The following is a 144,179-nucleotide window of genomic DNA, read 5'->3' as shown; positions in this document are numbered from 1 at the left end:
ATGGAATTGAAGTTTAATACTGTCAGATGGATGATATTATGCATGTATGTCGATGTTAGTTCTTCTGCCCTTTTAAATGTCTATAACACAAGAATATTGGGAGGCGGTGAATCTGTTTTATGCCTATGTAACATGTGATATGTAATGTCTTCCTAAGAACAGATGTTCAAAAAAGTATATATTTGCTGTTTTGGCAGTCACTGTGAAGATATTTTTTCAGTGTTGAAAATAACTTGATGTTTGTTTTTAAATGGGTGTATAATTTAAAAAGCAATCTTCCATGTGTCATAGTCAACAGTTAGAATTAAATATAAGAATTTTATTTATATCATATGTACATAACATTTTACAAAACACGTAGCCTGTTCTAACAAGTTAAAAAAATAGTTGGAAGCCTTGTGTTGAAAGCAGCATGTGAATCAAATAACTCCTAAAATTTAACAATCAAACCAAAGGGCGCCTATTGAGTGAATCAGTTTCAAAATTTAGAATACACATAGCACATCAATGAATTGTGCATGACTGTTAATGTATCAAGACAAACTTTCAACCTTACCTCACTTATCCTTCTCTGTTTTATATTTTTTTTCAAATTTGAATTTCTTCTCATCGTGTCTGCTTAGAAGGACTTTCTCAGATTAGAAATAAGCTTTAGCTGCCTAACAAATTCCCATCTTCCATTTTGTTCTTAATGGGGCAGCTATACTTTTATACCAAGCCCTCTCTCGTGTAGCTGAGTACAACTTTTCAGCCCCTGCAGTTCAGCTTTTTGCCTTTCCAACTTTGTTTCTTTGGTATCAGCACTGCAATTGAATATAGAGTTGAACACATTTCATCTCTTCTTGCCTTGTCTTTGCTGAAATCAAACGTTTTTCAAAGATGGCATTACATAAACAAGACAGTATGAGATTTTCCTTTAGATTGTTTTGAATGCCAATCTATGAATAGGTCCAACATTAAAACATTCTAGCTCCAGGTTTGAATCTATTTTATGATACCATATTCATATAAAAACTATGGATTTCTCCAACATTCAGAATGCCACCATAGTCTTTTAATATATTGATGGCATTATCAGATGACACCGCTGATGGCAGCCTCTCTTTTTGAACTGCCCCCTCTTATTGGTATCATTATTATGATTATTATTACTATGTTGTATGTATCACCAAGAGCTTCTGTAGCACAAATTCCTTGTGTATCTAATCACACTAGGCCATATATTCTATTCTATTGTATTCTATTCCATTCCATAGCATAACAAGTAAAACACAATTGTGGATAAATTTAGCCTAAATTCTCAGGCTGTCAAATAGACAAAGTCAGATCCAATAGATAGAGTCATCATCTCTCTCCCTGATGTTTCCAATTGGCAAATATTAAATATCTGGAAATGTCTGCAAGACCGACTCAGAAGGAGTAATAAAAATACAGATTTTGGTTTTATTGTTGGAAAAATGATCCTGGCCCACTGCTCTTAGATACAAGTGGTGAATCCATCTGGTATCTATTTTGGCAAGTTGTGACTCCTGCCATCATTTTAATTTTATTAGTTTCTTGGAAGAGCTTCACTCCTGAAGCATATGATTCACAAAGCAGGAATGATAAGGGTACATAGAAATTAAAATGGCAGAGCAGGACTCACTTATTCACTCTAACAAATATGGAATGTTAACTGCTGCTAATATTTTTTAGCAAGACCTCCTGTGTTGTTACCTTCTGCGTAATAGCAGAAATACAGAATGTTCAGTTCTTCATGACTCTAAAACCCCATCAGTCCTATTTCTTGAATTTCAGCTTGTCATAAAGCTTGTAAACACAGGATCACTTATGTAAAATTCACTGACAATAGAGGAATAGATCCAGTGAAAAGTGTTGCAAGACAGCTTGATTTTTAGTTCTCAAAAAGGGCCAAGCCAATTGGTTTTGTATTCTTGGAGACCAGAAATTGCTTCCAATCCCTATTTTGCTGGATTTCTGAATATTATGGGAAGTCTACAAAAATAGTAACTACCAGGATAAGCAGAAAAAGGTAAGGACATCTTAAATTAATACTATAAGTAGTTATTGAAAAAATATGCTTAAGGTTTAATATTTGTTTTTTGTAGATACTGCTGAACAGTAGTTTTAAGATGTTTTTGAGACCTCTCGTTTGTATTTGCTATATTTTATGTTGTAGTTAAAACATTACCCATTTTCTACCATATTATTTTCATAACACCAAAGAATTGAACCTGTGCTACAGGTAGGCCCCCAATAGCAACTATTTGTGGATATGACAGTGATGAAAAAGTAAATTTTATTACCAATCCTCATTTTTACAGCCTTTGCAGGGCTATTAAATGACAACCCAGATTGTTGGGAGCAATATGCTGACTCTGTAAACCACTTAGAGAAGACTGTAAAGCACTGTGAAGCGGTATATAAGTCTAAATGCTATTGCTCTAAAGCAAAGGAAATAAGCTCATAAATACAGTCATGATTTACTTATTGATTGTTTCACTTATTGTAAAATTGCTAGTCAATCATGGTCACTAAATGGGAAGTACTGTGCAGGGGATTAAGGATATTTGGTAGCCATCCTTTCAGTGGCTCAGGCCTCTATGTCAAGCCAAATCATGATCTTGGCTCTGGTAGCATCATTAGAAGAAATGACAGACAGCTTCTTCAGAAAAGCACTTGTCTTCAACAATCATGCCTATACAAACTGGTATTGTTATTATATAGGCAGAACAAACTAAAGTATATCCATTACAATAGTTCAAAAGATATCCTCTGTTAAAAAAATAGGACATTTAAGTTGGCAGTTACAAAGGGAATTTTAGTTGTCAAATGCAATACAAATTGGTCCCAGTGAATCTTTGAAGGATCTTCAATCTGGACTTCAAGTTTTATGTCATTTCTCTTGAAATAGGAATATTGTACAGAAACCATATCAATTGCAAAGTAGATGCTGGAATGGCAGGGGACCACAATAGCCAATTTGGGGCAGTATTTCAAGCTGTGAAATGAAGAAATGGAAATCAAAGCTCTGATGCACATGTCCTAGTTATATCCAGATAGTATATCAGAAAGGTAAGCAACATTTGCTGTATCACCTGATCCATGCTACCTATGCCCATCTCAACTCAAAGTAGGTTCTTCGTTGATTACATTAATATTAACCAGCCATGCTTTATTGGCATTCAGACCCACATTTATGCTTGATGGCTATGCTTGAAGAAGTGGGCAGGAGAAGTGTGAAATCATTCTTGGAATTGCTTCTCCTTGATTAATTCGAAGGTTCTTACGAGGTAGCTGAACAGGGTCACTTGCAAACAAAGGAAGACTGGATACTTTCTTTAGCTTGGATTAAAATCGATACTAGAAAAGAAATATCCATGCTATAATGCTTGTCCTTGTACTGTATTACAAGTCAAAAACTATGTAGTTTGGGTAAAGTGCAGTCTAAGCATAGACATAGCTATATTTTTAAAATGCCACAGACATAGACATAGGAAAGCATATTTTTGTCATGCTTCACCTCAGTTTAGATTTCATTTATGCCTCAGGAATCACACTTAAATGACCTTTGGCATCTTTTCAGATTCTGTTGTTTTGAAAGACAAAAAAAGTAATTCCAGTACAGGCAAGTTACTTTTCAAGAATTGTCTGTCATGCATTTTGTTGCTTTAGCTTCTTCCACACTACTCTATAAGTACACTGCTCTTTTAAACAAGTAGGTTTTTTTTAAAAAAATTACACTTAAGACTTAATTGTTAAGAATGCCATCCTTTAATGCATAGACACTGCTCTAGATATTATGCTTTTATTTAGGGTTATTTCAACACCAGAGAGAGAATGCATCTCTGATCTCAGACATAGTAATTCTTCAGTATGTATCTGATGTTGCTTCATCGTCATTCACGGCCAGTAATTTCCAATATAAAGAAGTCCAACATAGAAAAATGGGAACTTAGCTGCATGTTGGATGACAGCATGAGGTCACTTGCTCCTAATTTCCATTCCCTCAACGCATTCTCAAATTAGCATATATGCCATTCTGGGTAATAATATTCTATCATAGACCAATTCTAGTCCCAGAGATTTAAGGGGAAGTATGTATGCATGCATGTATGCATGTACAGTATGTATGTATGTATGTATGTATGTATGTATGTATGTATGTATATAATTAAAAGAAATATTAGCATGAGAATAATAGGGGTAAATAATTTTAATGTCCTAGGTTTTCTCTCTCTTGATTTTTAGAAAATGTTTAGATAACATAAAACTGCCAGAACAAACAGGATTCCTACACTTAATTTCAATCTTATCCACATGTATCTTGAACCTGGAGAGTATCACTTCAGAGGAGACATGTACAATATTGTGTGGTAAACAGTGGTTGGATTCAATTTTTTTTTACTACCGGTTCTGTGGGCATGGCTTGGGGCGTGGCTTTGTGGGTGTGGCAGGGGGAAGGATACTGTAAAATTCCCATTTCCTCCCAATCAGCTGGAGGCAGAGAATAGATGGGGGTAGGGGCAGTCAGAGATGGTATTTACTGGTTCTCTGAACTACTCAAAATTTCCACTACCGGTTCCCCAGAACTTGTCAGAACCTGCTGAATACCACCTCTGGTGGTAATGTCAAAATTCTTTTAGAAATTCAGGCATAGCCCAAAGATGACAGAGGACATCTGCAGTCTCTCTCTCTCTCTCTCTCTCTCTCTCTCCCTCTCTCTCTCTCTCTCCCTCCCTCCCTCCCTCCCCCCTCTCTCTCTCTCATACCCCTCTCTCCCCGACACACATATTATATTTTGTGTTGGATTTTTGTGACTCTGTAAGTACAATAGATGGTTGTTGATCAAACAATAAAAGATTAGGTTATACAATACAATAACTTTTGACAAGAAGGACTCTGAGCAAATACATGTTGCTCTCTTTAGTTACTACATTAGAAGTAGGTACATGTGGGAGGATTAAGAGCAACTGATTTGCAACAAAACTCAAAGTTCACCTTGGAGGTAGAAAGGCACTCTGGAGCTTCTTATTTTCGAAATCAGCCAGCATTCAGAAGTGCCAAAAAGGATGCCTACCTTCATTTCAGCAGGAATCATTTAAAATAAATTTCTGCCAAACTTGCATTATTTCATATCCTCCAGCTATCTCGTATAGTTCCATGCAGATAGCTGGTAGTCAGTTGGAAAGCCAATTCCAAAAAGCATTTATAATTCAGAAAAGCATTCATTACCTCAGACTTTTCAGTTTTGCATTGCGCTGACAGGCTGCCAAGGGGAAAAAAAACTGAAATGCTTGCCTTCTGTGTCACAGTTCTATTATTTGAAACTGGTTGTGCCCTGACACAAGGCTATATGTTGTCTTGCCGATCATCAGCACAGTGTGAGCAGAATAACTCAGGTTATAAGATATGCATTCAGCCCTGTAACAAAAATAAGCACCCGTGTTTCAGTTCTTCTGTCCTCATTTTGGAAGCATAAATGTAAGGCGGGGGTCTGTATGTGTGTGCTTCCCTGCTGAAACTTATGCAGCATATACATATAATGCATGTATTGAATAATCTTCCTTCAAGATATTTGTAATGCTAGTGGAAGATATTTTTAGCTTTTTCTCCTGCTCTCTTTCCTCCTTTTGTAATAAATTGTGAATACTGAAGTTCTTAGCTGTAGACTGTATTTATCATCTTCAGCCTAAATGCTATTAAAATACAAGACTTCTCAAGATGTCTCTCTCATCTATCACACTCGAGATTCAGAGTGCAGTCAGCATGATATGACATGATTTGTATTCATAGTATAACCTATACAGTTAAACTTTGCATGTTAGTGTCAAGCTATAAGAAAAAAAATCCTTGCTATAATGGCCAACTATAGTAGTAGCCTTAGTAGCCTTAGACTACTAAGCCTCCCATGAAGCTTGCTACTTCCAACCAATACCTTAAGAGTTTTAAATGTCAACAATGAAATATTTTTCTTTGAGGTGATTTTGGACTCGTATCCCTGAAATTGGGTGTCCAGAACCTCAATCTCACTCATGTGTTCCATTTTGTAAAGTTTGGAGTTTCTAAAAGATTTTTCTAAAAGCTGCCACAGTGTATTCATTTTATTATCGTCAAAGAGGATTAAAGTAATATGATTAACGTTTGTGTAAATAGGACCTGAGCTGCAATGATCCACAGGATCACTAGAAGGTAGCAAAGAAAAACAAAATTAACTATTTCTGCTCTCTACTATCTAGATAATTTTAATCCAGATATGATAGTGTCATATAGCAAGCATTTTCTATCTACACACAGTACTCACTTAACTTCCTCATTTAGTGACTGTTCAAAGTTACAACCATGTTAAAAAAAAGCAGCCTTGCAATCAGTTGTTGCATTTATGACTGTCACAGTGTCCTTTAGCCATATGATTTCATTTGGAGGCTTTGTAATGCATTTATGACTATTGCAACCAGTTCCATGCTTCACCAATTGGCTCCCAACAAGCAGAATTAATAGAGAACACAGTCGAAAATTTGCAAGTTGTGGCCATGTAACATCTCACTTCATGACTGCAGTGATTTATTTAATGATTGAAAAAGAAGTGAGATTTTAAGTTCATCTTGGATTTACATAGTGCCATAGTGCTTCACAATCAAGTTGCCAGTCCATGTACAAGAACTAACTAAATAACTTTGGTTTCATGGAATTATCATAGAGCTACATGATATGGCTACTTTATGAATTAAGACATCTTTTACTGTGAGCACCATGTTATACTGTTTTTTTCTTATTCAGTTAACAAAACTAGAACAGGGTTGTCAAACTCAAGACTAGCAGGCCGGATTTGGCTTACAAGGTGTTTAGATCTGGAGCATGGAGCCACCCTGGAAACAGCAAAGGACTGGTCCACTGTGCCTCTGTCAGTGAAAATGGAGTTCAGGAAGGCTGTTTTCCTGGCTAGCAAAACAAACTAAAATCAAAGCAAAAGGAGAAATGTTTCCCCTTTTGCATCTGAACATGTAAGACAGGACAGGAAAGGAGAAAGGGAAAGAGGAATGACAAAAGAAGGGAAAATGGGAAGAGAGCAAAGAAGGAAAAATAAGGAAAGAGGGGAAGGAAGAAGGAGAATGAAGAGGGAATGAAAAAGAAGAAAAGAGAAGAGAAGAGAAGAGAAGAGAAGAGAAGAGAAGAGAAGAGAAGAGAAGGAAGGAAGGAAGGAAGGAAGGAAGGAAGGAAGGAAGGAAGGAAGGAAGGAAGGAAGGAAGGAAGGAAGGAGATTATAATGAGAGTGAGGAAGGGTCTGAGGAAATTCCTGTCTTAGCACTTGGCCACCACAGGTGCCCCCGACATGAGTGATATCAAGCTGGTCACGGCCACCCTGGCCCCCTGAGGTCAAACACAACCCTGATGTGACCCTCAATGAAATTGAGTTTAACAACCCTGAACTAGAAAAATGAGCTGGTTGCATTTTCATGTGCTTAATCATATATTTCACCAGAAGCAGGACATACATTAAAAATCCCTCATTAAATCAGAGGTGGACAAGCCACTAACAATTTTCAGCCCCCTCAGTATTCCCCCATTTCCAGATTATGCCACTGAAATTCAGAAGCAAATGCACCAGATTTGTCAGGCAGGAATCCTCCCCCCCCCATTTTGGCACAAAAAAATAAGCTTTCTGAGACCTCAACCACAAAGAAAAGAGTCCCACAATCTTAGATCTTCTGGTGATGTAACCATATTGCTGGTTATGTCCTCTGGAGGCTTCAGATCCCAAACTGTGTTTTAAAGAATTGAAATATAGTTTTCAGCCACAAAATTGTTATCCATCCCCATGGTTTAAGCTGTTACTTTAGAAGATTCAGATTGTTTCTCCACTGAGTTAGCAGTAGGAGTCATTCCCAAGTCAAAACAAAATGCAATAACTAAAGAAGCTAAGCATCTTCTTTTGAATAGACCTATGGAGAAATAATGTTGCCAGCGAATATAATTTTCAAGTATTCAAACCTTCATGAAATTATGATGCCTTCTCTAATCATCTACTGTATAGACAACAAAGCGGAGGAAAGAAATTTTAGCCTCCTGGCACTACTTAAATGTTCCTGTTTCTGTTCAAGTACTCACCAATCGTAACACTCAAGAGGGTGACTCACACACAACAGACTCTAAAATGATAAAAACTATTTTCCTACCTGATAAGAAGCAATGATTTTTCCATAAAGCTGAGTCACAAGCTCTACAAATGAACAACTTGAACTGATCACAGAAAAACCCCAAAGCCAGTGCAGCTGCTTTAAGACTGAAGTCATTTGGGCTGTGCCACAGATGAGGGCATCACTTGGTCAAACCTAGCCAATTTCCCCTCAAAGCTAAGTAGGGTCAGGCCTAGTTTGATTGGAGACCTTTGGGGAAACTCTGCAGCAGAGGCATTAATCTGAAGAGCCAAAAGTATCACTCCAAAATATACAAGCCTACTTGTATATTGTTGCTATGAAAACTACATGCATGTTTCCATAGAATCATCAAGAGTCAAATTTGATTGAGTCTTTATCAGACAACTTGATGATTGTGTCTTTGCATCTAACTACCATTTTCAGAAAATCTTTTTAAGGAGTCTCTTCATTAAAGTTGATGGAATTTAGGCTCACACAGGCCTGAAATAATCATGCTACAGTAAGAAATAGGCATATGTTGTATCTGGATAAGACCTGAAGTACTTTGCATGGATAAATTTCCAAAGCAGGTACGGACAAAAGCCACTTTAATCTATAGTGTTCTGTGAATCCGGCCCATATAGTTAATATGTTCTATCACTTATAGAAACATTGATTTTAATTGGGTTTAATAAACCATGGCTTGGTTAAGAAAGGTAAATATTTTAGGCAAACCCAACCAGTCAGCCATGAACTTCAATAGGGTTATTTTAGTCTGGTTGCTATCTCCATAGCCTAGCCAACTAATATGTTTGTTGAGAGGAAAACATTGGTGGAAAAATGTATAGTCTCACCCAGCCTGGGTGAAATCCAAATATGTGGACAAACTTATAATTGCCCAAAAGAAGATTGGTAAGTACTGGGGTGACCTTCTTAAGAAGAGATGAGATATAAATCTTTCATTTTCTGTACTCCTTATTTTTTAAAAAACTGGATGAGTGCCTTTGGCACATGATTTCTTCATGTTTAGATTTTCTTTTCCTATATGCCAATCTAAATAGGAAATCTTAGTAAAAAGAGACTGTGAGAATGGATAGACATTGGAGGGAGGGCAGTGGTGGGATTCAAACATTTTTACTAATGGTTCTGTGGGCCTGGCATGGCTTGGTGGGCATGGCAGGTGAAGGATACTGTAAAATCTCCATTCCCTCCCCACTCCAGGGGAAGGTTACTGCAAAATCCCCATTACCTCCCTACTCCTGGGGGAAGGATACTGCAAAATCCCCATTTCCTCCCAATCAGCTGGGACTCGGGAGGCAGAGAATAGGGGGTGCCAGTCAGAGGTGGTATTTACCTGTTCTCCAAACTACTTAAAATTTCTGCTACCAGTTCTTCAGAACTGATCAGAACCTGCTAAGTACCACCTCTGAGGGAGGGGCATAAGAAATATCTGGCTTGTAACACCCAATGTATCTTTTAAAAGCACATATTTGATGGCTGTCAGAATCAAGAAACCAGACAGAAGAAAAACCATGATGAATTCCATGTAAATGCAGTTTCTAATGGCATTAAGCAAATAATTCTACAATCTTATTTGGCATTGTGAAAATGGGAAAACAGCAAAGCCAAAGCAAAGATACCTTGATTGCAGGCTGGAGACCCAGAGGTTTTCCTCATGTTTTGCAGCAGCACCCTTCCTTTCCCACAGGGTGAATTCTAATGGCTGACCTTGCTTGCTTATAGGCTTTTTCTATTGTTAGCATTCAGTGACAAATGCTAGTCGGCAAACATTTCCTCAGTGACAAGATCCATGGGTCCTGCTTAACAGTACGTTCGCGACTTTGTGCTGGTCAAAAGTCTGAGAGTGTTTGTCTTCCCTAGAAATTTCTTGGAGGCCTTTTAAACAGCTATTATCATTTGTCTTGAGCACAAGAAGCAAATACAAATAGAAGCAATTTGGCAACATCTTATTTGTGCTCTTCAAAAGTGTTGGATGTTCTTTGTGTATGTGCATGTGTGTTTGTGTGTGTGTGTGTGTCTGTGTGTCTGTGTGTCTCTGTGTGTGTGTGTGTGTGTGTGTGTGTGTGAGAGAGAGAGAGAGAGAGAGAGGGAGAGAGTGAGAGAGTGAGAGAGAGAGAGATCATGACTCCATCCATTCTTCCGATCTATATATAGGCCCAACTCCATTCATTTTTCTTCCTTGAAGTAGTGAAAATGCATCACATATTTTTAAGAATATTTGACCTTTGCAGTTGTCTTCTGCCCTTTAGAGCTGCTTATCTTTATGAAAAAGCACCGTTCCTGACTTTCAGAGTTTGTTTTCTGTTTGATCAAAAAAGAGATATTCTGCATTTTGCTTTCCTCCAGACTCCCATTTCAGATGTGTGTGTGTGTGTGTGTGTGTGTGTGTGTGTGCACGCCCGCGCGCAAGGAATGCCATAATGCTTTAGCTTCTCTTTTGTTCTCACATACTATACCTCTGCAGGAAAAACATGCAAGGAAGAAAAAAAATAACAATCTGTCATTCCAATCAAAGGTGAATTCCAGACTGCATTAGTCATTGAAATAATTTTTTAAATAATATCATGTTTATAAGTAGGTGCTACATAGGAAGAGTTAGGTATTAAGCTGATCCAGTTAAAACAGTGTATTATGTGACTTTACACATTGTCAGGATCAACCAAATGAACTCTGGAATGCCACATCAGTTTCTGACCTTTTTGTTTTCTTTTTATTTGTAAAATTGCAAGCATTGGTTTCTTTTTTGTTGTTCAAGGCCACTCATCTAAGTGGCATTTAGTTCAAATTATGTTGCAAGTAGCAATACTAGAATATACTTAGAGTTAACCAAGGACATTAAGTACACTGAGCTAGCAATCTCCCATGGGTAATGGAATGCTTATTATCTTTCTTCTGATTCTTTTTCCCTCTGGTCATGTAGGTATGATTCATTCTCACCCATCTGTGATAGAATGGGTTTATGAAAGGGGAGATGATGGGGTGAACTACATTATTGCAGCAGTTTCTCAGGAAGGAGGGAGAACATTCCAAGGGGACACCAAAACCAGAGAGAACACAGTTCAGACCTGGATTGAATGTAGAGGAAGAGATTTAGGATGGAAACTCTCAATGAAGTCCCAGATCAGAGTGTTATACATTTAATTTAGCAAGATTCTGTCTAAATGCTATAAGCAATGTTGTTCTTGAGTTAGACTCGACACTGGTCATCTTCCCATCATCTTACAACTCTTCAGCAGTTTTCCCTTGACTCTATAATCAGCAAATCTTCAACAACAAGTGATGTCTAAATACATTTTAGTTTACTTGTTTCTTCCTCCTCCTCCACCTCCTCCTCCTCTTCCCTCCTTCTCCTCTCCCACTTCTCACTTCTTACTTCTTTCTATAATTTGTTTGAGTTACTACCTGATTAGCTGGTTTTCACTGTCTTTCTCTTCTTCCTTTTAACAAATTTTTCTGTATATGAAGTTCTTACGTATTTCACTCCTACTTAGTTTTCAGACTTCAGTGTAACACCTCCAGGACAACTGCTGTGGAATTTATATGGCAGGAGGGTTAAAAATGCTTACTTATACTATTATCTCACAGTTATAAATAAATGTAGCTAACTTTTTGTTCATTAAAAAAAAAACCAATAGACATTCAAAGCACTGTCCAATTTCTGCATGAATAAGCTAGCCAAATTATTGTACTATAAGTTTTATGGCTATTAACAGCCCTTGTAGATTAACAGAATGAAAATGTTTTATTTCTGATGTGGTCTACCTAGAAAAATTGATATAGTTTGTATTCTCTTCAATTTAAGACACAAAAGTCATGCATTAATGCCCTTCAGACTGATTGGTTAGAATTCAGCAGTTTTTTTTTAAATTCTTTAATCCTATTTTCTTTGGAAGGTTCTTCAGCAATGTGAAAAATATCTGGTACGTATCTTAATTCTTTCAGTCCTGGACAATACATGGGTGGGTTCATTAAAAGTTGGTTATCTGCCAACTATGTCATGAATCATTTATATGGTGTGGCCTGTTATGCCACAAAGGATAAAAAAGATTGAATGTTTTACCCAAAGTAGAAATATGTTTTATTTTATTTTGCTTTAAATTCTGAATAATAAGTCAACTTCTCTGTAAGAGTAGGATTCAAACTTTTTGGGGCTTCTAAAATACTAAATACATTGTCATGTTAAATCCTACTGTAAATGTAGTTAAACCCCCAAATGATTATCAGACTATGGAAATAAAAATAAGAACCATTATATTTGCAAAATATATAGTAAATGTGTATTGAGAAAGGATGAAATCTGTGGTATAAGTCACCTTCAGAGTGACAACTGTTGCTTGAAATGAGGCCATCATATTCAGGGCATCGTCTCTCCTTCTGTCTATTTCTGAATGTGAAGTATAAAAGTGGGCTGCATACAATTATGAAAAAGAATATAACTTGGAGAACATCAAGGTTTAATATCAATTTATATTATCTATTCAATAATTCCCAGAAGGTTTGACATCTTTTCACACCTGTCCTTTCAATCAACATAAAGAGAGATTTTGAATATTTCAGTCCCATAATATTATGCTTTTTAAAGTATATGCCAATTTTAAATTGCACTGGTTCAGCTAACATTATTTAAATTTAACCATATTTTAAACTTGGCACATACTCTTCGTATGAGGGTCTCCCAAATCAGAAAACAGAAGTTCTTTACTTTTCTTTGTGGCCATACTGGAGTGGGAAATTGTGCCTATGAGTTTGGGAAGAGGCTGAACTCTTTCCTATTATAATATGTCCTAGTTTATTCCAGTATCTCAATTTAATGATTAATCAGTGTATGCTTAATTAGTAGATTGACTTAGTAGCCATAGGCTACTATAATATTATTTTTTTTGATTATATTTTTTTTCTCTCTTTTTTTTTTTTTAATATATATTTTATTATGTTTTCATTCTGTACAATCACATATTCACTGTGCTTAATCAGGGCATATAACATTGAATAATAAACACGGCCCTCACTTATATAGAAAATGCCCTCTACAATACAAACCCAGTATACCACCTTAGCCTGCCATACACCCTCTTTCAACCCCCTCCAACTTTCATTCTTCCTTCTCACACACCCCTCTACGCCTACTTCCCCTCCCCTTCTTTCTAACCTTAACCCTATCACTCCCTCTCCATTCCCTCCCTCCCTTCTCCTCCTCCTCTCTCTCACCCTCTCCACCCTCCTTCTTCTTTCACTCGACTCTTTCCTTCGGTATCTATTACCTTCCAGTATATTCGGTTTGTTCTATTTTCGCACTAACATTGAAAAGCCACAGTATACAAATACAATCATGGAATTTAACACATATTGTATTTCCCCCCTCCCCCCTCCCCCTAAATCCCCACCTCCCTTCCCTCCCCCCGACTTCCCAAAGACCATACGTGGTATAATTTTTGAACAATCACAGTCTAAAATATCTCTACATTGAACTCAGCTTCTTACTGTTACCCAAATTTTAAACAATTTAAATTATTACTGATACTAAGCATAAGCTATCTGGAGTTTCTTAGTCCCATATTTACTTTTTATGTAATCAATCCACTTTTTCCAGTCTCGTTTATATCTCTCGTTTGAATGTTCTTTGAGATATGCTGAGATTTTGGCCATTTCGGCTAAGTTCATAACTTTCAAAGTCCATTCTTGAATTGTAGGTAAATCTTTCTTCTTCCAATACTGCGCCACCAAGAGTCTTGCTGCCGTTATTAAATACAGAATCAAATTAGTCTCTGCTACTGTAAAATCAATACATATACCCAGTAAAAACAACTGGGGGGTAAATTTTATCCTTCTTTTAAAGATGTTTTGCAGGATCCACCATATTTTTATCCAGAATGCCTTAACATTACGACATGTCCACCATATATGAAAATATGTAGCATCACAAGAACCACATCTCCAACATTTAGGTTGAACATTTGGATACATAGAGGCAAGCTTTTTAGGATCTAGGTGCCATCTATAAAACATCTTATAAAAATTTTCTCTCAAGTTTTGTGCTTGTGTAAATTTCACATTTCTTACCCAGATTCTTTCCCATGTTTCAAGCATTATTGGTTCCTCGATATTCTGAGCCCATTTTATCATACAATCCTTAATCAGTTCCGTTTCAGAATCCATCTGTACTAATACATTATATATCCTCTTTATATGCATTGAGCTTTGATCTCTTATTTGTTTAAACAAATTATCCTCAACTTTTACAAAGCCAATTTTTTGATCTGTTTTCCACCTAGCCTGTAGTTGACCATACTGAAACCACGTTTGAACTACCTTCTCTTCTTTAAGTACCTCTAAAGATTTTAGTTCCATCACCCCTCTTTCTGAGATAAGAAGTTGTCTATAGGTGGTTCTATCGTGTTTTTGTTCTACATTCATATTTTCAATTGCATGTCTAGGAATTGCCCACATGGGCACTTTATCATTTAGTTTATGTTGATATTTTTTCCAAACCCGCAATAAAGCATTTCTTAAGATGTGATTTTTAAATTTCTTATCCGTTTTTTTGTTAAATAACAGGTAAGCATGCCAACCATATAACAAGTCATATCCCTCGATATTCAAAATTCTGTCATTAGTTAGATGAATCCAATCACTAATTGCAGATAATGCCACTGCATCATAGTATAATTTTAAGTTAGGTAATTTCAATCCTCCTCTTTCACGTGCATCTTGCATTATTTTCATCTTTACCCTCGGCTTCTTTCCTGCCCACACAAATTTATTGATACCCTTCTGCCATTCTAAAAGATTCGCATCTCTTTTAAGTATTGGTAACATTTGAAAAAGAAATAAAAATTTTGGTAAAATGTTCATTTTGACTGCCGCTATTCTACCCAGCAAGGACAAATGCAGTTTTTCCCACCTTTTCAACTCCAACTGTGTACTATGCCAAAGTGATTCATAATTATACTTGTATAATTTCCCATTTGAGATTAAAATATTAACTCCAAGATATTTAACTTTTTTAACTACCTCACATCTTAGCATCGCCCCCAGTTCTTCCTTCTGTTTGGTAGTCATATTTATAGCTATTATTTTGGTTTTTCCTAGATTTATTTTAAATCCTGAGACTTGACCATATTGATTGATCGTATTCAGTAATACCCTACTAGTTTCCTGCGGTTGTTCCAATATTATAACCAGATCATCCGCAAATGCGCGGACTCTATATTCTTGCTGTCTAATTTTAATCCCTTTTAGACCGCCCAGGCCCCGTATCTTATTCAACAATATTTCCAAAGTTATAATAAACAATAATGGGGACAGAGGACAGCCCTGTCTTGTACCTTTTTCAATTTGAAAGGAGTCTGTCAGATTTCCATTGACAATGATCTGGGCTGTTTGCTGCTGATATATTGCACCAATTGACCGTAAAAAGCCATCTCCTATCTGCATTTTTTGCAATGTCTTCAGCAGGAATTGCCAATTAACTCGATCAAAGGCTTTCTCCGCATCCAAAAATATGAATGCGGCCGGGTTTTGATTGTTCTTTCCCAGGTATTCTAAAGCGTTGATAATTAATCTAACGTTGTCCTTCATCTGTCTGCCCTGTATAAAACCAGTTTGATCGGTATGTATCAGTTGCTGAATTACCCCCATTAGCCTATTTGCTAATATTTTAGTAAAAATTTTATAATCTACATTGAGTAATGAAATAGGTCTATAATTTTTTGGTTGGGTAAGGTCTTGATCTTCTTTGGGTATCAACGATATAAACGCAGTCTTCCACGAAGGAGGCACTTTCCCTCCCGATTGAATTTTATTGAATAATTCTCTGAGGGGTTCTACCATTTCTAACTGTAGATTTTTATAATAAACAGCTGTTAAACCATCTGTGCCTGGTGCTTTCCCTAACTTTAATTGTTTAATTGCCTGCAAAATTTCCCCAGAGGTTATAGGTTGATTCAGCTTATGCCTATGTTCTTCTCTAACTAGGGGGATTTTCTCTTTATCTAAGAATTTGTCTATATCTCCGTCCTTAATTTTATCCCCTTTATACAACTCTGTAAAAAATTCCCGAAATACCTTTTGAATCTCTTCCTGTTGAAACACTTCCCTCCCTCTGTAACACAATTTGGATACATTTCGAGCTTTCCTTTTTTTTCTAATCTGATAAGCCAACCACCTACCGGGTTTATTTGCATTGCAGAAAGTATTATGTTTAGCATATAATAAACTAGTAGCTACCTGGTCAGAGATCAGCATATCAAACTGAGATTTTAATATAGCAATTGTTTCCCTAATCTTTGTATCTCCTGGATTCAATGTTAACTCTGACTCTTTCCCTTTAATTTCCTCTTCCAATTCTTTTCGTTTTTGCCCTTGTTTGTGTCTATGTATTTTGTTTATATTCATTAATACTCCTCTCATATACGCTTTGCTTGCATCCCATACATATTCCAAAGATGTACCCTTGTTCATATTGAGAACGAAATATTCCGATAGCAATTTTTTACAATCATTAACATACTTTTCATATCTAAATAAGTTTTCATTCAACCTCCAGGACCTTCTTGGCTGGGCTACCCTTCCCAATTCCATCCAGACTGGATTATGGTCTGAAAGAACTCTCGCCATAATCTTTGTCTTCTTCACCCTACAAAGTAAATCATTTGTAATTAGTATAAAATCAATCCTTGAAAGAGATTGATGTCTATTGGAAAAAAAGGTAAAGTCATGTTCTTCTGCATGCCTCTCGCGCCAGGCGTCTCGCAATTCAAAGTCGTCCAGCATGTCAAAAAAGGCTTGGGGTAACTTAGCTCGAAATTTTGTATTCGGGCGAGCTGTCTTCTTATCTCTTTTGGTGTCGATCACGCCATTCCAGTCACCCAATAATATACAAGACTCAAAGTCCCACTGTACTAATTTAGCGTGGAGATTTCTATAAAATCCATCTTGTTGTTGATTAGGAGCATAAATTCCCAAAAGTAACGTCTTTTTCCCTTCTATGATTAAATCTAATGCAATATATCTTCCAAAGGGATCTGCTTCAATTAGCTCAGCTTTAATATCTTTTCTTAAATATACTACTATGCCATTTTTCTTTTCCATAGCTGAGGTCGCAAAATGTTGGCCCAGTTTGGGGTTAAACAAATATTTTTGATCGGTTGATTTGATATGAGTTTCTTGCAAGCAAATTATGTCATTCTTAAACTGTTTGAGATAATGAAATATTTTCTTTCTTTTCTGTGGAGAGTTCAGTCCGTTAACATTCCATGTCAAAATCTTAGTTGTCATTTTTGGTTGCCTGAAGCTTTTTTAGAGCCTCCCGCAAGGCCTGTCTCACCTTTGGTTTAGCTCCTCCCACAGCTTCTGAGCTTGTTGCAGTAGCTCCTTGATCAGTGGCCAACGATTGTTGAGATTGTTGCATAGTAGCTTGTTTATCCGTTTGTCTGGTGGTCTTACGGTTGGATCTTTTTTCCTTGACTCCTTGCCCTTCCGGAAGAGGGAGATGATACATTTTATCTGATGGTTGTGTGGTTTGCTGTTTATCTTGTTCGTCTCGTGGTTTTTCACCATATCCCGAAGGTTCAGGGTATCCCATCTTCAGAATCTTATGATAGAAATCACGAGCTTTCCATACAGAGCTGAGATGATATCTTTGTTTGTCCATTGTAACTATAATACCGAATGGGGCATCCCATCTGTACTGTATCTGACGCTTTCTGAGCTCTTCCACCAGAAAAGCATAATCTCTTCTGGCTCTTAGCATCTGAGGTGGTATTTCTTTCAAAACAATCAGGTCCTGTCCACCAATTTGAAGCTTAGTATTGTAAGACTCTTGTAGTATCATATTTCTAGATTCTCTTGTAACAAAGTATATTACTACGTCTCGGGGAAGTTGCCTTTGTTTTGCCGCCCATGAGTTAACACGAAAAATCCTGTCAATCTGCCAATCAAAATTGGATCCCGGTTTTCCCACCAGACGGTCAAAAGCTTCAGAAAACATTTGCTTTAAGTTCTCCTGCTTTTCTTCACGCAGCCCCCTCACTCTTAATGCAAGCTCCATCTGCTTATACTGTATCATAATAATTTGTTTTTCAGCATTGTCAATTTTTTGTTCCACCACTTCAGTTTTGGATATCAGGTTAGTTTTAGCTTCATTGAGAGTTTCTAAATTATCTTCCATTCCAGAAATATATTCTGTTATCACATTTACAATTCCCATCATATTATCATTCGTTTTAGTGACCCTGGTATCAAATTTGTCATATAGAACTTCCATCTCATTCCTTATTTCATCTTTGAATTCTTTGAGCATTTCTAGATTCTGTTCTCTGAATTCTTTAAACATTTCTAAGTTCTGTTCTCTGGATTCTTTGAACATTTCCAGAAAAAATTCTTTTGTTAATACATCTCCACTAGGGGGCATAGATGTTGGGGGCTGCAGCTTTGTACCAGGTATGGGAGACGTTTTCGGAGGTAATTTGACAGAGGTTGATTTAGATGCCATTATATTTTAGTTTTAATTATTTATTCTAAATTACTAATCCACTGTGCTATGTGGAGAAAAAGAAATTCCTCCCCCCCTTTTTTTCCTTCTTTTTTTTTTTTTTTTTTTCAAGGGGTTTTACGGAGGATTTCAAAAGAGAAAGTCCGTTTGGAATGTTTGGAATGTCCCTGTTTCAACAACAAAGAGTCTTGAAAGCTTTAAGGGAGTAGCTCTAATTAAATTGTAAGAGATTGTTTCTTTAATTCTGTAGCAGGAAGCTGGAGATAACAAATGCAGAAGCTGTAAACGCCATTTTGAAGACAATTAAACAAAAGAGGTTTTTATAACATTGAAGCTGGTATTTCAGATAGAGAAAGGTTTTCAAAGTTCACAAGTTTGGTCTTTGCTCGTATTGATTTTTAATAGTCTCTTTTCTAAAGATTGTCCTGAGGGGGAGGGGTTCTGTCTAGTGCTGTGAATAACAGCTGCGAAGTTCAGGTCGGAGTTGAATGACTCAGCTATGGGTTGATCCTCCCCCTCCGTCCACAGCTCACAAAAAAACAAACTGTGAACTTCAAAGAAGATTCTTACCAGCTGAGATTCCTCACTGCTTTTTTCTTGTCTGAAAAAAGAGTTATCTTGTTGATATTAAGTAGATAACGAACATGAATTCTGGGGGCAGCTCTGTTAAGCTGCCGACGGCGACAGGCCACTCCCCGGAAGTCGCTACTATAATATTATTGTGATAGCAATTAAAACACTTTTGCAGTTATTTCACATTTTATAGGAATTACATCAACTCTCATTATTTGAAGATTCTGCAATCAAGTTTCAAGGAATCAAGGTAACATGTAATATTCTGATAGTTTGAGAGATTTTACTAATAACATCATTGCTAATAAATATTTATTTTTCCATTCTGGACAGTCTTCAAAAACTAGCATCCATCTAGGAAACAAGGAAATGGAGATTGTTGCATTGTCAAAACTAGGAGACTCTATAATTACCAGGCTTTTAAACTTGCCCATAATTTCTCACTTACTGACAGTGGCTTAAATTTAGTGCTCAAATGTATTGAGATTCCCCAATGAGTGGACCCAATGTGCACCCAATGTGCTATATTCATTTCTTTTCTTAAACCTTAACTGCAAAATAATACTTTTTTAAAGCTGTTCTGATTTTTTTAAAGCTGTTCTGATTCCATAGTATGAAGTACATCTACTAAAGAGAGCAAGTAAAAAAAGTAAATACAGCATGTTTGCAAAGTTATACATGTTATGACTATTGGTTGGACATTGGAGAAACACAAGGGCCCTCCCATTGCAAACAATAAGCAAACAATAAGGTAACCATCACTGCACCATTCCATACATTTTCAATCAGGTATTGATAAAGATGATATCATACTGATGTGCTGAGTTGCAAATGAGATTGGTGGTTTGGGTGGAAAAACTCTCAGTAGAAGCTGGTAATATGAATTCACTCCATGCCAAGTGTAGAAAAAGAATTTAAGCCCATCAGGAACTAATCACATTTCATTTTCAGGGTTTTTTTTCTTTCATGGTCACCATATCAGTGTACAGCTGAGGTGAGCAATAATAAAAGTCTTCTTCATGGTTGAATAAATCTAATACCCTTGTTTCATCAATGCAGCGTATTAAAAAGTCCCTTGACATATTTAGCTTGATTGTCTAAGGCATTACACTTGAGTCATGATATTAGAGATTTCACATACAATACGGGTGTGGGGGGGTGTCTTTGGTTTCATTTATCTGTAACATGACATTCAAAATTGGACGGAAATAGCATTCTCTATTTAAAAAAGAGCAATTGATAAAGTCATAATGTGGTGGAGACTATAGAAGTGGAGAAATAAACGAACATTAATTTAGTATTTGTAAAAGCAGGTGAGAGCAAATAATGCAGGTATTTTGAAGTGTACAAAATAATTCATCTACTCACAATAATATGAAACAGATTTGTTTTCAGAAGCAAAGTAGTTATAAAACAGTTCGAGCATGTTTCTAATATTCAGTATTCTCCCTCCCCAGGAATAATTTAATATGTATATTAGAAATGAACTCTCTGCTCCACTAGAGAGTTCCATTTTAATCACACTTCTTTCCTTTCCTTTCCATTAATTTATGAAAATGAACATTATGTTCACTTCACACAAGAGATTCGTAAAATTCAGGGTGATGGGCATCTTTTATTTTCCCAGGACTTCTGAAGATTTTTGAATAGCATAGTCCTATATGCTAATATTGTAAGGCACTGTTTCTCAACCTTAGCAACTTTAAAATATGTGGACTTCAACTCCCAGTATTCTCCAACCAGCATGGGCAATCTGGGAGTTGAAGTTCACATATCTTAAAGGTTGAGAAACACTGTTCTAAGTTCTTCCAAATTCACTAGAATGGAAGGAAGGAAGGAAGGAAGGAAGGAAGGAAGGAAGGAAGGAAGGAAGGAAGGAAGGAAGGAAGGAAGGACCAATTGTACTTCTGTTACATATTTCATCTTCCAAAAAATATCAGATGGGGAGTTCACTCTATCCCAATCTGACAGATTAATAGAAAGCACTGAAGAGAAATACCAAAGGTGCTTTTTCAAGAGGCAACAGAACTTTCTCATGCTTCTCATTCAGGCAGCTTCTTCAGCTCTAAAGAAGGATGGTGGGAAAGGATGGATTTATACTCCTTGCAGACAACTGGTCTAACTGAACTATTGAAAGGACTGTGTTGTAGACTGGAGATAGATGGAGTCATATCCTTCCCCCTCTGTTGAGAGAGGGCTGTTCAATTTTGACATAGATGGCCTCTTTGAACCCTCTTTCAAACCAATAGTCCTTTTTGCCCATAATGTGGACTTTGCTGTCTTCAAAAGAGTGGCCTTTATCTTTTAAATGCAGATGGACTGCTGAATCTTGTTCTGATGGGCTTGTTCTTTTATGGTGAAGAGAGGCTAACCTTAGGCATTTCTTTGCAAACTTTTTTTCAAGAGGTAACCATCTGGCTGTAAGCAAGCAAGAGGAAAATGTCAAACAAATGGAAATGGCAGAGAGTATCTATACTGGCAATGCAGAATGTGAAAAGAAATCCCCGTTCTTCCTTTTTTATCTCACTTGGGAGCATGAGAATCTACATTTAATACATTGTGAAGCATCCATACAATGGCAAGATAGCTCTGGTCAAATGGGAATTAAGAACCTGAAAGAATTTTTGGACAGATTGGAGAATATAATATTTATGGTGAAAGGTTCTCTTATTTATCATTCTTCTCTAATCACCGGAAAACTCTTTGATCGGGTAAAACAACAGCATAAAATATTCAATATCCAAAATAAAATCCCAAGCATCAAAGATCTGGCCATCTTACCAGTGTTTTCCTTGATATTAAGTCACAAATTCAACACTTTTACTGTAATGGGAAAAGAGGAAGGAGTACTTTCTACAAATTGTTTCTACTGTCTATCTTACTTCCCCTACTTGGCTGGAAAACTTCTAGAACTCAAAACCAGACTGGTAATGCATAAGGAAATAGTTGTGAAAATTGTCTTCCTGCCTTAAACCAAAGGATGTAATAGGAGACCCATTTCTCTGAGCAGCCCCTCCCAAATTCAATTTCTACCTTCACTAAGGAATCAACTGAGACAAAATTACTTCTATATTAGAAAAGGAGCAAGGTTCATAATTAAGCAAACTTGACTTTCATTTGGGGAAAGTCAAATAGAGACTTATTTGTTCCACTGAAATAAATGCAATTTAAATGTGCCTAGTTTTAAGAATCGCCTTTAACATTAACATTTTGAATTAACACATTATTTTAAAAAAGCAGCAGTTGAGAATAATATTGTAATATTAAATTGTAAGACTTTGATGAATTTGGGGATAGTGAGGTTAAAGAGAAAACCATTTTTAAAGAAAAGTGATCTTAAATGTAATTATAAAAGAAACAATGTCTAAACTAATATATTTTAAAAAATCACATCTAAATAAAGATGAATTATTTGAGAAAGTGGAATTAAAGAAAAAAGAGGAATTACAAATATCAATGAAAAAAACCCTAGAATGTGAACAGAGAGAAAAGATTATTAGATGCTTTGGGGAGATTGCTTGGAGATGGAAGATACTTCCAATGTAATTTATCAAATCCCCTGAAAAAAACACAATATGTGACTATGTAGGGCAGACATGGAGGAAGCTAACCTCCAGATTGGAAGAATACAAATGAGCAGCCAGACAAGGAGACCCGAAATCTTTGTACCCTCACACTGCAATTAACAAAGACACCCATTCAATTTTGCAATTACGAAGATTGTTGGACGAGTTGGCACAAAAAGAGCCAGGGAAGTGATTGAAACCTAGGAAACAGGCCCCTTGTCAATCAACAGGAGTGCTGATTTACCACAAGCCTATCAAATACTTAGAAGGCAAGGGTTGGGCAGCACAAGCAGAAGTCCCAGTTTGTCCCTAGGGTCATTTTTCGTCCTCCGGAGCCTTCAGGGAAGCTCCCTGGAGGCCCCTGAAGGCTCCAGAAGGCTTAAACTGGCCCTACGACCAAACCAGAAGTCTTCCGGAAGGGTTTGCCTGTAGGGCTGGTTTTTTGTGCTCCTGGGGCTTCAGGGAAACTCCTAAAGCCTCTGGAGGAGCCTGGGGAGGGCTGTTTTTGCCCTCCCCAGGCTCCTATAAAGCTCTGGAGCTGGGGGGGGGAATGGCCTCAAAAAAGGATAAAGTCAGCTGGCCAGTGCACACATGCATGCTGGCCAGCTTACAGAGCAACGCCTCGCATGCCCTGACAAATGGCTCTGCATGCCACCTGTGGCACGTGTGCCATTCTAATACACATTTAATTCTGCCTAAAGGTAAAGGTTCCCCATACACATATGTGCTAGTCTTTCCCGACTCTAGGGGGCAGTGCTCATCTCTGTTTTAAAGCCAAAAAGCCAGCGCTGTCTGAAGATGACTCCATGGTCATGTGACCTGCATGACTAAATGCCAAAGGTGCGCGGAACGCTCTTACCTTCCCACTAAAGGTGGTCCCTATGTTTCTACTTGCAATTTTACATGCTTTCAAACTGCTAGGTTGGCAGAAGCTGAGACAAGTAACAGAAACTCACCCCTTTACGTGGTGCTAAGAATTCGAACCATCAAACTGCCAACTTTTCTGATCAACAAACTCAGCGTCTTAGTCACTGAGCCACTGCATCCCCATAGTTATGCATAGTATGCTGTAAATAAATATGTATATTACTGATTTTGGATATAAATATTTGAGGGTGGTAGAAAGAAGACGGAGGTAAGAACATCAATGTGAGTTACAACTAGATTTAAACATGGAAGTGAGATTTTCATGCACTGAAACTCTGTGGCTTCTAGGTCAACATCAATCCCCAGGCTCTGTTGACTGTGTCCGACATTGTTTAAATAAAAGAAAAATTGAAATCTTCTGCACTTTAATGTAAAGATAAATATAGAGTGACCCAGAGACACTCACTTCTACTCCTTGAAAAATATCAGATCTATTACACACTGTGGCTGCAAGTTCATGAATCTCAGACACTTTTCAAAATAATTATCTCTTCTCATTCCAGCAGGAATCCTCCTTAAAAAAAAATCAATGGCTGGGTCCTGCATGTGAAAGCATCTGATTTGTTAAGTTGAGCATTTTCTTTGCAAAAAAACAGAGAGGTCTCAGCAAAGAAAAAAGTTGCACAAGTCATTGTTGCTATGGCATGCAAGTCATTTAAGTACTTTGTTTTATTTTATTTTTTATTTTTACACCTTTACATGCAAAATCATTCTTTTTTGTAAATGAAGGCAATAAAAAAGAAAGGAAGGTTAACATTTAAAAATTGCAAAAATAAAAGAGATACTCTTCTAGCAAGAATACTGCAAGGCCTAAAACCCAAAGTTGGATTCAGAAGTGTTGACTGGATGAGATTGAATTATGCAAAGAGGGATGATTTCCCATGCTTGAGAGCCATAATTGAAATAGTTCAGGAGGTGAACAGTGGATTGTCACATTCAAGTATTAGATAATTGATAGAATGCTAGACATAAGAATGCTGTTCTTGGAGGCTCCATTTGGTAAAAGCATCATGCATCTAATTATTATTGTAGTTTCCAAATAACAACAGGGAATGGATGTAAATAGAATGACTGATAGGCAAGAGAAATTGTCAATTTGTCAAATTGTCATTAATGGAATCATCTCTGATAGTTGTTTTATTTCCTTCTAGTTTTCTCAGGCCAATGTGGTCTATGCACATCAGTGGTGGGATTCAAATTTTTTTTCACTACCAGTTCTATGGGCATGGCATGATGGGCATGGCATGGCTTGGTGGGCATTGCAGGTCAAGGATACGGTAAAATCTCCATTCCCTCCCCACTCCAGGGGAAGGTTATTGCAAAATCCCCATTCCCTCCTGATCAGCTGGGGCTCAGGAGGCAGAGAATAGATGGGGGTGGGGCCAGTCAGAGTGGTATTTACCAGTTCTCTGAACTACTCAAAATTTCCGCTACCAATTCTCCAGAACTGGTCAGAACATGCTGAATAGCACCTCTCATGTACATCCCTGATGAATTTTGCACATAACACAGACTCAGTTCATCCAGACTGATCCACAGTTATCATGTGTGCTATACCCCCAGCAATTTTGTCTTTCAAAGTGAGACAGTGAGTTTGTCCCGTGTTACAATATTTCTTGTCACAGTTATTAAGTGAGTCCCTGCAGTTGTTAAGTTAGTAACATGGTTGTTAAGTGAATCTGATTTCCACATTGACTTTGCTGGTCAGAAGGCCGCAAAAGGTGATCACTTAACCCCGAGACACTTCAACCATCATAAATGTGAACCAGTTTTGGAGGAGGAGTCAACGTCGCAACGTTACATCATGAGGACTTGACAGTCCAAGTCCGCAGATGACACTTTTGCCCCTGGACGGTCCGGCAGGACCTAAACCGTCCCAAAGAGATGGTGACTGGGAAGACAAGACCTTGCTGGTCGCAGGACACCGCAAAGTCCCTGATCTACCCAAGGGAAGCGCTTCCAACTGGCAGCAAACAGGCAGAGACGCCTCCGGAAAGAAAGAAGAAGTGAAAGTGTTCCATCTGGAGAGGTTCTTTTTTTTCTTTACTTTTAGAAGATTGCCCTAAGAAACTTTTTTTAAAAGTCAAATTAGTCCTTTAAGTAAGAACAAAGCAGCGAATTTAATCCCTATTGGACTGCCTTAGAAAGTTTTTTGCTCTTGCTTGTAACAATGTTTTGTGGATTGAAGTGACTGCAACGTTTCCTGTTTCTCTGCTTGAGGTGAATGGACTGATCTTTTTTTCCTCTATTTCTTTTTACTACTTTAATTTTTTTGGCTTAAACTAAAACTTTTTTTTTATTCTAATAAACTTCTCCTTCTACTTGTTACAAAATTACATTAAAGATATTTAAGGAAAAAGAATTAAAAAATAGTTGAATCTGCCACTTGGAAGCCTAAGGCTGAAGCTTCCTTTTTTGTTGAAACAATGTATCATTTGTTCATTCCTATTTGTCTACACTGACTTTGCAACAGAAGGGTTTGGAACTTGTTTTTAAAACCTGATAAAGACTCAAGGTCACGATCAGTGTACTGCTGGTGCTTGTGGAAAATATTTTGGCAAGACTAGGAAAAGGAAAGAAAAAGATAAAAACCCTTCTACTTTGAAAACCATAAAAGAACTTGTGTTTAAGATTTAAAATAAAAATAGATATATTTTCTAAAAGTTTTGACAGGCTAGGGTGGCAGTACTTATTAAATTCTTCCTTTTCTTTTTCTTTATATTTCTTTTATACTCTGAAAAATGGATCAATACTCAGATGAAGAAAACATGATAATCCAAAATATTTTGACTGGACTGACATCTCAGAAGGACTTGAGAGATTTGATAAGAAAATGGACAGACTGTGGGGTATCACAGAAAAAGATGAAGGGGTTGGAGCCCCAAAAATTAAAGAAGTGAATGAAAATACAGAAAACCAAGATAAGACATTAGATGAACTTATTAATGGAGTAAATGTGAGTGAAGGCGGAAAGAAGGGAAGCTGGAAAAGTGACTTTGATAACTTGATGCTTTATTCCAAATTCCAAGATGCAGGAGAAAAAGAAAGAGCGAAAAAGATGGAGTTAATAAGACAAATCTATCCAGAAATAAGCCTGACAACCAAAGTTAAGCTTACATCAATAACAATTCAAGGGCAACGAATCTACATGAGAGATCTTTTAAGCTACAAAGTGAGGAGAAAAGCCTTAAAACCTGGAAAGGTCCTGAAAAGAGAATTGACACAACAGCTGGCGAGAGAAAAAAGACCATTTTGTTACTGGAAAAACACTGGTTAATAATGCTATTGATGAAAAAAAAGCTAGCTAATTATTGATGATTAACAAGTAGAGATCTTAGTACTCTGTAGACTGTTCTAGATTATCATTGAATGTTTATTCGTTAACATATAATTTACTATGATACTAATAGTGAAATGATAACCTTAATCAGGATAAATAACTGGGCCATAAATTGTAATTTGGGATCTGGCGAAAAAAATGTAAAAATCTTAAAAATTTTTGTTTAGATCTTGTTATGAAGATATAAATAATTTGAGTCAGAAGAGAGGAGATATGATATAAATAAGGAAATGCTAATGTATACTCTGGTGATTATTAAGTAGAAATGTTAACATCTCTTAGATTGCCTTAGATTTTTAATGTCTATCTTGTTACCATGTAACTAACCAATTTGGGACTGAGGAAAAAGACCTATAAATCTTATTAATAATTTTTTGTTTAAAGATGGTTATAAAGGTGTAATATCATGTGGGCCTGTGGAGAGGAGAGGTGAGATAAACAGTAAATAGTTCTTAGTCAACTACAATAATAACAAAGAAATGTTAATGGATAATATTTAATGATACATACAGGTGTGTTATGGGGGTGGGTGGAAATGCTTAGATATCTTACTTAATTGAATTTGTTTCAGATTATGTCATAAAGACGTAATGTTATTGGAGGTTTGGTGGTTGTGTCTTTAAATATAAATGATTCTAGATAAAAATATTTTAAATAACTGTAATTAAATGAGAATTGTGATACAGGGACAGTAAAATACATAAATTTTCTTTTTTGATTTAAAATCTACAACTCAATTTGAATGAAGTATATGTAAGGATTATGGAAGAAACCCACGGAATGTATTTGTAACCAATTGATACACTTTCTACAAGTTGTAACGAAGGATGATTCTTTTTTTGTGTGTGCGTTTTTGTTTAATTAAAACAATAAAATTTTTTCCAAAAATAAATAAATAAATGTGAACCAGTTTCAAGCATCTGAATTTTGTTTATGTGATCATAGGTATGTTGCAGTGGTCATAAGTGTGAAAAATGATCATGTCACTTTTCAGTGCCATTGTAACTACAAAAGGGTCATTAAAGAATGGTTGTAAATTGAAAAGTTGTATTACAATGGTTGTAAAGGCTACCTGTATTTGCGAATTAGCCTGCATATCCAGTTAAGGAAACTCTTGATCCTTTCTGGTATTTTCTCAAAACTTTTGTTGAACCCATGGTCTTTTCCTTAGAGAGAAGTCCTGCATACTTTTTCAAATGATATCTCAATCTCTCCTAGTACTCCTTTGGTATTGTGACTTAGTTGTTTCTTTTTTTTCCCCATTCATTTTGACTCATCCTATTTTTTTTATAACACATTGCAACTTGTACATACATAATGCAAGTAGTCATCAACATACAGTCACAATTGGAACTAAAATTTCTGCTGCTAAGCAAGAAGGTTAATTAAGTTGCATCTGATTTTTTTTTACTTTTTTGCCGCCATTGTTAAATCAATCACTGTAATTGAATCATATGGTCATTAAACAAATCTGGCTTCTCCCATTGACTTTGCTGTTGGAAGCTGACTGGGAAGATCACAGATAGTAATCCTATGACTCCAGGATGCTTTGACCATTGTAAATACATGCCAATTGCCAAGCTCCCAAATTGTGATCATGTGAGCATGGGGATGCTGTCGCAGTTATAAGCGTGAAGACCAGTCGCAAATCACTTTCTTCAGTGCCATCGTAATTTCAAATGGTCACTAAATATATGGTTGTAACATGTGCAGTAAAAGAAAAGAAATAATTATAATGGTGTTATAATAATACTAGGGGTTTCTGTGCTAAGATTTTTACTGTTTTGCTTAAACTACACCTAGGTATGAGTGCCTATAAAAAAATAATGCTACTACAAGAACTATTTTAATGGCTCTCTTGCAAATCTTAATTTCTGAACAGGTTCATAACAAGGAAGCCACAGTTGGCTATTAAACCATTTATGACTTTAAAGGTTACTTCCAGGGTGAATTTTCATGCATAGTTATGAAGTGATGTCTCTACCTTAGCATCAGGTAGCAAACCTAGTCCTGCATTTTGTATTTGTACTTTTGTACTTGTATTTGTACGTTTCTACTTTTCTACTTCTAGGGTTTTTAAAAAAAATAACTTCAGCTTTAATAAGGCTACTACTAGAAGTTAGTGATGCAGTGGCTCAGTGACTAAGACGCTGAGCTTGTAGATTAGAAAGGTCGGCAGTTCAGTGGTTCAAATCCCTAGCGCCATGCAATGGGTGTGCTCCCATTACTTGTCCCAGCTTCTGCCAACCTAGCAGTTTGAAAGCATGTAAAAATACAAGTAGAGAAATAGGGGGCACCTTTGGTGGGAAGGTAACAGTGTTCTGTGTGCCTTCGGCATTTAGTCATGCGGACCACATGACCATGGAGACATCTTTGGACAGCATTGGCTCTTTGGTTTTGAAACAGAGATGAGCACCGTTCCTTAGAATGAGAAATGACTAGCACATATGTGCGAAGGGAACTTTACTTTTCCTTACTAGAAGTTACCATTCTAAACTACACTATATTCCCAAAAGTATTTGCTCACCCATCCAAATAATCAGAATCAGATGTTCCAATCACTTCCATGGCCACAGGTGTATAAAATCAGTACCTAGGCATGCAGACTGTTTTTACAAACATTTGTGAAAGAATGGGTCGCTCTCAGGAATTCAGTGAATTCCAGTGTGGAACTGTGATAGGATGCCACCTGCGCAACAAATCCAGTCGTGAAATTTCCTCGCTCCTAAATATTCCACAGTCAACTGTCAGCTGTATTATAAGAACGTGGAAGTGTTTGGGAACAACAGCAACTCAGCCATGAAGTGGTAGGCCACGTAAACCCGTCCAACATCAGCGTGTGACCTTACAAATGTGCTTCTGAAAGAATGGTCAAAAATTCCCATAAACATGCTCCTAAACCTTGTGGACAGCCTTCCCAGAAGAGTTGAAGCTGTTATAGCTGCAAAGGGTGGACTGACATCATATTGAACCCTGTGGATTAGGAATGGGATGTCACTTACAGTAAGTTCATATGGGAGTAAAGGCAGGTGAGCGAATACTTTTGGCAATATAGTGTAATTTCAATGCACATATGCAAAATGAATCATCACTCTTCCTGCAAGCATTCATATAGCCCAGGTACATAGACTACATTTGGGTCAAAGGGTAGCTTTAACCTCGAACTATTCTAGCGTAATTCTGAGTTCAGTTACTCGACCAAAGTACACAAACTCATAAAGCCAGTGAATGGAAGGATTGTATCCAAGCTTCATTCAGTCATCCCTCCAAGAAAATGAGAGGTAATTGCAGAGTGGCTGGACAAAAAATAGGCATCCTGTTATAACACTTGTTGCCAAAGTCTAGAAGTCACAGGATACATTGTGAAACCCAGAACCAAGATGCACCATTGTCCTTTATTGAGTCTGGGAAAGGATTTGTGAAATGCCAAGATGAACCTAATGGTGGGATGTAGCATGATGCTGTCAAATCCACTGTGGCTGAGATAATGGCTGAATTAAAGGTGTAGTATGCTCACAGCCACCTTTTCTTACTGTTGTTCAGTCTAACTACAGCATTTCTGCACTAAAAGTAACTTTGTGCGATAACATTGAGTCAGTGATGGTGAACATCAAATTTATAAGCAATCTGAAATATTTTTATTTCTTATTATTATTACAGATGCTTTTATGCTGATTCAGTCATCAAGAGGCTATGAAAGAATGGCTTTTCCCCTTTTATAAGGGACAGATGACCTTTATGGGAAATTCAATTAAAAATAACAATATCCATTTTCCTGGCTCATCTAAAACAGTGGATAGTAATGACCCATTCTTAATAACTTTAGACTCTCTTTAGGATACACTTCAGGGAACAAATTTTCTTATCATTAATAAAGGATTTTATCTTTTAGTAATTCAATATATCTGTGTTGGAAATAAATACAGAACAAATAATAACTGCTATAGCTACTCTTTAAAGAGGTTAAGTTAATATTCAGATTCTTTGGTTGACGTAAGAGGTACGTTACTATGGAAAATCCATCTTCCTTTTGGAATTGAAATCAGGCATTCAACACTGCTTCTAGTATCATGGGTTATGCATTCTTTCATTGATAAGAGCCGTGGTGGCACAGTGGTTAGAATGCAGTATTGCAGGCTAACTCTGCCACTGCTAGCAGTTCAATTCTGACTGGCTCAAGGTGGACATAGCCTTCCAGCATTCCATCAGTCAGTAACATGAGGACCCATATTGTTGGGGGCAATATGATGACTCTGTAAATCACTTAGAGAGGGCTGTATAGCACTATGAATGGTATATAAATCTAAGTAGCTAAGTAGCTATTTCTATTTAAATAGATAGTTTTAGTGGACATTTATAGATTATTTGTAAAAAAATGTTTGGCAGGCTGATTACGGCTTACTATATGATAAATATGCAGAAAGCATGTTAAGAGAGAGAGAAAGAGACAGAGGGACACAGAGATAAATTGTAGATGACTCTTGGCAAGAAAGAAACTTTGATCTATCATGCCCTACATGGTATCGGACCTGGCTACCTGAGAGACCACCTTCTGCCAGTTACCTCCCAGAGACCTATTAGATCGCACAGACTAGGCCTCCTCCGGATTCCATCTTCTGGCCAATGTCGGCTGGCGACCCCCTGGGGGAGGGCCTTCTCTGTTGCTGCTCCGGCCCTACGGAACGATCTCCTCATTGAGATCCGGACCCTCACTACCCTTCCGGCCTTCCACAAAGTGACCAAGACCTGGCTGTTCCGGCAGGCCTGGGGCTGTTGAATTATCCAGCCCCATCTTATGTTATGATTGTTGTTGAATTTTTAACTGTTTTTTTTTATTTTATTTTTTATATATCCCCCTTTCCCTTCTTATTTGTAAGCCGTCCTGAGTCTTCCAAGAGTGGGCGGCATACAAGTTAATTAATTAATTAATTAAATAAATAAATAAATAAATAAATAAATAAATAAATAAATAAATAAATAAATAAATGTGAATGCATGCCACATGCCACATGTTTAATCATGCATTATTTGTTTTGAGTCCATTTATAGAAAGAAGAAAACTTCTGCTTGGATTTTAGAAATAGGGACAGATTGACATCTATGATTTCTAAAAGGATATTTTATGTATAAATATTTCAGATAAGGAAACAGGTTTTCAAACTTTTACTGCTGAAAAAATTAACTGAAGTTTCCTGATGTTTTTGTAGCAAATGCTTATAAGTGTGCGGACCTGTATGTGGAGAGCAAGTCAATTATTCTGGAATCACATCTCCAACAATAGATACATAGTTCAATAAAATGGACTCTGAATACTATACTTGTAGTTGGTTTTTTTAAATAATTCCAAGCTTGCTGAAATGAAGGCTAGCTGATAATTTATTCCTTGTAAATTTAAACAGAGCTAATCCAAACATCCAAGATGATATTACAGGTTAAAAAGAAATGAGTATCTTTGAAATGTCCCAGAGGCTTTACAATGAAAATTGTGTGCAAAATTACATTTTCAGATGCACCTTTTGAGCTTAAATTTGATTAGAATTGTGTTACATCTTACTTAGAAATAAAGTAATATTTAAATGGACAAAAGCCAAATTGTTTGTAATTTTCTGGTCATAATCGAAAATGAGGTATAAGTAGTTCTTGACTTACTACTATAACTGAGACTTGAATTTTGGTCATTAAGTATTGCAGTTATAAAGTGAGACCATCATGTGATTGTATCACTTAGCAATAGGAATCTTGGCAGTCCCAGCTGGCATTGTTAACTGAGAATACTGGTTGTTAAGCGAGTGCCCAGTCCAATCAATGTCATCCTAGGCTTAGTCCTTCCCAGTCCTCAGCCTTACTAATAGCAATAGCAATTAAACTTATATACTGCTTCACAGTGCTTTACAGACCGCTCTAAGAGGTTTACAGAGTCAGCATATTTTCCCCAGAAATCTGGGTTCTCATTTTACCGACCTCAGAAGAATGGAAGGCTGAGTCAACCTTGAGACCAGGAGAATTGAACTGCCATCTGCTCGCAGAGAGTGATCAGCAAAAGTAGACTGCAGTGCTGCATTCTAACCACTGCACCACCATGGCTCTTAAGCAGGGGTCTTCAAACCTTTTGAACAGGGGGCCAATTTACAGTCCCTCACACTGTTGGGGGAGGGGAGGACTGGCTGGGTGGTCATGGCTAGGTGGTCATGTGACTGGGTAGGTGTGGCTAGGTGGTCATGTGATTGGGTGGGCGTGGCTAATTTAGCAGTCCATTTTCCCTTTGTCCTTGCTGTACTTGCTCAATCCAAGGAATCTATTTACTTAAGACCCCCCCCCCCTACACAAGGGAAAAAGAGCAAAAACTTGCTTGCCACTTGCCTAACTTCATTAAAACAGCAGCTTCAGGCTCCTTAAAATAGGCCATTAAAAAAAAGAATAAAACAAATAGAATTTCCTTCAAAAATAACTCTTGATCATATGTTTCAGATGACCACACATTAAACCAGACTGAGAACTGCACCAATTAAGACTGCACCTAAAACCCCCAAGATGGGCATTAAGAGACATTGGAAGCAGGAGAGAATCAACACACACACACACACACACACACACCCTCCAATGGTGAATTAAGGAGGGATAATGGTCCCTCAGACAGTTGGGGGGGGCGAACTATAGTTTGAAAAAAACATGAACAAATTTCTATGAACACTGCAGATATCTTTATTTGTAGTACACAAAAACATGACATAATATAATATTTAAGATGAAGAAAAATTTTAACCAACATAAATATACTACTAATTCAATGGGAAGTGTGGGCCTGCGTATTACAGGGCTAAAGATCTTTTAAGCCTGGAGAAGAATTCACAAACTGATTTGCTTTGTGCCACACCTGTGCATGTGTATATATACACATATGGATATCTACCAAAATTGTTCAGCAACCAATTTGGTGGATGTACTTTACATATGGGAAGAATCAAAGCAGTGGGTGAATTCTTCAGGCATTATACTGCGATTGCATTTGAATTAGTGTTAGCCAACTTCAGCTGATTTTGGAAAAAGCTAAGCGATGTGGAGACATGTCCCCCCCATCCATCCACCCACTTTTAAAGCTACTTTAAAAGCAGCCCTTTCCCTACTTACTCACCAGCCCACTATCACATGGCTGTGGAAAAACATCTAAAAAGCTGTTTTTAAATCACTTTTAAAGACCTTCAAAACACTACTTTACAAGCTGGCAGCTGCTTTTCATCCCACCACTCTATGGGCCAGATACTTTGCATTGGTGGGCCATATCTGGCCTGCGGGCTGTAATTTGAGGATGCCTGCTCTTAAGGTAAGGGATTGCTTCCAACTTCCCAGCCATCTATCTCTCCCTTATCTTTGGCTGCCCCAAACCTGCAATATGTGGTTCTAGGACTGCTTACTATGATCCAGGAAGCTGCAGCCACATCAGGCCAGTCCCAGGCAGTGTTTCTGAACCTATCCTGTGCTCTGAGACCCCACCCCAACTGATATTCACCATCTTCATGCTCCAATGCTAATAAGGCATGTCTAGCCTCATTGCTGGGCCAGGCTGGGCCTCAGCTATAAAATGTTGATGATGATGTTATTCAATCAGTTTTGTCTGAGTCTTGGTGATTGTATGGGCTATGCCCAGGGCTGGGATTGAAAAAATTTAACAACCAGTTCTCTGCCTGGTTACTGGGTGGGCATGGCAATGGTGGGCATGGCCTACATGTCCTCCTGCACCACAGTGCGGGGTGGTTCACCCTCCCCGGGCTCCGGAGGATCTCTGGAGGCTGGAAACATGCCCGTTTCCAGACTTCCAGAACTTCTGGGAAGCCTGTTTTTCACTCTTCCAGAGAATCCGTGTAGGCCCTGCATTTACCTGGCATCCACATCAAGCCACATGGAGACTCCTGGGAGGGGCGAAGCAGGCTGGGAGGCGAGCAGGCACAAACCAGCTGAATCCCACCCCTGGCTAGGTCTCTCCCCATCTTCCGATCTTGCACTACTTCTTTGAGGTTCTCTAGGATCTGGCTGGTGTCAGATTTGATAGTGTCCAGCCACCATCTTCTCTGGCAACAGGGTTTCTTTTTACCACTAATTTTTCCAAACATAATTGCTTACTTTACATGATATGACCAAAATAAGTGAGATGCAGTTTTGTGATTTTTGCTTCCAAGTGACTGGTATTGACCACCTTTGCGAGAAAATAAATAAATAAATAAATAAATAAATAAATAAATAAATAATACATAAATAAATACATAAATACATAAATGCATTTCATTTCAATAAACAAATTTGCATTTTCAAAAAACAAAACAAAACAAGAGAAAAAATAAAACCAGGAAATAGGTCCAGAGAGATTAAAATTCTTTCCCAAGCAACTTAACATTTAACATTTTTTCTGAATGCAATCAGAGATACGGCCAGCCTCATCTCCACAAGGAGAATATTTTTTAAAAAAAAACATGAACTCCCACTGAAAAGAAAGTTTTTCCTTTATTTCCTGAAAGTAGGGCACCGGAAGTATATATTTTTTCTTGGTACCCTAGGTTCTGGCTGAAGAAGGTGGCCAAATTATAAAAAGGGTTCTGCAGGTCAATGCCAGCATTTTAAATTACATTGGAAGCTAATCAATAGCTATCCTAGGCCTTATATCAAAGAGGTGATATTGTAATGATATGTGGAAAGGACCTTGGGAGGCAGAAGACTCACAGTCAAAACAATGGTCAGATAAGAGGCAACTGAGCCCACAGAAGAAATGGAGCGATGGCCCTAGCAAATGTCTTGGAAGGGATCCTTTTTTGCTTACTGGACTATAAAGGCAAGGGGAGGCAAAGGCAAGGGGAGGCTTCCGTAAAGCTACTAAGTCCTGGCTGTTCCGGCAGGCCTGGGACTGTTGAAGTATCCAGCCCCACTTTGATTGTGAATGTTGTTGTATTTTAAATTTTGTATTGTCTTATTTATTCCCCTTCCCTTTTTATTGTAAGCCGCCCGGAGTCCTTCGGGAGTGGGAGGCATTACAAGACCAATAAAACCAAACCAAAACCAAATGTTCTTTCAGCAGAAGTAGCCAGTTCTGACAGGTTCTGGAGAACCAGTAGCGGAAATTTTGAGCAGTTTGGAGAACCAGCAAATACCACCTTTGGTTGGCCTCACCCCCAATCTATTCCCTGCATCCCGAATCCCAGATGATCGGCTGGGTCTTCTTTTGTTGCACAGGAGAACGGAGCTGAAAGCATGTTGGTGGGGTGGGGAGGGAATGGAGATTTTGCAGTATCCTTCCCCTGCCACGCCTACCAGGCCATGCCCACAGAGCTGGTAGTAAAAAAAATTGAATCCCACCATTAAGTCTTTCAGACATGCAAGTCACTGTTAATATAGCCTTACACTAAAGATAAAGCTAGCACTTGGGGTTGTGTTTCTTGTCTAGACAGCTTCACAAGGCTGACAAATATGTTCCAAAGAATGGAACCAATTAATTCATAGATCATTGCATCCTAATTTTTTTAATATTATGTTGCTCATTAGGAGTAAACTGATTACAGTAAGGTACAGATGCAGTGAACAAACTAATGAATAAGCAAATTAAGATTCAAGTGATATTTAAAAGAAACCCCATGTAAAGTGTACTGCAATAGGCTAATTAATAATACAATAATACAATAACAGAGTTGGAAGGGACCTTGAAGGTCTTCTAGGCCAACCCTCTGCCTAGGCAGTAAACCCTACACCATTTCAGACAAATGGCTATCCAACATCCTCTTAAAGACTTCCAGTGTTGGGGCATGAGTTATTATAATTAATGGCATGAGTTATTATAGCATGGACTCTTGTGCTAGAAAAGGTCACAACTGGTGAAATAGCTGGAGCTGAGCTAAAGCACTTTAGGCACAGTTCCTGGTTTGAAACTTTAAATGTTCAAAACTTGATTTTAAGCTCCAAATGATTGTAATGTTATATTTGGAATTTAATATACACTAATATGATTTTAGAACAGCTGTTTCAAGCTTAACACATTTTTGATATGTTTGGAACAATACTGTAACTTTGAGTAAAGTTGAAACAATTTTGTTCCAACCTGAAAACAAATGCTTTGGCTTCAAGCCTTTCAAAATTTAAAATAGTTTGCAAAACTTTCTCATCAGAAGCAAACTAACTTTCCATATTTAGCTGAATTTCTTTTTGTTTCTACCACAGAGAACAATGTTATCAGCTATGCACACTTGATTTCAAAGCTGTTACAAAGATTTCAAACATTTACACACATATATTCAAAAGATACAATCAAAACAGTAAGAAGGAAAGAAAAAAATCTGCACACATCCTCATCAGCAGTCAACACCATGATAAGCATGGATCAGCACTAGACAACCAATCAAGGGAAGCAAAATGTAGACAAGGAACTACTAAGGAGAAAATCATACCCCCATTAAAACTGGCAGAGCAACTTACTGTACATAAAAAGGAAGTAAATCCCATACTTACCAGCTCTAATAAAGTAACCTGGTGGCCTTCCAGCTTCAACGGTCCTTGGAGGAAGCAAGTTACCTTGACCCCTTCCAGTCGGGCTTCAGACCTGGTTACAGCACAGAAACCGCTTTGGTCGCATTGACCGATGATCTCTGGAGAGCCAGGGATGGAGGCCATGCCTCCATCCTGGTTCTCCTTGACCTCTCGGCGGCTTTCGATACCATCGACCATGGTATCCTTCTGCGACGACTGCAAGAGGTGGGGGTGGGAGGCACTGTTTTGCAGTGGTTCTCCTCCTACCTCTCGGACAGGTCGCAGTCGGTGTTAGTTGGGGGGCAGAGATCGACCCCTAGGCCCCTAACATACGGGGTGCCGCAGGGTTCGGTCTTATCCCCCCTACTATTTAACATCTACATGAAACCGCTGGGCGACATCATTCGGAGGCACGGGATAAGATACCATCAATATGCGGACGATACCCAGTTGTATCTGTCCGCCCCGTGCCAACTCAATGAAGCGGTGGACGTGATGAACCGGGGTCTTGAAGCCGTTAGGGACTGGATGAGGGCTAACAAGCTTGTACTCAACCCGGAGAAGACCGAGTGGCTGTTGTGTTTCCCTCCCAATAATTCGGCTAGCATTCCAACACTCAGGCTGGGGGGTCAAATTCTACACCCCTCAGACAGGGTTCGCAACCTGGGAGTCCTCCTGGACCCACAGCTGACCTTCGACCATCATCTGACGGCTGTGACCAGGGGGGCATTTGCCCAGGTTCGCCTGGTGCGCCAGTTGCGACCCTACCTGAACCGGGAGGCCCTCACAACAGTCACTCGGGCCCTTGTGACCTCTAGGCTGAAATACTGCAATGTGCTCTACATGGGGCTGCCCTTGAAGAGCATCTGGCGACTTCAGCTAGTCCAGAATGCGGCCGCGCGAGTGATTGTGGGTGCACCTCGGTTCGCCCACATAACACCTATCCTCCGCGAGCTGCACTGGCTACCTGTTGATCTCTGGGTGCGCTTCAAGGTGCTACTTACCACCCATAAAGCCCTTCATGGTAGTGGATCTGCGTACTTGAGAGACCGCCTCCTGCCAATTACCTCCCTGCGACCTATTAGATCGCATAGATTAGGCCTCCTCCGAGTTCCATCTGCCAGTCAGTGTCAACTGGCAACCACACGGAGGTGAGCCTTTTCAGTAGTAGCTCCGACCCTTTGGAACGATCTCCCTGTGGAGATTCGTACCCTCACCACCGTCCAGACCCTCCGCACAGCCCTCAAGTCCTGGCTATCCCGTCAGGCCTGGGGATAAAGATCGTAATCTGTCCCCACCCGAATGATGAATGAATGTTGTGTACTATTTTTACTCATGTATTGTTTCATGTTTACTGTTTTGTACCCCCTTCCCTATATTTTGTAAGCCGCCCTGAGTCCCCTCAGGGAAAAGGGCGGCCTATAAATAATAATAAAACAAAACAAACAAACCTAGCTAGGTGATGAAATGTCTGCAAGAAAACAACCAAGGTTAGAGAGAACCAAGAATTCCACAGTTTCAAACCTAATTTACATACATTTTCTTCTGTTGTGGAGTTCTTGATGCCCTCTGAGCTTGGTTGTTTGCTTGCAGATGTTTCATTACTCAACTACGTAGTGTTACCAGTACGAGTGTGGTTTTGTTTTCAGTTTATATAGTGTACCTTGTCCTGCCAGTTTTGGGCTGGAGTGTTTCTTTTTTCTTAGTTCTTCTTTCTTCTATTGGTTACAAAGAGTTTGCTTTTTAGCCAATCCATTGTTTTAGCAGCACCTAAGAACATTATAATATGTACTAAAAGATTAGGAAGAGAAGGCACAATCTTATCTTCTATCCCAACAGGTCCTAAGCTTAGACAATACTTTATATTCTAAAATAAAACTAGAATAATTTTTTCCTGGATCATATAAGCTACAAATATAAGTCTGGTCTAAAGAGCTACTGACAAGTCTGATGGGCATATCTATACACATGCTAAAGAATTGTTTTTCTTTCAAATTACAAATATTACACAAACAGGTTACCATCTACAATCAGCTCAGTTTCCCTGCTGAGAACCAAAGAGAATACTCTTGTGGACGAACCAAAATTAAACTAAGAATTAGTGATCTATGGAGACAAATTTAAATCTTCTTATGAAACTGGGCTAGATGTCCCAGTAGCCTGAACATACTTAGCATATTAATGATCATGGGAGAACAACTTTCCAGATTTAAACTAATCCATTTCATCAATAGAAAAAGATCTTGGTCAATAGGGTGAAATCTCCCAGCAATACATTTTCTTGCAGTGACCCTTAATGCACTATCTGAAGCAAATGTAAAGTGAGAATTTAATGACATCCACATATCGCTAAATTGCTTCTGAATTTCTCCTAAAGCTAACTTTGGGGGGGAATTTTAATTGAAGAAGAGAAAAAGATAGAGGAATTTAGATAAGAGTAAAATGACTTTTACTAGCAGAATGTCTGAAGGCAAGCATCATTTCTGTGTGAGTTGATTATGCCACCTTTCCTAATAGCTGAAAATGCAAAGGATCTCAAGCTCTAATAATAAATGTCAAGGAGCACAGTGGGAAAAAATGGAACTAAAATTGAATATAAAGAAGACAAACTAATGACAACAGGTGTAACAACCAGCCTTAGAATTGATAATGAAGATATCAAAATTGTAAATAAGGTCTGCCTTTTAGGGCCAACCATCAACAGCAAAGAAACAAGCAGTTAAGAAGTATACCTCTAACTTGTAGATATCTATGGAACATATTTGGAAAAGATATTCAGATGCTGTGATGCCTCTATAACTATAAAGATATAAATAGTACAAGCAATAGCATAGCCTGTGGAACTCTATGGAAGTGAAGTTTGGACTTTGAAGCAAATAAGTATTAATACTTTGAACTTTGGAGTTGGAGAAAATTCCTGAAAATACCATGGACAGCTAAGTAAATCAACAATTGAATCATCAAAGACACCTACCCAGAATTCTTACATGAGACACAAAGGACCAGGCTCAAATTAATTAATTTTGGACACATTTTTGCAAAAAAAAAAACCATAGCTTAGCTGAGAAGTCCTTAATGCTGGAGGAGGAAAAAATGGAAGGGAATAAGAAGACAAGAGCAACCAGCCACAAAGTAGGTGGACTCAATTATAAAGACAATGGGTACCCTGTCAGAATCCCTAAAGGATTCTGTTAAGGACAAATCATTGCAGAGAAAATCTATTTATGTGGTCATAAGAGTCAACACCGACTTGATGGCACATAAGTAATCAAACAATCAATGTAAGTTACAGTGTAAATTGAACAAAGTATGATTGCTATGTTATAACTATCTATCGAGATTCTCAGTCATCCAGGTCATGATTATCCTAAAGGTGCTTTTTAAAGAGGCAACTGGACTTTCTGGTTTTTCTTTCTGCTGCCAATTATCTCCCAAAGACCCATTAGATCACACAGATAGGGCCTCCTCTGGGTTCCGTCTACTAGCCAATGTCATCTGGCTACTACCTGGGGGACGGCCTTCTCTGTGGCGGCTCCGGCCCTTTGGAACGAGCTCCCCGCAGAGATTAGGACATCCAGGCCTTCCGAAAAGCCATTAAAACCTGGCTGTGTCGGCAGGCCTGGGGTCGATGAGTTCCCTTCCCCTCTCGAATCATGTGGCTGTTGGTTGTTTTAAATTCCCTGTACTTTTTGTTGTAGTTCTTGTGTTTCCCTTCCCCTCCTTTGGGTTTGTGCACCGCCCTGAGTCCCACCGGGAATAGGGCGGCATATAAATAAAATGAACCTTGAACCTTTTGAGATGTTTCGCTTCTCATCCAAGAATCTTCTTCAGTTCTGATTGGATGGTGGGAAATGGAAGGATTTATACTCCTTGCAAAGAACTGGTCATTTGCATTCTTTTAGTGAGTCATTGAGGCCACTTAGAGGTATATCTCTGTTGTCAGGGCCACATCAGTAGTGCAAATGGAACTGTTGAAAGAACTGTGTTTTAGGCTGAAGATAGATGATGTTTTGTCCCTCCCCCTCTGTTGAGAGAGGACTAAGGGTGACATAGATGGTCTCTTTGACCGATCTTTCAAACCAGTGGTCCTAGCTCTCCAAATTATAAATACTTAACTATTGGGAATTTATTAATTTCTCGGTCATCAATGGTGTGTGGGTATTTTAGAGTTATCATGATTTCCACGCTTCAAAGTGCTGGTTATCACCTTTAAAGCCCTACATGGCCTAGACCTGGATATCTCCGTGACCGCCTCCTGCAACATACCTCCCAGCACCCAATAAGATCTCACAGGGTGGGCCTTCTCCGGGTGCCATTGACTACACAATGTCATCTGGCAGCTCCTCGGGGGAGAGCCTTCTCTGTAGCTGCTCCGGCCCTCTGGAACGATCTATCCCCTGAGATCTGGACCCTCCCCACCCTCTCGGCCTTCCGAAAGTCTGTTAAGACCTGGCTATTCCGGCAGGCCTGGGGCTGCTGATCTTGATTGAGCTTCAGCCCCATTAAGATCGAATCCATGTTGTGTCTTTTTTAATTTGCTCTGTCTTGTATTTTAAATTTTTTTTAATATTTTTTAAATTGTTTTTATGTAAGTCGCCCGGAGTCCTTTGGAATTGGAGCCATTCCTTGATTTCTTTTCTAGAAAAGTGTTAATTGTCAAAAATCAGTAATATCACCAAATTTTGGTAGTATGATCCTCAGGACCACAAACTGGAGCTGAGAGAACTTCATGTGGCTCCTGAGCACATGACTGGGTTGCTCATGACTGAAGCAAAGTAAAATTTTCTGAAAGAAATAAAAGGCTGAATATTTGGAATATCAATTAGAAAAAGTTTGAATAAATCAGACATTTCTCTTTTTTAAAAAAAGTTTCTACTACCAATATAGAAGAACGATTAAACATTTTTTTTACTACCAATGTCCAGGTAAATAATTATAACATAGGAGAATGAATCTGGCTCACATTTATAACTACAAAGAAATCATCTATTACTGATACACTTTACTGATTATCTTTTTCTCTTCCGTGTTCTTTCATGTCTGTTTATCTTTCATCTCATCTTTCTCTATATTCTCTTCTTTGTTGTTTCTTTTTTTCCCCCGAGTTTCTTCCATATAAATTACATATTTCTATCTCTGTTTTGCTTTCTGTGCGCTTCATTTATTTATTATTTGTGGAAATTTTTATGGCCAATATTAATTTCATTCAGTTTCTTCATATTTCTATGGTTCAAAATATTGGTGGGTAAGATACCTTTATTTCTCCCAGTCTTTGTGTAATTGAATTGGCATTCTCTAACTTTTAAGACATTTTGATTGCCCTTACTGCATTTTTTTTACCTAAGTATGTTTGTGTTTCCATTGAATATGGCCAATCCTTTATATATTAGACTCAAGAGAAGTAATAGTGTATACTTTATATATACACACACATTTTAAAGATTTAAAATTTCATTTTTTTACTAGATTCCCCAGCTGTAAGACAAAAATGCATATTGTGTTTGGTTGAAGTCTCCCCCAAAAGAGCCTGTTTAATATTCTTTCACTCTTAATTGTTGGGTTTCTTTTTAATAGTATGATGGAGCATTATGCATTAGGCTAATAACATATGAAGGTTTACTTATTTTATGAGGAAACCAAGCTATTCCTCACCCAAAAATAATAGAGTTGTGCCATGCTTGGTATTTGATTCCAAAAATGAGTACTACTTTCCTTCCTTTCTTCTGTAAAAAACTCTATATATTGAGAATAGTAATTGTATATTCTACTTTTAACAGTGGCATATTTGTTTGCTTAATCAGTGACATCATGAAAGTAAATAAACCCATGTGATCATGACCCTAAATGGATTTGACATGCATATCTTCTCCCCACATGAGGTTGAAGTCACAAAGTCACAACACCACACATGATAGATTGAAGCATAATTCTATCAAGAAAAGGGAGACATAATGCATCAGGTGGGGTTTGTTTACTTCGATGACATCACTGATTAAACAGATAAGCCACCATTGAAGTTAGTATACATGATTGCTACTCTCAACAAATTGATTTTTCTTAGAGAAGAAAAGTAGGAAAGGAACATTGGAGCCTGCAGGGATCTGACCAATTGGCAACTTTTTCACCCAGATGTTTTTATGTGAACTCCTTCTGCAGCTATTGCTAATTTTAGTGAAAGGAGCAGCAGTTTAAAGGGCTATATCAGTGTCCTTGCATGCTCTGAAGCTCTCTCTCTCCCTCTCCCTCTCCCTCTCCCTCTCCCTCCCTCCCTCCCTCTCTCTCTCTCTCTGGAAGCAAATGCTAAGCATGGCACAGCTCTGTTGTTTGGAGAGTAACAGCTTGCTTCCCTCTTAAAATAGATAAGCCTTCATATATCATCAGGCTGATACATAATGCTCTATCATACTATTTAAAAAAATCAAGACTGAAAGAGTCCTTTCAAGGGATAGCCAGGTGTAGTTCAGAAAAATTCAATATACATTTCTATATTACAGCTGGGTAAACCAAATGCAATTTTAAATCTCTATCTCTCTCTCCCTCCTTCCCTCCCTCCCTCCCTCCCTCCCTCCCTCCCTCTCTCTCTCTCCAGATATTAGGTATTTTATTTAAGGTCCATTAATAATAGGATACTTAGATTATAAATGTTGGAATTGGCAAAATGCTTTGAATTATTCCATTACTGTCTTCATGAGACAAATGCAGTTTTTTTAAAAAAAATACCTCACACCTCAAGCAATTAGTTTTCTTACAGATATCAAATTCCTTAGCCCAAATACATTACTGGGAATAAAACAGAACTTTGTAATCAAAGTCTCATATTTCTTGGGTATATTATAAGTCTAAAGGGAAAATAAAGTAGCTCCTATCCTTTGATTTGTGATTTGGTTTTAAGCGTCTGACTCGTGCAGCTCTGGATCTTTGAAAATTGGTATAATTATTTTCTGAGGCAGGGGTAGGGAAGATTAGTTATATATATCACCTTTCTCTCCCCCCCCCTCTCTCTCTGTCTCTGTCTCTCTCTCTCTCTGTTAGCCAAGGCCAGAGTAACAGTAATGCTGCTCAAGGGAACTGGTCCAAAATTTGTGAATCTTTTCAATAGGAATGGAAAGTGTCAAGTTATTCTATTTTAAAAGATACAGTGAGCCTTCCAAAGTTTTGACAAGTTTATTTTGAGGTATTATTTCACACCCCACCAAGCAAAAATGCAATTTATTCATTCACAACTCATTGAACTGTTCAAAAACATGAAAAAATACAGTCCTGAAAATTGGTGATTTCTTACCAAAATTACTAGCCAGAGTCACTGCAGCAGTGAAATGGGCAACCTGTAAATTTAATTTTAAAAAAGTCCATTAGGGTAGATCATCCAAATCATGACTGCAATGTCCAGAAGCTGGATCAGGAAAAATGTATCAGTTGCCTCCTGCCCACAATGTTTAAATGAGAAGATGCAGACTGGTGTAGAAGATGAGAAGAAGCAGAGAATAGCCCTTGTCCCCAAGTCATATGAGTCTGTGTGTCCATCCAGCAGATTTGAAAGCTTAGGTTTAAGAGGAAGCTGTAGGCGAAACTGATGGAAATTTAGAATGCTTGAATTTAAGCAGCAACTTCCCAGGGACAGTCAGAATTGCCTTTCCAATGTATCCAATGGTCTATTTTTCCTGTCTTGCATCTGCAATCTAAAATATGGTCTACCTTATATAGGAACAGGCATTGATAGACAAACAGAGAGTGTTAAAATATTTGTGGAACTTCCAGCAGCTGCAAAAATAACAGATTTTTGGAAAGGACCAATATATTTCAAAGAGGATAAAACCTTTGTGGAAACCAAGAGGTGAAATCCACAGCAATAGGGTGTCCTGCTTGCTGATGGAAATATGCAGCATACTTAAAGCAGTTTTGGCAAGATGCAGCTGTTACTTGAGGAGGAATTGTGCTGTCTGCAGCTTTTGTAGGACAGTAGAAACTTAGGGAACAGAAGGAAGCAGTCATAGAAGGCAAGCAGCAGGGGTGAGATCAGAACATAGTTTGTAAAGGGGACAGACTAGTAGAAACATGCACAGAATGGGTATATCCAAATACAGCTAGAGGTAATACTTCAGGCCAATTGTTCTGCTGGTAATTAAGATAGCATCTCAAGTATTGCTGTAGAGTTGCATTAGTTTTCTCTGTCCCAGGATAATTGGACAGGAATAAATGAATCTGAATCTCTAGTAACTGATATAAATCTTTTTCAAAATATAGTACAAATTGAACACCACAACCTGAAACAGCATGCTTAACCATCTCTCAGTGCTAGAAGATGTAACTAATAAGAGCCAGGCAGTCTATGTTGTGAAAGAAACAAAGTGAGCCAGCTTGCTAAAAAGATCCACTATCAACCAAACTAATATTTAAATCCTGAAAATTTAGTAATATTTTTTTAAACCATGTTTCAAAGGCGAGAAAAGGTGAGGAAATAGATTGTAGCATTCAAAGTTGACTTAGCTGACCCAAAGATGCTTTTTCATGAGGCAACTGGACTTCCTGTTTTTTCTTTGAATACCTTTTGCTTCTCATCCAAGAAGCTTCTTCAGGTTCTGAAGCACCTTTGGGGAAACCGTGACCTGGATGACTAAGAATCTCCATAAACAGTTGACTAAACTGTTGCAAGCTTGATCAGACAGTGGCAATGACAAAAAAAAGTACAACTTTTTGGGATGGGAAAGATCCTGAAATACCTCTTGAATATGAATAGTTCAGTTAAGCAAAATGTTACTTTTTAATAAGATGAATTGAATCAATCAAAATTAGATACAAAATCATTGGCCACAAGACTTCTTGTTCATGAACCTCATAAATACGGATGGACAATTAGATAAACCAAAATGCATCAGAATATTCAAACTTTGCATGGTACATGTCAATAGCAGTTAAATATTAATGGCATTTTTTAATATGGATCAATTGTAAGCCTTTATTCATTTCAGTTTAGTAGATACTTTTTGGAAGTGCTCCAGAAAATTAGAGATAAGTGACAGAAGTTGAATTCATGAACTACTCTCCAAAATCTTTCTTCTTGATAAGAAAGTGCAAAAGAAGGATTTAATGAAATTCTCATAAATCATAGTTTTTTTCCAAAGAAAATCAAGAAAGAAATCAAGAAATTCCTTCAACAAACCAATTTTTGGATATTGAGATTTAGTAGATGTCACAACACCAGGAAACAAAACAATAATAAAATAATAGTAACAGCCTCCTCCTTACCACAAACATCAATAGTCTTTGGAGTTGTGATGGCAGAATGGGATCTTGGTAACTGTAATTGAAGATCTTGCTATTTTTGGGGTGGAAAAATGATATGATCCTTTCATCACATTGTACAGCAAAATTGGGAGCTTGTAGCCAATTCTAAGATAATTCAAGAAAGTTCATTTTCAGATGATTTTTTATAGTAAGGAAAGTATAATAGAACCACTGGCTAAAGGGAGCCCTTATGGGGGGGGGAGGTAAAGGAAACTCAAGAGTCCAAGGGGTGTGTGTGCAAACATTTGAGATCAAACCTTTAAAGGTTTGTAAAGTGATGATCAAGAATATACAACCCATTCTGCTAATGTAAGACAATAAGAGAGAATATATTCAATAATTGGACCACAACATATTCTATTTATGGATTTCATGTTGAGTAGGTAAACTGCTGGGATGCAATGGCTCAGTGGCTAAGACACTGATTTTGTAGATCAGAAAGGTCAGCAGGTTGGCGGTTTGAATCCCTAGTGCTGCGTAACGGAGTGAGCTCCCATTACTTGTCCCACTTCTGCCAACCTAGCAGTTCGAAAGCATGTAAAAATGCAAGTAGAAAAATTAGGAACCACCTTTGGTGAGAAGGTAGCAGCATTCCATGCGCCTTCAGCATTTAGTCATGCCGGCCACATAGAGACGTCTTTGGACAGTGCTGGTTCTTCGGCTTTGAAACAGAGATAAGCATTGCCCCTAGAGTTGGGAGTGACTAGCACATATGTGTGAGGGCAACCTTTACCTTTACTTTTAGGTAAACTGCTATACAATATCAGTGGAATTCACCATTGGGATTGAGACTAATACTGGTGAAAGATGTAGGCCACACTTTAATAACTATAAGGCCCTCTTTTAAAGTGCTGACTCAGGTTTGGAGTAGGTATTTAATTTCCTGGCAAAGTGCCCTTGCTTCCACAGGTGGGCCATTTCACAGCTGATTATGGATATAAAAGTTTAGCATGATAGACGAATGATAAGTGATCTAGGTTTCCACAGTAAGGGGATAAACCAAGAATGTATTGACATTTAGTCCTCTGTATTGGCAAGGAAGTTCTTCATTGCTCCTAATATTATCAGTTCAGCTCTGGCACTATGTGAGGGGAAGTAGGGATTGAATGTCGAAAACTGCAATTTTCTCTTCCACACGCCCATTTGCCTTAACATTTCTAACTTTCCATCTCTAATCACACATGAAATAGTTCCTCTAAATTGCCTGGCCCAGCTTAACCACAAAAATGTCCCTTTCAGAACAGGTGGATTGCATTCCGCAAACATCCTAATTAAATTAAATGCAGAATTCAAAATAAAACCACAGCAGTATCCTTTCTTTAAAAAAAAAAGGCGCAGGAGGGACTGAACTCCCACTTCATCTAGAGCTGTGATGGTGAATGTATGGCATGTCTACTACAGGTAGCACACAGAGCCTTCTCTGCGGGCACGCAAGCTGTCGCCCAAGATCAGTTCTACCGCACATGTGTGTGTGCCTCCTGCTAGCCAGCTGGTTTTGGGGTCTCTGTCACACATGTGCGGGGACAGGGCACATGCGGGAGATGTGCGTGCATGTTGGGGGGTGGGGGGGTGCATGGGGAGCACACATATGCAGGAGGTGGGGTGGGGGAGTGCAGGGGAGTTGCATGCACATGCACGGGGGTGCATGGGATGTCATGTGTGCATTGCATTATAGGTGCAATGAACGTGCGTGAACGTGCTTTCTGCACCCATCTATGAAAAGGTTAGTCATCACTGTTCTAGAGAAATGCCAAATATGAAGCAGAAACAACAAACATGTTCTTTGTTCTCCCTCTTGTACTTTCACAGTTAACAGCAGTATTGACATCTATCTATCTATCTATCTATCTATCTATCTATCTATCTATCTATCTATCTATCTATCTATCTATCTATCTATCTAGGCATACAAACGGTGCTCTTGGTGCATGAAGCTTACCCCCAAGTTTATTTAACCTTTCCTTTTTCCCATGAGCAGAAAAGAATGAAAGAATTGTTTCCTAGTCACAAAGTCAGTTTTCAAAAATGACCCTGGAAACTTCCCTTTTAGGAATACCAGCCAGTCTTATCTTTGAGTTTGGCATCGGTGGCTGTACTTCATTTGTCTGTTCAGATCTAGATACTTTGCAGCAACTCCTATGTTCTCAGGGGCATCCATTCCCCCCCCCCCCCGCCGCTATGGAAATTCACCAGGTTTCTTTCTCCTTAGGTTCAGCTCTCAAACAAGGATTGCAGTAAACCAAAGTCAGGTTTCCAATGGTGCATCTCTGAAAGGTAAAATTAACTCTCAGAAGACCCTTGTTTAGATAGAAACAGATGGTAAGATACATGGGTTTAACGTAGGACTGCGTTGATTCTAAAACATTCAATATTCCCAACACTTTAAAATTACCTGCTCTTACTTTCCAGTTTAGCTTTCTTCCTTTGCTTGAAAAAGAAATAAAAACATTTTCAGTTTCTATAGTTCCGTTCGCTAAGGTTGATTGTCACATGACTTGTCCTGGTATATGTTACCTTTTTAGATTTCGATGGCTTTAGAATATCAAGATGTTTTTTTAGGAATTGTTCTGTTAACTGTCCCATTTCCTACATTTGCAAGGATTATTGTAACTCTAAACTGCATGTTAGCCAAATGAGGTTTTCAGTGGTAGCATGTTGTAGAATTACTCAAAGAGAATTTGCATTCAGAATGATTTTTGTTTATTATTGTTATTGTTTTTTTTTTGTTTGGCGTATTTTTTAATCTTTTTTAAAGTTTCTGGATATTTAAGCAAGCTATACTTTGTGCCAATGGGTTTTATCTGACATTTATGTTTAGTTACAATTTCAATAACTATAATAGACATTGCTCATGCAAATGATGACACGAGATATTGGCCTCTATTAAGAATGATTGTGAGCTGTAATTGCCCAGGAAAGAACATAGGAAAAGCTTAACATGATCTCCAAGAAATGTTGAATCTGTCATTGTCTGACAGCGCAATTTCATTAGGTTGTAACTGAACAACAATCACAGGAAGAGCCTGCTTTAATTCATTTAGAGGGATGCAGCTTTCATTCAATGGTATAATGGAATTGTGCTTTTAATATTGAATTGGTTTTGACAAGGGCATCAGTCCCCAATTTCGGTGGAGAAGAATCTCAGCTTATACATATCTGTTTTCTGCATGTTTTATCTTCAAATGCCCTAGGATTTCAACAATCAGTAGTTCTTCCCTACTTCTTGGAGCTCACTCTGATTGTGCTGTCTGGATAAAATCATTTTATTAAACCTAGCAGACATTTCCTACTCACATAAATGAGATAAGTGGAGTCTGACTGTCTGTCACTCCTGGGTTCATTTGATCTTTTCTACATGGGAGTGATTCAATGTTTGCTTTGAACATAAGCATAAATCCAACGTAGCATAAAATTATCAAGCCTACATTCTAGAACTGAATACATAGATGTCCAAAACTACAAGAAATGAAAGAGGTAATGTCTGAGGTGGACCAATGATACTGATATAATGACAACCAGGAAGCACCAGATGACTTATCCTATCAGAGGTACACAAATATATCCAGGGGTGGATTCTGGCTGCTGCTACTGCTGGTTCGCTCAGGAATGCGCTGTGTGCGCGTGTGCTTAATGCATGCAATGCACACATGCACAGTATTAAAAAAATGCTTCTGCATGCCTAGAAGCAAAAAACAAGATGGCAATACCGTAGGCCAGTGGTTCCCAAACTTGGCAGCTTTAAGACTTGTGGACTTCAACTCCCAGAGCTCTGCTGGCTGGAGAATTCTGAGAGTTGAAGTCCACAAGTCTTAAAGTTGCCAAGTTTGGGAACCACTGTCATAGGCACCACCAAGAGAACCGGTTCGGGGGTGTGGCAGGCTGAGTTACTACCTATTCAGCTGAACCGGTCCAAACTGGTAGGAACTCATCTCTGAATATATCTTTTTATGGGATTAAAATTGTTTGCTAGGAATTGAATTTATGGTCCATGTCATTGCTGAGAACATACATTTTACACTGTGTAAAAATAGAGAAATGTCTTGCCCCCTCCCAATGTGAGGAGTGCAAATCATGTACATGGGGACGTGACATAATGTAACATCTGTATCCTTCTGTTCTAACAGATTAAGAGAAGGTAGACTGTTTATGCAATTCAGTGGTGGGATTCAAAAATTTTTACTACCAATTCTGTGGATGTGGTGTGGCTTTGTGGGTGTGGCAGGGGAAGGATACTGCAAAATCGCCATTTCCTCTCCACCCCAGTAACCTGCTTTCCAGTTCTGTTTTCCTGTTCAGGGCAACAAAAGAAGATCAGATGGGAGGCAGCGGGGGTTGGCCAGCCTATTTGCCATTACTCAAAATTTCTGCTCTCGGTTCTGCAGAACCGGTCAGAACTGGTTGAATACCACCTCTGATGCAATTCTAATAAGAAGAATGCTTTGCAGGCCCTTCTTTGTACCCGGTGTCATGACTTTTGGAAGACAATCGTTTATTTTTTCCCCTCTTTGCTTTATGGGTTTCTGACTGCTGTTCTTGCAATTGTTTTATCTATTCTTTACACATGCTGTTCTCTTTTTCTTCATTCTTTTCAGAATGATGATCTCCAATGGTCATTTAAACCTTTCTTCCACTGGTTGCTTTCAGTATATTTTGTTTCCTAGACTTCCTTCTCTGTCTTTTTTTTTTTTAACCATTCTGCCAGTTTTCACACCCAGGACAAAATGTCAAAGTGAATGGGCAACCAGACTTCTAAGACATTGAGTAGCAAAATTGCTTTGCTTGATTTGGAGAAGAGAGCTTTGCTGCACATGAAGAACGTGGGAAGAAGCCATTTCTTTCAAAGTGAGGTCACTTGATTAAAGCAAATTAGTGTCACCTCAATGGGTCATGAAGCAGATGAAGTGCAGCATTAAGGTGAAGTGCACCAATCTGTCGCCATCTCTCTTACACACACACACACACACACACACACACACACACACACCACACCAGTGGCTATTTCCATACTAGTGATTTATAGCATCATCATATCATCCAGTTATTACTGTGGTGATATATCGGTATAAAGGAAGGAATGGAGCAGGAATGGCTGGGCAATATCTTAAGATGCTAAACATTGCTGGCATGGCGCTTGCTGGAAAATTAAAAAGCAGAAGTAGAAAGGCAAAATATTTTAGCATCTGCAGTTTCTTAGAGGAAATGATCATTAAACTGGGTTATTTTTAATATATGCTTTTAATCAATGATGATATTTTTGTTCCAAGTTATTAAATAAAAAATGCAACGTTTTGAGTGTAGCAAAAAAAAAATGTTGCATTTTTACTCAGAGATATTTATTTGTTTCTCAATAAAAAAGTGCTATTAAAATTATTAAGAGGAAGTGTGACAAAAAACATTTTGCACAATATAAGTCAGTGGTGGCTCTAATTATGGCTGATATTAGAATGTCGTGGTTAACAAAAAAAAACAGTTTAGGGAAAATGTATTTAGGACTAGGTGTATTATAAAAAGCTTTAGATTACAACAAATGCAAAATTCCTTTCCTGTTTTTAAGATACAAGCATAGAATGATCAAAATTGGTGACATAGTAATGGCTTAGCTATATATTTATACTGAGCGTTACATTCCAATTAATTAGCCACAAAATTGGCCCTTAAAAACCAATTATCATTAAAATTTGGAAAATACCTGCATGTATTCTGCAATTTATGTTACTATGTACTATGTTACTATGAAATTTATTTTTATTTGCTTCTTATATTGTGTACATTTAATTCTAAGCTACCTAGAATCAGGTAAAAGTGAGATGGCTGGGTATATAAATTATATACATAAATGAAATTTAATCTAAACCAGGCCACATCATAACCACAATGAAGAGAGTATGACATTGCAGTCATGATGAAAAATGTCCCCAAGCAAGACTGACCTGTGGCAATACCGCTATTGAATATTATATTACAATTAGGAACAGCATATTCCGGAAATAATTTCAAATTAAGAATGGATTCTTTAGTTTTAGGATGTTGGTTCAAAAGCTTCATTAATGCAATGGTGCTTATTAAAAAATTTAGGACCAAAGCAAAACAACATGGATGGGATATGCTAGAGTCAAATGGATTTTACAGTATTTTTAATGCACTACAGAAAGATTCTTGTATACATAAAAATAAATGGAAAGGAAGGGAAACTTAATTTCTTGTAAACCTGTGATTTAATAAAACAATAACAATAGCAGAGATTAGCAATTACCAGGGTATGTCAGGCTAGGGATTATGCAATGCAAAATTTGCAAGAAAATACTCCGAGGTGATGCTTTAGGTAGTGATTTTGCTCTGTAAAGGTTCACACGGAGCACATTTTGCTCAGCTGCTTCACAGAACAACATCTACCCCTTTAATATCATACTTCCATATTGCTTCACAGGGCTTCATTTTAAGGTTTCCTCTTATAAATCCTTTAAGGTAAAGACTCACCTTGCACATATGTGCTAGTTATTCCTGACTTTAGAGGCAATGCTCAACTCTGTTTCAAGCTTCGCTGTCCAAAGATATATCCGTGGTCATGTGGCCAGCATAACTAAACACACAGAATGCCGTTATCTTCCAACCAAAGGTGGTTCCTATTTTTATACTTGCATTTTTACATGGTTTCAAACTTCTAGGTTGGCAGAAGCTGGGACAAGTAATGGGAGCTCACTCCGTTATACAGTACTAGGGATTTGAATCACCGAACTGCTGTCCTTTCTATTTGACAAGCTCAGAATATTAGCCATTGAGCTAGAATCCCTTAGCTAGAAGAAATCCCTTAGCTAGAAGAAATTTTGTGCATGGGTAACATATGTATGGAAACCACTTGCAGAACAACTCAATGGACATTTCTCAACATGATAACTTGGCCTCCCTGGTACGAAATGCTTTGTCAAGGGAAATCAAGGCTGTCTCACAAATCCCTATTCAACAAGACTCTTCAGAAAAGAAAGGACAAGACCAAAACCATAGAGCACTGAAATGTGAATGCCTCTGTAAGAAAAATGCAATGTATAGAAACAGCTTTCATTTTGACTAAATTTAATTAGTTGTTAGATTAGGTCACTGGTCTCCAAAGTTGGTAACTTTAAGAATTGTGGACTTCAACTCCCAGAATTCTTCAGCAGCAGCCAGCAGAGCTGAATAATTCTGGGAGTTGAATCCATGAGTCTTTTTTTTTTTTTAATATATATTTTATTATGTTTTCATTCTATACAATCACATATTCACTGTGCTTAATCAGGGCATATAACATTGAATAATAAACACGGCCCTCACTTATATAGAAAATGCCCTCTACAATACAAACCCAGTATACCACCTTAGCCTGCCATACACCCTCTTTCAACCCCCTCCAACTTTCATTCTTCCTTCTCACACACCCCTCTACGCCTACTTCCCCTCCCCTTCTTTCTAACCTTAACCCTATCACTCCCTCTCCATTCCCTCCCTCCCTTCTCCTCCTCCTCTCTCTCACCCTCTCCACCCTCCTTCTTCTTTCACTCGACTCTTTCCTTCGGTATCTATTACCTTCCAGTATATTCGGTTTGTTCTATTTTCGCACTAACATTGAAAAGCCACAGTATACAAATACAATCATGGAATTTAACACATACTGTATTTCCCCCCTCCCCCCTCCCCCTAAATCCCCACCTCCCTTCCCTCCCCCCGACTTCCCAAAGACCATACGTGGTATAATTTTTGAACAATCACAGTCTAAAATATCTCTACATTGAACTCAGCTTCTTACTGTTACCCAAATTTTAAACAATTTAAATTATTACTGATACTAAGCATAAGCTATCTGGAGTTTCTTAGTCCCATATTTACTTTTTATGTAATCAATCCACTTTTTCCAGTCTCGTTTATATCTCTCATTTGAATGTTCTTTGAGATATGCTGAGATTTTGGCCATTTCGGCTAAGTTCATAACTTTCAAAGTCCATTCTTGAATTGTAGGTAAATCTTTCTTCTTCCAATACTGCGCCACCAAGAGTCTTGCTGCCGTTATTAAATACAGAATCAAATTAGTCTCTGCTACTGTAAAATCAATACATATACCCAGTAAAAACAACTGGGGGGTAAATTTTATCCTTCTTTTAAAGATGTTTTGCAGGATCCACCATATTTTTATCCAGAATGCCTTAACATTACGACATGTCCACCATATATGAAAATATGTAGCATCACAAGAACCACATCTCCAACATTTAGGTTGAACATTTGGATACATAGAGGCAAGCTTTTTAGGATCTAGGTGCCATCTATAAAACATCTTATAAAAATTTTCTCTCAAGTTTTGTGCTTGTGTAAATTTCACATTTCTTACCCAGATTCTTTCCCATGTTTCAAGCATTATTGGTTCCTCGATATTCTGAGCCCATTTTATCATACAATCCTTAATCAGTTCCGTTTCAGAATCCATCTGTACTAATACATTATATATCCTCTTTATATGCATTGAGCTTTGATCTCTTATTTGTTTAAACAAATTATCCTCAACTTTTACAAAGCCAATTTTTTGATCTGTTTTCCATCTAGCCTGTAGTTGACCATACTGAAACCACGTTTGAACTACCTTCTCTTCTTTAAGTACCTCTAAAGATTTTAGTTCCATCACCCCTCTTTCTGAGATAAGAAGTTGTCTATAGGTGGTTCTATCGTGTTTTTGTTCTACATTCATATTTTCAATTGCATGTCTAGGAATTGCCCACATGGGCACTTTATCATTTAGTTTATGTTGATATTTTTTCCAAACCCGCAATAAAGCATTTCTTAAGATGTGATTTTTAAATTTCTTATCCGTTTTTTGTTAAATAACAGGTAAGCATGCCAACCATATAACAAGTCATATCCCTCGATATTCAAAATTCTGTCATTAGTTAGATGAATCCAATCACTAATTGCAGATAATGCCACTGCATCATAGTATAATTTTAAGTTAGGTAATTTCAATCCTCCTCTTTCACGTGCATCTTGCATTATTTTCATCTTTACCCTCGGCTTCTTTCCTGCCCACACAAATTTATTGATACCCTTCTGCCATTCTAAAAGATTCACATCTCTTTTAAGTATTGGTAACATTTGAAAAAGAAATAAAAATTTTGGTAAAATGTTCATTTTGACTGCCGCTATTCTACCCAGCAAGGACAAATGCAGTTTTTCCCACCTTTTCAACTCCAACTGTGTACTATGCCAAAGTGATTCATAATTATACTTGTATAATTTCCCATTTGAGATTAAAATATCAACTCCAAGATATTTAACTTTTTTAACTACCTCACATCTTAGCATCGCCCCCAGTTCTTCCTTCTGTTTGGTAGTCATATTTATAGCTATTATTTTGGTTTTTCCTAGATTTATTTTAAATCCTGAGACTTGACCATATTGATTGATCGTATTCAGTAATACCCTACTAGTTTCCTGCGGTTGTTCCAATATTATAACCAGATCATCCGCAAATGCACGGACTCTATATTCTTGCTGTCTAATTTTAATCCCTTTTAGACCGCCCAGGCCCCGTATCTTATTCAACAATATTTCCAAAATTATAATAAACAATAATGGGGACAGAGGACAGCCCTGTCTTGTACCTTTTTCAATTTGAAAGGAGTCTGTCAGATTTCCATTGACAATGATCTGGGCTGCTTGCTGCTGATATATTGCACCAATTGACCGTAAAAAGCCATCTCCTATCTGCATTTTTTGCAATGTCTTCAGCAGGAATTGCCAATTAACTCGATCAAAGGCTTTCTCCGCATCCAAAAATATGAATGCGGCCGGGATTTGATTGTTCTTTCCCAGGTATTCTAAAGCGTTGATAATTAATCTAACGTTGTCCTTCATCTGTCTGCCCTGTATAAAACCAGTTTGATCGGTATGTATCAGTTGCTGAATTACCCCCATTAGCCTATTTGCTAATATTTTAGTAAAAATTTTATAATCTACATTGAGTAATGAAATAGGTCTGTAATTTTTTGGTTGGGTAAGGTCTTGATCTTCTTTGGGTATCAACGATATGAACGCAGTCTTCCACGAAGGAGGCACTTTCCCTCCCGATTGAATTTTATTGAATAATTCTCTGAGGGGTTCTACCATTTCTAACTGTAGATTTTTATAATAAACAGCTGTTAAACCATCTGTGCCTGGTGCTTTCCCTAACTTTAATTGTTTAATTGCCTGCAAAATTTCCCCAGAGGTTATAGGTTGATTCAGCTTATGCCTATGTTCTTCTCTAACTAGGGGGATTTTCTCTTTATCTAGGAATTTGTCTATATCTCCGTCCTTAATTTTATCCCCTTTATACAACTCTGTAAAAAATTCCCGAAATACCTTTTGAATCTCTTCCTGTTGAAACACTTCCCTCCCTCTGTAACACAATTTGGATACATTTCGAGCTTTCCTTTTTTTTCTAATCTGATAAGCCAACCACCTACCGGGTTTATTTGCATTGCAGAAAGTATTATGTTTAGCATATAATAAACTAGTAGCTACCTGGTCAGAGATCAGCATATCAAACTGAGATTTTAATATAGCAATTGTTTCCCTAATCTTTGTATCTCCTGGATTCAATGTTAACTCTGACTCTTTCCCTTTAATTTCCTCTTCCAATTCTTTTCGTTTTTGCCCTTGTTTGTGTCTATGTATTTTGTTTATATTCATTAATACTCCTCTCATATACGCTTTGCTTGCATCCCATACATATTCCAGAGATGTACCCTTGTTCATATTGAGAACAAAATATTCCGATAGCAATTTTTTACAATCATTAACATACTTTTCATATCTAAATAAGTTTTCATTCAACCTCCAGGACCTTCTTGGCTGGGCTACCCTTCCCAATTCCATCCAGACTGGATTATGGTCTGAAAGAACTCTCGCCATAATCTTTGTCTTCTTCACCCTACAAAGTAAATCATTTGTAATTAGTATAAAATCAATCCTTGAAAGAGATTGATGTCTATTGGAAAAAAAGGTAAAGTCATGTTCTTCTGCATGCCTCTCGCGCCAAGCGTCTCGCAATTCAAAGTCGTCCAGCATGTCAAAAAAGGCTTTGGGTAACTTAGCTCGAAATTTGGTATTCGGGCGAGCTGTCTTCTTATCTCTTTTGGTGTCGATCACGCCATTCCAGTCACCCAATAATATACAAGACTCAAAGTCCCACTGTACTAATTTAGCGTGGAGATTTCTATAAAATCCATCTTGTTGTTGATTAGGAGCATAAATTCCCAAAAGTAACGTCTTTTTCCCTTCTGAGATTAAATCTAATGCAATATATCTTCCAAAGGGATCTGCTTCAATTAGCTCAGCTTTAATATCTTTTCTTAAATATACTACTATGCCATTTTTCTTTTCCATGGCTGAGGTCGCAAAATGTTGGCCCAGTTTGGGGTTAAACAAATATTTTTGATCGGTTGATTTGATATGAGTTTCTTGCAAGCAAATTATGTCATTCTTAAACTGTTTGAGATAATGAAATATTTTCTTTCTTTTCTGTGGAGAGTTCAGTCCGTTAACATTCCATGTGATAACAGAATATATTTCTGGAATGGAAGATAATTTAGAAACTCTCAATGAAGCTAAAACTAACCTGATATCCAAAACTGAAGTGGTGGAACAAAAAATTGACAATGCTGAAAAACAAATTATTATGATACAGTATAAGCAGATGGAGCTTGCATTAAGAGTGAGGGGGCTGCGTGAAGAAAAGCAGGAGAACTTAAAGCAAATGTTTTCTGAAGCTTTTGACCGTCTGGTGGGAAAACCGGGATCCAATTTTGATTGGCAGATTGACAGGATTTTTCGTGTTAACTCATGGGCGGCAAAACAAAGGCAACTTCCCCGAGACGTAGTAATATACTTTGTTACAAGAGAATCTAGAAATATGATACTACAAGAGTCTTACAATACTAAGCTTCAAATTGGTGGACAGGACATGATTGTTTTGAAAGAAATACCACCTCAGATGCTAAGAGCCAGAAGAGATTATGCTTTTCTGGTGGAAGAGCTCAGAAAGCGTCAGATACAGTACAGATGGGATGCCCCATTCGGTATTATAGTTACAATGGACAAACAAAGATATCGTCTCAGCTCTGTATGGAAAGCTCGTGATTTCTATCATAAGATTCTGAAGATGGGATACCCTGAACCTTCGGGATATGGTGAAAAACCACGAGACGAACAAGATAAACAGCAAACCACACAACCATCAGATAAAATGTATCATCTCCCTCTTCCGGAAGGGCAAGGAGTCAAGGAAAAAAGATCCAACCGTAAGACCACCAGACAAACGGATAAATAAGCTACTATGCAACAATCTCAACAATCATTGGCCACTGATCAAGGAGCTACTGCAACAAGCTCAGAAGCTGTGGGAGGAGCTAAACCAAAGGTGAGACAGGCCTTGCGGGAGGCTCTAAAAAAGCTTCAGGCAACCAAAAATGACAACTAAGATTTTGACATGGAATGTTAACGAATCCATGAGTCTTAAAGTACCAAGTTTGGGGACCCTGGATTAGGCTACTGCAAGTCTTGTTTCTCCATTTCTTATGAAACCATGTGTTTAATCTATCTCCTTCCTACATCAAGTGGAACTAAAAATAGGAATTATGTCCTACAATAGCAGAATGAATGAAATGAAATAAGGTAATTTTAGTTCTCTTTCCATCTCCCATCCTTATTTTATCTCCTTTATTTAGGGACAGAAATAATAAACTAGTTTTGTAATCAGTTGTTGGTTAAAGAAGAGGGTTCAAAATCTGAAGATAAATTGTAAAATCATTTATACAACTATATATAAAATATAAATATTTGAATAAAAATTATCCACTAAGCTGCTTTGTTTTGAATCTAGTCCCTAGTCCATCCCACTCCTTCTCCAAACTGCCATATTCCAGAACCTTGTGTCCTCAACTACTTGACGATGCTTTTGTTAGTTCTGTTTGTGGGTTTTCTATGCACTGAGTGGAGCTCGTTGCAGAATATAAAGTCTGCCCTACATTAGCTATTCCAGCATTGCCTTCTAATTGTAACCATCTCCAGGAAGCAAATATTATGTTGTGCCTCTAAATAAAATCTCTAGTAAAATGATCTTCTTAAGTAAAAGCAATCCTTGGCTCCATTCATTGGGAAAGAAATAATTTTATTAGAAGTCAAATGTATTGTGATCAAGTATAGCCAGAACTGAGTTCTGAGTTCCCTAAGTTTAATTTTTCCCTCCCTTAACTGCTTCCCATTGCTGAGTCTCTTCATGACCAATCAGATTCAAGCAAGATGTTTTCAGAATGGTTACTTCAAGAAGAAGGCAGTATGCAGCTGCCTTCTTCTCCCAGCTGGTTATCCTTGAAACTGCATCTCAGGAAAATGCAGGAGTTACTTTTGTTTCCCCCCCCCTCAAGTATCTCCACTCCCACTTCATTAGTATGTGAGTTTAAACATGCTTGGGATGAACACATGTCCATCATGTGATAAAAATAAAAAATAAAGAAAATATAAAAATAATTAGAAATAATAAATTAATTAATTAAAAAGGGGAAAAAAACTAATATACTTAAAGGCCAAACCAGATGGACCACTAGGGTTTAGTTGGGGTTTTTTGGCATCAGTTTTCTATGCTTCTATCTGCCTGTGTGCATGTGTCTGTCTATATGTGTCTGTATCTCTCTCTGGGTATGTGTGGTTTTCTGACATTTACTTGCCTCCTCAAAAGGACATGGTTTAACTTGTTAAAATTCGTTATCCAGAAAAGTAAAATGTCTTCGGATCATGATGGGGTCAACATTTGTGAGATTCATTTCAAAATGTGATATTACCACTTGATGACATTAGCATGCATCGATTCCTTTTCCACCATACTCCCATTCCTTCTGGAAATGGATTCGTGTTGTGACATTTTCTCGTCTTGCTACAATCTTTGTCACCAAAATGAACTACCTAGAATCACATTGTCTCATTTCCACATTGCTGTGCTGAGTGTGCCTGACCTTTTTAATATGCAGTGTTTTGAATAGCTGACCATTCCACTCCTCTTCTTTCCATTAGCAAAGAAGAAACAGAAAGAAAAGAAAAAAGCCAACCTGTTGCCAAAGATGGGACTGACCAACTAGTTGAAACAAAGAATATTGAAAAGGTCAATGTTGCACAGAGGCGGAAAATAATCCATTTCACAGAATGTATTAAACATAAGAACATGGATTCTTCTTTTGTGTCACAAGAGTTGTAACCTGAGGATTAGCGTTGTAGTGTGATAATAAAAGAGCTACAACAAACTGATGTTAAGTATAGGGAATTACTACTCTGCTTTTGAAACCATAAGCTCAGTGAAATGTTCTATACATAAAGAGATGGACTCCAACTTTAATAGACATTAAGTTCCATGAGATATAACACAAGGATAAAAAAATAAACTTCAAATTTATTTTATTTCAAAATATTATGCTCTACAAGAATAGAAAGTGCCATGGTGTAGAGCATATCAGTAATTGGAGCCAATGGCCTTCCATAATTCTGGGCTAGAAGTTGACGCATATATTTTTAGAGACACCATACAGACCAGTATGTATTTAAAAAGAACTTAATTGGGAATTGGGAATTTCTACAATTTGTTTTTTGTTTAAAATCAGGGCATATAACTATGGTGCAAAATTAATGCTATGGAAACTGACAGATTCCCAAATTGTGTCTGCTAGAACAGACAAAACCTCAATTAAACACTTTTTGGATTGTAGAACTGTCAAATTATATTAGGATCTGGGGTCTCTCTGTCTCGCTCTCTCGTGAACAAATGGAAAACAAGCTAAAAAGATTGCTGCACAAAGAATCTTGGATATAGAAGCATAGAAAGATACAGCCATTCTCAGTAAATTTGACCCACTGAAATGGAGGAAACATTACAGACATACTTTTCAAATTGCTAAACATTTAAATACAGAAATGCCTAAACATCACAGGTCATTGTTTACCTGAGCAAAAGTAATTAATTGGACACAAGGGTTAAACATAGAAGATTTAACCAAGTCTCTTATAACAAACATACTTACATTTGAAGAGCTCCAGAGATAAAAGACATAATACACATGAATATCAATTGTATTAGAAAGGGAGAGAGAGATCAGTATGTTGGACGACATGTTAGACTTATTGGGATCCTTATATTGAAACAAAATATTCCAGGTGTGATCAGAATTCAAAAATCACATTACTTCAATAAAACTGTTTAGCTGAGATCTGCAAGTGTAGGTCTGACTAGGTAACTGGTAGAGGTGATAGAGAAATATCATTTGAATTAATTATTTGGTCTTTTTATTTAATCTGTTTATTTTATTCCATTTTATATATGATCTGATTAATGTTCTGTGTTTTATATTCTATATTTTGATATGGCCTACTGGCTAATAAACAATAAAGTTACTGGACATACTTAGTGGTGATTAAAATAATAAACATAAGAAAAAGAAAGAAATATATAATATCAATCAAGAATTAATTAACCTTATCATTAACTCTAGACTATACTTAAATAAAGTGCTTCATCTTAATTTTTTAGCACATAAATAACAGATTCATGTTCTGAATCCTTTCCTTAATATCAGGAGGATAAGTTTCTTTCAGTTACATAATATTATCTTATTTGCCAAGTTCCATATCAAAGCTCTTCATAGAACAGAAATTCAATATGTTCTCTAGAAGTATTTTTATATGATAAATATCCTGAAGTTACCCTTTTAATTGCTAATTTTTATGCCTTAACTATAAGATTACATCATATCCCGATTTGTTAAAAGAGCCACACAATTAATTAAACTATTATAATGCTATTATACTTCTGTTCTTTTATGTTGTTGTATTATGGTCGTGGGTCATAATAGTAAAGGTAAAGGTTATCCTCACACATATGTGCTAGTCATTCCCCACTCTAGGGGCCAGTGCTAGTCTCTGTTTCAAAGCCGAAGAGCTAGTGCTGTCCAGAGATGTCTCCGTGGTCATGTGATCAGCACGACTAAATGGACAAAGGCACACGGAACACTGTTACCTTCCCAACAAAGTGGTCCCTATTTTGCTACTTGCATTTTTTACGTTCTTTTAAAGTGCTATATTGGCAGAAGCTGGGACAAGTAACAGGAGCTCACTCTGTTACGGGGTGCTAAGGATTTGAACTGCTGAACTACTGACCTTCCAATCGACAAAGTCAGCATCTTAACCACTAAGCCACCGCATCCCTGGACCCTAATACAACAACATAAAAAGATACTACTGCTACATATTTTAGGAATCTAGTTCAACATCACATTACATTTAAACTACTATACTTATTTTCAAAAATATATAAATATATACTATTTGAAATCAAAATAACTTATCCATAATTTGGTAAAATCAAATTATTTGAATTAAAGAAAAGTCAAAATTCTTATTTTGTCACACACACATCTGCTATCCAAACCTTTTAAAACGTTTTTGAGGGGTCCAATAAATACAAAATAATGCCCTAAATCATAAGAATCATGTTTCATATTCTATAAAACCTGGGACACGATTTTACAAGATCATATAAGTTTCTTTGTTCCTGAGTTCAGATATAGATCTTCAGATCTGAGATATTCCACTACCTGAAGTTATCATATGATTTTGGATCAAAAGTTTCACTGTTTACCAGAGGTGCTATTCAGCAGGTTCTGACCAGTTCTGGAGAACTGGTAGCAGACATTTTGAGTAGTTCTGGAAATACCACCTCTGACTGGCCCTGCCTTCACCTATTCTCTGCCTCCCAAGTCCTAACTGATTTGTAGGAAATGTGGATTTTTGCAGTAACCTTCCCCTGGAGTGAGGTGAATCCCACCTTTGCTCTTTACCTATTAAGAAACAAATAGGTCTATCAATATTAAAAGCTGGATATGTAGATCCTGGTTTATTATATGAATATAATAAAAGTTTCCAAGATTTCAAAAGAGTCACGTACTTACTCCCCAAAGAAATCCAAAGAAGGCAGTATTCAAAAAAGTTCAAATCCTCTAACAATTTTGATGTTAAAATGAAGCACAAAGGAACCATACATTTGGTAGCTCAAACCCTCCTTTTATCATATTCTGGTTTCTCTTCAAACTATATACACATTTTGGCCTCATAGAGATTTTTAAGGGGTTCTGGAATCTCTGTAGCTTCAGAGAATGTGCCAAAAATCATTACAACCTTTTCATTGATTATGCATCCATGAAATATATCATTTCTCCAGTTTTTCAGTTAACTCAGAAGTGTTCTGACAAAGCGATTAGTATTTTCAGTAAGTCTTTGGTTCTTGTGGCTATGAGCAGGACATGTGAAAACTAGTTTAGTTTATTGAGAGCATGAAATAGGATAGACTTTAGTGACAACAAAAATAGGCACTTCATTTCACTTCATTTTCAAAAGGGAGACTGCCTTTAATGTGAAAATAATTCTTGGCAACATGTTCAAGAGCTTTTTATTCATGTTTATATCATTCTTCATTGCAAAGACACACAATGAACCTCTTAACTCAGTTTCTAACTTTCTCAAGAAATAAGCTATTTGGTAAGCATTTAGGACAAAAAAATGTGACAGTTCATTCTCAACCCACAAAGGACCAATAATACTAGTTACAGGAATGTTATTCTGTGGTTTTCTGGGTGCCATTGAATGATTTCAACCTGCAATCATCACACAAGTCCCACATGTTGGAGAACTCTAGAAATTCAAATTCCCCTTTCCTCCTACTCCCAGGTGTATGAGGAGAGCTTGGATCAGGACTGGAAATAAATGTTAATATGATATAAATATGATGTAAACTGTAAACTCTCACGAGATTGTCCTAAAGGTGATTTTTCAAAAAGGCAACTAGACGTTCTTGGTTTTTTTTTTCTTTGAAAACAATTCACTTCTCCTCTCAGAAGCTTCTACAGTTCTAATTACATTTCCCACCTGTCTGTTAGAATTGAAGAAGCTTCTGGGTGGAGAAGTGAAATGTTTTCAAGAAAACAACAATGAGAACAATTGTTGCCTTTTGGAAAAAGCACCTTTGGGAAAACAATGAGCTGGCTGATTGAGAATCCCCATAGACGTCAAGAAAATTGACACACATCCCTGAGAAGAAATCGATATAATGGTCCATTTTAGGTTATATTGCAATATTCCAACATTTTGTCCACAGGACAGTGATGATTCAAGTAGCTTTTTAAAGAAGTTCTAATGAGAACTTGCCTTGTCCCTTTGAAAGAACTTGCATTGGATGTGGCATTGAACAAAGTGACACATACTGATTTTGCAGTGTTCCTTTTTAATATATGTTCTGCATACCTATTCTCTATGTACTGATTTGAGCTTCATTTGAATAGCTACTCACATGGACATGCGGATGGTCATGTTGCCTCTTCCTGGAACTGGGAAAACATCTGGTTTTAATGGAGCAAGATGAAACATTCAATAGAAATAATGTCTTTCTCTTAAGCTTATCTTTGTATGCATAACCCAGCATTTGAATATTTAAAGAGGAATGATGAGCTTCAGGCACCACACTTTCTATTCTTTTCAATGCTTTTTCTAGACTTCTGACAAAAAGACTTCCAGCTTTTCTAATAATACAATCACAATATCATTGTTGTTCTGAAATCATTGTCAGACATAGTGTCCTTGTACAGGTATAACACTTCCTAAGAAAAGTAGTAATATACTAATTTACAATTTATTCTAGCACAGCAAATTTTAATAGACCATAAAATGTAGGCTGAAAGTTTAATAACTAAAAAATTAGTTACTCTTGTATTAATTATATTTTTTCTCTTTGCTCTTTTCTTCAATGCCATCTCCAATTTTCAAACCTTTTTTGAGTTTGTTCTCATTTTGTAATCTTGCCAATTTACTTTACTTTTCCATTTAGTTCCCCTGCCACAATCATCTTTGTAAGAAAGAATAACATCCCCACCCCATTTTTCCCCTGTAGAATTGAAAGGTTCTGCCGTTAGTTTGCCCCAATCTTATTCCTGGAAACTATTTTCTAGATATATTTGCAGCAAATTTTAGGGCTTTATTACATTGACAGAAGCCAAGAATTATGGTCAATAAAAGAATGTACCAGTAAGGAAAGGGACCTCATTATACAGCTTGTCAGCATACATGGTAAACATTTTACACCTTGTCCTATTAAGAAATTACTTCACTTTTGATGTAAGCACTTTTGTAACTCAAGTGCAGTCAGGCAAGGTGGGGAAACAGCATTGGCTTCTGCACAATTGACCAATGAGTACCGATTTCTGCATTCTAATTTATTCAAAGTCAACATAGCAATTATTACATACTTTATCTTTTAATTGTTGTGCATTAATACATTTACTTAGTTAATGGCTGTTGAGAGACAAATTGCTTGGGAGACACAGATGTTCTTTAAAACATCAACTTTTTATTTATGATGATTGATAGTCTGTGTCATTTTAGCCTGACAATTAAGGGTGTACTGATAGTTACCATCAACAACCTAACATTCAGACTTAAATGTAATTAGTCTTGTTATAAATTGGATGGAAAAATTACAATGCTGGTGCCAAACATTTCTTTTTAATGTAAAATGCAAAACACAGCCACATTTTCTTTCTTTGTGTAGTAATTCATTGCTAAGCCTTGAACTTTATGAACCAGTTATGTTAGCAGGGTGCTTCTTGGTTCTTAATTCTTAATCCTTCAAGTGCAATGCACTTATTTATTCCAAATTGCTATTGCTATATAAGGACATATCCACAAATGTTGGTTAAGATCTTTGTCTTGCCTCTAAGCTGTTTTAAAAACATCTACCCAGATGTGGTTTAACAACCGCTGGCATTTAGTCTGGACTGCAGGCTACCATGACTTCCCAATAACCAGTTCTCTGACACTACTATGCTACTATGCCTTCCCAGTTTTCTTTACACACAATCTATAGCCAACCACTGGACTATATGTTTATGTTTGTTTGTCCGTTGTAGTAATGTACCATTCTATTTATATAGGAAAATGGTGAAATAATGCATATTTGCAGTTAAAATAAATGAGAGAGAGGAAGAGAGGGAGGGAGGGAGGGAGGGAGTGGGTGGCAGAAAGAGAGAGAGAGAGAGCGGGAGATAGATAGATAGATAGATAGATAGATAGATAGATAGATAGATAGATAGATGGATGGATGGATGGATGGATGGATGGATGGATGGATGGATGGATGGATGGATGGATGGGTGGGTGGGTGGGTGGGTGTCTAGGTAGGTAGGTAGGTAGGTAGGTAGGTAGGTAGGTAGGTAGGTAGGTAGGTAGATAGATAGATAGATAGATAGATAGATAGATAGATAGATAGATAGATAGATAGATAGATAGCGCTACATCTACATCTCCAAAGCCAAGGCCCCCTGTTGCATAGAAATGCCTAGGAAAAATTTTCCTGTAGCAGTTTCCACCATATGAGAAGGTCTCACTTAGTCAGTACATCCTCAGTTCTTCCTCATTTACTAGAAAAACAAGTCAAATGCTCTTCTAAGGTAACTCCAGTAGACTATAAGATTTGAATTCTGGTTTGGAGAATGTAAACTATATTAGGAAAGGATATCAGTTTAATAGTATAACATGTGCTTTATTTATCAAACTTATATGCTGCCACTCTCACATGGGGGCAATTCTAGATGGCTTACAAGTGACAAAATACCAGTATTGGCATTAAAGCATATGTTACTACACACAGTAACATTAAATTTCATTAAGATTAACAAAGATGAGATAGAAGGACATAAAATGCACATGAGGAGGCAAGGGCGTCTTATCTTAGTCCATTAATCATCTCCAGAATTACATGCCCCTAGGCCACTTCTCAGAGTTAGGTCTTCAGGTCCTTTTGTAAGGTCCAAAGGGTAAGTATGGATCTCATTTCAGAGAGCATGATGTTTCAGAGAGCAGAAGCCACAGCAGAAAAGGCTCTTCTTCTGGACCCATCACCTTGAATCCCTTGACCAATGGAATCTACAGCATGCCCATTCTGTCAGCCAACCATATCAGGGTGAGATGGTTCCTCAAATAACCTGGATCCATGCCACAAAGGCCATTACAGGTAAGAATCAACATTTTGAAATTGGACCCAAAAGCAAACTGGCAACCAATGTAGCTCATGGAACAGTGGTGTAACATAGGCCATCTTAGGCGTCTGTAGAACTGTCCACATGACTACATTCTGCACCAATTATAGCTGGATATTCATCAAGTGTTGCAATATCCCATGCATGACATGACCAGGGCTTGAGTGGCTGAGTGGAGGAACTCCCAAATCAGGTAAAATGTTTTTCACACAAAAAAATTAGGGAGACAAACTTAGGGACATGGTGGTTCAGTGGCTAAGATGCTGAACTTGTGGATTAGAAAGGCCAGCAGTTCAGCGGTTCGAATCCCTAGTGCCACATAACGGAGTGAGCTCCCGTTACTTCTCCCAGCTTCTGCCAACCTAGCAGTTCGAAGCATGTAAAAATGCAAGTAGAAAAATAGGAACCACCTTTGGTGGGAAGGTCACAGCATTCTGTGTGCCTTTGGCATTTAGTTATTCTGGCCACATGACCACAGAGACATCTTTGGACAGCACTGATTCTTTGGCTTTGAAATGGAGATGAGCACCACCCCCTAGAGTCAGGAACGACTAGCACAGATGTGCAAGGGGAACCTTTATCTTAGCCATAGGTTCCATTCATATTATCTCCACTTAGTGCTGAAACAAAAAGTGTCATTGTCGAACTAGATGGTCCGGCACTAGAAATTTAGAAGGATAATTCTATGTCATCAATTGTTGCCAAAGGAGTTGGCAATTGGATTAGTCTCTAAACTAGTAGCATGTAAACAAAAGAAAACAAAAAACTGCCAGAGAACTTTCTTATTAAATGACATCCAGAAAATTTCATTACAAAATTGCTTTATCAATACATTTTTAATTAGGAAAAATTCATCAGAGGTACCACCTAAGATAGTCCTTCTACTTTAACTACTAAATGAATAAGTGAAGTGGCTTTGCAAAGGATAAAAACAACTGATTTCAGATGGAAGATGAAATAGCATATACCAAGAAATGGCTACATAGGTGTACAAAAGTCTCTAAGTCCAACATGCAATTTGATTTGCAGTGGAGATTTACAACAGTCCACCTTATCCACTTATCACCTACAGCAATTTATTTTTGCATGCTGCTGTCACCTACTACTACTTGCAACATTTCTAAAAGATGGAGGCACCTGACTCAGCTGCTAATGGTTCTGAGTACGGCTGAATAATGATGCTTCTTTGCACTCAAAATTACCTCTTCAAGCTGTTCCTTGGCTGCGACCCAAGAAGGTTGCCTTGAAATATATATATAATAATATCCTGGAACATAAGGTAGAATGATTATATTTCTTTCCCAGCTTTTTATGTTCACTGTTATATGGGTTTAACATAATAATGTGATTTAGGGTACAGATACAGAAAATAGCCATCAATTAATCCAATATGTTTCAGTGCTCATTCTTTTGTATTTAAGATTTTTGTTTGCAAAAGAACATTGAAGTTGCCCCTTCTAGGGTCGATAAATAAATACTTTTTGACTTAGATTTTTGTGTTAATCAGAACATTACGGTTTGTGAATCCTGATGAAAGACTTAGCTCAGTATATGAACTCAGGGAATAGTAGCGTATTGAACAAATCATAGTTACAAATCATGACTTAGCATAATAAATGACCTATATTATGCATTCATTTTGATTTCTAAAAGTTTCCAGGTTTATTTCTGCATATGTACTTGGGCTTACTCTATAAGTGTTTTTAAAATGCTGTAAATATTTACAGCCTACCTTTGCCAGAAAGCAATTTCAGGATCTTAAAGAGCATTCTAACTACTTAGAGAGGCTGTCAGAAGGGACCCTACAGAAAAAAAGGGTTGTTCAAGGAAGAATGTTGGAGAAGAGCTGGCCATATGTAGATGGGAATGTCAGCCTTAGTACACCATATCTGAGCTGTAGACATATGTGTGACCACTAGATGGTACAAGAAACTTAGAAAGTTAACTCTTTGCTGCCACTCAGTGATGGTTCAAAGTGTTGCAGCACTGAGAAGGTCTGTTCAGCTTAAGTATTCTCAGTATAATTATAACAAAATAAAGAAGGAATAAATAATATTTAATCAGATATTCCTTTATTCATGAATAAAAAGAAATATCCAGTTTAAAATACCTGCATTCTCCTCTGCAAATAACTTTGGGACTGTCCTCACCTTCCCTTTAGCTCCATATTAATCTTGCATTTAGTTAATTTCCATTCTAAAGTGACAGGAAGCTTTTGTTTTGAGCAAGGGCACCTCACCTCCTTTGCACTTCTCCTTCCCCTCAAGTATATAACTGGAAATGCAGATAATTATAGGGAAAGATTTTCAAACACACACATTTTCTAACTGACACATAGGAGACTCTTGATGTGTTCTGAGCCTGTTTCTCATTAAAGTTTATACACAGAAATCCTAACAAAAGCTTGTGCAGTGTTAGGGAACAATGATTCCTTTTTGCTAGTAAAGAGGAGATTCATAGAGAAAACCACTTGAACCTGACAGCAACTGACATAATTTCTCAGTTCATGAAAAGTGAGTGGGCCCTGATGAATTCACCCCTTTTCCAAAAAGCTGAAAGCTCCACATGTCCCCCTCCCCCCTGCAAACCATGGCAAGTGAATAGTTATGATTGTAGGTAATTAAGCAATACTATCTTTTACATCAACCAATTCACATTTCCTTTTAAAAATCTGATTATGCCAGCCCTCCTCAACCTGATGGCCTCCAGATGTCTTGGGGATTGTCACTTCCAGAATTCCAACTTCAGCATGAGGGGCACAAGGCTGGATGAATAATATAAATCATTGGGTTTTTCAAGCAAGCAAATGTCACTTAGAAAATCCTAAGGGTGTGATTTAGTTGAAATGATAAATATTTAATAGATGTGTATCCTTACAGACAAAAAAACCCCTCCAAATCCCTTGCTTTATTTCTGTTCATAGGAAGTGGCATTCCAGATAAAGCAACTAAAAGCCTGAATATGGCCTTTATACAAATTTGAAGCAAGTTGAATTTCACATTTAAAACATTTAAATATCAAAGAGCATTTTGTGACAAAAGTGTATGTATGTGGTGTGTGTGTGTGTGCGCGCGTGTGTGTGCGTATTATAGCTGGTAGCAAAGCTTATACCCAATATCATGTTTCTTAAATTGACAGGAAGTAAATTCCTTTCACAACATTTTAAATTTACATTTGAAATCTAACGTTCAAAGTTAACCTTAGAGTCTGAAGCCCAAAATGAGATGTTTGCTTTTTAGATTACATGTAAATATTATATACATGTTATCTATAGTCTTAATGACGATGGCTAGAATTCAGTGTAGCCCCTAATGTAGCTTAAGCTTTGTGGTGTTAAAATGTAATAATAAGGCTGAAATTCTCTTCATACTTATCTGGCAATAAATTATATCAAACTCAGTTTAATTTCTCTTGACTTATTGTGCCCAGGATTATGCTATCAGAAATTGTGAACTAATTGAACATTTAGTCAATGTTGGCATCCTACATTTGTAGCAACAATTCAATGGTTATATTTTAAGTGATTGTTATGTATTGAATATATATAGCTGTGTTAAGCTCTGCTAAAGTGAAACTAACTTTTAGCTGACCCTGTTAACTCCAACTGTTTTGGAGGAAAATTTAGAACATTCATATTTGGGCGAGTTTTTCAAGGATTGTGATTGGGTCTGTGGGCCCAGAGTATTAATTACAGGGATTTGCCTGCTGTTCCTCAGTTCCAATATTCAGTATTGTGGAGCAGGTGTCGATAAAAAAGGACAGAACTAAAATTAATGAGGAAAAATAGATCTATTGGGTCTTTTCTTGATCCAACCACACCATACAAACAATAATATAATATGACTTTGAGGGGTGGCTTTGAATACGAGAGACTTGGATCAGAAATGGAGTAGGAATTTCTATTTTTGAATTTCTATATTTTGGATCGCTTGATGGGCAGAAAAGAAATCTACAAAAATCAATATCTAAATCCTTGGAGAAATTTGCTCAATCTTTTTAAATATTATTCTTGACTTTCAGTGAAGAAATTATGAACTGAATAAGGCTCTTCCTCATTTATCAGTGGAGCTGATAAATGAAATAAGTTTTGAATTCAATATAAGAATCATTTCCATGGGAAAATGCTATTGCTTTAAATTCTTTTTAAAAAAATGATAGAATGTGGATTTGAAAGTTGCTAGAGGAAACCAGAAAGAACTAAAGATTACAATTAATGGAGAAGAACAATTAGATTCCATTTACAAATACAGAATGAAATATTTTTACATTGGGCAATATGAAACCTATATTTTGAACAATATTTTTATTGTTGGAATTTTTAATAAAACTCTGATTTTTTAACAAAACTCTGATTAAAGTTTATATAAAATGTTAGCATTAATTGTAATTAAGGTTAAATTTTATGTAGCTATCCTCTAAAATCTATGTTATAATAACAATGCTATATGTTCATTTTCAGAGTCAGAATTTTCTACTGTGGTTGATTTATAAAAGTTTACAAATGCTGCAAGGGAAATTTATTCTTGTTGCCTTCAAAATTAAAAATTGAAGCTTAACAACAGTATCATTTGAGCTAAGAAATTGATGGCTAGTACAACTCTTTTTTTAAAAAGTGTCATATGGCAGCAGTGTGTTGGATATATAGTAGTTAAGACTATCAAAGCTACATTGAGCCAATATTGAAGAATTTTAGCAGGTCTGGATGCAGAAAGTCTCATAAAATATTTTTGGGGTGTATGTGTGGCAAGCTTGATTTGTGCTGATGGATTTCTCTAAAAAACCCAGTATGTCTGACCTTCCCTTTTTTGTAATATAGATGAAAATATTCACCTTGCTCATATAAATATAAATTCCCACTACACTGTATATAACCTCTTCTTTTCCTCTTAAAAACTACTGTGCTGCCTATAACCAGGTAGAATTGTTTTGGCAGTTCCATCTGTCCCTAAAAAGCAACTATCCATCTTTAAATCAACTTTGTTGTTCTTCTGGTCTTTGCAATATTTGATCTCCTTTTTCTTTTGCTTGTTAACCTCCTTCATCAAATAAGATTTTGTCCCCAGGTGTTGAGACAGCAGCTGTATGGGAAATAACTCTCTTGGATCCCTTCTCTCCGTCTTTCTGGATAAAATTGCCAACCAGGTTGGATCAATTTATTTTATAGTTCACACCTTTGTCAGAACAAACCATATTACAAGGCCAGTTGTCATTTATAATTAAAGTTGGGAAGATGATAGTTACATTAAATAGCCCCATGCTCCTGGATTTTCTTGATTCAAACTTTTGGTTTATGTAAACATTGTGAAAGATTTTGGTCTTGAGAAAACCAGCTTAAATCCCTCAAACAACATGCTATGCTATGCTATGCTATGCTATGCTATGCTATGCTATGCTATGCTATGCTATGCTATGCTATGCATTTATTTTGAGGGTCAGATTTTTCAGCTATGGTTGGTTCATGAAAGTTTATGAATGCTACAAGGGAAATTTGTTCTTGTTGCCTTCAAAATTAAAAATTGAAGCCTAGCAAGACTATCATTATGAGCTAGGAACCACTGCTTTGATTGGCAGGTCAATCATTGCTTGAGGCCCCTTGGCTTCAGTCAGTGAACTGCCAGGAGGTAAAAGACTAAGGGCATGAAGAATATCACCTTGTCTGTGGATACTGTCTATTTTGTAATTGCTTTAATATTTTAGTCATCTGTACAGAATTACATTAATTTAAGAAGAAATATTTGAATAATGTGAACAAGGTGTTATTTTGGAAAAAAAGCTGTTGTCCATCTTGCTTTTTTCCCAGCTGTTGCATAGATACTATGAGTCCCCATCTCATTAAAGCCAGGCTTAGAGTTTGCAGAGGGAGTTCATCCTTAAAAATCTAATTGCCTTATTTATTTGTATACAGGAGTTTTTAAAGGAAATCCAGTGAAAACACAGAAGAGAAAATAATAAGAGATGAAGAATCCCAGAAGGAAAATCTGAGCATGGGATGGAAATAACCTGAAAAGCTTCATATTCTAACCAAATCAATGCATATCTTCCTGGAATCTAGCTTGGGGTGACAAACTGTCAATCATGCAACATTGCATGTTGGTTCTGAGTTTTTCTCTTTCCCTTCCCTACCAGGACTAAAAACTGCGGCCTGTAATATTATGGACTATAAATCCCACATTAAATCTTATCACTCTGCTGAAGGTTTAGTCTGCCTCAGGTCGCAGTTTACTCTTGCCTGAGAGTAAACTGGTACATTTAAATTAGAAGGCTTTTGCCTAAGTAGACTTGTATTTGAAGCAACTTTCCACCTTTTCATTTATTAACTACCAAAGAACTTCCCGTTATTGGTTTTGAAAACTGTCTCATAGTTCAAACATGTTCTTTTTATTATTTTTGCTGCATAAATACCCAGGTTAATGTACTTGAACTTCATTTCCTCCGGCTGTTGACTCAACAATAACACGGGTAAAATATTTTAATTGCACCATTTTGTTAACTTGATAGATTAAGGAGGATCAGCTAAATTACTGCAGTATAAAATGCAAAGGCAATGTTTCTTTTAAGTGGCCACTTTCTTTGTGATTATGAAATTCAATTTCAGATTCTGCCTTCGTGAACGGCACACTGGCTGAAGGCAAGCTGAAGAGGCAGTGACAAAGGTTATTACATTTTTTTAAAATTATATTTTAAGGATGTTTAAAATGTACTTTGGTGACCAGGAAAACAGGAACAGATTCAATAACAAGGAACAGGTTACATTTAAAATAAATAAAAACCAAGAAAAACAGTTTTCCTATTATCTCTATAAAGCCCAAAGATGAAATAAAATTTAAGAACAACAGTTACAGTCAGCTATACTGAGGTAACAGGTAATCCATCGCTAGGGAAAGTGTCAACTCTTTTTGAGCACATAGCTATCTTAGCAACAGAGAGGATGTGATAGAGCTTTTCAAATAGCAGATTGAGAATACCATTAATTGTAGCCAACTGCTAGTTATTTAATTATTGCAGCTTTGTCACAATAGCAAAAGTCTTTGCATTTTCTACCTCGAGGATTAACTGCTTGAGATCATTTCTGTTTCATCACATATCTTTATCTAGCAGTTGGCTAATGTTGGTAAATATAAAACAGCCTTCTCCCAAACAAGTGTCTTCTAGATGTTATGGGAATCACCCCCACCCCCCAAAAAAGAATGATTTGGGGAATATTAAAAGAGGCAGAATATTATATTTCTCCAAAAGACAAAAAGTAACCTTAGTCTTTCTTAATGGCCTCTAGTGTTGTGGCCTCTCAGTGGCTAACAGAGCTGGCAGCAGACTGGGACAGTGAGGAGTTTGGGGAGGGACATGGGCCAATCCTGGAAGCTGTGGAAGGCTCAGACGAGGGCTCTATGTTGGAGGCAGAGAGGGAGCCAAGGCCATCTCGCAGTTCTCAGCTGCCTTTGGAATTGGACAGCAGTGATGCAGAGGAATAGCTAGAATCTGTATCCAGTGAGCTGCCAGAAGAAAAGAACAGCTCAGAAATCTGCATCACCGGTGGATGGTGAATGGCCCCTCCCATAGGAAATAAAAGAGGAACGAAAGGAGAGCGGGCTTTTGCAGGAAACAATTCGTTCGTTCATTTGTTTGTTCATTTGTTTCAGGAGTGTGACGATCTGTCCATAAATCTCAGAGACTCTGCCAAGTCTTTTCTTGCACTGCATTGCATTTGGAAAATATTTATATGGCAGCTTTCCAAGCTAGATAAGGTACGTGGTCATAAATTCACCTTTGAAAGACTGTTTACCTGTCCTTTGTTGAATGTGAATGAGAGGAATTCACATTTGTTTAATAAAAGGGCTTTTGCCAGGACCAGGAATCTGCTTCATGCTTAATGGGAAAGCCTAAGTCAGAATATCGAGTAGAAGCCTTTAGATGCCTGAAGCCTTTAGAGATGGATATTTGTGTCCATTAAGAAGGATTGGGCCAGACAATTCACAAAAAAATTACCTTCACCTCCAGTGGATGGGATTACAATTTACATAAAATTTACATGGGATCAAATTTACATCACGTGGCCACAGGATACTGCAACTGTCATAAATATGAGTCACTTGCCGAGCATCCAAATTTTGATCATGTTATCATGGGATGCCACAAAGATTGTAACTGTGAAAAATGGTCATAAATCACTTTTTTCAGTGCTGTTGTAACTTTGAATGGTCACTAAATGAACTGTTGTAAGTCAACAACCTGTATCTATAGAGAAAATGCAAAAGAAGAATACTTACAAAAATAATAATATAGTCTGAACACTGTAGAAAGTTTGTATCTGTTTAGTGCTTGGCATTTCTTCGGGAGGGAGGCATTTACTTTTTTAACAAAAAGAAAAGAAAAGAAAGAAATAAATGCAAGGATTGTGAACATTACTAGTCGTTCTCTGCAACTTGGGAAAATTCTGCTACAAAAATAAATGCCTCCATCGATTGGCTTCTGTATTATAATATCCAACTTGTGAACAATGAAATACATCCAGGGGATAGAATTCAATATGGATGTCATTAAATAAAAGCACTTGGCTTATCCATTATTGTTGCTGAACGGTTTTCATCTTGCAGATTGCACTAAATAAAATAAGGAATAAGTGAAAGAGGAGATAGTGTCGGCTCTTATAGCAATTGGGGCAACCCAAGAGGGTAATTCATGTGCCGAAACGAGAGCAGATGTCAATAAAGACAGCTTGTCTGTTGTTCAGCAGCATGTGTCAATGGGACAAGTTGTCAGACAGCCAGTGTTGTGAAGTCCTGTTATCTGTCTTAATCATTTGTATGGAGGGCGGGGGGGAGGTGACACTTTGCTGCAGGCAATGAGAAAAATGGGAAAGCAGAATGAGGTCTGCTCAGAACAGAGCAATTTGTCATATTTTACTCTTTCAGTATCCTTGCATAGCCAATATTAGCCCCTGCTGACCAGTTTTATTGCACTGAATATTTCTCTAATTTGATTCAGGCTGTAGATAGTTTATAACATCTACCTTACTAATCCGAGCAATCATTGCAAAAAAAAAGTTGAATCTCCAGCATTTGCAAAATGCTATATACAGAGGCAGCTTATAATAACAGTCTTGAAGCTGAAAGAACTTTATTATTATTATTATTATTGTTGTTGTTGTACAATTGTATCACAGCGGCCAGTTGTTTCGCCGGATTTGGCATTGGTTACTAGTCGGGCCCCACCCAGGGGCCTAGGACGTCGTAACGTATTTTTGTAATATGCGTGCAGATCCAAGCAGTGCGGCTTTTTGCATTTGACTGATGGTGATTTTGTCAATTTTTAACTGTTTTAAATGTAATTCCAGTGCTTTTGGAATAGCACCCAGTGTGCCAATTACCACTGGAATTACCACTGCTGGTTTGTGCCATAGTCGTTGAATTTCGATTTTTAAGTCCTGGTATCTTGCGATTTTTTCATGTTCCTTCTCGGCGACCCTGCTATCACCTGGTATTGCGATGTCTATGATTGTGACCTTATTTTTCTCAACCAGTGTGATGTCTGGTGTATTATGCGCCAGTATTTTGTCGGTTTGTATACGGAAATCCCACAAGATCTTGACCATCTGATTTTCGGTGACTTTTTCAGGCTGATGTTCCCACCAGTTTGTTGCTGTTTTAATATTATAATTTTTGCACAAATTCCAATGGATCATTTGTGCTACTGAATTGTGCCGCAATTTATAATCAGTCTGCGCGATTTTTTTACAGCAGCTGAGTATGTGATCAACAGTTTCATCAGCTTCTTTGCAAAGTCTGCATTTGGCATCATCAGAGGATTTTTCGATTTTGGCCTTAATGGCATTTGTGCGGATAGCTTGTTCTTGCGCAGCCAGGATTAGTGACTCTGTTTCTTTCTTTAATGTACCTGTTTTTAACCATAACCAAGTTTGTTCACTGTCCACTTTATCTTTTATTTTTTCCAGAAATTGACCATGCAGTGCTTTGTTCTGCCAACTCTCCATTCTTGATTTTATCACATCTTTTCTGTATTCTTGTTTTGTCTGTTGGGCCTTCAGTAGATTTTTGTTCTTTACTTCGATTAATAGATGTTCTTGACTTTCTTTTAAATAATCAGCCAATCCATGTTTTTCTTCTTCAACTGTTTGCTTCACTTGTAATAATCCTCTGCCACCTGATTTTCGGGGCAGGTACAGTCTATCAGTATCACCACGTGGATGTAATTATTATTATTATTATTATTATTATTATTATTATTATTATTATTATTATTATTATTATTATTATTATTATACAATTGTATCACAGCGGCCAGTTGTTTCGCCGGATTTGGCATTGGTTACTAGTCGGGCCCCACCCAGGGGCCTAGGACGTCGTAACATATTTTCTTAATATGCGTGCAGATCCAAGCAGTGCGGCTTTTTGCATTTGACTGATGGTGATTTTGTCAATTTTTAACTGTTTTAAATGTAATTCCAGTGCTTTTGGAATAGCACCCAGTGTGCCAATTACCACTGGAATTACCACTGCTGGTTTGTGCCATAGTCGTTGAATTTCAATTTTTAAGTCCTGGTATCTTGCGATTTTTTCATGTTCCTTCTCGGCGACCCTGCTATCACCTGGTATTGCAATGTCTATGATTGTGACCTTATTTTTCTCAACCAGTGTGATGTCTGGTGTATTATGCGCCAGTATTTTGTCGGTTTGTATACGGAAATCCCACAAGATCTTGACCATCTGATTTTCGGTGACTTTTTCAGGCTGATGTTCCCACCAGTTTGTTGCTGTTTTAATATTATAATTTTTGCACAAATTCCAATGGATCATTTGTGCTACTGAATTGTGCCGCAATTTATAATCAGTCTGCGCGATTTTTTTACAGCAGCTGAGTATGTGATCAACAGTTTCATCAGCTTCTTTGCAAAGTCTGCATTTGGCATCATCAGAGGATTTTTCAATTTTGGCCTTAATGGCATTTGTGCGGATAGCTTGTTCTTGCGCAGCCAGGATTAGTGACTCTGTTTCCTTCTTTAATGTACCTGTTTTTAACCATAACCAAGTTTGTTCACTGTCCACTTTATCTTTTATTTTTTCCAGAAATTGACCATGCAGTGCTTTGTTCTGCCAACTCTCCATTCTTGATTTTATCACATCTTTTCTGTATTCTTGTTTTGTCTGTTGGGCCTTCAGTAGATTTTTGTTCTTTACTTCGATTAATAGATGTTCTTGACTTTCTTTTAAATAATCAGCCAGTGCATGTTTTTCTTCTTCAACTGTTTGCTTCACTTGTAATAATCCTCTGCCACCTGATTTTCGGGGCAGATATAGTCTATCAGTATCACCACGTGGATGTAAACTGTAGTGCATTGTCATTAGTTTCCTGGTTTTTCGGTCCAAAAGGTCCAAATCAGCTTGTGTCCAGTTAACTATGCCAGCTGTGTATCTTATAACTGGTATTGCCCAGGTATTTATGGCCTTGATTGTATTTCCACCATTCAATTTAGATTTCAAAATTTTCCTAACTCTGTTGGTGTACTCTCGCCTGACAATAGTTTTTACTTCTCCATGCTTGATGTTATCCAACTGCAGAATGCCTAATGCCTATTATTATTATTATTATTATTATTATTATTATTATTATTATTATTATTATTACTTCAGGACACACTGGCAGTTGCATTTTTATTAAGGCATGTCTCCTGGTGATTAAAGGGCACTATATCTTAGCGCACAAAAAAAATGAATTTTGAGTTTCACGTCTCCTTCAGGAAGTTTGACCCAGGACGTATTAGGAGTTATTCCAAGTGAATATGGAAATGGCTAAATGCATGCAGATTTTTTACAAGCAGTTGAACATGGGTTGTTATAGGTGTTTAATGCCTTAGTTAAGTCTCAAAGATCAAGACATACGGTCACAGAGGCCTGGCTGATGAACCTTTGGACTGAAGATACAGGGAGATATGTATCCACTGAGAAAATTCAGGAATAGATCTACACTGAGTTGCATATGCATCTGAATTTTTCAGATGGCAAAGCTTGCCTTTAGATTGAGGGACAGGGCTATGTTGATTATTCATTTGACATCCAAGTACCATACAATACATTGAATCTCTTAACCTATTTTGTATAGGCAACAGGTGTTAATTTTTCAAGAGAGTCATTTATAATCTAAAAAGGCATTGTCTTCCTCTGCCTTGAACAGAGACGTACAGTCAGGGAGGCAGGGAAGCAGAGCCTCACCACTGTCATCATGAAAAGAAAAAAAATGTAAAAAGAAAAAGGCTGAGGTAGTTGCTGCCAGAGTCACAGTGGATGTCTCTGCTTAGTGCTTAACTGTGTAAAAAAGCCTCTAAAAAGTGTCCTCTACAGGGGGCGGCAGGAGAACGAGGTAGCTCATTTAGTCTGACTTTATGATCACTCGAGCAGAGCTAAGCAAGGATTAAAAGCTGAAAGATTCCTTATGTAGATGAGGCACGTGGTCCTCTCACCTCCTGTAGAGGGCATTTTTTAGAGGCTTTTTAGAGGCTCTGGGAGCAACTACCTCAGTCTGACCTCAGAGCTCATGCCTTTTTCCTTTTACATTTTTTTTCTTTTCATGATGGCAGGCAAGAGCAGAGTTGAAATCCTCTCTGAAACAGATGGAAAAGGTGCATGTGGGTCGGAGGGTGGAGGAATTCAAAAAGTTTGATTGCTTGCAGAGCCACGTTGCCTTTGAAACACACACACACACACACAGCTGGATAAAAGTAAATAAGCCCAGCTTCACTAATTACAAGTTTGAAAAGGCAATGTGGCTCCACCTGCAATCAAAGGCTCAGATTGGAAGGCAGGAGGGGAATGGAGAGGGGGTATGGCAGAGGAGCTGCTTTCAAGCCATTGGAAAATATATCCAATCCAACTTCTGTGTTTATATTTGTATGAGAGTGAGTGAGTGAGAGAGAGATCCAACTTCTCTGTCTGTGTGTGTCTGTTTGAGAGAGGGGGGAGGGAGGGAGGGAGGGAGGGAGGAAGGAGAGGGAGGGAGAAGAAAAAGAATGAAGGAAAACCTATTTCGCAAGGGGGGGGGGATGCTGTCACTTTAAATCGGAACTAAGCATGCCTGGCTGTGGAATTCTTGGAGTTGAAATCCACAAGTCTAAAAAAATTTGAAACCCCTGTGTCAGTGCCTCACCAGCCATAAACCTCACCATACGTCACTGGCCTTGAAAGTAGCCCATGTTTGAACTGTATAGTACAGTCACACCTCAAGAGTCCAGCACAAGAAATGTGTTATGATATTTTGTGTTATGTTTTATGCTTTATATAATTTTTATAATATTTAAAATGTTAAAAATAACATTTTTTATCATAACATGTTTCATAAAATTGTCCAAATTTCAATTCCACGTGAGTCATGGGGCCCAGATTTTGGATCCAATCTTTAAGTTAGCCCATTTGAGGTATCATGACAGAAAAAAATGTCCTATGACATACCATTTCATCTGGCTAAAGGTTACAGACACAAAAGTTTTAAAAGTATACAGATAAGTTAGATACCTTCTCCTGAGCACTTAGTGTGAAGGTTTGTACCATTCACCAATCCTAAGCAAATCAAGTTTCTTACTCTTAATAACTGGGTAAGGGGAAGATGGGAATAGGATCATATTAGCTATCAGTCATAGGATAGCACCAAAGCCTTCTATTGCAGCCAAACCCTCCTCTTAGCCAGCTGAATTTCAGACAAAACCTTACTATGTGTGAGTTTGCGTGGTAGTTTTTAAACCTCTTTAGGTGTGTAGGGAGAAGGGGATATAAACAGTAGAAGGACCAGATCTGCCAATGGGGTGCACTGGAGGTCAGCAGCCTAGACTAGGCATCTTCTATTTATTCAATGTTTCTTCAAGATGATATGAATCTGAAATATGTCCATAGATGGCAAGAAGCTTCTTTTGGAAATGAAGACATTTTGTGGGTTCATAAAACTTGTCCAATTTGTATGCTAAAGTCTTGCAAGTTCTGAAAGCATTTTCCTGTGAGAAAAGCTACTGTGGAGGAGTTTTTAAAGTTGTCTTTCTTTTTCTCATGGCTTCACTCTTGGAAATGGAAGAAAGTTCTACAGTTACAGACCTTTCCATTGCTTTGAGCATTCTTGGTTGCCTAATTTTCCAATCTAAAAAAAAAAACATAGCAAGAGAAATTATCTCAGGGCATTTTTCTTTCCTTCAAATTCAATTAAAATAGAGGAAGCCAAGGAATCTGCAGGTGACTGCTGAATACTTTTTGTACATTGCAAAACAAGACATCCCCACATACTGTTTGGTCATTTCTTCATTCAAATATGCTACATCAAACAGTGAGAATTTCATCAAAATTATCCTTCCCTTTGAAAGAAACCAGTGGAATATATTATTTTCCCAAAATGAATGGGAAGCTGGATAAAAGCAGATTTCACAATTTGAAAACAATGCGTATAATAGAAAGTATGCTTCTCTGACTATTGCTATGCTATTTTTCTCACATGTTTTCAAATAGGAGAGTATGAGAGAATTGTATTGTTCCTTTAGCAATATTTCAGGAAAGAAAGAATTATTTGGGCCATGTGCTGATGTGGAGATGGAAACATCCAGAACTAAATACTGGGCCTTTTTAATATTTCATTTTTTTCTTCGTGAATGAGGGCATCACCTTTCTCAAACTCCCTTCTCAGATTAGATGTAATCCTCACATTAGTTTTGATTTTCCAGCAACAATATATTCTTGTTAACTGTCCTGTTTTTAAGGCCACATTTTCACTGTAAAGTGGGCAATTTGGATCCATTATCGGCTGCTTATGGGGGTAAAAGTACTAGAAATGTATGTGTTATTTCCCTTGGTTCATGCAATTTTCCTGGTGCATTATATGTCTCTTAGACATGAGCTTCTGTGTCCTTCCTGTATCACTGTGTTATTGGCTACGAAAGAAAACAGCAAAAGTGGGAATTGTGTATTTGTGAATTTTGAGATACCTGATCTATGCTGGATTTTGCTCTACACTATGCTTATTCATTTATCAAGCAAGAATTTTTCTGTGATTTCTTTATGTTTTTTAAGTAATGCAGGTGTTTGCCCTTTACATCAAAGTCATGTAAAATAGTATCATAATTGTGTTATAATGATGTTACAGTTCAGGTTAAACTTCACCAGCATATTAAATGCTATGCTTCTGCTAGAAGGTTCCTTGAGCGGCTCCTGTGTTTATATTGTCTCTATTCCCTCCTATTCCTCTACCAAACTCAGGATGGCTTGCAGGAAAATGTGGTTTACACTTCCCACACTTCATGCTGAAATAACCCTTTAAGTGTTATAAAGACATCTGTGTCTTATTGAACAACTAACCCTTTTTATTTTGTGTTTTCAAGCATCTCATATGGTGGATTGTAGTTATATTACTGTATTTTTCAGAGTACAAGATGCTCCGAAGTATAAGACACACCTAGCTTTTGGGGAGGAAAACAAGGGGAAAAAATCTGCCTCTGCCTCCCAGCAAATTTCCTCTTTGCAGCAAACAGCAAACAGTATAGACGATATACACTGTTTGTGGTGTTACATTTCAGACTATAGATGCTGTTGAAATTGATGTGACTTTCTGCAAGTATAGTTATTCTCTGCTATTTAAAAGAAGATACAATAGCGCTGGACCTCTTCAGATCAAGCATTTATTTTAAAAAGCTTCTTCATTTTCTTCATTGTCTAGACAATAATAAAGCAGTCTTTAAAAAAATAAGTCTAATAATTTGAACATTTTATAGACATTTATAGTTATTGATATACCTCCTTGCAGCAAGCAGCAAACAGCCTGATAAGCACAAGAAAAAAAATATCTGCCTCTGCCTTCCAGCAATTTGCCTTGTGCAATAAACAGCAAGTTTCACTTTTAATTTCAGCAGGGACCTCCCAATCATCAGCTGTTTCAGGCTGCAGGGATTGCCATAGCCAAGCTCCATTCCCCCTCTTTGCTGCAAGGAGGTAAATTACTGGGAGGCAGAGACCAAAGGTCAGGACCGGGGGGTAGGCAGGGCTACATTCAGTGTATAAGACGCGCCCAAATTTTCACCCTCTTTTAGGGGGTGTGTGCAATTTATACTCCAGAAAATATGGTAGCTCGTTGAAACACAAGTCAGTATAAGTGTGTTGTTTTTTGGACCAACACATGACTCTGTTCCTTTAACAAAAAGCATGTATACTTTTGTTAGAAAAAGCTAGTGTCAAGGTTCCGAGTAATGAACCCAACCAATCCAGCAACTCTGAGACTCTTAGCTTTCTCAAAGAACTGCTTTATTGAGTACATCATTTCAGCACAGTTGAAATAAAAAGCCAGCTGTGGCTATTTCCTGTGCTTTCAGTATCATTAAAGATTAGGCAGCTCCCTCCCTTCTAGTCACAGGTCACATTGTCCATTTAGGTGTTCTGGCATCTCCTTGGTAACCTCTTCCAGTCTCTGGTTAGCACCTGTTGGAATGACCTTGGTTTCCACAAGATAGTAAGTTCTTGATGTCTGGTCTGACATTCCAAGCTCCCCCCCCACCCCCCAAAAATCTGTGTCAAGCTGAGAAATGGAGAAAATGGCTGTGGCAGGACTGATCTATTTCACAGTTGACAGCTAGCATGTATTATTCAGAAAAAGCTAAAGAAAGCAAGGTGAAGCACAAGGTACATAGAACATAGAATAATAGTTGGAAGGAACCTTGGAGGTCTTCTAGTCCAACCTCCTGCCTGAGCAGAAAACCATATATTATTTCAGATAAATGATTGTCCAGTCTCTTTTTGAAATTCTCCAGTTATGGAAAATCCTTCAACTTCTGAAGACAAGCTGTTCCATTGATTGATTGCTCTCACTCTTAGGAAATTTCTCCTTAGTTCTTGACTGCTTTTCTCCTTGATTAGTTCCCATCCATTGTTTCTCATCTTGCCTTTTGGTGCTTTGGAAAATAGTTTGACCCTCTCATCTTTGTAGGAATCCCTCAAATATAGACATAGACATTGACATGGATATAGACATAAACATGCACATAGATATGGATATAGACATGGACATTAATATTAACAGTGACATGGACATTGACACTGACAAGAAAGAGCCTCCTATTACAATCTGTATTAAGTACTAGATAGCTTTACCTTTAGTTCTCCTCCTCTCCTTAAAGTATGGCTCTTGATTCAAATTGGAGGTCTGTCAGGCTGCCTGAGCCTCCCCTACGGTTGCCAAGAGTATATCATAATGGGTTAGAAATATGAACTCAGATTGTTTCAACAAAAATGCCATCTGCTAATCATGAGAGAACCTCCTACCAGCTCACAAGTCAATGGAACATGCTAAACTGAGCATTGCATCACATACTGTTGTTGCATGTGCCTGAGTGTGTATATACTCATATGCAAGCACATCAGTAGTGGGATTCAGCCAGTCCGCAGCTATTTGGGAGAACCGGTTGTTAACTTTCTAAGAAGTTCGGAGAACCGGTTGTTTGAAGAAATCTTTTGTTTTTTTCCACTTTACAGGGCTAATCCTGTAAGTAAGTAAGTAAGTAAGTAAGTAAGTAAGTAAGTAAGTAAGTAAGTAAGGAAGGAAGGAAGGAAGGAAGGAAGGAAGGAAGGAAGGAAGGAAGGAAGGAAGGAAACATATTCTGGTATTGTTTCTAGCCTAATCTTTATTGCCCGGCATGCAGAAACTGCCTCTCTGGTTAACCCTTATTACATTGTAAGAGCTAAGGCAAAGCGCCCATTGACATGAGTTTTAAAGTATTTTAAAACTCTGCCTTTTAATATATTCTGTTTAATTTGCCTTGTTAGAAAAAAAAATATTGTTTCCCTTGTATCACAAATAAGTGATATGTATCAGCATTGCTGAACCATTATCATTTTTGAATGGCAATTATCTTTTCCAACTAATAGTTTAGAAGGCTTCTCCCAGCTCTTCCCACATTTAATCCCAGTTTATGACCACCAATGAATGAAATCCCTTGGCTGAGCTTGATTTCCACTTCTATTTTGCAAGGTGTCTTTTAAAAGATGGGAAGAGGGGCAAAAGAAGATGTTGGAAAGGACTAAAATATTTTCAAGATCCTTCCCCCCAAATGCTTCTCACCACTTTCTTCAGAATTGTGCAGATCTACCTCTTCTTTTATTCTCACTTTGAGATAATTTAGTGCCAGAGAAAATAACTTGCATCAGGGAGAGAAGCAACTTAGAACTGAGGAGAAATTTCCTGACAGTTAGAGCAATTAATCAGTGGAACAGCTTGCCTCCAGAAGTTGTGAATGCCCCAACACTGGAAGTCTTTAAGAAGATGTTGGATAGCCATTTGTTTGAAACGGTATAGGGTTTCCTGCCTAGGCAGGGGGTTGGACTAGAAGACCTCCAAGGTCGCTTCCAACTCTGCTATTGTATTGTATTGTATTGTAACTAACCCAACATCATCTACTAAATATTGTAGCTGAATTGGAACAGGAGTGTTTCCTGTTTCTTTTCCTAGCTTGACTACTGCAGAGAGATGGCTTGTGGCTCAACTAATCATAAAGAGCAATGCCAAATCAAGCAAAGTTAATGTCAAAAATCTGGCCACAAAAAAGAGAAGAGTTTGACTATGCAGGGCTCTCAGTATTAAAATGATTCATCCAGTACAAATTTGTAGACAATCAAGGCCCTAGGTACGTTTCTAGAATTTAGTTATTTCAGCAACTCTGTCCTGAAGGATTTCCCAAAAAAAAAAAATTTCTTTAATAGCCTGGATGTTTTTCCTGTATGGCTAAGTAGAAGAGCAGGAAAAGCTCTTCAGAATCTGAGTTGATAACTGAGGGTTCACTAAAAGCTCCTCTTAATGATGAATATATGGTTATTGAAGTTTTGATGAGCCTTGATGTAAAGATACAATAATCCCAATTTACATTCTATCTACAACATTACACCTCTTCTTGACAAGACTCAGAATAATGGGGCTGAGAGAGGCCATTTAGGTATTAGAGCTTAGCATCCTGCTAAGTGCAGAAATTCTGATTTCCCATTCACTTCGCAGATACTTGGTTGAATTGTTTTTATTGCTAGAAAGTGGGTTTTTTTTTGGTTTCTTAAACTTATGTATTTATCTGTCAAATTTATATGCTGCCCATCTCACAAAAAGCGACCCTGGTTGGCATAGGACATTTAAGTAAAAATATATAAACCATCATCATGAGCCGTGATGGCACAGTGGTTACAGTGCAGTGCAGTGCAGTACAGTGGGTGCAGTACTCAAGGCTACTTCTGCTGATCACTGGCTGCCAGCGGTTTAACAGATTAATCTCACCAGCTCAATGTTGACTCATCCTTTCATCTTTCTAAAGGCGGTAAAATGAGGATCCAGATTGTTGGGACAATATTGTTTAGGGAAATAAAGCACTATTAAGTGGTATATAAGTCTAAGTGCTATTGCTATCATTAAAAATATAAACATCTTCCTTCAGGTATCTCAAATCCATTATCAGGTATCTCTCTGGCAGAAAAGAGAATAAATCTTTATTCTATGAGAAAATCTTTCAAATATTTGAAGAGTTTAATCAGTTGTCTTTTTTCTTTTTTTCTTTTTTTTTAAAAACATATGTTTATTTCCATTTTCATAACATACAATCACATGTATACTATACATAGCCAGTATCATATAGTATTAAATAATGATTACATCAGTTCCAATCAGTTGTCTTTTTTCAAAGATATACATCCTTTTAACTCTTTTCATAGGGTCCAGGAAGACTCAAGATGGAATCTGACTAAAGCAGGATAGAGTGAAAAAATTACTTTCCATGATTTGAAAAAAATGTACTTTTGTTGGTGCAACTAAAATTGCATTTACCTTTTTTGCCTTTACATCATAATGCTGGTTTATATTTAGACTCCAACCCATCTTTGCAAGAAGTACTACAAAATTATATATCATCCATCTTATATTAATATACATTCACTTTAATTCATTCATAATTTCAGTTATGTTCCTTACTATCTTTCAGCACACTTTTCTAGCTCTTACATTCACTTTAATGTCATATTTTATTTGTATCATCTGAAAATATAAGTTGTCTGCCCATCTCTGTTCAAATCATTATGGCCTGTGACAGGTCAAAGGGCAATGGACAAGAATGATCTTTGTGGAATACCATTTCATATTTCCCTTTAATTTAATGAGGAACCATTAATGAACACACTTTGAGTATGATTTTCACTTAATTTGCTTTGTCATTTAGCCTACACTTAACTAGCTTGCTAATCATCTTATCATGTTGTTAAATCTTTACTGAGGTCTATAGTTTTCTACACTATTTCCAAAGTTAACACAATATAAAGAATATTGATATCATTGAACAGGGACAGAGCAGCAAATAATGGATTTAACTTATAGGAATACAGACTCTAACTGAATATTTGGAACATATAATAGAAGAGGCAGTGCTCTCCTATTCACTGGATGCATTGATCTTTTGGGGCTGTAAGTCCCTGTCCTATGTAAATCTCTAATTCTCTGATGTGATGCAAATCAAGAAAAGTACCTTAGGTTTGTCTTATTCTTATATGATCCAAGACAAAAGCAGGTTGATGTAGATCATGGTTGTTAAACTCCTGGCCCATGGGCTGGATGCATCAGGCGTTGGCCAAGCCCATGTTCGGTTTAGTGAAGGGGGGAAAAGTCATGATACGTCACATGACTGCTGTGATGATGCAAGTTTGACATCCCTGATCAGGGGTGGGTTTCAGCCAGTTCGCACCAGTACGCTAGAACCCATTCATGAAATTTAGCGTACCTTTTGGAACCCATTCGTCTGGTGGCACAGTACTGGAATGCTCCCTCCCACCTGCCCCCCCTTGCTCACTTGCCCCGTCCGCACCATGCTTTCCCCGCCCACCACTCACTGATTGGCTGGTTCACCAATCACCCCACCTATGAGAGGCGGTGTGTGTGTGGGGGGGGCTTTCTCGCATGCCTTCTTTCTTTCTCCGAAGGCGTGCGAGAAAGGTTCCCCATTGCCCAGCAGGGAAGCGAGCCCCGGGCCCTCATCTTTGCCTCCTTCCTCAAGAGCTGGCTTCGGGGACAGCCAGCCTTGCCCATCTCTGCGCACTTCACTCACCTTTAAACTGGACGCTCTGCCGGCAAGGCACCTCACATTTCGCCTCCCGAAAAAAGCTCAGGGGAGACACGCAAACGGCCGCAACTCGAGGCTCCTGAGGAGGATGCTGGACACTGCGGGTGGAGGTGGTGCCCACTGCTGCTGCTTCTGCTGCTCCCAGTAACACAGGCTTTCGGAGAGCATTAAGTTGAAGGCGCACCGATTCCAACAGCTGCATTTTGCCTTGAAATTTGCTGTCCCAACAACCTGAAGGGGACATTCTCCCAGCAGCATCTCAGGCACTCCCACCCTTAGCCCAGAGGGAGTGAGGACAGCTGGGCACAGTTTGGCGCCTCCAGGCTCCCCTCAGATCATTGGGGGGCCTCGCGCACCTGCTCGCTCACGTGGCCTGTGTGCTTCCAGAAGGAATGGGAAGCGTGGGGATCTTAATGCAGTAGGGTGGGGGAGGCTGGAGTGGGAGGTTCCCCCATGCTCGCGGCCACGGCCGTTGCTTGGGAAAAAATCAGCTGGAATCTTGAGTGAGAGCCACGGGACGAGATGCAAGCGATGAAAAGGGTCACCCCAGGCATAAAAGCACTGTCAAATCACCTCCCACAGTCCAATAACCAACCAACCAAATAAATAAAGTTGGCTTTTCTTCCTTGTGCAGCAAGAGAGAAAGTTACCTGGGATGCTGCTGGAAGAATGTCCCCTTCGGGTTGCCGGAACAGCAAGTTTCAAGGCAAAACCCAGCTGCTGGAATCGGTGCGCTACTGTGCCTGCAACTTAATGCTCTCCAAGAAACCTGCAATACCGGAAGCAGCAGAAGGATCAGCCACCCCCAGTGTCCAGCGTTCACCTCATGAGTCTCTAGTTGTGGCCATTTGGGCATCTCTCCTGAGCTTCTCTCGGGAGGTGAAATGGCCGGTGCCCCGCTGGCAGAGCCTCCGGGTGAAAGGCAAGTGAAGGGCACAGTGAGGGGAGAGGCTGGCCATCCCTGAAGCCAGCTCTCGAGGAAGGAGGCAGAGATGAGCCCAGGGCTCGCTTCCCTGCCTCCTTCCTCTGACAGCTGCAGGCAGCAAGGAAAACGAGGCTTGTTTGCCAGCTTCCCAGCTGGCAAAACAGAATTTTTCGCCAACTGGAAGGTATGTTTGTGTGAGAGAGGGGGGCAAGAGAGAGAGAGAGAAAGAAAGAACGAGAAAGAGTAAGGGAGAATAAAAGGAAGGAAGAGGGAGAGGGAGAAAAAAAGAGAAAGAGAGAGAAAGAACAAAGAGAAAGAGAAAGAAGGAAAGAGAATGTAAGTGGGAGACAAGAATGAAAGAAGGAACAAAGGAAGGAAGGAAGAGAAAGAAAGGAAGGAAAGAAAGAAAGAAAAAAGGGAGAAAGACACACAAGAAAGAAAGAATGGAAGTAATGAAAAAAAGAAAGGAAGGAAAGAAAGAAAGTGGGAGAGAGAGAGAGAGAAGAAAGAAAGAAGGAAGGAAGAAAGAAAGAAAGAAAAAGAAAGAACTTATGATCAGAATTGAGCCTAAAATTTTGGTTGCTAAGCAAGAGCGTTGTTAAATGAGTTTCATTTTACAAGTTGGCCACTCCCATCCCACAAGCCATGCCCACAAAAAAGGCCACACCTACAGAATAGGTTCTAAAATTTTTTGAAACCCATCACTGACCCTGATGTAGATCAGGACTTTCTGTTATTTTAAATATGTATCAAGTATAGTGAAGCCTTCTGGAAAGATGGTCCTATCCTTTTGATATTTCAAAGGCCCTAAAGACTTTGCTCTTCATCCAGGCCTTTGGTAAGGACAACTGATGCCCCCTTTTCTTTTTCTTTCTGATTCAGAGATGGTACTCAGCCAGTTCTAACAGGTTCTGGAGAACCAGTAATGGAAATTCTGAGTAGTTCAGAGAACCAGCAAATAGGCTGGCCCCGCCCCTGCCTCCCAGCTGATCTTCTTTTGTTGCCTAAACAGAAGAATGGAGCTGGAAAGCAAGTTAGTGGGGTGGGGAGAGAAAGGGGATTTTGAAGTAACCTCCTGCCACACCCACAAAGCCACATCATGCCCACAAAGCCACACCCACAGAACCTTTAGTAAAAAAATTTGAATCCCATCACTGTTCTGATTGTATTCTCTGTCATCTTTCTTTTTTGTGGATGCTGTCTCTTTGTTTTTAACAATTAACAATTTGTAAGTCACTTAGAGTCACTATGAGTCAGGCATCATATAAATGTAATAAATTATCATTGTTGCTGTTGTTGTTTTTTTTCTCAAAATTTCTTGGGTGCTTTGTCTGAACAAGAAACTTTCAAATATTTGTTCAGCGACATACAACACACCCATATGTATGAAGTTTCTCTTACAGTGCAATATACAAAAGTTAACAAACTGTCTACATTTGAATCCATCTGCTCTTAGTACAAATAATGCAGTAATTTAATTACTTGCTTAATTTAAGTTGTTTTAATTAGTGAAGTATAGGTAATTTAAAGGTCATGGGATTCATTATTGGGATGCAGGCTGACTAAATTTGATTTCATCCCCTTTTCCCAAAATTAAGTTAATTGCATTCTATTTGCAACTTTCAAACAAGCCCCCATTTTTAGGTTTATGATAATACGGTTTTAAATATATATTTTTCTTCATGCATTCATATTCATTTACTCATATATTTTCACATGCACTGAGGAGCAATTAGAGCCATGTGTGATAGGAGCTTAAATTTTTAGGACACCGGCAAATAGATCTTAGACAAACAGTCCCCTCGCGTAAATATAATGAACAGATTTTAAATCAAAACTTTCCCCAAACCTCTACCAAACTGGGAATAAAAATACTTTGGGGGGGGGACCCTCTCTTTCGTTATGCCCCTCCCATGAAATCTGGCATTGCACTTTGCAATTCTTGTGAAGTAAGGACGGGCTGCGGGTAAAAATAGGGAGAGGAACTCTTCTCTAAATTGAAATGCAAGGTTGTCCTTGCCTCCTCCGCTTCCTCAGTAGAAAAATCAAACCTTCAGACAATATTGTTGAAAATTCATCCTGCACAGCATTATTCCAGACAAATTCTCCCATTGACAAGCGATCATGATTTTTTTTTTTGTCAGCCTGGGTGTTAATATTGTGTTCCTATCCTCCTTACTTTCTATACTTTTTCACTACATTAACTACATTAGCGTTTGACCTTATGCGTTTCCACCTTTTGGAAAGGATATTTCATTGGGCAGGTTCTGGGTTATTGCCTCCTTATTGGCATTCCTTTCCTGTTGTTGAGTACGCATAAAGGTTCAGATATTATTTCACGGGAATTCATTGGGTAGCTGAGCTCTGAATAAGTATTGTATGCATATTTGACTTTCACAGTAAGTTTCAAAAACGTACAAGTGTCTACAGATAATGTAGTGTGCTTCTCACTTTTATCATGTTTTATTCACTACTTGACTTATTCTATATCCAAGACATGATTTGGAGTCAATGCAACTCGATCTCAATACAATAACTATAGGTACAACCACAGTTGAGCCCAAAATGTATGTTGTTAAGCGAGATGTTTGTTAAGTTGTTAAGCGAGAGTTTTGGCCCATTTTATCACCTTTTCTGCAACAGTTATTAAGCGAATAATTGCAATTGTTAAGTTAGAGTCACTTGTTTGTTAAGTGAAGCTGCCTTCCCCATTGACTTTTCTTGTCTGAAGGTCAGAAAAGTGGATCATCTGATCCCGGTACACTGCAGCCATTATAAATATGAACCAATTGCCAAGCGTCGGAATGTTGATCATGTGAACTGGGAGATGCTGCAATGGTCATAAGTGCGAAAAACGGCCATAAGTCACTTTTTCCAGTGCCATTGTAACTTTGAATGGTGACAAAATGGTCACTAAAACTGTTGTAAGTCGAGAACTACTGTACTTCTTTTTCTGGCTCGACTTTTCTTGCATACCTCTAAGGGGAGCATTTAACTGTACATTTCAGGGGTTTAATAGCATTGAAGCATTCATGTTGTTATATTTCACAAATCCCTGATAGGAATTAATTATAAATAGTCCTTAACGTGCAACCATTCATTTAGCTAAGTTACAACAGCACTGAAAAAGTCATTTTGATTGATCCTTGCACTTATGGCCGTCATAGCACCCCCACAGTCATGTGATCCCAATTCAGACCCTTGCCAGCTCGTATGCATTTGAGATGCTCATGTGATCATCATTTGCAACCTTGCCAGCTAACTTATGACAAGCAAGTCAGTGGGGGAAGGCTAGTTTCACCTAACGATTGCATGTTTCACTTAACAACTATGGTGATTCACTTAGAACTGTGGTAAAGAAAGTGTTCTGACCTAGGCTTCCCAAAAAGCATGAAGTAGAATCCTGGTCCTGGCAAAACCACTTTTATTAAATGAATGTGAATTCTTCTCATTCACATTCAGCAAAGGCCTGGTAAACAGTCTTTCAAAGGTGAATTTATGACCACAGACTTTATCTATCTTGGAAAGCTGCCATATAAATATTTTCCAAATGCAGTGCAGTGTAAAGAAAGACTTGGCACAGAATCTGAGATTCATGGACAGATCTTCACACTCCTGAAATGAATGAACAAACAAAGATATTGTTTCCTACAAAAGCCCACTCTTCTTTCACTATTGTTTTATTTCCTATGAGAGGGGGCATTCACCGTCCACCTGTGGCTTTACTCCCAAGTCGACCCTGATTTATGAGCTGTTCTTTTCTTCTGGCAGTTCTGTGCATGCACACACTGGAAACAGGCTCCAGCTGTTCCTCTGCAGCATTGCTGTCTAGCTCCGAAGGCAGCTGAGAACTGCCAGGCGGCCTTGGCCCCATCTCTGCTTCTGATGTAGAGCCCTTGTCCGAGCCTTCCCCAGCATCCAGGACTGGCCCATGTTCTTCCCCAACATCCTCACTGTCCGACTCTGTTGTCCGCTCTGCTGGCAGGCCACAACCAAAGGTAAAATTGGGCATGAACCACTTAACAAACATCTTGCTTAGCAACATAAATTCTGGCCCCACTTTGTGGTTATAAGCCAAGGACTCCCTGTATTGCTTTTAAAAAGCATATGCCATTGCTGTTGCAAGCAGAATACAATCATAACCACATTATCATAATGTTCATAGAAACCAGTGCTGAGACGCTATCTTTTAAAGCAAAGGAATCCCATTTTGTTCTTCAGTTCTCTTTTCCCCCCCACAAAAATAAAAAGAAATGTCCAGTGCACTACAAATGGCCATTAAGAGAACACCTTACTGAGCCACCAATACCCTACACCAAGAAAGAGAAAACTAGGGATTGGCATCTCTAAATCCAATTTAGAGATTCAAAAAAGAAACACAAAGTGAAATAGCAGGAGAAGATATAGAAATAATTTGGAGGAAATATAGTTTTCAGGTAAATCATAAGAAATTCAAAATTTAAATTAATAATAGGAGAGAAGAAAGGAGAAATGGGCTTTTTATAGGGGAACATCTGCACTTCCCCACTCTTCCTTACATAAAGCAGTGTCACAGCAATGCCACTTAGTGAAATGTATATATTTCATGCATATCTTTCTCATGACTAAATCTATTCTGGGGCTACAAAGTAAATTTAGATGGGATCATGATAGCAGTTTACTATTTATTCATCGAACCTGGGATCCATTCTTATTCTTTGCACTACAGTAAAATCGTGATAAAACCATATTAAACCTACATTAAAAACTATATGCATAAATAACCAGAACTCATGTTCAGTCAGTGATTAGTAAATAAATGAGCTTTTAAAACAACTTCATAGCCCATTTTTTTTACTAATCTATTGACTGAGCATGAGTTCTGGTTATTAACAGATATACTTATTATATTAATACAATATATTAATGTATTATATATTATAGCATTATATATTATAATTATATTGTATTACATGAAATTATATTGCTTTAAGTTTCAACTATTAAAAAAACTGTTTGTGCTGTTATTTCTTGAGATCACTGGTTCAATACTAGATGTTGTTAGTCTGATAATGCTGGTCAAAGAACTTTATATGTTTTTCCCTTTCTAATATAACCTTATTATGTGACAAAGAAGCTTATAAAGATGTATAGAAGATGGCTTGATTTACTGCAGGGTTTATTACTGCAGTGGCTAACCTCGGGATGCTATTTGTAGCTTCCTGAGCAAGGCCAACAGGCAATGCAAAGTAGATTTCACAGGAAGATAACTGTGCCAGGTTGACCTCTTTCTCTTCATCAAAAACCCTTGGCCCATTATTGTAGACATATTTTTTTTTTAAAAAAAACATGCAGTAAACAGCATAGGTTTTTTTTAAGCAAGCAAATTTATTGAAAGCCATTATTCATTCAGTGCACAGTATTTCATTCAGTGCACCAATGTGTGTCCTTGTTAGATATTGAAATGAACATTTCAAAATGATTGCTCTTGAGCAATGATCATAATTCAGATAGTAATATACAGAAAATCAACTTTGTTGAGAAGGAGTAGAAGAAGAGGAGAAGGAGAAGGAAGGTGGGAGGAGGGAGGAGGAGGAGGAGATGGGGAAGATGAATTCTACCAAATATTGTATTTGGCTAGCTGAACACTTCAATTTCTCTATGACCAATTTCTGCTCTAATGAGGCTTTCAAATGGCTTAATGGGTGTATTTAAATAGATTACTTAAACTAACAACAGTGTGGAAGAAGTAAAAAAGGAACTAATTTTACTAAAACTAAAGATATGAGATTGGTCATTTCCTTAGGAACAATCAATGTCTTATAGGATTTATCTCTTTAGAAGTTAGCAGTTTATGTCACTTACTTTGATACTTCATTTGGCTTTTTCAACTATTCAACCCTGTTTCCCTGAAAATAAGGCCTCCCTGGATAATAAGCCCAATTGGGCTTTTGAGCGCATGTACTAAAATAAGCCCTCCCTGAAAATATTTCAATACAGCAGCAGCCAGAGGTGACCATGCTCACTGCCTACTGCACCTCAAAAATAATAAGACCTTCCCGAAAATAAATGCTTATTGGGAGTAAAAAGAAAATAATCCCCTGTCTTATTTTCAGGAAAACACGGTAGTAGTTATTATTTGCACTATTAGTGGGAGTAGTATTGTTTGCACACCTGCTTTCAAATTATACTTGTGAATGTTTAGAAGTTTAAATCTTTTCCCCTTCATCTGGTGGTATGGATGGTACATATTACACTGTGGTAAAGTGAAATTCAGGTATAACATAATACAGAGATTGTGATTTATGAAAATTCAAGTGCACAGATTCACTGACTACAGATCGGACACACTGAAACTGTTAAAATGCTTTGATCTTCCTGAAATTTTGAAGATCAGTTAACAATATGGTTCCCTCAGTTAAGCGGTTCTACATGCACATTTTAATCAAGAGTCCCCAACCCCTGATTGTGGCCCACTACCAGGCCAGTTTGCAACTGGGCTGCACAGGCGGCGGGCAAGTTCATTCACACATACAAAGCTCTCTTTGTGCAAATGGTTGCAGTTTGACCTCTTGTGTGAAGTTCCCCTTGTCCAAATAGCAGCCATCTTGTATTCACGTGTGAAGCTACCTTTTTGTGAGTGGCAGGCATGTGCACAGGATGTGTGTGCTTCCGAGCACCCACCCACCACTCACAAAGAACTAACCTCTTCTCTCCCTGGGCCGCCAAGTGGGAACAGAGGCTGTTCCTGCTGAGAATGGAAGGTGAAGTTTGAAGACACCGGGCAATGTGGATTGTTTATTGGAGAATGTGACTTTTGAGGGATGTTTTTAATTTACAATATTATGTAGTGTAATTCCGATTTGTGTCAGATCCAGAATTACAACAGATTTTGCCAGTTTAATGTCTACTTAAATAAAAGAAATTTATTTTTGAAGATGGACATTGCACTTTTTTTTTTGAATGGGTTTCATCACTTGGAAACCTGACAAGTTGGAGACCACAGTTCTAAATGAAGTAAAGAACTGAAGAACATATGGTTAAGCTACAAAACCAACTAGGATTAATGCAAATATCCATATCTCTCAATGGACTATATTCTTACTCGTGCAAGGAAGGGGCAAATATTTATAATTACCTGATGTAGATATAGAGGTTTAGTCAACCATAAACTGATGTTGAAATATCAATCTTTTTGTCTTCTTTCCAAAATCTTGCAAATGGCAATGCCATGTTAAAAAGATTTTTTTTTTAGAAAATACCAGTGCTCTTTGTTATTGCTTGAATATAATACTTCACTAGAGAAGGAATGTGATGTGTGAGATGGGAAGGAATATTGAATTTAATGATCAATAGGACTTTTCTCATTTCCCTTGCCATGTGTGAACTTAGAAATATGTTTTTACCATTGTTTAAATGGAGCATCGGTCATCAGTATTGATCATGTCTGGAATAAAAATTGATTGCCCCAAGTTTAGCTTTTTAGATGGATACTAAAATCATAAGGGCAACATCTTTGTTGGGCAGATTATGGGGCTAATTAGATTAAGGCTCAGCAGAGCAAGGAAAGGTCATGGGAACCGATGAGATGCGAGAGATGTAGATAAGATCCTAAAAGGTCATGAAGTAGAGGTCCTGTTTGAATTGTCAGACAGATTTATCTGTACAGAGTTACTTCCATTGAGAAGTTGCGAAGGAATGGAAAAAGAGGAGCTACATTGGGATTAAGGTCTAACCACTTTCTTAGTGTGGGAACGTAGCACCCACCCCTCTCCTAGAAAAATGAAATATCCTGGGAAATATTGAAAAGGCATAATATTATATTTCCCTGGATAAGAAATGGAAAAACATGTTTTTAGGTAGGAAACCAACTCACTCTTAATAGCCCCCACCTTTGTTAAAATGCCTGAGTCAGTCTATTCTACCTAACAATGATCTCCGCCCTTAGCTCCAGGGTGTTGGGATTAAGGCGTGATAGTAGTAGCCCTTTACCCATCTCACCACAAGGCACCTGGGAAGAAGCAATGCTCAACCAAACTTGGACTCAAAACTCAGCCTAGAAAGTTGCCTCTTCATGACCCCATGAGAGTCTGACAACCAATCAGAATACAAGATCAAGATCAAAGGCCACAGAGGGCATAAAGTCGGGGACTTTCAGCATCTTTTTTTTCTTCTTCACCCAACATCTTGAAGCATGTGATCCCCCTTTCTGTTCAGGAGCTCAAGCCATGAGATCCTGTCCACCATTAAACCATCTTTCCAAGCAGCCTCCCTGTTTCCAGCGTCTTTTTCCCCACTTGGACCGGACCCAGAAGGACATTTCTTCCAACATTAGTTAAATAATAAAGTTAAATAACACATACTCTTGAAGATTATTGTTTTAAAAAGATTACAAGAAAATTTATTCTAATTAGAAAAAAGATTTTTCCTCTCTCTCTCTCTCAAAAAAAGAATTTTTCCCTCAAATCATATTATTGAGCTAGGAATACATTAGGGCAAAGTTCCTTCTGGAGCAATCTGGGCTGGGCTGATCTATTTATGGAACTTCCATTCCGGTGACTGCCTGACTTTTTCCTTTCTCTCTCTCTCTGGTAGCTTCATGACACCTCTGTTTTATTTTTATAGAAAATTTTTAAAATGTCAGTGAAGAGGAAATTTGGGAAATAACATAAAAGGTGAATGAAATAGGAACTTGGCATATGGCACAAGTGTCTTTTTGTTTGCCTGATATTGAGGTCAAGCTTCAATATGACCTTGTGCATCTTTGTTCTCTGGACAAAGGTGAATATGCTCTGATAGATGCTTGAAACAATTACAGTGAGTTAGGGAAATTCAAGCAAGGAACTGGGAAAAACAGTTCATGCCTTCAGGGTCTCATCTCCGATAGAGATTGGAAGGAAAAATAAAGTTGAAAATATAGAGAGCAAAGAATAAAAGAATTGAGGGAAAATAGAATTAGAATAGCTAGTACCCTTTGTTCAGTGATCAAATCAAACCGAAATTATTCTTTCTTTTTGTGTTTTCATAATATACTACACTCATTTTTGTCCCTATTTGGTACTACATCCTCTTTAGTGACATTGAAGAAGAATAGATGATAGCTTATGACAACCAAAACTCAGAAAGAATCCAATAGCATCTTTGAAGACAAATCAATTTTACAAAAAGGTATACACTTTTATGAATTATCACTCACTTCATCAGATGTTTGGAGTCGAGAACTACCACTTATTGTCTTTTGTAGTATGCAGCAGACAAGCAGAAGATTTAAAGTTATAAAATGCTACTAGTTACCCAAATACCTTTTAAGGATGTGCAAAATAGTCCAAACTTTTAGAAATAAATAGGTGGGCTAGTATTTTTTTTCTTGAATAAGTCATTAACTCTCAATCACTATTTTCTTGTAAAATTTCAATTTGTCTGGGGGACGGAAAAAGATTTGATTTATTATGAATTATTATTTACTCTAGAGTGAATTTCCAAAGTTTGAACTAGGAACTGAGCATGTTTAGTTTGCCAAAAATTTAGTTCTGTGAGTCTGTCTGTCTGTCTGTCTGTCTGTCTGTCTGTCTGTCTGTCGGTCCGTCCATCCATCCATCCATCCATCCATCCATCCATCCATCCATCCATCCATCCATCCATCCATGCACACAGATATTTCATGTATCATGCATTGATAATATTCTATAAAGAAGCAATATTGAAGTTTCTCTATATTTGACTGTTTTAAGATTCTTTTTTATGCAGTAAATTATTAATAGGGACTCCAAAGGTGTTTTTTTCAAAAGGCAACTGGACTTTCTGGTTTTTCTTTGAAGACTATTGCTGCTCATTCGAGAAGCTTCTTTATCTCTGACTCTGTGGGGATTGGAAGGAATTATATTCCTTGTAGACAGGTAGTCATTTGTCTTCTTTTAGAGAGTTATTAAGGCCACCTTATCTGTGTTGTCAGGATCACCTGTGTGGTGCAAATGGGTGTGGAACCTTCTTGGAACTGTTTTTTTTTTTAATTATTATTATTATATTTTTATTATTTATTTTTAAAAATATACATCAATATTGTGTGTGAACAGAGTTGGTTCTGGGTATCATTCATATTAATTCAATTCCCAGTAACAATATTAGTAATCTTTATCACATTTATCAAATTTAAGTAATCCTCATATTATTTAAACATACAAATAAAAAAATTCTAACATCTGTAAACTTCTAATCTTTCTATTTTTATTTATTCTATTAAAAAATTATATTCTAATATTCCCCCCATCTAATTTTATTTCTGTCTCTTTCAGCTTACAATAAAGCTGCTTTAATATTTAAAGGGAAATTCTTTCTATCCATCATCTCTTCTCCTCTTTAGTGCTTCAATTCTTATCCATTTTTTAATTCACCTCCCACACTCCTCATTTTTATCTTCATGCATATCTTTCTTGTTCAATCTAAACATTTCTCCCAGTACAATATTATACTGCCAATTCATCCAGATGTCTTCCAATGTCTCAATCTCCTTATCAAAGGTATCTTCCTGTCTCTCCAATTGTTGATTTGTCTGTTTTGTTTTCTTTGGTCTTTCTTCCTTTATCAGCTGATTTGCCAGTCCTATTTTTTGCTCCAGTCCTTGATTTATTTGTTGATGGACCAATCCATCTGTTCTTTTTGCTCCTTTCGCTTGCCATTTATCTGGTCTTCCTTTTTGTCCAGCTTTTTCTTCATTTGCTGATTTTTCTGATCCATTTTTTTCCCCTGCTCGTATTCAATTTGCTGGCTTGAGTAGTCGATTTTATCTAATCTCTCTGTTACTTCCACCAGTTCATGGGCCATTTGATCTTTATTAGTCTTGGAACTGTTGAAAGGGATAGAGATACTTTACAGATGAAGAAAATACTCTAAAAAAGATACCTTGTGCAAAGGTATTTATAACTGCATAAAGATTAGTTTTGCCATGTATCAATAATTCATAAGAATTAACCAAATTTATTAGCCAAAATTAATAATCCAATACTGAAATTATGGATATTTTCCCCAATCAAAGCAGTATTCAGAACAAAGTAAATTTAGGCAAACAAAATGAAATAAATTGCTTAGAATTTCCACTTGGAAAAATCTGTTGCGATATCCAAAGATTCTAGAAAAATATCAGGCACATTAAATCTATTTTTGTTAGCAATATGTTCTTTTTTCCTGCAGAATTTTACCCCCCTGTAAAGTATGTCTCTGATGCTTAAGCATGAGGTAATGGAGGAGCCTATTCTAATTATATTAGATATCTTATCTTGAAATATATAAGGATAAACAGAAAGTGGAGGCTTTTAACATATGGCAAAAGGAATGAATGTCCAGCATGTTAGCATTTCTGCTTAAGCTGAAAACAGGCCTGTCCATTAAGAAAGGATAAATCTGTACATCTTTCAATGCAGCATGCAATTAAAGCTAGCAGAGGATAAGAGAAAGCAATTAGGCTTGGAAGAGTCCATGGAAGACATTTCCTCCCAGCCTATTGGGGAGAAGTAGGACTGGTTACTGAACAGAGTGATCTGCAGCCTAAATAAATTTCAGAAACTTGAAATAATCATTGCAATCATTGCATCGGTTTGGTGGTGAAGCAAATTTCTATAAAACCAGTTGAGTTCTAGAATTTGTTTTGGAGGTAGAGTGGAACTGAGAAATTTCCAAAGCAGGAGTAGGCAACTATGGTCTTTTTATGACCTGTAAACTTCAACTCCCTGAATTAAATAACTTTAGAATAAAATATTTATTGCTGAATGTGACTAATGCAAGGTCTAAGGGCAATCTTCCACATTAAGGTTATATTGTAGCTATGGCATATATTTGTCATTTTATTTACCATGTATACACTATTAAGCAGACCTTGATAATATGTCCAGTTCTTTTATAGTTTTATTGTGTATGCTTGCTGAGTTTCTCTTAAATAAAACTAGGGAAGCATTTGGAATTTCCATTTAAAGCTGACCAGAGACTCGCACATTTTAAAGCAGTTTTCTAAATTATTTCATGGCAGGTCCTTTGTTAAATGATTTTATAATTTAATAATAATACTTAGACAGGATGCTATAACCTAATGCTCCACTGGGTTAGTGTTAAGCCATAGTAGCTGTACCATCAGTGGTTTCTTGTGAAATTATAAAATAGCAGGCAATTTCTCTCTCTTTTTATAAATAGTAATTTTCTCACAAAATTCTTCAAAGCTTCTGTAACAAGTCTCTATTGTAAGTCCAATTATATAGGTTATTCTTTACATTTGTTATTTGTTTCTTATATCCCTTTTTAATTATTAACACATCAGTCAGTTTCTACTGTATATTCAATGAGACATTCTTTTCCATGACATTCTTTTAGCCTATCATTTTTAAAGCCACTATCAAGTCAGTCTCTATCTTCTGAAGTTGAATTTGTTTCTTTTCACAATATGTTCTAAACTTTAGTGCCCTGATGGAGAACCTATGACACGCATGCCACAGGTGGCATGCAGAGTCCTCTCTGTGGGCATGACAGACATCGCCCCAGCCCAGCTCCACCGTGTATGACCACCGGTGCCTCCCACTGGCCAGCTGGTCTTTGGGTTTCTGCTGTGTATGCACGGAGAGCAGGTCACATGCAGGGAACATGCACATATGTGCGGAGGGAGGAAGCGCATGCACACAGGGCACTCACATTGCATTTTGCAGCCTCACAGAGTGCCTCCATCCCTTGTTTTGGCTTCCAGGTTGGTTCAGGAGACCTTCCAGGCCCAAAACAGAATACAGGGGGGTTGCACATGCATGGGTTGTGGAGTGCACAGGGGGGATCATGCACGCATTGCATTATGGGTACACACACATGCGCACTTTTGGCACACAACAACAGATAGGTTAGCCATCACTGCTCTAGTGTATGTGTCTATACACACTACAACATACAGTGCTACAGTATAGTGCCTTTGTAGTGTTTATAGTATTTATAGACACAGAGGTAGATACTCTTAAAGTTGACTTGTGTATCCCTCATTCAAAAATATCCTTTGTCCAGTGTTAAAATGTTTTGCTCTATTCTGCATCATATTTAAATGTTCTTGTCTGTTACTTATAATCTCAAATTCCTTCTACTTTCCTTTAAGGTCCAAACTTCACAATCCCATCCCATCATTTTTTTAAGAATTCAAAAGAAAAGCATTTTTCCACAGGAAGGATTCCTATACTTAATTCCAAAATCATATTTTGGAATTTTAGAAAACAACCTGAGTACTTAAAATTGTATTTAAAACTTATTGCACTATGAATTTCACTCTATGCTGTAAAACATATTATCCAGGTGTTCCTTATACCTAAAAGCAGTATACAAGCAATTTCCAAACATGATTTTAAAAGCAAGTATGTGAACCCAATATCCTTTGAGAACAATGACTATTTCCTTGTCCTCCAAATCCACTTATGAGCTTTCTTGCAGACTCTTTGTGAGAAGTACTTGTGGACAATCTCATAACCTCTCTTTGTCCATAGAAGAATTACAAAGAGTTAGTCTACTCATGGCTCTTAATTCTGCCATGGTTGTCAGTTCTGCTTTTCATGGAACTCATATATGTTGCCATCTAGTGATCATCTCAGCTTTTTCATCTCAGATATGATATGAGGGATCTGGTTATATCTTCCTCTGTATTATCCACTTATTTCAGGTTTGTTTATTTAATACTATGATCTCACAAGTTCATGCAGTTATAGTTGTTGGAGTAGAAAAGCATGATTGTCAGAGAAATGTCATTCTTAAGTGGCAGGATGTTGTCATTTCATTTTTATATTAAGGATTGGATGGTAAATCTTGTGGAATGATGGATGGAATGTTATTAATATAAGTGAGAAAAACATTGTGCCTCAATAAAGAGGGATAGAGTGTTGTTACCATCGCTGCAAATTGAGAGTTATGCCCTGAAGTTATATAGCTAACCAACACCTTAATTATAATTGTGAAGTAATCCATTATGATTATCTAAACCAATGTTATTTAATTTTCCTCAGAGAACAAATTCCTTTATTTACAACAAATAACTGTATCTAGAAAAGGATATCCTCTATGCTTTTTTTCTACGATAAATATAAAGAAGGTAAACAACTTTCCCTGTTGTATTGGTCAAATATTTGACATTTATTTGTGTAAAAGGAAGCCTTCAGAGGTTTGACAGAGCAAGGTGACTGGGACAATATTTATGTGGAGGATGATCTAAAGACTAAAATGTCACAATATTTTGTTTAATGGATGTTTCTGGATCATTATGTGAACCAAGTATTTAGATACTCAAAATTTATTAACAAACATTTTGTTTCTTCACATCTTCAAATTGTTTATTATTTTTATTAAGCATTCTTAGTTTTTCTTCCAAATTCCACATTTTAAAATGAGACATCTTACATTATTTTGAAGATGGTGACTTCACAATATTTCTATTAATTCTAATAAAGTTTAAGGAATTTTCTATTTTAAAAAATCCACAAGATACTTTTTTATTTGTATGTCTGAAAATTCCATCCCAGTACTTTAATTAATTCTCAACTAAATATCCAGTCTACTATGATCTCTAAAATATATATTTGGATAATGAGCATGTTCCATTATTGTGATGTGCACATACTATGAAAATTTCATGATTTTGCCTTATCTCTCATTAAAAAGAGGTTACATTCAGAGAGGCAGAAGAAGGAAGTATTCCAATTGGACAAAATAATACTGATGATTCACATTCCAGTTTATTCTCTGGGAAAGAAATCATTGTGTAACTTTAACTTGCTCTCTTAGTCCAATCAATGTCACAATTCATGTTTTGGTCTTTTAATTTGAAAAATAAATCTAAACTAATATTTCGTTATTAGGAAAACCGTTTAAAACTCTACATTTGCTCTTTCATAAGATGCATGCTTTGATTTTGCTTCTTCTGAAGCATCCCCAACTCTCTTTCCGATGCAATCCAATACATACTTATTTTCGAGTAAATCACAGTGGGTTTATTTCAGAAAAGATGCACTGTTATTGCAAGAAGATAGTTGTAAAAATGATTGAAATAAGACATGGAATGAGAATAATAAATATCCCTAACTAAACAATGCATGCAGCTATGTTAGAACAGCTGGAAATCAAAGTCAGAGTTCTTTAAATCCAGAACAAAACTCTCACAGGTAGTTCATACATTAGCTCCCTTTTCAACTTATAGCCAATTAACCTTTATTTACTGAAGGAATGATGACATTCTACTTTAATTGGCAGGCTAGCCCTGGAAACAATAAGTGGAGTTCCGAAAACTCTGCTGGAAAATCATGGTTTATTAACACATAATTAAGCAGTTGTAATAGTTTCCAGTGAAGTATGCCTATTGCCTAAGGAAGTAGATTATTGAGCATTTTTACTTACTGATAGACTACATAACTGAAAGTTATATCACAAGCCTTAATATGTTAAAATTTCTAATGTGCCAACAATTGAATTACAATGTTATTTAGTAGCTTTTATGTCCTCTGCCTCTTTACCAGTAAGAACTTATAAATGTTAATGATGCCAGTATCTTATAGAGCTCCAAGAACACCATATTCCTGTAATACAATCCAGATACATTTCAGGTTAGATACAATGGCAATTCAATTCATTCATGATGTGTTTATGATGATCATTGAGTCCATTAAACTTCCTTTAGCACAATGACATCATTTAGGATAGGAGAGCAAAATTTCCATTATGAAACTCTTAAGAAGCACATAGCCATCTCAAAAAAGATGCAGAGCCAAGTCTATATAGATTGCTTCAAAACTATATGATTATCTCTTCAGGCATTTAAGTATCAGAAAGAATCTGTACTCCACATGCCATAGAACGTCTTGAAAAAAATCCATTTCAAAAATACAGCTGGATTTGCTACCCAAAATGATGATAATTAAGAATGGGAACATTTGCTGGTGATTTTTCATTCACTAAACTCACTGTTCTCTTAACTCGGCTGGTTTCCTACTCAACATTCACTTAGTCTAAAATGTGTATGACATTGCCTATCTGTTCTAAATAATAACTTATCATACATTAATAATAATAGCTAAAGAGATAATCACAGAATGTTAAATGTTATTCCACTTTCGGCTGTATAAAATTTTTGATATTGTTTATTACCGTTCAACGTTTTTTAAAAAAGTCTGCCAAACATATTACACTTCTCCAGATGTTTGACAGTATTAATGTGCTGTAATACGTATTAAAAATGTAAAATAAATATTTTAATTGCCGATTGTGATGTAGTAATAGTAGTAATAGCAGTAATAGTAGTTAAGGAGAGAACAGTGTGAAATCACAGTAGCGGTTCATTAGTTAGGCCTTCATTTATACTGAATTCTTCCCAAGAACCTAGGTTGTGGTAAAATATCGACATTGATATGTGCAGATCAAAGAAATATGGTCTTTTTGTAATTTTACTATTATTATTATATACCCAACAATGTGGAAATCAGAGCTGTCAATTCTGTAGTAGGTGTTGGCCTTTATAAGCAATGATTCTTCCCAAGAATCTAAGATAATTGTGATGTATTGGCATATTCTTGTTATTATGGATAGAGACATTTTTGGAAACCAGTAGAAATCTGATCTGAGATATATAACATTATCAATTCATGTTTCTTTCATTTCATTTCAAATGCAATTTATTATTGTTCCATTTATATCCCATATATAATTTCTCCCTTTCACAGATTTCATCCTACAATTCTGTGAAATACGTTACACTGAGAGTGTCTCTTCTAACCAACATTTTCTGTAGTATAATATATGACTCTAGGGAAAAAATGAGTTGGAAGGGAAAAGAACTGAATTTTCAAAATGTGGGCTAAAGCTCTTTTTTAAGGGCCTCTTTTATGGTACATGGGAGAGAAAAGAAATAGTTATTCTCTTACCCAACTTCATCAACACATGTTGCCTAGCTGAATGTTTGGAATAGTTAAAAAGCTATCATACTATGATTACAAAAAGTGAGAGAAAGAGTGTTTTGATAGGATATGACATGTCTACAAGCTATTTTAGTCTTCTGAGGGCAGGAAAAAATCGACTAGTTTATTCTCCTCCCCATAAGAAGTAGATAAAATTTAAACCCTTTCTCTCCTACCATTTGCTTCAGCAACAATAATGAAAAATGACACTGGAACAAACAACTCCCAGTTGAGAAATAAAATCTTCTTTGTTTCTTGTTGGTTCTAGAATGCTATAAGACCCAAAGATTTGAATCCTTGGGGAATCCAGTGGTGCATTGAATGAATGGAAAAGAAGCTTAATGAAGAGGGCAGCAGGGATTTCCTGATGAAGAATTGGGTGAGGATATGATCTCTATCAATTCCTCTTTCGCCTTTTTGTTAGAAGAAAAAACCCCAATAACAATAGTATCATTCTGAGCCAGCATTGAAAGTATGCAGAGAATAGACAGTCGCTTTTTATTCAAGAGTGAGAGACAAGCAGAGCAACCAATCCTAGTTGGCCATGAATCAACTTTTCGAGATGGTTTCTTTTATTGTCCCTTTTATTGTCTTTTAGCCCATCCTCTATGAAATCCTGGAGAACCCATTGGAGATAAAATTGGGCTGGGCACCCTATGGGGCTTGTGATTTTTATTTTTGTGAGAGCAATGAGTGAAGGGCTTTCATGAGGACATTTATTGATAAAATGGGAAATTCTTAATATCTTGAGGAGATCTTATTTGGGTAAGCGGTTGTCTTTTTTTGCCAATTTCATCAAAGCTAAAACGTTCTTTGTCAACTTCAGTCTTGGTATCACATTAGTTTAAGTAATTTTTTGTTCTATTGATTGGAGTTCATCACAAGGTCAAGGAGAAGTGGGGGAAAGGTGCCATGGTACAGGGCTTCGTCCTCTTCCCACACTTTCCTTTGGTTGCTTCCTAGAATCCAACAGCTGTCCATAGTAGCTTTCCAGCAGTTAGAAATGGAAGAGGAATCCAAAGGTGCTTTTTTCAAAAGGCAACTGGACTTTTTATAAGTCATTTGCTTCTCATCCAACAAGCTGAAGAACTGACAAAGTTTCTTGAATGAGAAGCAAAATGTCTTCAAGCAAAAACAAAAACGAAGTCCGGTTGCCTTTTGAAAAAACACCTTTGGGACAATCATGACTTGGATGACTGAGAATCTCCATAGACAAATGAAAGAGAAGGAAACATCAAAATTATACCTCTACCCCACACCTTGAAGTGTGAGTAGAAGCTCTACATGCTTGAACAGAAAACAATTCTGTGGTATCACAGAATCCTACTTAGCTTACATTAATCTCAGTTTGCTTCTTTTCATTTTTTTCATTTTTAACTAACTTTCATTTTAAGGAGCTTTCTTGGGAAAAAATGTGACCATCTATTTAAAAGGCAGCAGTTAGCACTTCCCTTTAAAAAAATCAGTCTTTTAATAGTTCTCACACTCAGCGCTCAATATCCAATCCAAAGCCAGTCACTTTTGAAAAATCCCGGCTTTTGCAGATGACCTAAATACGACTCTTATCTGGATAATGCATAAAAGACATATGTTTGAACTGAAGAAAGTGCACTGAATTGCTTTTCAAGGGCAAGCTGTGGTTTACAATTAGTAGGAAAGTACTTCTATGAAATGATTTATTTTTCCATTTTTATGGACTGTAATAAGTCTCCATACCAACTATCCATTTTGCATTACTGTAGCTACCATTCTTTTAAAGGGAGTGCATTTGAAACACGTTGTGGGATATGTGTCATTTAGGTCTGCTTATACAGAAAAGCAAGAGTGAAATTTGAGAAGATTTATCATATTTTTGGGAGTATAAGACGCACCGGAGTATAATACACACCAAGATTTTGAAGAGGCATTTTTTTTAAAAAAAATTTGCACTCTGCAGCCTCCCACAAACGCCCCTTTTTTTTCTAAAATGGGCCGATTTTTTGTCAAAAAAAGGACATGCATAGCCTTTAGGAGGCTTGTAGACTGCTCCTGGGGGCTGGGGGGCAAAAATGAGCAAAAATGGCCTGGTTTTTGCAAAAAAAGGGCCCATTCTTGTCAGAAAAAGGGCATGCATTGCCTTTAGGAGGCTTATAGAGTGGTCCTGGGGGCTGGGGGGCAAAAATGAGCAAAGGATGGCCAGTTTTCCGCTTATTTATGCCCTCCCCAGCTCCCAGGAGCACTCTGGAAGCCTCCTAAAAGCTATGCATGGCCATTTTTGCAAAGGGGGCGGGGTTTGGGGAGGCCAAAAGTGCTGTATTAAGTGTATAAGGTGCACCCAGATTTTCACCCTCTTTTTTGAGGGAAAAAGGTGCATCTTATAGTCGGTAGGTTTCAAAAGCCAGCTTCATTACAAAAGGCCTTCTCCATCTTGAGCTGTCAGTTCCTGAGCACATCATCCTCGACCATAATGGGTAAACATATCTGCAGGGTTCTGGTTTGAAGGATATTTTCCTAAAACTAACTTCTTCTTTTATATAGGACCAAAAATGCAGGAAAATATTCCAAAAACTTTAATAAATCAACATCTATAAACAGTGGAAAAAAACATTCAACTCTCATGAGAATCTTTTCCATTTCTTGACTGTTTCTTTTCGGTCATCTCTAACTGTGCAATTCCAGAGAGACTCTCTTTTTCCCTGCAATTGAGAGATCAAATGGGATTGAGAAAAGAACAACACTGACAGATAGCCTTGTATATGATCAGTCAAATTGGAAAATGTCTCGATATTATCCTATTTTCTAACATTCTTGAGAACAATTTGAAGGGAGGCTAGAACAAGAGACTGTCACTGTCAATTCTGCAGCTTTATGATAAAATAAATAAATGAGCTGATAAAATAAATAAATTTGGGCTACCCTTTTTAGAAGTTGCACACAGAAATATTACCATTATCTCAAGGCTGGTTACTCTTTAGCATTTTTATTTTTCTTCTTTTCTTTATGTTTCCCAGCGTAGTATTTGCCATTTTAGCCCCAAGAGTTGAAATCTGAAAAGATATTTAAAAAAACTTGGCTCATTTCATCTTAATCATCCTAAGTAAATTGGTATTGTTAGGTTAGCCAAGGTTCTAGAATTAGGGAACAAATATAAAACCTTTCTCACATTTTATCCACTTCATGTATAGTTTTATTCATATTTTTTCTATACATGCCCTCTTATCAGTTACCTTGTCTTCTAAGCTAACTAAAAGTTCTGAACTTTGTAACTTTCTGCATAATGAAACCTGTAGGGATCTCTGCTGAATTAGAATCCCTTCTGCCAAAGTCAAGATTTAAGTTGATAATGAATGGGGACTCTTTAAACATATTTGTAGGAACAGAACTATAAAGGAAACAGTGTTAATCTTTAAATTAATTGCTTAAGGAGCCAGAGCAAAAATGCAGTGGCATTCATACCCAGCTTGTAAGTTTTCCAAAAGCATCTGATTGACCAATGTAGAATCAAAACACAGTAGGAGAAGCCTTTATTCAAACTAGCAGCCTTGTTGTTTTTATATCCTTACTTTTTTTTTAAAGACTTAATACTATTTAGCTCAGCTTGTTCTGTTTTTCAAAGTGTCTATATTTTTATTCATTTTATTTTTATTTATGCCTTACAGGATATATCTTCCTTTTCTTAGGAGTTTACAATTACAATTGTTGTCAATTTAATAATAATGAGGCGAGTAGGCTGGATTAAAACAGCCAGGGAGCCTCTATGACTAAGTGTGGATTTAAAGGTGCCTGGCTGAAATCCATCATCCTAACCTCTACATATTCAAACATATTAACTGAAAAACACCAGGGAAAACAACGGAGGCTTAAGCAAAATATCACTTTTTTGAGTTACTTGGAAAAGAAGAACAGAATTAAGCTCAGAAGGACAATTCAGAAGTTACAGAACATGCCATGAAGATGGACATGAACTCTGAAGTCTACTTTAGGTAGAGTGAGGGAAACATTTTCAGCAAAAGATGCTGAACATTAGTTAGTATCTAGGTGATAATCTTGAATCTTCCCCCATCTTGGAAAATGAAATGTGATGTAAGATATAGTCTATCCTTCACCTTCTCCATTCATCTGAATCTGCTGGTGCAATCACTTTCTCCTCATAAAGATTCCAGATTGGTCTCTGTCTCAGGACTCAAACTGAGTTTGAATCCATAATGAACTCATTTGGATCCAAATATGTGACCAATAGGGCTTAGAAACGACTCATCCTAGTTTTTTTCCCTTTCATGATTATCTTCTATTCTTTCCCCACTTTTCCAAGTTGACAAAGTAATTCTTCGATGGCTATTTGTCACTGACAGAGACATCTTGCTCAAACAAACTGGGAAGTGAATATGAAATGGAAGAAGACAGAAGAGCAGTAACCTGGCAAAAAGATTCAGCTTTTCATCTGCAGCAGACTCCAGAGTCAGTGAATCGTTTGACAAGGAATGATATACATAGGCAAAAGGAACAGAATGGGAACTACAGTATCACTGAATGCAAGAGTAAAACAGCAAAAACAGTACGGGCAATGTCATCCTTCTCATAGTTCCATGACGCCTCACTCTTTTCTCTCTAGTGCAAAAATTTACAGATAAAATTCCCTTTTCTGTCTACCTTCCAGGCCTCAGAAAACCAATCCTGTAACCACAGGAAGTATGTTGAACACTTCCAACAACAACTATGTTACTACTGTGAAGCAGAAATCCTCACATTTGATCATTTCTAGTAACAAGAAACAGGTCTAAATATAGAGAGATGGTAATGCCCTGGGTACCTGAGAGACCGCCTCCTGCCGATTACCTCTCTCAGACCAATTAGATCACACAGGTTAGGTCTCCTCCGGATTCCATCTGCCAGCCAATGTCGGCTGGCAACTCCCCGGGGGAGAGCCTTCTCTGTTGCAGCTCCGGCCCTCTGGAACGAGCTCCCTGTTGAGATCCAGACCCTTACTACCCTCCCGGCCTTCCGCAAAGCCACCAAGTCCTGGCTGTTCTAGCAGGCTGGGGGGGGGGGGGGGCTGAGAAGCATTTACCTCCACAGAAATTGTGAATGTTGGTTTTGTTTTTAATATGTTGTCTTTGTCTCGTTTTCCCCCTTTCCCTTGTCTTTTGTGAGCTGCCCAGAGTCCTCCGGGAGTGGGCGGCATACAAGACAAATAAATAAATAAATAAATAAACAAATAAATAAATAAATAAATAAATAAATGCTATGGGCATAACTGAATGAACCCATCTCCTAGACGTATTTTGTTCTTCAGAATGGGAGGTGTCATGAATGAAAGCCATTTGTACCACAGCATTTTTAAGCCATTGACTCTGAAAGTAAAGTCCATAGGGAAGTCCAGCTTCCCCAACATAGGTCTCTGCACTGCTTCAGTTCCAATCTCAAATGTCAAAAAAGTGTGAGAGGCAGGAGTAGGGTCTCTACTTTTTCCAAGTGCTTACAATTGCATAAGTCCTGAGATACACTGGTTTAAGCACTATAGCAAATAAATCATTTGCTGATAACTGTATGCCTCTGTGAGATTAACCTCCAAAGAATCAGCAGGAAACAGCTTCTTACAAAAATGGATATAAATAAGAATCTCTCTTGCGTATGCATGTATTCTCATTGGTAAAATTTGTAGCACTACCACCACATGCCATGATGCATACCAAACAGGAAAGGAGAGAGTTTAGTGGCTGTTGGAATGCTTCCCATTCTACATCAAAAGTATGGCAATTGACTAATGTAACTGACAACATAAAAGTAGAATGACACTATAGTCATTTGGGTATACCAGGGGTTGTGACTCTAAATACACACTATAGTGTCCTCTATAGTGTGAAAAGAAGGCTAGCCCTGCCATGAAACAAAGCAGAACAAGCACCACAAGCAGAGGATGTGTAGAGCAATTATTGCAAATTTAATGTATTCTATTTTTAAATTGTTGTACTTTTTTGTTCTTCTAATGTTTCTTTTAATTGTTTCTAAATTGAGGGAGCACAGTGAACTAGCAGCTAAGATGCTGGGTCATTGTTTGGAAGATTGGCAGTTTGAGATCCAATCATTGTGTGATGGGTAAGCACCCATTCTTGTCCCTAGCAGTTTGAAAGCTGCAAATGCAAGCATCAAAATAGATACCACTTCAGTGGGAAGGTAACAGCACTCTCAGCATATAGTCAGCATATAGTCATGCTAGTCACATGTCCACAGAAGTGTCTTCAGACAATGCTGATAGTCTTGGCTAGGAAACAGAGATAAGCAACATCACCTACAGTACAGTTGGACGTGACTGGACAGGGGAAACTTTCACCTTTTTTTTAAAGCTGCACATATATGAGATGGTAATAATAGTGGTAACTATTAAATTTGAAAAATCAGTCATTCAATTAATCAATCAATCAGGGCAGATTTCCATGGCTGTGAATTTTAAGACAACTGAATATTGTTGCATCTTATCCCACACCTTTAAAATTATCTGGTTTCCTGAAATCAAGAGTGGAAGACAGCACCCTACAAACAACATTCAAAGTGAAATTCAAGTGCCAGTAAATTTGTTCTCTATGTTTAAGTATTAAGGTGATTCTTTGCCCTAGCCACAAAGATCTATTACATTCTGCTAGAAGACACCATCATTTTTTAATTTTCAAATATTTTATTGATAAAGTATAGCAACTGGAGTATATGAAGTATATCCTAAAACATAACACTGCTTGTATAATAAAGAATATAAATAGTAATAGCAATTAATTGTGTGACATTTGAAGAAACCATAGTATATACCATAAAGCATTAATTTATAACTAGCTCAACCTTTAATATTATTAACATATTATTAAATCTAACAATATAGACCATGTGTTACTTCATCTTCTCAGTTTTAATACAGTGTAGTCAGTATTGTACAGTTGTATTTTTATAATATACTTAAATTCTTGACATTCTGTTATTTAAATGCTGTTTAGATGCCTTAAAATAGTAAATATAGGTAAGTGGGTATTCTATTAATATTAATTCTGCATATTCTGAATATTCATGTTACAAGTGCTTAACCTTTTCTTTAAAATTAAACATTAACATTAAGATTGAGTGAGAAACTAAAGGAAGATCACATCAAACTATTACTGTTATAACAAATGTTTTTTTTCTTCAGATTCATTTAGTTTGATGAGACACATGGTGAAATGTTTATTAAAAGGGTCTGATATTCTTTCACTTTTTTAATTATTAAGCATCCAAAGATATTTGGGTATCAAGGGATGGATGTCCTGTTCTTAATTATATTATTATCTCTCCAGGGTTCTGCAATATTTGGGTTTCCACAAAGCAGATAAATCCAATAAAACATCCTAAGGGATCTCTTCCTGTTTAGGTTTTCAGAAGTGGAACTATTGTTACTAATGGTAGAAGGACAAATTTCCTTTGATAAGTTCTTGAAGTATGTCCTCCTATGAAAGAACTCTATAATTTTTCTGGAAATGTTTCTCAAAGCACAATTTTATTTATGTATCGTGCATTGTCTAACTCTGAAGGCTCTAAGTACTATAGAAATAAAAGTATTACAGGAATATTAGTGGATGTTAACACCACAATAATTCTGTGTATAATGTATAAAACTGGTACTAGATATTCATCCATCAAAGGCCCATTGTAAAAAAAAAAGTTTTGACAAATCTCCAGGAGACCATGAAAGTAGGATCTTATCTCTCTTGGGGTCAGAATACATATTCAGATTTAGTGGAGAATTTCAAAAGGAAATTTGTGCTTAGCTTTGCAGTTGAATTCACCATGTGTTCAGTTTAAGAATTCCCATCAAAAATTCTGAGTTTGAGAATGATGACCTGATAATTGCAATACTTGGGAGACAAAGGATACTGGTTCCATTCATCTTCCTTTATGAAATCTCTTTGCAGAACATGGAGATTCACATCTGTGCGGAAATCTACCATTTACTATTATTACAATGCCAATTAAAAAAAATGCTGGCACTGGCAATTCTGTCTTTAGTGGGTAATGAATAAAGGAATATAGTTTGGCTGCTCAAATCCAAGAAATAGCCAGCATATTCTGTATCCCCTTCCTTTTTCATTGTTGAACATTTAAAAGCTTATCTCATTTTAGGGACATTTACGGCACTAAAATAGCTTTCCCAAGTGCACTGATTTGCTCTTTGTCATTTCATTTTTATGTCATTCATTAGTGGTATGTCGAGATTTGTCTTTTGACTCCTGTATTCTCCTTCTATTCTTCTTATTTAATGAGGCATAAAGAACTTTGCAATAAAGACTCATCAAAAATGTCTTTTATTGATGTTACTTAGTTCTACATTAGTAATAAATGTCCAGATTCTTTTGATATCCATTGGCATACCTTACTCTTAAATAAACTCATATACTTTTTATATATGATCTCTTTTTTCATCTAACTATCTATCTGTCTGTGTGTCTGTCTATCTATCTATCCATCAATCTATCTAGCTATCCAACTTGAGAACTAAAATCTGCAAGTCAAGCAAAAAACAAACAAGTGTAATCCATATTGGTAATACACACAACTGAAATACTACTTCCCTGAATGATATTTTTTGTATCAAAGGTTTTGTCAAATCTTTATGAATATTTCTGTCTATTTCTATTATCTTGCTTACTGATATTTCTGGAGAATGCTAAAACCTATACAATGTTTTATGATTTTGAGAGGATCTAAAGAGTATTGCCCAAATTTGAATATTGGAATTGATACAGAAAATTATAGTAGTAAATTCTAAGAGACATTTGTTGTAAATTGAGCCCAAACAAGTATTGCTAGAATATCTCAATGGACTATTTTTGTAGCATGTTGAATTTGTTTCAATATTATTTTATTATAACTAACTTTAGAGATTATATATCTTGTGGCAATTTTTTTCTCTTCAATTTGCAATAGTAGGTTATTTCAAATTTACATCCTAGCTAATTACAAAAGGTGGAGAATTATACCCATAAATTATATCTGTGGACTAGAAATACAGATCTTCTTTACACAACCTGGAAAACCTTAATTGTCTATTTCCTAATGTTCTTGCTTTCTTTCCTGCATTAATTAGGATGATATTAAAAAGTCTGTCTGTCTCTAGTTATTTGCAAGTGTATCATGGAAATGAAGAATATTTTCTACAATCATTTTTCTACAATATTATATAAGTATAATATTGATGTATTCAAAAACATGGAGAAAAGAATTAAATCAAGATTGGAAGAAGATGCTATTCCGAAGATTTTTGATAGAAATTGAGTTTTATTCCAGAATTATAACAGACATTTTAGAGTATGTAGCAATATACCCCATCTATGAGATTTAAACAGAGTTATCAGATTTCACCTCAGCAATACTTTAATTGGTGATTTTTTTTTCAAATAATGAAATGTTCTGTCTATTATCTCTCTTGAAATCTCCTTTAAACATAAGAATTTAAGAATAGGCCAGTTGAAGCAAGCAAAGAACATCTTAATCCAGCATTTTGTTTCATTATGACCAGACAGTTTTGGGATGATCACAGTCAAAAGATGGAGAGATAATTCTTTCCTAATTTTGTTTCCTTTGCAACTGATACTGAGGACTTGGTGCCCTTGTTGTGGATATGCACTTTTCAAAATTAATTGTCCTTGATAGACCTGCTCCAAAATTTCACAGAGTGTTCAGATTAGAGTTATGGACAGGTGGATCATCCAATTTCTGTGAACAAGCTTCATCCCACTTATTTGAACCCAGGTGTATTGCATAGTCCAGCAATTTGGATTATACATATGTTTATTAATGGTGTTTATAAAGCACGAGTGTAAAAGACAGCATCACTTCACCTTGATGAGACACATCACATAAGACTTAACCTTGTCCTTTAGGGTGAAGCCTAAGAGCCAGGAGACATTTCTGGATTCAGAATCCCTTCCAGAACTGCCATATAAAATCAAGATGACTCAATGGACAAGCATAAAGTTTAATGAAGAAAATATTGTTTAGAAAGAAATATTGTATTGTTAAAACCTTCATAGCTGGTATATGTGTCAGTTTGATCTAGTGGTTAAGTCCTACACAAGAAATGGGCAACCTCATGCTTGGACATCGAAATCAGTTCTAAGGCCTAGGAGGAATAAGCTGACAAGCTACTTCTGAAAATGTTGCCAAGAAAACTGCCTAGATTTTTATATTTAATCACTAGAAGACAAGAGTGACTTTGACTGATGCACATGCCTATACATACTAGACCAGTGGTTCCCAACCTTTTTTTGGCCATGCTCCACCTAAGCATCTCTAAAATCCTGATGTCCGTGTCCCCCCCGTCCCCGTCCCCCCCGGTGACAGATAATTTTTACTTTATTCAAAAAGTCAACTCCTACTCATGGGGAGGAAGCCTAAAAGGCCATTAACTTGGTTTAAACAAGGTTCAAATTTTCCCCATTAAAAATCAAATTGCCTCCCTATGGGATGTGGGCCCCACATTGGGAACACTGGCCTAATATCGGATTTCAATTTTCATAGAAGTAACATAGGTCCATGGCACAGATATGTTATGGATTGCAATTTTACATGGTTGGTGGTTCATCTTTTTTTTTATGTCGGACGGCTAAAACTCATTGCTTACTTACCTCAGGCTAAGAAACAGCCATGAGTCTTTTAGGAGAGCAGGAACAAATTATGTCCTCTTGTTCCATGCCAAATGTAGTGTTTTTCCTCCACTCCTGATATAAGCAGTTTGGCCTACTTGTTAGGCTTCATTCTTTCTCACACAAATTTTTCCATTCCAATTGATTGTCCTATGCTCTGGCAGGGATATCTATCACTACCACCAATCCAGAGCCATTTCATGGTGGACTGCCTGCCATCAAGCTCTCCCAGTCTCAGATTAATAAAGCTGGGCATTTTATCCCCTCAGGGTGAAATCAGGGGTTTGCTGCTGGGGGTTTGTGTTATGTATGTTTGTGTGTTGTGTGAGGGATCGAAGCAAGAGCCATGGATCAGAGAGTAAGATGTTTATTAGTAGGTGACAAGCGATTCAGAAATCCGTTACAACTGTCCGGTATTTATACCCTCAGGTCACCAACTGTCATTAGAACCTCCAATCACAGGCTGTGCTTCGCCCGACCAATTAGAACGCAGCACAGGCTGTTGCTGGGCTATAACACTCCTTCCCCCCAGTTATTTACATACGTGTCAATTAGCGTGTTATTTGTTTGCATTTTTTATCTATTTATTTATTGCATTTACAATTTAATTGCATTTTTTTTGTGTCATGTTCAACATTTACAATTTATTTGCATTTTTGTGTTCTTGTGTTCATGTTCAACATTTACAATTTATTTGCATTTTTTGTGTTCTTGTGTTTATGTTCAACACCTACAAATTTGTGTTCTCTCCTTCCCCCCAGTTAACCAGACACTCCATTCTCATATTCCTATTTGCATATACACCATTTACATATACACATTTGCATTCCCCCCCACCAGTTAACTGGTTCAGGACCTTCAATCAAGTCTTTTTGGCTCGCTCCTGAATCTAACAGTGGCCAGCAGCGGCAGGGAGGCAGTATAACTTGTAAGTTTGTGTATGAAGAGATTATCCGCTTTGTGGATTGGCTTTGCTCGATCGGCATGCAGGCAGGTTCCCTGTTGCTGGAAGGATTTAGCTGACAGGATTTCTGCTGACTTTTGCTGGAGAGAATGGTAGGCTTCTGAAATGGCTGTGGAGGCTTCTGTTAGAGAGCGGAGATCGTTTGGAAGGCAGCAGGCAGGCTTTTGAGTGGCCAGAGTTGCTCCTTGGAGGCAAGCAGCTTTGTAATGCAAATGGCCTTCGAAGGCTGGCAGCTGTGGAAAACCCAGGTGGAGCAGCGGGTGGCTCTGGAGGAAGAAAGACTGCAGCGTCTATGTCTACGGCTTCTCGGGAGGCAGTAGAGCAGGCTGGAAAGCTGTATGCTAGAATCAGAGGCTTCTTAGGCAACAGTAACCGTTTATTGCAACACGAACGTTTGTAACAGTAGCTAACAGTAGACCGGATAGACTCTAGAGTTGTGTCTGGTAGATCTTCGTGGCAGAGAGGCAGGCAGACAGGCAGCTTCAGCTACGGTTGAGCCAACGCGATTCGTAGCTCGTCCCTGAGCAGAGACAGCGGCTCCAGCCAAGGTTAAGCGTAGGTTGCCCGTCCCTGTGACTGAAGGAGTCCGTGCCTGTGGATCTACTCAGGTTGGCTTGATCGGAGGCGAAACCTGAGGCAGTGGCAACTGCTGCTGCAGCTCTGACAGGTCTTCAAAGAATTTTCTGTTCACGTTTGCTTGGTTGCGTTGCGACTGGCTTATTGCTTAGTTTTGTTCTTATTCCAGGCTCTGCGGGAATCGCGATCCCATCCTCGTCGCCAGTGTTATGTATGTTTGTGTGTTGTGTGAGGGATCGAAGCAAGAGCCATGGATCAGAGAGTAAGATGTTTATTAGTAGGTGACAAGCAATTCAGAAATCCGTTACAACTGTCCGGTATTTATACCCTCAGGTCACCAACTGTCATTAGAACCTCCAATCACAGGCTGTGCTTCGCCCGACCAATTAGAACACAGCACAGGCTGTTGCTGGGCTATAACAGTTTGCACGAGTTCAAGCAATCATCTAGTGAAGATTCTGTGCAGTTCGGCAAGTCCCCAAATTCCACTCCAGCTGGCCACTCCCACCACCCCACCCTGCCCCACCCCACCCTCCCAGGAGTCTCCACGCGGTTTGTTCATTATGTCAGGTAAGTGCAGGGCCTGCATGGAAGCTTGGGGAGGGGGAAAATGGGCCTACCAGAGGTTCAGGAAGTCTGAAAACGGGCCTGTTTCCAGCCTCAGGAGGCCCTCTGGAGCCCGGAGAAGAAGTTTTTGCCTTCTCAGAGGCTTGAGGAAAACCTCCAGAGCCTGGGAAGGGAAGAAACAGGATTACTGGAAGCTCTGGAAGTCTTGAAATGGGACTGTTTCCGGTCTCTGGAAGGTTTCCGTAGCCTGGGGAAGCAGTTTGTGCTCTCCCAGAGGCTCAAGAAAAGCCTCTGGAGCCTGAGGAGGGTGCGTAAAAGGAAAAAAAATCTTCAGCATATTTTAATTCAAGTATTCTGTGTCAATGGATGAATTCCCAAAGACATAAACAATTTAATGCTTATTTTTCCAACATGGGTGAGTGAGGAAAATAAGCAGGAACTGCAGTCCAGACATAACATTTTATTCTTATTGTAGCCAAGTGAAAGAAATAGATTGAACTCCTGAAAATAATTTTTAAACTATTTTCTTTTCCAGCCACTTTATGCCTGGGAGATAAGGAGAGTAGAGTAATCCTTCAATTCAGATGCCACTCAGGAAATTGGCTGGATCCTTATGTAGATAATCTATTGACATGGAATATTAGAATTAAGTTATGCTGAGGATTTGTTTTTCTTTTCTTTATGCAAGAGAAAATTAGAATATTTTAGAGAATACTTATGACAATTATTGCATTCTGAAACGGATCTTCTTGTGGGATTCTTAATAGACATACATATTGTCTAGTTGAATGTATTCTTTAGATAGTAAATAGATTAAAAATAAATTTTAAACAATTAAAACCATGTTTTTCAATAAACACAGCTTCTATACCTACTTTTAACAATGCAATTTTACACATGTTCAATTGTATTTTAATTATCTCTAGAGCCTTTAGATATTAATGGCTTAGGAAAATATAAACCTACAATGCACTTAAACTGGAGTGCTATCTGTTTTTTTTTTAAAAAAATCAGTTAAATAAGGTATTGGATTTCTAAGAGTGGATTTCATGATGCCATTTGTAGCATTTAAAATTCCCTGCAGATTTCTTTTTTTTAATAGCACACTGAAGGGAAGCATTTATGTACTATTCTGCTTCCCGCTGTGCACTAGCTTGTTACAATAAGGTGGTGGTGTTTTTAGACAAAGTTAACATTCAAAACTATGATTTGCCATCTGGAGTCGAAAGTTGTACAATCCATGTAACTACCTAAGCAAGCAGTAATTTCATCTTGTTTTGTTACATGCCTACATCAAGCTTCGGTAACCAGTGACTGAGAATGAAAACAAAATGAACAAATGATTCAAGGAAAAAAAAAATTTTACCCTTAAAAAAAAAAGTACAGCTAAGCACAGAGAATGTGGAGAGGATTTCCACAATCAGTTTTCTATTACACATAACAAACTTTGCTTCGGCTCTACGGGAGTTTCATTTGCAACTGATGGAAAGCTGAGGATTTACCAGCATAGAACTTTGTCCGCATGGACCTTGTGATTAATTGCAGAGATTTTACACGCTCTATGCATGCCCAGGCATCTGGAGAAGGGAAGTGATTCAGTTCCTTATGCACTGACCAGCTCACAGCACATACCCAGTTTTGCTGCTGCCCTTTGCCTGCTGGTTTTATGCATCCAGAAATCAGGACTTCCTTTTCACGGTTCCTATTTCCTGCTGGCAATCTGTTTGATTATATTTTGAAAGACATTGATTAATTGTGCTTCTAGATGCTATTAGCTTCCCCTGGAAATAACTGCTAGATTTCTTAAATAGCACTTTGTCTTAAAACAAATATATTTATAAATTAGGCAGGCAGATGAACGGCACAAATAAACTAAAATTAGTATAGAAATGAGAAGGAATAAATTTAGATTGGAGCAGACTGCCTATTTTTGAAGGGCATATGTTAAAATGACATAGGGGAGAGTTTCAATGATCAAAAGTTTGGAAATCAGGTTCATTTATAGAAAGTAGAAATTACAGTTAAAAGTGTCAAGAAATTAACAAAATTAAATAGAAAAATCTAAGGGAAAATTAATATGAACAAACAACACTTTACATGTATGTGCATGTGTATATGTGCATATCCATATCCATATTCATACATATTAAAATTAGAAAACAACAAACAAAATATTCAGTTATTTTAGAACACAAAATGGATTAGAATACTTCTAGAATAATCTAAATAAAGCAGATTGGCTTTAGATACAAATTTCCATATGCAAAATTTACAGGTTCCCCTGGCTCACATGTTATTTTGAAGGTTTTGAAGGCTGCTCTTTTTTGAGTTTAAATTAAAGACCAGCCATCCAGATGTGCTGGGACTCCCATTTCTTCATTCCCAACAGCTTGAGACTCAATAAGCTTAGCAGGTGTTTGCTAAGGTGAGGGCAAAAAACGTGGGAGAGAATGTGTACAAATCTTGACCTTGTATGGAGAGTAAGATCTGGAAGAAGAATCTATTGTCTCCCTTAAAAGTGAGTAAAAGCTTTAATACAGTTGGGAGCCTGTTTTCTTGCTGTTCCCAGATCACATTGAGACTCGTACTTCAGTGTAGTTTAGACAGAGGGTCCTTGGTGCTCTCTGAACTTGATTGTTTCTTTGAAGACATTTCGTTATGCAAACTAGGTAACCTCATCAGTGTTAATAAGGAGTAGGGTTTGCTTTCAACTGCATTCTAGTGGCTTAGAACACCCCACTCCCTACTAGCCCGGGGTGGGATTCAAAAATTTCAGCAATGGGTTCTCTACCTGATTGCTGGATGGGTGTGGCCATGGTGGGCGTGGCTTAGTTGGATTCCTGCACCACAGCAGAGGGGGGGCATTTTCACCTCCCCCAGGCTCCGTAGGCCCTCTGGAGGTAGAACTTATGGGAGGTCCATTTCCCCCCTCCCCAAGCCTCCCCAAGCCTCCAGGCGGGCCCTGCACTTACCTCTCATCCAAAACAGACCGCGAGGGCCAGGGGTGGAATTTAGAGGTTCTCCGAATCCGCCATAACTACAGGTTCTTCTGAACCCAGGCAAACCCATAGCAACCTGCTCCTGCTACTAACACTGACGATGTTACCTAGTTTGGGTAATGAAATATCTGCAAGAAAAAAATAAACACAGAGAATACCAAGGATCCCTTATTTCAGCCCCAAGCTACAAATATTCTCCTCAATCACAAAAAGATGTCTCTTCAGACCTCATAAGATGACATGGCAAGATCAGCAACAGTGACAACTTCACCATCCTTTTCCTTCTTATTTGGATATGTTTTATATCATTTGCTGGCTATATAACCTAAGGAATATATTTGAAATGTAGCCTATTTATATTTGCTATTCTGTTTGGAATAGTATTTTCCATCACAGCTAATGATTAACTTCTCCGTTCTTTACTCATCTATAGTTTAGTTTACTGAAATGTCCACAGCTCTATTGAGCAGGCTAATAAGTATCTACTTGTAAAAAAGCTCAGCTTTGAAGATAATGTACCATACACAAAATAATAATCCTTCAATTGCTTTATGGTGTCTTTCATAAAAATTAAAAAGGAGATGGAGGAAGAAAACATGGAAAAGGGAGTTTTTATATAAATCTATATTTATGTACACAGATATTTAGAACTTCCTAATAAGTTTTTAATTGGTAAGAATTGTTTTCTAGGTTTGTAACAAAGGGAGGGAAGGGAGAAAGAAAGAAAGAAAGAAAGAAAGAAAGAAAGAAAGAAAGAAAGAAAGAAAGAAAGAAAGAAAGAGGGAGCAAAGGAGGGAAGGGAGAAAGAAACTAACGAAAAGATGGAGGGAGGAAAAGGAGGAAGAAATTGAGGGAAGGGAGAAAGAAAGAACGAGGGAAGGGAGAAAGAAAGAAAGAAAAAAAAAGAAAGAAGGAGGGAGGGAGGGAAGGAATAAATAGGGAATGAAAGTGACAAAGAGGGAATGGAAGGGAAAGTGAATGAGATATGGATGGATGGATGGATGGATGGATAAAGGTGCAATGGATAGAGGGAGGGAGGGAGAGAAAAGGGAGAGGAAGGAAAGACCATAAACCTGGCACTAGACACAGCTTCAGAGGATGCTTTGAAACAGCAATCGAGGATTGAAAGGAACCTCAGAGGTCATCTAGTCCAACCCCCAGTGCCAGCAGGAGACCTTATATAATCTTGCTTATTTTGGTGCCTCTAACGCAGAGGAAAAATTCCCAGAAATCCCCATGCATTGTCAACCTCTCCCCCTAGTTAAAAAAAGACCTAGAGCAAAAACCTCATGCAGTATTAAAAAGAATAGAAATGGGGGCTGCTGTGTATTGTTTAATGGACTGCTAAATTGCCAAAATGGATGGCTAAATTGGCTATGCCCACCCAGTCACATGACCACCTGGTCACACGACTGCCAAGCCTTGCCCACAGAACTGGTAGTAAAAAAAATTTGAAACCCACCACTGAATGAGTTCAAGTCCCGCCATAGCCATGAAAGAGAGCTGGGTGACTTTGGGCCAGTCATTCTCTCTCAGCCAAACAATTTCACAACGTTATTGTGGGGAAAATAGGAGGAGGAAGGGGTATTGCATGTTTTTCCCACCTTGAGGTATTTGTAAGAGAGGGAGGGAGGGAGAGGGAGGGATGTGGGAGGGAGGGAGGGAGAGAGAGAGAGAGGGAGAGAGAGAGAGAACAAGTAAGCAAGCTCCAGTATAATATCCAGGTTGTCTATCATTAGCTGCCTTTTAGAGAGATGAGCAAATCTGTTAAAGAATGGAAGTTAAAAAAGCTAGGAATAATCATAAGAAGTCAATTGTAGACAAGGTAAAATGAAATATTAGGGAGTTTAACAATAAGTGCACTGATTGAATAGAAAGATCCAAAAGTAGCAAAATACTTTATTGTGAGTACACTGAAGCTCACCATAGCTGAAGACGTTCAGGCTCATTCTAACTAAAAGCTTTAATACAAGTTATATATGTGATAGCTGCAGATTGGTGATCTCATCTTCCATAGAACAAACTTCTAATATAAGCTTCCTTTCTGTGTTATGGCTGCAAAGAGGGCCAGTCTAGAGAAAGCCTGTTGGAATTGAACATTCTATATTAAGCTTGCCAGTAGCAAATCATTAAAAAGTGACAGAGCCATAACTTTTATGCTGCATAATGTAAAATCCAAGAATGTAGTCCTTGAAGGGTATTGAAGCTTTGCATTCTGGCCCTGCTTTCAATATTGCCATCCCTGTTGGCTCCATCCCTGACCTTCAGATCATAAGTGCAGTTGTCATTTCCCCTTCTCAGCAAAGGGGGTTGTGGTGCTAGATTAGCCTCGTAGCCACTGAAATGTCTATGTAGCACTTTGTAAAGAAGCTTTAGTTTGACGCTGGATGGGAAATTTGCATTTATTTTGCATTTTATTGCACAATAACTGTATCTGGAATAAACGCCATATTCTTGATTTATAGACACACACAGTTAGGATTTCAGGATTTACTTTGGGGGAAGCTGGTTTAAGGCTATAGCTTTAATTAAATTATAAAAGTGTGCAGTATATGCGTAGTGACAATGTCTGCTTTCCTTACTTTGTTTCTTTACACTAGAGCGAAGATGTTTAATTAGTGTATTTTATGTCCATTATGGATATAAGCTTCCTTTAGAAAAGCAGAATGCAGGAATGTTTTAATTGAAAGGGATGTATTGTTCTCCACATTTCAATTAGTTCTTTGTTCAAAAGCATGAATCAGGACTCCCTAAATTTGGTCAAATAAACAAAGAACATACAGTTCACCCACCCCCCAAAAACACACACATACACATTAGCAAAAGCTTTGGAAACATTGGCTGTTGAAATTCCAACTTTACCTCTGATCTTGAGATCAATTAACACAAACCCTGAAGTCAAAATATGCCTTTTTGAGACAAAAGGAAATAACAGTGAAGAAACTTGTGAATAAAAATAAGGAAAAGATGGATAATTGCATTCTGTTGTACATGCTATAAATCATAGATATTGACATGCTTTTCACATTTAATAAACCACTGCTTTCTGTGCCTTACCTTAACTAGGGAAGAGAGAAAAATGCCAGGAATCTGATATATAACACTACTTATCAAAGCTCACATAGCATTGTATTTATCTGAAAAAAGACACTTTTCCCTTACAAAAAAAAAAAACACCTGTGAGTTGGAGAGGAGCATATATTTCCTTACTTTTGCAGAAAATACCATAATAGAGAAGGGAGATGCAAACAAGCAAGACATGAAAACATGAAAAGGAAATAGTCAGAGATGGATAAAACCCAATCTCATATTCCCACATGTTACAACAAACTGGCTTTGTGTATGGTAATAGCTGCTAGCATTCTCTGTGCTTGTCATTGGAAATTATGAGCAATTCTTCCCTAAAAGAATGGCAAATTAAATTAAGAGAGTATCTGTTGATGTCAAAACTAACTTCATGTTTGAAAAGCAGAAATAGAATTTTATTCCATGTGGATATGATTTTTGGAGTATAATCTTATAAAGGGATTCATGACATATCCAAATTTTAAGTTTTTTGAAACATAATATTAGGTAAATACCCCGATCAAGGAACTATCAAACAAACTAACAGTAAAAAAATAACTCAGTTAAAGAACCATCAAGATCACTCCCACCAACACTGATAGGGTAAGCCACTGGGCTATAACAGAAGACCAAACACCACTGCCTATGAGCACTGGTGATGTTACCTAGTTTGATTATGAAACGTCTTCAAGAAAACAACCAAGTTCAAAGACCACTAAGGATCTTACAATATTGAATCTCTTTACAAATTTGTTAAATTTATCAAGGTTTTTCCTTTTACATTAAGCAAAAAGGGTCTATTTTTATTTTCAGCTTACTCTGATTTGTAGATTTATATACCTATTTTTTATTAATTTGAATTTTTTTCTATCTTTATTTTATTCTTTTTATGCCCCCCCCCCCCACATTCCTTTGATTGCAACTGTAAATATAATTTTAAAGAAATACCAGAAAGGAAGGGATGAGAGAGAGAAACCACTACTGTTGCTTCAAGGAAAATAACAACAACAAAAAAAGAGGCGGAGCTAGCTGCCAGCATGAATGGCTGCTTGAAAAGAGAGCTCCATGACTAAGACTAAAATGTTGGTTAAAAATATGACCTCAAAAGTGAAAGAGGAGTTAACGAAGAAATTGGGTATCCAAATTGTCAAAAAAGTCAAATATCTTGGAACATTAATCTGCGAGGTGTGTGACCATCAAAGAAGATAACTATACTAATGTGATCAATAAAACTAAGAATGACTTAGAAAGGTGGGAAAACCTACAATTGTCCCTTATGGGTAGGATAGCAGTCATAAAAATGAACGTATTACCAAAATTCCTTTTCCTATTTCAGAATATCCCCATCAAATTAGAACAAGGTTTTTTAAAGGATTTGAATCAACTGGTTTCGAAATTTAATTTGGCAGGGAAGAAAACCAAGAATAAAACTCAAGGCTATGCAAGACACTAAGGAGAAAGGAGGATTTGGCGTACCACAGTGAGGTGCGCTGAGGTTTATGGCTGGTGAGGCAAAAAAAAAAAGAAAGCGGCTTTTGGCCGCTGTCATGAAAGAATACTCATTTTTGCCTGTCCTAATTCAGACACTTTCCTTTCCTTTTTGGATCACATTCTCTTCAGCCAATCAAGAGGCGTGCTGGGAATCAAACCCAGTTCGGGGCTGAGGAAAAAAGCGCCGGTCATCCAATCCCTCGTGGCCGCTGATCCTAGAATCACCAGATCAAAGTCCTGCATCCACAGCCCTGGGATCCTCCACTTCAAGATCTCTCTCGCAAGCTTCAGCAGTCCTGATGACGGCTCGGCATGCTTCTTCTTCTCTGCAGGCCCCCCTCCCCTCCATTCTTTTCCTCAGTTCCCACACCCCGGTGGGTCCGCACAAGTTCCTCGCCTAGTTAAGCGCGCCTTGGATCCCAGCCCCGGAGCACCTTTCCGCGGTTGGCGAAGCTCCTGCTCTCCCCACAAAAGGCAGCCTCACCGCCGCCTCTCTCTATTCCCTTTGCCTGCTGTCGGTTAAGAACAAAGCCCACGGTGGGGAAGCTCCTTGTTTGTCTGGGATTCTTTGGTGTGTGTGTGTGTGTGTGTATGGACATACCACTGGGAGCAGCCAAAAGCCTCTTTCTTGACAGCGCTTTCAAGAAAGAGGCTTTTGGCCGCTCCACCTCTAATGGCAGACTGTTGTGACTCAGCAGAAATCTGTGAGTTGTTTGGAATGCAGGAGCGTCAGACTCGGGGGACGAGCCCTGCGGTGGGGGATAGTATGGTGGCCCGGCAGGAGTCAGTGGAGCTGCTGCCAGACTCCGATGGTGAGGGGTCTTATGAGTTGGCCTTGGAGGAGGTGGAGGACCCTGGACAGGGTGTTGTAACCAGGCCGGAGCTGCTAGAGCTGCCGCCAGAATCCGACAGTACGGGGGCTGGTGGGTCGGCCATGGAGAGGATGGAGGACCCTGGATGGGGTGTCAATGCCGCACAGGCCGGAAAAAGACGTGGTGGCCACCAGATACCGGGGGAGCATTGGATCAAGGGGGTTGCTCAACATAAGGAATAAAGGAAGAAACACAGGAAATGATTGCGGGCCTATCTTATGGACAACCCATTCTGACCGCATCCGGACCATCAGACCCGGGGGAAGGGCCCTGCAGTGAGATAGTGTTGTGACTCATCAGAAACCTGTGAGTTGTTTCGAGATGCAGGATAATGAGCAGCTGTTGCTCGTTAGGGTCTTCTCCTGCGGATAAAAGACTGATGGTGCAATGCCCTAGTTGCAGAAGTCAACGTTCGTTCATTCGTTCGTTCATTCGTTCTGTTCCATTCCTGTTCTAGTTCGTGTTCATGATTCAAAGAAACCAACGTGGAGAAGTGATTTGCTGTAAGAGTTTGTTTTTGCATTTGCTGTTTAACGTTTTGCCAGAGACTTTATCTATGTTTATTTTGGGCTCGCAGCCAGCAAAAGCCGGGACTGATAAAGACATTATATTAATTTTGAATTCCTCCCCCTCCCTCTGACCCACATATCTTTTTCAGCTGTGTCACAGAGGATTTCAACTCTGCTCTTGTCTGCCATGATGAAAAGGTAAAAAAGGTAAAAAGAAAAAGGCAAGAGCTTCTGAAGTAAGGCTGGATTAGCTGCTGCCAGAGTTTCCAATGGGTGACTCTGCTTAACTGTTTAAAAAAAGCCTCTTAAAAAGTGCCCTCTACAGGAGGTGGTGAGAGAACCACGTGCCTCCTCTACATAAGGAATTTTTTGCCTTTAAACCCTTGCTTAACTCTGCTCGAGTAATCATAAAGATAGACTAAAGGAGGCACGTGGTTCTTTCGCCTCCTCCTGCAGAGGGCACTTTTTAGAGGCTTTTTTAAACAGTTAAACACTAAGAAGAATCATCCACTGTGACTCTACCTCAGCCTTTTTCCTTTTATTTTTTCTTTTCATGATGACAGTGGTGAGGCCCTGCCTCCCCTGACTGCACGTCACTGGTGTACCAGTTTGGGAACTTTATTATACTGCAGCCACTCTTACATGGCTAAGAGAATGGATAATGTTGAGAAATAAAAGATTACTCAAATCGGAAGGCCGTGACCTCCAAGTGGAATGGCATGCCTTCCTTTGGTATGAAAAAGAATCTGCACATAAATATTTCAGTAGACATTATATCAGACAGTCCCTGTTATTTATATGGAACAAAATTAAACACGACCACTTCACCAAAATACCCATTTGGCTATCTACGATGGAAGTATACATACATCCAAATGTAATTAATATGGAAAATATAGTTATATATAAAGAGTTATTTTATTTTATAAGTAACCCCAGGTGGCAGGCATACATAAAACTCTTTCCTCCTAACTATGTTCCCCACAACAGCAATCCTGTGAGGTGGGTTGGGCTGAGAGGGAGGAAGGGAGAGAGAGAGGAACCAAAGTCATCCTGCCAACTTTTATAGCTAATGCAAGACTAGAATTCACTGTGCCCTAATCCTTCTAATCCTGTGCCTTAACCACTAGATCACTCTAGTAAGCTAGTTGGATCCATGTATGAATAGTTGAGAATCTGCTTTTTTTCATTTGCAATATTTGTGCAAAAAATACGGATTATAACAATTGCTTTCCATAGTTCAGATGGCCCTTAAGTTGAATTCATGTATTTTGATCAAGATAGTGAAGAAAAATACAATAACAGATATGAACAAATATAGGTTCTAATATTATAGATTATACCTGCATCCGGAATTTGTTGACCTTATTTGCATGGTTTACAGTTGCATATCATTCAGATAATAATCATTTTGTATACTTAATTCTAGCTGCGAGTAAATCAATTACCCATATAGAGGATACATTTTGTAAATCTTGTACTATAATTCAATACTAATTAAAGATACTTTAGAACCAGATAGATACCCACAAGCTATTTTTGGGGGGAGAGAGATATGTACAGAAAATAATCTGGTGTCAATGAATATGAACCTTAAGGCAATGTAATGTATCTGGATTAGCATATTCAAACAGATTGATTGGAAATGTATTTTTTTATTTATTTGCTACTGAATATAGTTGTTTAGCATGTCTAAACACCTCATAAATTTGCTTCTGGGATGATCAAACTGACAGCATCCATTCATTTTTTTAGAAACAGATTGAGAAAATATAATTGCCCTGTATTTAACGTTAAAATGCTAATTAACTATCCAGTTTCTCAGTACAATCAGCATATTTTAAGCAGGGCCCTTTATGGAAAACTAGCCGATAACCTGGCATTGCCTGGGTATTTATTTATAGAGGAAAAATGTCCAGACAAAACATAATTTCTAATGTTGGATTTTCCCCCTTACCAATACTCTTGTGGAGTATTGTGAAGCTGTTACCATGCAACTCCACTGCACAATAGAAGCAATTTTACGGCAGTACAGTAGAATCCATTTTAAGGCACATCAGGCTGTATCTTAACAGAACACACACCCCAAGAGGTTTTAGCGGTGTCTTACCTCCCCAGCATTTGTTTCCAGAGAGGAAGTCATATGTGTACCAAGTTTGGTTGAAATTGTTTGAGGCGTTCCGGAGTTATACTGGAACATACACACACAGCCATTTATATTCATAATCTGAATTAAATGGAATAAGATCTTAATGAAGATATTATAAGATAAGATATTATACAGACCTCAAGTTGACTGAAAAACTATTATTTTAAATCATTTGGTTCTGTTAAGGCAAAAGAATGGACAGGACTCTTATACAACAGAAGACAGCAATTAATTATCAAGAGACAATGATCATCATTTTGGCCAAGCAACCAAAACAATATAGGTGGCAGCTGGATAAGAAGCTAAAGAAAAGAAAAACTGGGTCTTGCCTCTCATGCCATTGGCCCATTCTAAATAGCTGAGACCTCACCGAGGTCCTGCTGAAATCTACAAATTTCATCAAACAATTAATTGGCAAAGTATCCTCTTAATAATTATGTTTTAATACAAAATTGTGTGGCTCAGCTGCTCTTTGCTAGTTCCCTAAAGATTACAATCATTACAAAAAGAAAAAGTTCAGTCTAAATTCTTGAGAACTATTATCAGCCCTGTGATGTGTTTCAAATGCATCCTTGTGCTATAATCAAGCCAATGAAAAACTGAGAAATGATTGAGGCATAGGAATGGCTCTGTGTGTGTGTGTGTGTGTGTGTGTGCATGTGTGTGTTTGTGTATGCTTATGTATTTGAAAAATAACAACAACAATAACTTCTAATACATTTAGTTCTCAAAAATAAGTGTCAACCGATCTGGAAAGAACCTTTTCAAGCACAGGAAATCAGGAGCCCAAGCAGTTCAAGTGAACTGGGTTTATTGTGTGCTAAAGCTCACTACAAGAATCTGAACTACTAATGGTCAAAGCAAATTGGCAATAAATAAGGATCAACAGAATTCAAGGTGTGCTGGACTTAGATCCCTTGTGGGTGTGAAGGGACTCAAGACTGATGACATATTTGACAAAGGAATAGAGGAATTTCTTACTATATTTAATTGCCCACCTCCTAGTGAGTGATGAGAATGACTTTGGTGAACAAATCTCAGAGATAGGCAGTAACTAAATCTGATAAATGAAATAAAATAATAAAATAAAGCTTTGTATGACTTATTATTCTTATGAGCAGAGATTATGTATATTGTATTAATAAGCAAAAAATAAGTCATCCACAATATATTTCAACTCTATTCTTCCACAAACTTAATGGCTTTATGCTTGGATTCAGTCTTACTAAGTGAATCTGATATTCTACTATACTTGCTACAGTTGATAATCACTGCTCCATTGTTAGACTTTACAGGAACTGGCTTAAGAATTCTTACAAATGTTTGTATCTATATCTGCTCTAGAATTCTGATACAGAGAAAAAATAATCTTTTTTTTTAACCTGGTACTCTTTAGATGTACTGGGAATATAATACCAAAAATTCAATAAGGTCTTGTCCTTACAAAAATGGAATGTGCGGATTAGATAAAGTTGATATAATTCATAGCATGATTGATGAATGTACCTTCTGTATTTGCCATATTTTAAATAACTGAAGATTTTTTTTAATCCCTACCTAGTTTATGTTTCCTAAGTGCAATGTATCAGTAGTGTACAACTCCTGCCCATAATTATAGTATTGCCAATAAGTAAAAGTGTTCCATTTTTCACTTTCTATCATGTGTAGCTTAGAGACATGCAAATTCATTTTTTTGGCCAACTTGGTTGGTGTCCTTGTTCCTATCAGTATCCTTAATTAATATTCACTTTTAGCCAAGCATTCATGACCTTTGAATTTGCTTTCCATAGGCATTTTTGAAACTAAAGTTCCATTGTTCTAGCACTTCAAGAGAGCATTTTAACAAAAGGTGAGAATGGGATTTAAGAATCTTAGAGATTCACATCTCTGAAGATGTGCAATATTGGACAGACTATTGCAAGGACTTCCTACTCATTAAAATGTGTGCTGTACCAATAATCTTGTCTGAATCTGGGTCATCTGGAAAGTTTTTCTTTGGTATTTATAGGTAGACTAAATCTCTCTATATACACCTTGATATGTTATAAATCTAAGACAGGATGAATTTGTTTAAGTTTCATTTTGATTTCCCATTATTACACTGATTACTGCATTGTTCGATATTCGGTTGATATGGAAAAATAGCAATATAACACCAAACACTGGAAGACAGAAATGCTAAAATGAAAGGATCTAAGGAAATAGTGTTTGGGACAGGGGGAGCATGTGGATAGAATGAGTAAATAGGAGTAATAGATACAACCAACCATTCAAAATTCTTTGCTTAATTTATATGCTCAGAAAATGATAAACTCTCCAATATTTTCTCAAGTAATAGAAACAAAAGTACCTGCTACCTGAAACATCCAATGATTGGAGTTCTCTCCTGAGATTGAGAAACTAGAATAGAGAGTGATTGTACAAAGAGAAAGGACGCTTACACACTGACAAAGGTATCTGAGTTTTCATGAGAATGATTTAACTTGTGCCGCATTAGGTAAAGGTAAAGATTCCTCCGCACATGGGTGCTAGTCGTTTCCAGCTGTAGGGGTGGTGCTCACCTCCATATTTAAGATGAAGAGCCAGAGCTGTCCAAAGACATCTCTGTGGTCATTTGGCCAGCATGACTAAACACCGAAGGCGCATGGAGTACTATTACCTTCCCACCAAAGTGGTCCCTATTTTTCTATTTGCATTTTTTATGTGTTTTCGAATTGCTAGGTTAGCAGAAGCTAGGACAAATAATGGGAGCTCACTCGATTACATGGTGCTAGGGATTTGAACCGCTGAACTGCCAACCTTCTGTTCAATAACCTCAACGTCTTGGCCACTGAGCCACCACATCCCTTATGTGCCGTATTATTACCATGCAATTTGCACTCCTTACGTAAGTTGATGCAATATTGCATTTCATGTACACATGAGTGGGATTTGCATTGTGACTTTACAATACATATTTCATCATTCTCTACCCCTGCCCCATGATCCCATCTCATTCTCCATAATAGCTCTGTGCACCTCTTCATAATTTAGTAACTAAATAAGTGCAAAGGTCATTCTTTAGGACAAAGGTGTCCAACCTGGGCAACCTCAAGACTTGTGGACTTTCACTTCCAGAATTCCACTGCCATCCATGCTGACTGAAGAATTCTGGGAGTTGAGGTCCACAGGTCTTAAAATTGCTAAGTTTGGACACCCTTGCTATAGGACAGTGATGGTGAACCTTTTTCACCTCGGGTGCCCAAAGTACGTGCGCACATTATCACATGTGCATGTGTGCCCACACCCATAATTTAATGCCCCCTATGCCATGCTCCCTGCACATTCACGCATGACCCCCCCTGCTGCCCCGGGCAAAAACAGCTCCCCGCTCCCCAGAGGCCCTCCAAAGGCTGAAAACGCCCTCCCAGAGCCTCTGTGTGATGCCTGTACTTACTTGGCATCTCGTGGAGACTTCTGGGAGGGGAAGGGCAGTGTGGGCGAGCCAGCCAAAAATCAGCTGGCCAGCACACACATGCGTGCTGGAGCTGAGCTAGGGCAATGGTTTGCATGGCCGCTGATATGGCTCTGCGTTCCACTTGTGGCATGCGTGCCATAGGTTCGCCATCACAGCTAGAGGATCTCCCTAAAATTATCTTTAGAAAGAATTTCTAAGACAAATCTTTTTAAATCAAGTTAAATGAGAGGCAAATGTCACTGTGCCTCGCACTAGAAAAGATGAACTAAAACATCCCTGGAGAAATTTGAATAGATAAGTAAGGTGAGCTTGAACTCAGCCTAGAAATGTCCAGAAGCCACTGAAATGGTTTCTGAACAGTTTTGATATGATCCCATCTTTTTGTGCCATTAGCAATTTAGCAGCTGCATTCAACTGAGTTGCTGTATCTTCCTACTGTATTCAGGCTTTTCCCTACCTAAACAAAATTACTTTTGTTATCAAATTGTATCTGTTCAACAGATTTAAATACAAGGCAAAAATGTCACAATTATTTTACTCATTTTTCCAATTTAATTCTGGCACTGGATGTACCAATCAGTCATGAAACAGAAGCTATGGGTTCAGACTGATAATACATAACAGTTTCTGAACTGAAAGTGTTAATCATTTCTACTTTTTCTTTCTGCCACAAAATGTCCTGTAATGCCAATATTCCTTGAACAAATGTACAGTTTATTTGAAGCATTTAGATAGAGTGATACATAACCATAATTTCCATACAGCTCAATAATATCCTTATTGTATTATTATTGTATTATTATATAATTATTATTATGTATTGTTGGAACAACACATGTTCCACTGAAATTTAATTGGTGAAAAGCAAGCTTTTACATCTAGGCAGGAAAAATCAAAGGTATAAACACAGATTAGGTAACGCCTGACTCAAAAATAGTAACTGTGAGAAAGACCTTGAAGTCCTAGTGGATAACCCCTTAAACGTGAACCAGCAGTGTGTGGCAGCAGCCAAAAAAGTTAATACAATCTTTGATTGTATAAACAGAGGCATAGAATCAAAATAATGTGCTTTATAAATCTGCTTTATAAATCCCTAGTAAGACTACTCCTGGAATACTGCATCCAGTTTTGGTCACCACATTACAAAAAGGATGTTAAGACTTTGGGAAAAATGCAAAGAACAATAAGATAATTTAAGACCTGGAGACAAAAATATATGAAGAACAATTGCAGGAATTGAGTATGGTTAGGGGGAAAAAAGGACTAGGCATGACATGATAGGCATGACATGATAGCAATATTTCAGTATTTGAGAGGCTGCCACAAAGAAAAGGGGGTGGTCAACTTGTTTTCCAAAGCACCAGCAGGCAAAACAAGAACGATGGGTGGAAACTAATCAAGGAGAGAAGCAATGTGGAATGAATGAGAAACTGTCTAACAGTGAGAACAACAGTGGAAGAGCTTGTCTTCAGAAGTTATAGATGTTTCATCACTGGAGGTTTTTAAGAAAAGACTGGACAGCCACCTGTCTGAAATGGTATGGGATCTCCTACTTGAGCAGTAGGAGGTTGGACTAGAAAACCTTCAAGGTCCCTTCCAGCTCTATACTGATTGATTGATTGATTGATTAATATCTGTTCTGACCCCTTCCTCCATCCAGTAACGAATGCTGAGACAAGCTTAACTGGAATGTACTTTAATTAGCAAAACACCAAAACCTCTGTGGCTGAAAGCCAAGCAGAACAAACAGATAAGGACCTTGGCAGCAACTCAGACAAACTCAGGCAGCAATAAACACAGATAAGGCTTGGCAGCAATCCAGCCTGCCAAGCTCACAGTACTGTCCTGCGTTGACTTCTGCAAAGAGGGCTGTGTGCACAAGTAGCTTTTTATAGTCTGGAGAGGAGCCTAATGACCACCAGCTGAGTACAATCACCTCCTGTAATTGTGTAGTTATTCCTGATGCCTAGTAGCTCTTCGATGGCATGCATCCAGGAACAACTCACTACTGGCCTCCGGCTCACTCTCCCTTGTCTCCTCCCCACTGGTCCAAGGCTCAGGTGCCTCCTGGTGGCCAACCAGCCTCTCTGCGCTCTGCTCGGAGTCGGAATCCTGTCCAGGGTCCTCCACCTCCTCCAGAGCCGACTCAGAGGGCCCCTCACTGTTGGAGTCTGGTGGCAGCTCCAACAGCACCTGCTGGGCCACAACAGATATCCATATGTTCTTTTAATTGTACTCATAGGAAGTAATGTACTGTAACAATAAATAATAAATCTGGTGAACATAAGCTGCTTTTAAAAAAAAATGTCATTCAGAGTATGCCTCTACAACCAATCAGTAGGCTTTGAACAATATTTTTGATTTTTGATTTTGTTTAAAAGAAAGATAATCTATGCTCTTATTGAGCAATGTATGAACTATGACTGTACGCTCATTACTTTGAGTTCAGAAACAGGATTAATTTCCACTGCTCTGCAACTAAATTTACCTAAGATTACTCTGGATCATCTACAGGACCTATATCTTGCTATTAAGAAGACAATGACGTTAAGGAAGGGACAGCAGTTATGAACCCCAGTTCTACTTTCATTTTTCCTTCCACACACATACAGCAATTAAATGAATAAATCTTAATTTCCACTGATGTAAAGGTTTCCCTGGACTTGACTAGGAAGAAGCTTGACAGTGACTAACTAACTGCTTTGAAGGCATCAAGAGTTAGATCATGCAGAAGATTCTCTGGCTCCTATTGATTGGCTGATGAGTTCTGAGGGTAGACTTTGGAGGAAGCTAATGTTGGAGAGAATAGCACTTAGACTTATATACTGCTTCACAGTGCTTTACAGCCCTCTCTAAGTGGTTTATAGTGTCAGCAAATTACTCCAAGCATGTGGATCTTCATTAAGATATATTTATTAGATAAATATCAAAAGGCCATTGAAAAGATTTTTAGAAGATATATATCCTAAAGGAATGAAGGTATAGGAATCTTTCCAATGAAGAAAAGCTAGGAACATGAATGTAGAGCATGCCCATGATAAGGAACAAGAGACAGAGAAATATTGATTGAAATATATGGACAAATATTTTTGTACCCAAAGACAAATGACACAGAGACAGATTGCCATGGAGAAAATCTATTGATGGGTTCATTAAGAATTGCCAATGATTTGATTAATGCCCTCCTCTCAATTAAAAAGGGGGCTGAATATTTCATGGATATCTGTTGTATAGTTTTCTTTTCACCCAAAATTGTTGGGGGAAATCCAACAATTCTTGGAAAAAAAATCCCTGCTTGAAAAGTAACTTGAAATAAACAAACAGCTGCTGGTGGGCACAAACCATTTTAACAGCAGAATACCAAATCTGCAGTCTCTGTATTGCTTATCAATAGGTTTCTGAATCCTGTCCAAAATACTGATTTTTTTAAAACCTATATATCCCTTTATGATCCATCTCCTAGATACCTTTAGGACCACATCTTCCAAACCAATTCTACCAACTTAGTTCAGAAAGAAAAGAAAGAGTACAGAGAAAGAGTACTAAAAAGAATGCAGAGAAGAGGATAATTATGGGACTGGGGGATAAAAAATATGAATAACAATTACAGGAATTGGCTATGTCTAGTTTAATGAACTAAAAATGAACTAAAGGGACGTGGTGGGAAGCTAACAGTGTTCCGTGCACCTTTGGCATTTAGTCATGCTGGCCACATGACCATGGAGACATCTTTGGACAGCGCTGGCTGTTTGGCTTTGAAACGGAGATTAGCATTGCCCCCTAGAGTCAGGAATGACTAGCACATATGTGCAAGGGGAAACTTTACCTTTTAGTTTAATGAAAAGAAGGACTAGGGGTGACATGATATCAGTGTTCCAATATCTAAGGGGCTGCCACAACCTATTCCCCAAACTACCTGAAGGCAGGACAAGAAGTGATGGGTGGAAACTAATCAAGGAGAGAAGCAACCTAGAACTAGGGAGAAATTTCCTTACAGTGAGAACAATCAACCAATGGAACAGCTTGCCTCCATAAGTTGTGGGTGCTCCATCACTGGAGGTTCTCAAGAAGAGATTGGACAGCCATTTGGTCAGAATGTTATAGGGTTCATTGCCTGAGCAGGGGGTTCTGGACTAGAAGACCTCTTAGAAGATCTCTTCTAAATCTGTTGTTCTGTTATTTAAAAGGGATTATGAGAATTCAGATCCTATATGAAATGAAATAATTAGGAGCTGGGAAGCTGTATTTTTGCATGTATGCCTTGATGTTTTTAAATACTCTACCCTTGAAATGAAACAAGCCCAAATTATCTTTTCAGAAGGCCATAAAAATAATTTTACTTAGGCATGCATTTAATCAGTACAGACAGCTCATTGTTCATTGGTTACTTTTATGGCTATTCAGATACTGTTGGTTTTAAAGGGAAGTTACTTTATATATGGTTTGGATTATTTTAAAGTTTTTGTTTTATGTTGTTGTAAACTGCCTTGAGTATATAGAGAGCAGGTGGTAGTACATAAGCAAACACAATAAACAAACACACCCTGAGGAAGGAATTGATTTCTGTCTTATGAATTGAAAAATGTTAGTCAAAGCTTTCTGCATTGAAACTTGGGCTAATGACTGCAGTCACCATTATTCATTGCTACATTTGTGGCATTTGGGTTTAAAAGTGGTCATTGTTTGCAATTAAAAGGCAAAGTCTCCTTTGAGCTGTGCTTTGTTTCTGGTGACTTTGTGGATATGAACATATATAGTACATGAGGTTTTCTTCATAACAATATGAAAATGTTTACCTTCTGTAAGACTTTTTCTTAAACTTACCACCATTCTAAGAGTTCCTAACAATCTATTATCCAAGTTTAACCAGTTTGAACCCTATTTGGTTGAGATCAGAGGTGGGCTTCAAAACTTTCAGCACAGGTTCTCTGCTTGGTTGCTGGGTGGGTATGGTGGGCATGGCCTAGTCATCTTCCTGTACAATGGCAGCAGGGGGGGGGATTTTTGCTTTCCTCCCACAGGCTCCAGAGGCCTCCCAGGAGGTCCATTTTCCCCCTTCTCCAAGCCTCCATATGGGCCCTGCACTGACCTCACATCCAAAACAGGCCACATGGAGACTCCTGGAGAGGCGTGGTGGGGTGGGAGCAGGTGGTGGTGTGGTGGCCAGGGCCAGGCAGGGGTGGGATTTCTCCAAACCGGCCATAACATTAGCTACGGGTTCTCTCGAACCCCAGCAAACCCATAGCAACCCACCCCCGTTTGAGATTGGTCAAAATCAGCTAGTTACTAGTAAGTTCAGCCATCTGTAAAATGGATATTTTCAATTTAGATTCCATCTAACTGCATGGATTGAGATTCTTCTCAATCATCCTATTCTCCAAGTATGCCTGTGGATAGATTTCAGAAGTAGCAATGCCAGCAGAAATGAAAAAGTGATTATTATCATAGAGAAGGAATGCACAAAAAAACAAATAACTAATATAAGTTCTTTTTTAATGGCGTGCACTGCATGATAATAGATGCAGCTTTTTTCTCTGCTACACATGATATTTTAAATGTTACCAATTTTGGAAGCAGATATTCCTACAGTAATTAATCATTTCTAAAAGAAAACCAAGATAATACCCAAATTCTTCCATGGAGAAAGATTTTGAATACTTCCCTCTGAGAACTTTCAGCTGCTCTATTGTTTTAGCATTTTGTATATTTCTGCCTTTCCAAGAAATGTATTGTGTGGATAGAATTAATACAAATGACATATTTTAAATCTGTATAACTTCACTACAAAGTAACTACTTTACTTTGTAGTGGTTAGTCTGCATTAGGCAGAAAGTATTTCCTACTTTCCTGCTTTAACAGCTCTTTATTGGCATGTTAGTTGAAAGAATAAACTATGTATTAGGTTAAATATAAGGTTTTCAAATCATAAAATGTACTTTTCTTGGGATTAATTAATTTAGTCTCTCTGTCTGCCTGCCTGCCTTTCTGCCTTTCTGCCTTTCTGTCTGTCTGTCTGTCTCTCTCTTTGTGTGTGTGTCTGTGTGTCTGTGTGTCCCTCTCTCCCTCTCCCTCTCCATTTCCATTTCTCTGTCTCTCTCTCTGTCTCAAAGCAAAAGAATGCATTATGTGAAAACTATTTTCTAGCAAAAAAGAAATATGTATTGGAGTGCATTTATTTATTTTAAAAAAACTTTTCTAATCTCAAAGTAATTTGTAAATTGCAGAAGAGCAAACTGTTAGTTTAAGAGGAAAATGGATGCAAAGAAGGAGCTGCAATTAACATGTTACAAGCGAGAAAGGAAGAGACCTTCTTACAAGCAATCAATCTTATGATGAGATTCAATGTCTCTTCCTCATTGGCTCAAAGGATTAGAACTCTTAATATCTTCCTCTCCATCTATCTTTTAACTGCCTATAGTATTGTATACTCTATTGTTCCTGCTGAAAAAGCAGGTTGCACTAAGTGGCATACAACGTACACAAACACAGAAAGAATCATTTGGGACATAGATACCACATCTTTATCCTTTGCGAGATCACTATTGTTGAAGGACAGGGAGGGAGAAACAAAATAGACCACATGGGGTTATTATTTATAGGAAGAAGTCATTCTTCAAGTGATCTGATGCCAAGTCAAGTTTCGATCAAAAACATTTTGACGACAGCCAGAATGGTTTATTACAGTCAGAAACCAAATGTAGGTATAATATGAAAATTATGGACAATGACAAATGTCTGCAAATAAAATAAATGATTTTCACCAGCTTTTTGAAAATCATTTAACAGCTTTCTGCCCTTTTCAACAATTTCAAGCTTCTGTATTTATTTCAGGTATTGCATTTACAAATGCAATCCTACTCTATTCATTTTTGGTACCGAGGACAAACTATCATCCTGCTACTAACTTCAACCTGAAATATATTCAGGAGACTAAGTAACCTAGTAGTTTAGAAAACATTAAAAACGAACAAAATCACACAGGATGACATGTCTCCTTGACATGAAATATGATATTATTCAATTAAAATTAACGTTTTCATGCTGATTAGGGAGAGCATTATTCTTTGTTTTCAAGTGATTGTTTTTCCTGGGTGGAATAGTTTAAATTTGGTAATGAGGTAAAAAATTTTTTCATATAAATGTTAATGGAGGTGACATTTTGGTGTTTCTGAGCAGCTGCTGTTAAAATTGATCACCAAAGCCAGCTTTTAATTCAAAAAGTTCCCTAACCTTACCATCAACAAGATTAGCTTTTAATATGTCTCCTGTTGATTTTTTTTAATAAATCTTCTTTCATACATCTTTTATTTTCTTGAAGTACTAATAAATATATCACTATATAAACCCAGTCAATCTTAAAGATAAAGATAAAGGCTCCCCTAACACATATGTGCTAGTCATTCCCTACTCTAGGGGGTGGTATTCATCTCTGTTTCTAAGCCAAAGAACCAGCACGGTCTGATGACAATTCTGTGGTCATGTGGCCAGCATGACTAAATACCAAAGGCACATGGAACACTGTTACCTTTCCACCAAAGGTGGTTCCTATTTTTCTACTTGCTTTTTTACATGCTTTTGAACTGCTAGGTTGGCAGAAGTAGCAACTTTCATCTTACTTTGATATAAAGCTTCTGAGGGATTTATCAATAAGCAAATATTTATCATTACTTATGCTAGAACCAATACATGCAGTTCCTGACTTACAATGGTTCATTTAGTGACTGTTATAAGTTACAACAGCACTGAAGAAAGTAACTTATGATCTTTTTTCATAGTTCCAACCTTTGCAGCATCACCATGATCATCTGATCAAAATTTGGATGCTTGGCAAATGATTCATATTTATGTTGGTTGCAGTGTCCCAGGGTCACGTGATCACATTTGGTGACCTTCTGATAAACTAAGTTAATGGGAAATCAGATTCAGTTATCAGCCATGTTGTTAATTTAACATCTGCAGTGTTCACCTAACAACTGCGGCAAGAAATATTGTAAAATGGGGCAAAATTCACTTAACAACTGTATAAATTATTAACAGAAATGTTGGCCTGGTTGCCAACAAGATGGCTTCTAAGAGAAATCAGATACCAACTGGAATAGGTATCTTTGTCAGTCACATGTTCTCCATTGGACATGAATTACTGAGTCTACTGCATGGAAAAATAGCTAGACTGTGAGGGTTGGAAATTCAGCCCTGGGTTTGATTAAGGGTGGAGTATACCTTATGATTAAGAGTATTTTGGCCTGGAACAGTTCACGTTCAAAAAAAATTATTTGATCACAATAGCCTTTTATAGCTTGCTCAGAGCTCTGAGGAGAATGATTAGTTTCTCTCTCTGTTTAGGAGTGAAAAGGCTCCTGTGAAAACTTTGGCCTTGTAACATGTGTTTCAAACTCTGAAGTTTCTTGAAAGACTGTTTGAGAGCGTGCATACTTATAAGGGGGCATTACTGACCTCAGTCGAAGCAAGTTCCCTTAAATAGCAGCCTCTTTGCAGTCTTCTCCTCCTTGGAGCCTTTGTAAAATACTTTTAACTTGTTCATCAGAGACATTTAAAGTTGTTGCAGAATGCTTTCTTGTTTTTTTCTTCTTAGGCATTCTTAGGAGTGATTTACATCAGCGGTCCTCAGTCGCTAAAGTAATCATCTTTCTAATTAACCTAAACACTTATCATTAAAGTAACAAGCAAGGAAAAAAAAACATAATCTCCTATAACCATCCTCTGCTACCATGTGAGGGTTGTAAATTCAGCCCTGTGTTTGATGAGGTGGTGAATCGTGGTTTTTCCTTGGAGTATACCTTATGATTAAGAGCAATAAACCCGAGGTATATTCTAAAAAACATATTTTTATTGTGAAATAAATAACAAATAAACTTACTGGCTAATAACTACATTCTGGTAAAGTTCCTAGCCTACCTCCTCGTGGCAGGCAAAACAGAAAAAAAAAGAAGAAGGAACGGACATGCTCAGTAGGCTTACAGAGAAGAGCCAGCCTACCGTATGTCTTAGAATATAAGCACAGCTGGCAAAACAGAAAAACATCGTGACATAGACAAATCTTAAAATGTGGAACATTTGAAATCAGCTAGATGTTGGAAGAAGGTACGATAGGTGGGAGAAAAAATCAGCTCAGAAATTTAGCTTTTGAGCCATTCAAAGTATGTCAGGAAGATGCTTAGAAAATTATTCTTTTTCCTCTGTTGAGAGACAGAAGCCAGCATTTTACAGCTTCCAATCTGCCTTAGAAAGATAGCAATGGCAACAACTGAGCCCCTTTAGTAGAATCTACTGCAGAGGTCTCCAAAGTTGGCAATTTTAAGTCTTGTGGCCTTCAACTTCCAGAATTCCTCAGCCAGCCATAGAATAATTTATTGAGAAGGGCCTGCCCTAGACTAACGTTTGTTGAAGAGATTAAATATCACTCTAGAACCTATCACAGGATTTTCAACAATTCAGGATTACCTAGAAGTCAAGTTGAAGCTTTGACGAAAGATAGCAATTTTGAAAACTATGGTTCCAGCATATGGTCCATCAGTGTCTCTCTGTTTTTACAAGACAGAAGCAAACTCTTATAAAAATATACAACAATAAAATTATCTATGTTGTGATAACTTTATGTTTTGACAGCTCAGTGATTGTATGAAGGAGACAGGGTGCATGTATATTTTGTTCTTTTGTCCAGCAAGCTGCTAAATCAACAAGCAGCTGTCTTGGAAACATGTTGCTCTTTTACCTAACAGCATATATTAATATACGCCTGGCAGTTTATAGGAAAATAAAGTTAATAAGCATTCAGGGATCCAAGATGAGATGTTACCTGACATAAATATACATTAGAAGCAGAAATGTTGATATTTATGCCCAGTTGATAAAACATGGGCATAGAAATAGACATCTTTTCTTTTAGATTTTCTTTTCTATTTGATTCATTCAGTTATAATTTTGCATACATAAAAGATG

This window comes from Thamnophis elegans, chromosome 5 (assembly GCF_009769535.1).
Source record: "Thamnophis elegans isolate rThaEle1 chromosome 5, rThaEle1.pri, whole genome shotgun sequence".
NCBI classification, from domain to species: domain Eukaryota; kingdom Metazoa; phylum Chordata; class Lepidosauria; order Squamata; family Colubridae; genus Thamnophis; species Thamnophis elegans.
Note: the sequence above shows the minus strand (reverse complement) of the source record.